The 144,179-nt window shown below is 38.2% G+C and overlaps 1 long non-coding RNA gene and 1 pseudogene across 1 annotated transcript; both read right to left on the bottom strand.

The window, feature by feature from the left end:
- Positions 1-67,012: 67,012 nt before the first annotated feature.
- LOC145059701 (R-linalool synthase QH1, chloroplastic-like) lies at positions 67,013-138,847 on the bottom strand (annotated as a pseudogene).
- Positions 97,129-102,149, bottom strand: LOC145058057 (uncharacterized). The gene is made up of 5 exons (XR_013686223.1): positions 101,653-102,149; positions 100,869-100,961; positions 100,297-100,373; positions 98,888-100,194; positions 97,129-98,753 (listed from the first exon to the last, which is right to left on the bottom strand). It is a non-coding gene; the product is annotated as an uncharacterized LOC145058057 (long non-coding RNA).
- Positions 138,848-144,179: the final 5,332 nt, after the last annotated feature.

Raw genomic sequence — 144,179 nt, 5'->3', positions numbered from 1 at the left:
AGATCTCACCTATTTGCTTATTGCTGCTGAATCAGAAATGATTTGGCGCAATAGAAAAGCAAAGTTGATTGGTGAATCTACCTTCGAGACCTCTATGGATATAGAAAATGGCAACGAAAGACATGCTATGATTGAAAAGATTGATCATAAGAGAAAGGCGATGTCTGAAGTAGTTCCATGTCCTGTTCCAAAAGAGTCGATTTGCTTTTATTGCCAAGAGAAGGGGCATTGGAGACGAAGCTGACCTATTTACCTAAGAGATCTAAGAGATGGGAGAGTCGAAACGTATGGCTCTAAGATAGGTAAAATCCATTAACTAACTCTTTTAAGCTTCTATTCTAGATTCTTAATACATAATGTGATAAGATTACAATTGATGTTTTGTAGGATCGAAGAAAAGAAAGGAAGCTTAAGGGAAGAAGTGAGCAGAATCTAACCGTGAACGAATGGATTTCGATCGCATTTCTCGAAGATTAGATTCTTGAGCTACTACTTAGAGTTAGAATTAGATTGCTAAGAAATATGTATTAGCATAAGTTTTTCAATGAGTTGCATTGTAAGGACAAATTTTTCTGCAATAAAATAAATTTTGATTTTAAATTTTATTTATTTATCCTTACAATGGCGTGTATGAAAAAATTGATGTTAAAATGTTTCTATTATTAGCAATAATGAATTTGGTTCTTATTATGTTATTTATGGAAAGTCGAGAATTTACCAAATAGGGAGAGTTTCTCATCGCCCAAGTTTCAATTGGACAGAAACTTGGAATTATGCATCTTCGTTGCACGATGAATGAGAAATTTCATATTTGGAAATTAGACAAATTCATTGACAAAGTGTCAAGTGAAGGACTTGGAGATCGAATACACAAAGTTGCATGTTGATCAAAGTCCACCATTAGAGTAACAAGATATTCATCATAATTTATTAAAGGTTTAGTAAATATGATTATGCTTATAAGATTAAGTGTAATTCTGAATTGATTGAAAATGTTTAAATCAATAGCATAACGAATAAGAAGAATCAAGTAGGCAGAAAGATAAAAGTTTCTCCATTCTAAGAAGAAGGGAGAGTACCTTTTATGCTTTATGATAGGTCTTGATGATTAAGAACCATATCTCAAATGATCCTCTAAGTATAATTGTATGTTTAAGAAGAGGAATCAGGAATTGAAGAAATGGTAAAATCAAGAAGTCAATCATACTTCGTTCCAAAACAAGTCTTAAAGTTAAGATTGTGACATTGAGTGAATAGTATTAAGAAGGTTTATAACATTCATCAATTGTGGAAAGTTTTGATGTCTTGGATAAGACAAAGACCAACTAAGACCAAAATTATGAAGTGTTTTGTTTTGATAAAAGCTACACTAACTCTTGAATATTTGTTTGTCAAGAAATGTTTTGACAAGAGAATCGTATATGTCAAGGAGTCAGTGGGAGTCTTTATAGTCTTGAAAAGTTTCAAGAACAAATCAAATAAACCTTATCGATCATCACTAGCACACGAGTTGCGGTTTACAACCTATCGTGTTGACAATAGTTTGATTCTGTGCTGTTCCAATTGAGTTAATTATGCATGTGAGTCCTATGAGTTCTCATTTTGAACGCATAAAAGGCAAAGCACCTTGATCAATGAAAGGTACATTGATAGGAAAAGGTGAGATGCTTAACTACTTGGAAGACGTGGTGGGTAGCTGTGCTACAATGAGGCAAGAAATCAAGATTAAGAAAGTTCGGTCCATATGAGTTTGAATTTGTCGTAAACCTTGGTTTTAACAAATTCACGTGGACAAGAACACATACACCATTTAAAATCTAAGTGTCATAAGATTTCCTCCTTCATGAAAATGATTGTGAGGAAATGCTTTCACTAAGAAAGATTTTAAGAAGATAGTGATTGTAAAATTGCATTCTCAAATTCAATTATGGTTACGGTATCCCTTTCCATAATTTGAATTGTGAGGTTTGGCAATTAGTCTTAAGTGTTTAGAAACACATATGAACTATCGAAGGCAAAGGTATATAAGTTCAAGAAGCCTTGATAAAAGATTATCAAAGCACTAAGTATTAGAAATATGGACTTAAGAAATTCAATAGGTATTGTTTTTCTGAAAGTTAAGATGTTTATGAATACATGTCAAAGCTAGTGGGAGCATGAGTGTTATGTTTTATAATAATCATCATGATAGTGGGAGCATAAATGTTATGATTGTATGATTATTAAGGAAAGTATTGCAAGTTGGCAATATTAATTATAGAAAACAAGAGTCATATTTTGCAAAGTTGTAAGAGTTGAAAGGTTGTTTTGCTATAACTAAGGGAGAGAATATTATGCTTCATTTCAAATCTAAAGGCTTAGGTTGTGGAATGTTAATAGATTTAGTCAAAGGTATATAGTGTGTTCTTAAAATTTTGATTATGATTACGGCATTCCTCTTCACAATTCGAATTTTGAGAACATAGCAAATAAAACATTATGCGTCGTGTCCCATACACTTCGGGTATAGGATCGATTGCAAATGTTTTAATGTTTGACCATTCTAAAATTTTCCAAATGTCTAGCGCATTTAGAGGGAAAAGGGACTAGAATTGGTTTTGACTAAAATAATTAAACAACTATCAAAGGACAATCCAAAGTTCGACAAGGATTGGTCGCTTGTGAGTAGTTGGAAGTATAGTATTGGAAGATATGGAAATGTTCTCATATTGGATGGACCATATCGACATCATTACGAATAGATAAGATTCTATTAAGAATGAGTTGTCATATGGAAAATATGGAAGCGTGTCCATATTGGGAATTGAATATTAAAAAATCTATGACTAGATTAGAAACTTTTATGCAAAAGGATGTTCAAAGGAATGTATTTTGAGAGAGAGACATCATATCTAAGGAATTGTCTTGTAACAATCTCCGATAGAGGAATTTGTAATATCATTGGCAATAGTCTTTGTGACTTTGGTGCAGTGACATTACGAAAGGTTCGTTGCGTAAAGTGTTAGAATCTAGCATATTCTATAAGTAGCAAGAATTTGATATTCTTACACTTATGAAAAAGTATTTGGAGTTGTAAAATGAGAATGATTGGAAATGTGTTCAATTTGTCTATTTCACAAAAGTAAGAACCATAGGTAAACATTGTGTACATGCTAGGTGCATGGGACAAGTGTAATAATTCAAGTAAGAAGTTGATTACCCGAAACGACAAATAATGAGTTATCAATATGGTGATAAATAAAAGGCATTTTATTTATACTCAAAGGTTTGAGGCCATATGGGATTAGTATTATTCTTGTGTTTCACATTTGCATGTTTTGACTTCCAGAATAATTGAGTTTATTAAGAATAGTCAAATTATTCGAACGGGCCACAGTCGTTCATATGTTGGAAGTAGGTATGAATAAAGACTGTCGTGAATTGGTGTGTGGATTGTCCAGAAGAGTATTAGACATAAGCAAATGTTTGTTGCAACGTTCATGAGTGCTTATGAATATGATTTGAGCATTGTATTAAACCCACGCTCACTTGGATCACTCCATGAATTGTATCACGAGTGATTGGTGAGACGATAACATCTTATATTCTTGAAACTGAGATGTGTGAGTTGTATCTTGCGAATCGGTTGCACATTGATACTATGTAAACGCATTAGTAACTTGGTGTTATAAAACATATTGTTGTGTGTGATTTGGTGAGTGAGTGCAAGCAAGCATTGTATCAAAGTTTATCTGTTCCTTTTATCCAAGGTAGGATAAAAGCGATATCTTTTGGGCCCCTCGATGGTTTAGTGATGACAAACATAAATGCTCGGCCGGGCTAGGGCTAATTTGATTTGTTCAACTAGCCAGTCGTCATAAATCGGAAATCGAGATATAGTATAAAGAGAATGATTTGAAATCATATCTCATATGATATCTAGAATGGACGAATATATGATCCCTTATCTAAGGACACGCGTATTTGATATGATCAGAGTTGACAGCGGCTTTGGAAAGCTACGATTGCAGATCGGGATCCGAAGTCATACGCAGAATAGTTGTTAGAATTATCTAAGTGGGAGACTGTTGGATTAGTGTCTAAGTCCATAACTATTTTGGTATGTACTTGACCCGATGGTGCATGGTCCTTTTGGGTTGCCTTCACCAAAGCAACTTGATTGGAGAAATAAATAAAGAGAGAGAGGTTATTATGATTTATTAATATGTTATAAGAATAATATATTAAAGGAGAAATCATATTTGTTTAATTAATATTGGTCAATAATTAATTAAGAATTAATTTTGTGATCAAGTGTAATTAATTAAACTAGAGGGGCTGAATTGTAATTATGTGATAGTTGCAAAATAGGGCAATGGTTATCCTTGTTAAAGGATGGACGAATTCAAGGATAAGGATATCCTTAAAATCGTCCAAGGTCCAAGAGATAGGGATTTTCTAAGGCTTATCTTATGGTTGCTTGATGGGCAAGTAACTAGATAAGGATAAGGACTAAAACCCTAATCTTTACACCTATATAAACCCCCTAAGGCTCATGAATTCGTCCAAGCCTTCCCAAGAAGTCCTAAGGACGAATTCCTACCTCTCTCCTCTCTCTTTATACCTTCTCCACTTGCTTATGGTGTTTGTAAGCCATTAGAGGAGTGACACTTGTGACTCTAAGCCTTCCAAAGTCAATTCAAGGAGGAATTGGGATTGTTATTGCTACATAACAATCAAGGTAACATTATAAACCTATTATCATGTTAATAGGATTATTTGAATGCTAGAATCAGGGTTTATAGTCTTGGATAACTTGCATGTACAATAGAGAAACCTAGATCCAAGCATTAGGGTTTGTATGAGCACATAGGATGTCTTATGACCAAAACCCATCAGGGCGAGACCCGTGAGTTTTAGCAGCGCAAGTGGGACCTGGTAGGGACCTTAGTGTCAAGTTAGGGGATCGGGGATCCCAGGTTTGTAGTGCCTGAATGGTAGAATAGATTTAACAGTATAGGTGGTCGAAGTTCTTCGGAAGTCGCTGGGAGCGACTAGTGGAGGTGTTGGGTCTAGCTACTGGTGGGAGCTGGTAATCCAGATATTGATAGGTTGATAGGGACCAAAGTGGTCTCAGTTCATCCGGAAGGCAGATGAGGAATGGCAGAAACTTTCCAGTCAGTAGTAGTGCGGGCAAGCGGTTTATGGTGGAATTCAGTTAGTGAGTCGAGGGGTGCTCGACACCAAGTTATGACAGAGAGGAGTGTCAGTGGTTACTGGCGGTGATGACCCGTAATGGATTTAGCAGGAATAATGGATTGGTGAAGATAGGATCTTCACAGTGACAGGGGAGATGGTTGGTTATGGAGCATCGCCTTGGGAAGGCAAGGGAATCGCGTGAGGAAAGAAGGGGTGAACCCCTATAGGTTCAATGCAGTACTCGGTGAGTACCAGAAGGATTGTCGGTGAGTAAGTTGTGTTTCCAGGTTGTTCCGGGTCAGGTTCGACCCGAGGTTTTTTATCCGCAAGGATTATGTTAGTCAGAATGACCATGTGGAAGACCAGCGAAGGTAGGTAGCTGGGGTTGGGATAATTGGTGGGATATGAAAGCAGATCGCAGGCGGTGAAAACTTCGAGGATGAAGTTTAGTTTTAGTGGGGGAGAGTTGTAACACCCAAAGTTTTGAAGGCCAAGAAAGGAAAGAAAACCCTAACTTTAAGGGGGACTCGGCGAGTCCAACCGGGATCCGGGTCGAGGAGTAAGTGACCGACTCGACGAGTCGGCCAAGGAGACTCGGCGAGTCAGGTCTGTTTGAGGAAAACCCTAAATTCGGGACTTGGGGCCTATTTAAGCGCCTCATTCTCTCCCCTAGGGTTCCTTTACAGCCCCTCTAACCCAGAACACCGAACCCTAGCCGCCATATCCGTTTTTGAGCTAATTATTGTCTTGAGGAGTGCATTTAAGCTTGGAGAAGGAAGAAGGATCTTGAAGGTGCAAGGAGAGGTCTAGAGATCTGAGGTTGGGAAGATATTTCTGAACATCTGAAGGTATTAAGTCCTTTCCCTTCCTTTAGATCTATTTTGGTTGTGAGTTTTGGGGCTTTTAGCCATGAGTAGTGATCCATTTGAGTTAGAAGCCGGATCTGGAGTTGCTACTTCAGATCTAAGTGTATTTTGGTCTTGGAAAGCATAAAGTTTCAGCCCTTGAGTTGATTATGGAGCCTCTTTGCCTTAAACCCTATTTTATGGTGTATTTTGCCTAGATCTTCTTCTCTACACGTAAAGTTTGCAACTTTATGTGAGGAATAGGCTTGGGAAGGGTAGATCTATAGTTTGGAGTCCATGCATGACTCAAAACTCCTCTGCATGTATGGAGATTTGAATGGACTCGGCAAGTCCTTTTGAGTGGACTCGGTGAGTAGCATGAAGATTTGGAGGAACTCAACGAGTGGGATGAACAGCTCGTCGAGTCAGATGAAGATGGGAAGGAACTCGGCGAGTTGGAAGAACAACTCGGCGAGTCTGTTGAAGGTTGTCTTGGACTCGGCGAGTCTGTTCTTGGACTCGGCGAGTCAGGTCGCGAAACCCCAAACCCTTCGAGTTTAGACTCGAATCAGTGAGTCGATTGGAGACTCGGTGAGTTGGATAGGTCAGGACTCAGAAATCGGTAGGCTCGGCGAGTCATGGACTGACTCGGCGAGTCGAGTCACAAAGAGAAGGACTATGAACATATGAACTCGGCGAGTCACTGGGGTGACTCTACGAGTAGGGTTGACCTGGAAGGTTGACTTTGACCAGAGTTGACTTGGTAGTCTTTCGGGGGTCAGTTAGACTTAGTGTTGCATTGATATTGGTAGCTCGGGGAGCGAGTAGAGCAGGAGTTCAGAGAGTTGCCGTGCAGCAGCTAGTGGGTTCATCAGCCAGTTCAACCGGTGCAGGTGAGTTTCCCTTTGTATGAATGGGTCTACGGCCACAATGCCGGCCCATGTAGTTATGAGTAGAAAACCCGGGGTTAGCCCTAGGCACTGTATGCTAGTGTGATATTCGGGACGAGGTCTAATGATAGAGGGCGGGTGCCCAAGGAATGGTTTATGTGATAGTTTATACTTGTTGTCTGTGTGATACTCGTATGTGTCTGGTAGGGAGGTGAGTGTGGGCGAGGTCCCGTATCTCACCAATAGCAGGGTGTGTATGGCGTTCCACATCTCAGTAGCAGCAGATCAGGGGTGAGGCCCAAGTTAGGGATGAAGTGAGGGTGGGCTGGGCCCGTACCTCACCACCAGTAGGAGTATGGATGGGGTTCCATTACTCATCAGTAGCAGGACAAGGGCGGGTCCCAAAGATAGGCGAGGCCTTAGGACAAGATCTGTTAGTGGGTGTTTAGCTTATGTGATGTGATGTGATATGTTTATGTGCTATTAAGTGTTAGTGGGCGAGGCCCTATGATAGGCGAGGCCTAAGTGAAACAGATCTGTAACCGAGCGGAGGTCGAAGCCAGGCGGGGCCTGGAGCGGTGGGGCCGTTGTAGCGGGCGAGGCCCAGGATAGTGGGTGTGGCCCAGTATGTGGAGTATGTGGCTATGCTTTGGTATGTGGTAGGGTGGGGAACTCACTAAGCTTCGTGCTTACGGTTTTCAGTTTTGGTTTCAGGTACTTCCGGTAGCGGAGGGAAGAGCTCGGGGTGATCGCATGGCACACACCATAGATTAGACAGCCTGGGAATGTTTACTCTGATAACAAACATGTATTTTGGAAACTAAAACTCTGTTTATGTTTGAAATGATGAATTTTCTTAAAGTAACGTTTTATTACAAGAAATTTTTAGTCTTGAATTTTGGGACGTTACATAATCGTTGTGATTACACTTTGCATTCGACGATTTCTTTCTCCGTAAATAATTATTTTTCTTCCATTTGGTGCCCTTATCAACACTAATTTACTATTACATGCAATCTTCACATGATATTTTGCGAGCCAATACATTACTAATACCACATCAAACCCTTCTACTCCAATCGGTAATAGGGTGGCCTCAAATTTTTCCACGTCTATTTCTACACAACAATCTCGGTAGCCCTGACGTATTGTAACATGTTCTCCAATTTCTACTTCTATTATATATATATATATATATATATATATATATATATATATATTGTTTAAGGGTACTAAGGGGTTATTAAATTTCTTTTGAAATTCATGAGATATAAATGAATAATCAGCACCTGAATCAAACAAGACACTTACAGTAAGGGATTTTACAAGTATTGTACTTGACACCATGTCATGTGCCTCCTTGGCCTTGTCGGCTGTCAACTGGAAAGTACGCGCCTTAACTTTTATTGGTTTAAACTTCTTGTTTTCCAGAGGGGCCCTCGTTTCGGTTTTCTTATTTGGACAATTTAGGCTAATATATCCTTTCTCGTGGCATGAAAAACACTCCACATCCTTTGTGTCTCTAACTTTGCACTCAAATGCTTTATGGTTCAAATCACCACATTTGAAACACGCACCACTACCTACACGACACTCTCCCCGATATGATTTTCCACACTTTTGACATTTTGGAGAATCCTTAAACTTTGAGTTTCCAGTTGAAAATCGAGCTTTCTTATTAGGAGTTACTTGCTCAATCTGGGGTCGTTTCTCACCTGCTTTTCGTTGCTCTCTTGCCTTTCTGTTAATCATATCTTCAATACTTTGAGCCGCTACAATTGCATCATCAAGAGTTTGCGCCTTCTTCACTTCGACCTCATAATTAGCGGGTAACCCTTTCACAAAGCGACCAATACGACCCCTCTCCGTTAGGAGTACATCACCCAAAAACAATAACATATCTGAAAACTCTTTCGAATACTCTTCTATAATTAACTCTCCTTTCTACAAATCGAAAAATGCATCCACAAATTTTTCAACATCACGAGGAGCACAATACTTTGTTTTGATACGTTTGACAAACTCATCCCAAATCATGTTTTCTTCTGCATCTACTCCTAATGTTTGGCATAGTTTTTCCTACCAAATAACGGCTTGACCCCTAAGCATTTGGGAAGCATAAATAAATTTTTGGTCATGAAGACAACCACTAGCTCTAAGAACTCGATTAGTTTCAGTGATCCATTTCATAGTTACCTTTGGATCATGACTTCCTTTGTACTCACTTGGTTTACATCCCATAAATGATTTAAAAGAACAACCTTTCTTCGTATTCTCTTGAAGATGAACAACATGAGAAGATTGTTGTGTTTGGGATATACTAATAGCATATTGTGCACCAACAACAGATGGTGCACCACTAATAGACGGTGCACCAGCAACCGATGGTGCAATTAATGAGATTTCTAGAGGTTGTTGGATAGGTGGTCCCAAACATGCATCAAGCACCTGGTTCATTTCTTGTCGATTCTCTTCCTTCATTTCTTCCAGAAGCCTTTTTATAGCTTCCATAGTGATCGACTGTGGTCTTTGATTTCCTCTAGTACTCCCTTCGCCTTAATGAGGCTGTGTTGGGGTGCTTCTAGTACGCACCATCTTCTGCAATGGGACTTGTTATTAAACTAATTTCATCGTATGTATTTGATAAATATTACTATTAGCATAAAACATATTATACAAAGCATTATAATAAACAGAGTACTATCTAATATTAACGACAATAATCCTACCACACTCTGGTTCTTTTCAATCCTCACATTTTAAGCCTATGTGTGGAAAACCCAAACCTAATTCGCTTAAAGTATAGCTCTAATACCAACTTGTAATACCCAAAACTTTTTACATATATTATTATGTTATTTTCTGGAAATTATTATAGTATTATATAACATCATTTAAAAACTAGAGTTTCCAAAAACCATATAACATTTTTCCCAGAAAATTAGCGGGTGTCAACCATATCAAAACCATAATTAAAGCAACAAGATTACTATGTGCAAAATCTATATCTAGTCCATACTCTTGCTGCCACTATCATCACTCATACTAAGGTTTTGTACCTGAACCTGGAACACATGGCACATAACAATCATCAGACAACATGTCTGGTGAGTTATAATTTAATACAATAATTAAATTACTATAAACCATAACGATTGAAATATAGTCTCATCAATAATGACGGTTATCCATATTATGGCCTCGACAATAATTTACGGCTATCCATATTATGGTCCCGTAAATAATTCACGGCTATCCATACTGGAGAACAAATCATCCAAATGGTCCCATCTTAGTCCATAAGGACCCTTGGGCAAGCTTGCAATATGTTTTATGTTTATCTTTTCTTGTGTTACTTAATATTTATGTAACAACACAATACAACTATATAATCAATTGAACAATACATTCTAAGTGCCAACAAATTTAATAAACACTTATTTCATTAAGCACAACATACTATCCATGTATTCCTACTTTACAAGGTTTTATAACTCACCTTAAAGAAAGCTAGTTTGATTAACTTTTTTTATCACGCTGTTGAGCAATCCTTTCCTTCAATCCTAATAAATTAATCCATTGCAATAATTCAACAACTTATAATGCTTGTGCATAAACGATTATGCTTCTAACTAGTACTTTAGAATTCCTCTAATTAAATCTTGATTATTCTTATGTATGTGTAACACCCCGTTTAATAAATAAATAAATAAATAGCAAAATTAATGAATGAATAGTAGCCCTAAAATCAATAATTATATAGCAAGGTGTTGGTCTCGATGAGTTAATTGTCATAACTGTAGAAGTTGGGGTTAAAAAGTGTAAGTTCTGGATTGGTTTTGTAAATATTTATGAAGTCATTGACTACTTGGATAATTATTGGGACTTAATTTGAAGAGATTTTAGAGGCTAAGGGGCTGAATGGTAACTATTCGACTATATATGAAAGGAATTATGGGAGTAGGGGTATGAAGGGTAAATTATGGGCTTTATTTGAATGGAATTAGGTTGGAGGGGCTGATGATGTAAACAAGGGAAAGTTGTTCATAACCGGGTATATAACCTTCACCATGTCACAAAACCTAACTCTAAGGAAAGGATGCAGCTGCCACCACCACTCTTATATCTCCCTACCGGTGCCGCCATCCATGTACCCCGTTTTTCCGATCAGCTAGCGGCCACCAAGTGAGCACCGAACTTCCACCATTCTTTTCCTTCTCCTTCTTCAGTCGCCACCGTTAACGCGTCAGTTCTGTCAGGGATGTATCCATTCGTGTTGCTGCCGCCGCTGCACCCCATCAGTTGAAGATGAAATCCGCCCCTGCCGCTGCTAATGCCGATCCTAGCACTGTTGTTGATGGCTGTTTCATCCAATGTCATCGCCGCCCACCACAGGTGGGTGTTAGGTTTGCTTTTCGAGCAAAGATGAGTGTGTATGTCTCTCATACTGTTGTGCATGTTGTGTGTAGTGTTTTGCCTGACCAAAGTTGACGGAAAAGCCACCACCACCACCGTGAGGTGGTGGCTGCCACTATGTACCATCGCCGACCACCAAAAGGGTGGATGTGTATGTGTTTATCTTAGTCTCTCTGTGTGTGTATTATTTGGAATTTATCATTGTAAAATTGTAATTAGTTTTGGAATAATTAACAAGAAAACTCATAACTATCACCGTGAAGTGGTGTTGTCGCCTCCTACCGCCACCAGCCGCCGCGTTGGGTGGCGGTGTGCTTTTGTTTGTGTTTAGACTGCTTTCTGGATGCTTAGACATAAATGGACTAGAACATAACCACCACCGTGGGGTGGGAGCCCGCCGCCGTGAGCCACCATTGACCACCACAACCCGAGGTGGTAGTGGGTGGTTTCCGACTTAGGAAAACCATAATTTACCTAATGAAACCCTAATTAATCTAGAGACTTAGCTTTTGGGCCTAGTTGGGTTGTGAATGGGTTGGAAACCCTAATTAGGGTTCAGAAAAACCTAATTTTGGATATATAGATTATGGATTGTCGGGACCCGTATCTTGGATGACCGGATTTGGGATTATGTATTCAGCCCGGCCACATTATATGATTAACCTAATAGATTGATGGACTTTATGGATTAAGTCCTTAATGGGTTAAGTAAGAAACACTTATCCCTAATCGTCATTTTATGTGAAAACCCTAATATTGCTTGGGCCTTAAGTCGGGCCTTTCTATTGGGTTTTGGCGATTGGGCTAATAATGGGCCATCCAAGAACAATCATATGGACTAAGAATATATGGTTGGGCTTTAGGTAAGGCCCATGTGAGGGTTTGGGCCTAATTTGGAAAATTGGGCCATAGGTGGGCCATAATTGGGCCTTAATGATTATAAGATATTGGTCCATTAGAATGCTAAATGTTTGGACTGGAATAAATAGTTGGGCCTTAGGGTAATACCATGTAAAAGTTTGGGCCCAATTTGGAAAATTGGGCCATATGTTGGGCTTTGATTCATACTTTGACTTTTGGGCCTTTGGATTGGGCCTTGAGTTGAATCAATCTAAGATGGGGGTAAAGTAGTCTTTTACCCCAAGCATGGACTTATGGATATGGGTTGGAACCCAATTATTAATTGGGTGGTATTTTGATGTTGATAGTTCGGGAATCTGTCATCCAGCAGCTAGAGTTTTATCTGCGGGACTTCAGTAGTGCGAGGTGATTTACCTTCCAGTAGAAGTGGGTCTAAGACACCAATGTCGGCCTAATAGTAGGTTATTATAGTTGAGATGATTGTCTTTGTGATAATTGTCTGGTATGCTACTATTTGTCATGCTTTGCGTGCTAGTATGTTATGTTATTATGTTTTAGTGGTAGGGGTTGAAATAGTCCCCAGTTACCGGTTGAAAGATACCGAAGGGGAGGCCAGCACCCATATATGGTAGGTCGTATATGGTTTATATGTATATGTTATGTTATTATTGTTGGAATAGTGTCTAAGGCTGCAACTATATTAGACAAGTATTTGATCCGGTTGTGCATGGTTCTTTTGGGTTGCCTTCACCATAGCAACTTGATAGGATGATTTATTAAGAGAGAGTAAATATTATTAATATATTATGAGAATAATATAATGAATAATATGTTTGTTATTTGATTAATATAAGTCATAGAATTAATTAGAATTAATTTGGTGACTTAAAGAGATTTATTAAATAAAGGGGTATAAACTATCAATTGTTTGATAGTTAAGCTTTAGACTGTAAATCCATTGGGATATGCTTTGGACGAGTTCTAAGAGATTTAGGATAGCTAAAATCGTCCATATGAGTTATCTAGGAATGGATTTGGATAGCCTTAAGAGAAGACTATCTTATAGGGACTTATCTGTAATCCTTAAGGAGTCTACAAGTATAAATAGACCCTACGGCTGATGGAATTCGACACTTGACCTAAAGTAAGGAACCTCTGGTCGAAATTCCTCCCCTCTCCTCTCTCCTAAATCATTCTTCTTGCTTTGGTGTTTGTAAGCCATTAGAGGAGTGATATTTGTGACTCTAGAAGCTCCAAGACCTCATGATCAACAAGGAACTCAAAGGTATGATTCTAGATCTGTTTCAATGTTGTTATTTAACCTAATTAGTAATTAGAAGTCTTGGATTCAAAGCATGTTTATTAGAAAGCCTAGATCCAAGCATTAGGGTTTTACATGCGCACATAGGAAAGTTCTTATGGCTAAAACCCATCAGTGGTATCAGAGCCTAGCTTGGTTTTCTTTAAATTGTTGCTTGATTAACTGAAACAAACCTGCAAAATTCGTTTAGGTTTCTGAGTCACTGACTCGGCGAGTTCCAAGGTGGACTCGGCGAGTAGGCCTGACTCGGCGAGTCCCCTTGTGCACTCGGCGAGTCCAGGCGTCAGGAATGGCCAGATTCGAGATTTCTTTGTAATTATCTTATCTAAAATTTCCATAAACTAAATAGATCAATGTTAATTCGTTTTTCTGATAAATATAACTGCAATCTTGATCTAATTAAAGATATTTATCATATAATAAAATATTTAATTTCCTTATATGATAATTAATTAATTATTTTGATTATTTTGGTAATTATCTTGAATAAAATCAAATATAGATAATTAGGATATTAATTGTTAATTGGAATTATTTGTTATTTGATCCTCCATGTTTTAAATGTTTAAAACTTGCCCTCAAGTTTTGAAATTTATGTTTGTGATTAAAAGTTTTAATTTAGACAACTTAAATTTCAAACCCTAGATTTTAAAAGTTTTTAAAATACAACCCTATACTAATATGATATTACTAGAATAATATATATATATATATATATATATATATATATATATATATATATATATATGTATGTATGTATAACTAAATGCTAGTCTTACCATTAGTAGGCCTCATTCACGAAGCCGATCTATAAGGTGGGTATAAGGTTGCGGCCTATAAAATGGCGCTTAATGGGTGTACACTCACACCCACCGCTTGCTTGATTGGTGGAGGGTCGTTAGCCTAACGGGTAGGATAGGGCAACCTCATCCTCTCATTAAAAGTATAATAAGAAATACAAAGTAACTACACATATTTTTAAAATTTCCCAATCCTAGTTACTTTAGGAAAAGTGAATTGATGCAATCCCATGAAATTACACTTTGCACCTTGCTAAGATGTTAGTGGAGCGTGTGTGGTTTACCGGCACACTAATTGGTTCTAAGCGAAGGTGGCAAAGGGTGATTCATTGTTTATCATAGCTCGATGGAGCGTGTGTGGTTTACCGGCACATCGAATAGGTGATCGTTACAATGAAGGCACCATGTGAATTTGCATGGTAATTCACACCCGCTTTGTGATCCTCGGCATCCCAGTCACAAACAAGAGGGGCATATCGAGATTTAAACATGCCATTAAATAGTTTCAATGAATCTCATCCGAACCTAGGAATTCTCAAAAACACTTAGGACTAATAGTTTAAGTTTTGTGATGGAGAATTAGTGAATCGTCATTCACTTACCTTCAATTTATTTGCATGTTAGATTACGGCATCCCTTTTCTAGTATGTAAATGTTATTGTTGGATCCTAGCCCTAATTTTCTTATTGGGTGATAATTAGGGATTCTTATTCTAATCTATCTTTGTCCTTTTTCTAATCGTAGATGTCGAACGCTAACAACGTTGCTGCTAGTTCTTTCACGTTGATGAGCCTCTGCCAAAAGGTCACCTTCGATGGAACGAACTTTAGCGAATGGATAAGATACATTCGCACCATTGCTTGCTATGAGGACAAGGAGTATGTCCTTGATGAGAAGCTCGAGAAAATCAACACTGAAATCGCTACTCCAGCCGAAATCACCGCCTTTGAAACTCATGAGCGAGATGCAACGAAGGTACATTGCATCATGATTGCTACCATGAACTCCGAATTCCAAAAGTCCTATGAGGACATGTACCCGTACGAGATGCACCAAGACTTATTGGAGAGGTACCACCAAAACGCGAGACAAGAGCGGTATGAGATTTTCACTAACATGATTTCCGCGAAGATGGGTCATGGAGAATCTCTTACCGTGCACTTGCAAAAGATGCAAAGGTATGTCGACCGCCTTCGCAAGTTAAATGTTGACTTCGGGGAAGACTTGGCGATCGACATGGTGCTTCACTCTTTGCCTCCGATGTACAGCCAGTTCAGAATGACCTACCACATGAACAAAGAGGAGGTCACCCTAAGCAAACTCCAAGGTCTCTTGAGAGTCGCTGAGAGCAACTTCAAGGACAAGTCTGTTGCACCTACTCCCAATCCGCCCGCTGCTCCTGTCTTGGCTATTGGACAAGGGAAGGGAAAGAAGAGGAAAGCTTCATCGAAGAACTATCGCAAGGTGAAAGCCCGAGATGGTGCCTCTTCTAGTGGGACCAAAGTTGATCCCGCTAAGCCCTGCTCTAACCCGAAAGAGGCAGAGTGCCACCACTGCCACAAGATAGGACATTGGAAGAGAAGCTGCCTGGATTACCTGCAAGCAATCAAAGAAGGAAAGATCAAGCCATCTTTCGCAGGTATATACACAATCAAATCTAACGATTCTAATCATGCTATTTCTTGGGTTCTTGATACCGGTTGTGGTTATCACATTTGTTCTAATGTGCAGGGACTAAGAAGAAGTAGGGATGTGGAGCAAGGAAGGATCAATCTAATCATGGGGAACAGAAGATCGTCGCCTATGACCAAGATTGGAGTGTATTCTTTAGTGCTTAGGAATAGTTTGGTTTTAGATTTGAACAATTGTTGCTATTCGCCAGAAATGGCTAGAAACATCATTTCATTTCATGGTTTATATAGACAAGGATTTAGATTTTCTTTTAATAATGAGAATGGTTCTATTTTGGCTTATCTAAATGGTGTCTTTTACTTTGAAGCTATACCATGTAATGGAATATATGAAACCGTTATGATTGTTGATAACTTAGGAAATGATGTTTTGAATATTGATTCTTCCACTAGTATGGATAAAGCATCCTTGTGGCATTGTCGTCTTGGACATGTCAACAAGAAACGCATAGCCCAACTCCAAAAGGATGGAGTGTTGGAGTCATTCGACCTTAGGGAAGATGACACATGCGAGTCTTGTTTGCTTGGAAAGATGACTAAGTCACCCTTCACGAGTACATGTGAAAGGGGCGAGGGTCTATTGGACCTAATACATACCGATGTACGTGGACCGTTTAGATCAACCACGAAGGATGGGAACCGCTTCTATGTGACTTTTACCGATGACTATAGTAGATATGGGTATATCTACCTAATCAAGAAAAAGTCAGACACCTTTGAAAAGCTCAAAGAGTTCAAGAATGAAGTGGAGAATCAATTGGGTAGGAAAATCAAGATGCTTCGATCCGATCGAGGAGGAGAATACCTAAGTCTTGAATTCCACGATTATCTCAAGGAGTGTGGAATAGTTTCACAATTGACGCCTCCTAGGACACCGCAGTTGAATGGTGTGGCAGAAAGGCGTAATCGAACCTTATTGGATATGGTTCGCTCTATGATGAGTCGTGCTTCGCTACCAATCTCTTTTTGGGGGTATGCCTTAGAGACTGCCGCCCATATCCTTAACCGAGTCCCTACTAAGAAGGTTGCCAAAACACCTCACGAGATGTGGACAGGGAAAGCTCCCTCGTTGGCACATATCAAGGTTTGGGGTTGCGAGGCTTTCGTAAGACGAGATACTCACGACAAGCTTGAACCTCGAAGTGAGCGATGTATTTTCATCGGCTACCCGCAGACATCCTTTGGATATCTCTTCTATAGACCGAAGGACAATGTTGTCTTCGTTGCGAGGAGAGGAGTTTTCCGAGAGCGAGAACTCATAAGCCAAGGAGACAGTGGGAGGAAAATCGAACTTGAAGAGATTCAAGAGTCGATGGATGAAGGAACCTCTACCGCTAGCATTCAACCCGAGGAGGAAATTCCGGTTGAACCGATTGACGAATCCTTACCTCTTAGACGTTCCGATAGAGTTAGAGTTCATCCCCAGTTTTATGGCTTTCATATTACTACCGAAGGGGACACGTATATTAGTGATGGTACACTAGTAAATCTTGATGAACCTAATAGCTATAAGGAAGCCATGGCAGGCCCGAAGTCTGTAAAGTGGAAAGAGGCAATGGATAGCGAGATCCAATCCATGTATGATAACCAAGTTTGGAATTTGGTTGATTACGTGCCCGGACGTAAGACCGTTGGGTGCAAATGCATCTTCAAGAAGAAGACCGACGTGGATGGGAACGTACACACATATAAAGCGCGATTGGTCGCGAAGGGCTTTACTCAAACTCCCGGAGTTGACTATGATGAGACCTTCTCACCAGTTGCAAAGATTAAATCTATTAGAGTAATGCTAGCAATTGCCGCATTTCATGATTATGAGATTTGGAAAATGGATGTCAAGACCGCTTTCCTTAACGGAAAGTTGGCTGAGGATGTTTACATGGCTCAGCCAGAGGGGTATGTGGATCCGAAGCATCCGGATAGAGTGTGTAAGCTTGAGAAGTCCATTTATGGACTTAAGCAAGCGTCTCGCAGATGGAATCTTTGCTTCGATGAGAAAGTCAAAGAGTTTGGATTTGTACGAAGCGAAGACGAATCTTGTGTATATGTCAAAGCCAGTGGGAGTATTGTAAGCTTCCTCGTTCTATATGTCGATGACATATTACTCATAGGAAACGACATCCCGACTCTGCAGGAGGTTAAGTCCTGGCTCGGGAAGTGCTTCGCTATGAAGGACCTCGGAGAGGCTTCTTACATTTTGGGAATAAGGATAGTAAGAGAAAGAAGTAAGAGACTAATTGGACTTAGTCAGAATACTTACTTAGAGAAGGTACTAAAACGTTTTAATATGGAAAACTCAAAGAAGGGAGAACTACCGATACAAAGTAATGCCAAATTGAGTAAGACTCAAAGTCCGAGTACCGAAGCTGAGATAGCAGAAATGAGCCGAGTACCATACGCTTCCGCAGTTGGCTCAATCATGTACGCTATGACTTGTACTCGCCCTGATGTAGCCTTCGCTTTGAGCATGGTTAGCAGATATCAAGGGAATCCTGGCAAAGCACATTGGATTGCGGTGAAAAACATCCTTAAGTACCTTCGGAGGACGAAGGAATGGTTCTTAGTCCTCGGAGGGAGTGATGACTTGAAGGTGCGAGGGTATAGTGACGCCAGCTTTCAGACCGACAGGGACAACTACCGTTCGCAGTCGGGCTGGGTCTTTACCCTAAACAGAGGAGCAGTGAAATGGAAGAGTTCCAAACAGGAAACCGTAGCTGATTCAACGTGCGAATCAGAATACATTGCAGCGAGCGAAGCGTCGAAGGAGGCAATATGGCTAAAGAACTTCATCGGTGATCTTGGAGTTGTACCTGCCATAAAGGAGCCAATGGAGATTTTCTGTGATAACGAAGGAGCGGTTGCCTTGACCAAGGAACCGAGGGATCATGGTAGATCAAGACATATCGACAGAAAGTATCACTTCATTAGACATCATGTAGAAGAAGGACAACTCGTAGTGAAGAGGATATCATCAGAAGATAACCCAGCAGATCCGCTTACGAAGGGACTGAGTAGGGTTAAGCACTTGCAGCATGCTAGGAGCATTGGGCTGAAGGATGATATTAGCATAGATCAGATAGTATTAGAAACGTGTAATAGATAAATGTTATTGACATTTGATGATTAAATAAAGGAGTTTTATTTATGAGTAATGTTACTATCTTATGTTAATCGTTTAGCTATTGTTTCACTTTGCATGTTTTGACTTCCAGAATAATTGAGTTTATTAGGAATAATCGAATTGTTCAAATGGTCCACAATCGTTCATATGTTGGGAGTAGATATGAATGAAGATTGTCATGAATTGATGTGTAGAATGTCTAAATGGTGTTAGACATAGAAAAAGATTGCTACAATGTTCATGAGTGCTTATGAACTAGTTTTGAGCATTGGAATAAACCCGCACTTGCTAGAATCACCTTATGGAATACGATATAAAAGGTGATCGCAAGATGATAATATCATATAGTCTTAAAACCTAGATATATGGTTTATTATTTGTTAATTGATTGTACATTGATAATACGAAAACGCATCAGTAACTTGGTGTTATAAAACGTATTGTTGTGTATAGTTAGTTAATGAATAAGTAAATGCATATAAGTCGAAGTTTATCTGTAACTTTTCTCTAAGAGGGTAAAAGTGATATCTCGGCCGCTCGATGATTTGATTTGACTTATGTGCCGGGCCCGGTCAGAACTGAATTGATGTGTTCGATTAAGTTCTATGTCAAATAAATCAGAGATCGAGAAACCTAAATGCTTGACTAACCATTCCATAGGATTGTCAGCATGATATCTAACAGAGGACTGTACGTTACCTTATCTAAAGGACAAGATTGATTAGATCAGAGTTGACAGCGTCTTTGAGAGCTACGATTGCAAACCGAATTGTACTTGTATAGTTACTAGACTTATCCAAGTGGGAGACTGTTGGAATAGTGTCTAAGGCTGCAACTATATTAGGCAAGTATTTGATCCGGTTGTGCATGGTCCTTTTGGGTTGCCTTCACCATAGCAACTTGATAGGATGATTTATTAAGAGAGAGTAAATATTATTAATATATTATGAGAATAATATAATGAATAATATGTTTGTTATTTGATTAATATAAGTCATAGAATTAATTAGAATTAATTTGGTGACTTAAAGAGATTAATTAAATAAAGGGGTATAAACTGTCAATTGTTTGATAGTTAAGCTTTAGACTGTAAATCCATTGGGATATGCTTTGGACGAGTTCTAAGAGATTTAGGATAGCTAAAATCGTCCATATGAGTTATCTAGGAATGGATTTGGATAGCCTTAAGAGAAGATTATCTGATAGGGACTTATCTGTAATCCTTAAGGAGTCTACAAGTATAAATAGACCCTATGGCTGATGGAATTCGACACTTGACCTAAAGTAAGGAACCTCTGGTCGAAATTCCTCCCCTCTCCTCTCTCCTAAATCATTCTTCTTGCTTTGGTGTTTGTAAGCCATTAGAGGAGTGATATTTGTGACTCTAGAAGCTCCAAGACCTCAAGATCAACAAGGAACTCAAAGGTATGATTCTAGATCTGTTTCAATGTTGTTATTTAACCTAATTAGTAATTAGAAGTCTTGGATTCAAAGCATGTTTATTAGAAAGCCTAGATCCAAGCATTAGGGTTTTGCATGCGCACATAGGAAACTTCTTATGGCTAAAACCCATCAATTATGTTGTAGTTGTAGGGGTGAAATAGGCCCCGATTACTGGTTGAAAGATACCAAAGGGGAGGCCAGCACCCAGATATGCTAGGCAGTTATCCGGTTGAAACAGACCGATGGGGAGGCCAACACCCAGATATGCTAGGCAGTTATCCAGTTGAAACAGACAGAAGGGGAGGCCAACACCCAAATATGCTAGGCAGTTATAAGGTTGAAATAGACCGAAGGGGACGCCAGCTCCTAGATATGCTAGGCAGTTATTCGGTTGAAAGAGACCGAAGGGGAGATTAACACCCAGATATGCTTAGCAGTGTATATATTGTATGGTATGTGGTATGATAGGGGAACTCACTAAGCTTCGTGCTTACGACTTACAATTTTGGTTTCAGGTACTTCGTTTTCAAAGGAAAGGAGTCGACATGATCACAGCGCATCACATTAAGTTTTCCGCACATGAGATCTTTGGGATTACACTCTGATATTGTTTTATGTTAACATGTTTTGATTATTGACACTTTGGTTTTGACATGGGATGTTATTATGGATGTTTCTATACTAATTGGTTTTATAATAACTTAATTAAAAATGAAATTTTTGGTCTTAAATTTTGGGATGTTACAAGTTGGTATCAGAGTCTTGGTTTGAGGGATTCAGACACACTCTCGGGTGTGTCTGGACTCAAATTGAGGACTTGGTATGATAATTTTCAAAAGAAAAATCATTTTATAAAAAGAAGTTTGAAAATAATTTGAAAAAAGAAAAGAACTTTGAAAAGAACAAGGTGTGTAATGCATGCAATCAACCGAGCTCAAGTAAATTTTCCCCAAGATACCCATACATGTTATGTTATGATATAACATGATTATGAGAGCTGCATGCTAGATTAGGGAAAAGGGTCTAGGAAGGATGCCTTATATGCCTATTATATGTGCTTGTAGAACTGCATGCTAGTATTGATCAGTCAGTGATAGGATGACATGTTTAGGTTATGCCTGATTGTATGAGCCTTTAAATTGCATGTACAGATTCCTGATTAGAGGATAGAATGGTTTGATTGGGGTATGATGGTTAGATTTTCCCTTGTCTAAATGTTGTTTGCTTTGTGCTTTGTGGGACTCTTAGTAATGTAAGTTAGCTACTAAGTGAATATGCTAAGTCACATGGGGCACAGGCCGAATAATCTCAGAGTGATGGACTTGACCCTATTGCGCATCTCTTTTCTGAGTCCAACCGTTCTAAGGATGGGCCTTTTACTCGAAAGATTATCTGATATCTATTGCATATGGCTATATTCATGAGGTAGCTAGTTGACATTATTGTGAATCTTTCAGCAGCTGAGGACTGGGTGGGTTCGGGAACCTAGGAAAGTCTAGGATATGTTTCAGTGGGTTAGTAGTGATGTTTAGTGAGACTTGGGTGCATCAGTTTAAGGAATTGACTTGGAGGATTCACGAGGATTGATGAGGAAAGTATGGATAGGTGTGAAAGGTAGTATAAGGCCCGTACTACTGAAAGCACAAGATCCATACTCGAATATGTGAGAGTCTTGGACAATCTGAGAAGCTTCGGGGAGGAGTTTTTGACCCGGTTTTAGGACAGAGGATGTTCCAACTATTGCAGCTCAACCATTGGCAAGTGCGCTAGTGAGCGTGAAAGGGTGTTAGACCCTGGAGGATATGACTTCTAAGTCCGAGGATATGAGATCGACTTGGAGCACTTTGAGAAAAGAGGGTCGTGCCAAGTGCATATAGTAGAGGGTCCCGGGGAGTGACCCAAGACTTCTGATTATCCGGTGAAAGGCCATCAGGGACGGAGTCATTGCAACACGTGCGAGAAAATACATAAGGGAGTTTGACATTCAAGGGTTTATGCTGCTACAAGTGTCGCGGGGTTGGTCATGTCAGCAGAAGGAGCCAATCCATGTAGTGTCAGACAGGAGAAGTGAGAACTCTAATAGACAATGTTGCGAGTATGTAACCTTGCCTTCTTTCAGTTTTATCTGCACATTGTTGTGGGAATTGTGATGTGGTTTTGGATACTGTAGCAGGATGAGTGATTATATCCCCGGTTTATTTCTTTGCTCCTGTTGGGTTAGATCATCAAATATCATCATATACTAATTGCATACCGTGAATTACTGGGTAGTTAGTAGAAGGTCGTTCCCCTTTTTGCTGGATCAGGGTGTTCAGTGTGCTCTCGGTTCGTAGTGGAGATTGTTTGGGGTACTATGTAGAAGGTCTGTGGTTAGTTTCATCAAGCTAGTCCACCTGTATCGATGGGATATAGTGGTTTTATAATATGTTCGGGGTTGGTCGACAATTGGCTATGGAAGAACTTTGGAGTTCAAGGCACTACCGTTGCTAGGATAGGACTGGTAGTATGAAGATAGTGGAGTCAGCTGTGAGTGTTAGATGCATGGGTATTGGGGCATTAGATGTTCAAGAGAACTGTATTTCCTCATGGGTTGTGTTCGGTAGAGTTCAGTGGTGCTGCAAGAGTGGAAGTGGGAATGAGGATTCGTCAGCCAGGAGGAAGATTAAGGTCTCCAGTTGTCAGCATGGGAGGTGGTTTGAGGTGTCAGACTGGACCAGATTTCAAGAGTACTCATCAAGATTTCAGAGGATAAGCAATCTCAGAGTTTAACCGGTGATTGATCACTAGCATTACTAAGCGCAGGTTATCATCAGTGGATTATTAGGAAGTAAGATGATTGGGAATCCTTTAATTCTCACGTGCCGGGAAGACTTTGTAGAATTTAAGTGGGGGACAATCGATCAGGTATCCAAGAGCATAAATAGGTATGAAACTAGGATGAGTTTCGCATCCCCGATAGGTGCGGTCGAGTGGCCGTCTAGGTTGAGGATTGGGGTGAGTTAGGAGTTCGGAATACATTCCAACATTTGGCTCACACTTTTCCTTGGCATCGGATAACAGGTTTCGGAAACCAAGTTAGAGCTCCAGTTATTACTCGAGTTCAGTTGAGTGTTAGGTCGAGCGCGTGTTCGACCCAATATGGAAAGTGTTATAAGACTGCGAGAGTAGTCGTAGCATTCAATAACGGTCAGGTAGTGTGGGAAGTGTTGTGAGTCTGCGGGTGTAGCCATAACATTCACAAGGTTGGCAGATAGTGCTAGAGTGTTGTAAGTATGCGGGTGTAGCCGTAGCATTCACGAGGTTGGCAGATGGTTTTAGAGTGTTGTAAGTCTGCAGGTGTAGCCGTAGCATTCACAAGGTTGGCAGATAATGCTAGAGTGTTGTAAGTATGCGGGTGTAGCCGTAGCATTCACAAGGTTGACAGATAGTGCTAGAGTGTTGTGAGATTGCGGGTGTAGTCGTAGCATTCACTATGTTAGTAGAGAGCATGAGTGTGTTGTTAGAACGCGGAAGGAGCAATAGTACCCACTAGTTCGGGTGCAGCCGTGAGGATATAGAAATCCATGGATTTGGTTACAGAGTTACCTAGATAGGTAGATCTGGTTGAGCCAGCGATACGACCGTAGGAACGCCACTACAGTTATGAGATCAAGGAAGAAATGGACTGCTTAAGGTCTTTTGTGATATAAGGCTACCATTGGTCATGTAGCAATCACTTTTAGCCTTGGATATGGTGACGTTAGGACTCGACGTATGAACCCACGCGGTTAGATCAGAAGGTCGTTAGAGCCACAGTAGCATGATAATTAGTGGTAACTATTGACAGAGAAGGATTTCGTTCTGAAGTCGTGTGAGGCAACTATGTGGGAGTCCTTTGCCTCCACAATTGAGCTGGAACCCGGTATTTCAGATGATTGACGAATGATTTGAGACCAGAAAGGTCTCGATAGATTTTGGAAAGAAGCCATGTAGCAGCATGCTGTTTTGGGCAGTATTAGTATTTGTGTTTTAGGTTGTAAGTACGGATGGAATAACCGATTTATTGGGAAGTGATAAGTCACTCACAGTGGGATTAAATAATCTCAGAGTAGTCGATTTGATCCTGTTGCGCAACTCTCGTCTGAGTCTAACCGTTGTAGGGAGGGATCTTCTACTCGAAGGATTATTTGAGCCTTCAGTCAAGAATAAGTTCTTTATTGATGACTATGGTCAGTGATTTTGTTTCTAATGGTAGCATCGAGATAATCAAGGTAGAAAGTGTGCATTTGGTCGATCACTCAAGGAAAATTTAGCTTGGTAAAGCTCAGCATGGGTGGTTTGTTAGGGAGTTGGACTATCTCAAGTCTGCAGATTTCAGGTTGAGCAAATGTGATTATTGCAAGGAATTCGTTCATCTTTAGATTTTAGGGCCTTGCAAAGGTTGGTCACTGTTACCCTGGGAGGGCTAGGGTGTGCCCAGGATTGTGGCCATGTTACTAGAGTAGTTTGGCGTGTAAGGAATGCTAAGGAAGGATTTCGAGGAAAAAATCTAATTTAAGTGGGGAGAGTTGTGACACCCCTTTTACTACATAAATAAATAAATAGACAAATTAATGAATGAATAGTATCCCTAAAATCAATAATTATATAGCAAGGTGTTGGTCTCAAGGAGTTAATTGTCACAAGTTTAGAAGTTGGGGCTTAAAAGTGTAAGTTCCGGATTGGTTTTGTAAATATTTATGAAGGCAGAGACTACTTGGTAAATTATTGGGACTTAATTTGAAGAGATTTTGGAGGCTAAGGGGCTGAATGGTAACTTTTGGACTATATTTGAAAGGAATTATGGGAGAAGGGGTATGAAGGGTAAATTATGGGCTTTATTTGAAAGGAATTAGGTTGGAGGGGTTGATAATGTAAATATGGGAAAGTTGTTCATAACCGGGTATATAACCTTCACCATGTCACAAACCCTAACCCTAAGTAAAGGATGCAGCCGCCACCACCACCCTTATGTCTCCCCACCGGCACCGACTTCCATTAACCCCGTTTTTCTAATCAACTAGCAGCCACTAAGTGAGCACCGAACTTCCACGGTTCTTCTCCTTCTCCTTCTTCATTCGCCACCGTGTTAGGCTCTCATCCACTACCCGCTACGTTGCCATCAGAGCGCCACTGTCCCACAGTTGCATGGTTGCCGATAGCCATTGTTTTTTCCACCGTCGCTTGCGACCTGCCAGTTGCCGCCATCGCCATCAAAGATGAAAAACACCGTTAAGGCGTCTTTTCTGTCGGGGATGTCATCGTCCGTGTTTCTATCGCCGCTGCTCCCCAATAGTTGGACACAAAATCCGCCCCTGCCGCCGCTAATGTCGATCCTAGCACTGCTGTTGCTGGCTGTTTCGTCCATTGCCGTCGCCGCCCACCACAGGTGGGTGTTAGGTTTGCTTTTCGAGCAAATATGAGTGTGTATGTCTGTACTATTGTTATGCATGTCGTGTGTGGTGTTTTTCCTGGCCGAAGTTCACAGAAAAGCCACCACCGCCATGTACCACCGCCGGCCACCACAAGGGTGGTTGTGTGCGTGTGTTTGTTATTTGGGATTTAACATTGTAAATTTGTAATCGATGTTGGAATAATTAAAAAGAAAACTCATAACCACCAGCGCGAAGTGGTGCCCGCCGCCACCAGCCGCCGCGTTCAGTGGCAGTGTGGTTGTTTTTGTGTTTAGACTGCTTTTGGGATGCTTGGACATAAATGGACAAGAGCCATAACCACCACTGTGAGCCGCCGTTGACCACCACTACCCGAGGTGGTAGTGGGTGGTGACCGACTTAGGAAAACCCTAATTGACCTAATGAAACCCTAATTGATCTAGAGACTAAGATTTTGAGCCTAATTGGGTTGTGAATGGGTTGGAAACCCAGATTAGGGTTTAGAAAACCCTAAACCCTAATTTTGGATATATGGATTATGGATTGTCGGACCCACATTTTGGATGACCGGATTTAGGATTATGTATTAAGCCCGACCACACTATGTGATTGACCTAATAGATTGATGGACTTAATGGATTAAGTCCTTAATGGGTTAACTAAGAAACACTTAACCCTAATCGTCATTTTATGTGAAAACCCTAATATTGCTTAGGCCTTAAGTTGGGTCTTTCTATTGGGTTTTGGTGATTGGGCTAATAATGGGCCATCCAAGAACAATCATATGGATTAACAATATATGGATGGGCTTTAGGGTAACGCCCATGTGAGTGTTTAGGCCTAATTTGGAAAATTGGGCCATAATTGGACCATAATTAGGCCTTTGTGATTATGAGATATTGGGCCATTAGAATGCTAAATGTTTGGACTGGAATAAATGGTTGGGCCTTAGGGTAAGACCATGTAAAGGTTTGGGCCCAATTTGGAAAATTGGGCCATATGTTGGGCTTTGATTCATAATTTGACTTTTGGGCCTTTAGATTGGGCCTTGAGTTGAATCAAGCTAAAATGGGGGTAAAGTAGTCTTTTACCCCAAGCAAGGACTTATGGATATGTGTTGGAACCCAATTATTAATTGGGTGTTATTTTGATGTAGACAGTTCGGGAATCTGTCATCCAGCAGCTAGAGTTTTGTCCGCGTGACTTCAGTAGTGCGAGGTGAGTTACTTTCCAATAGAAGTGGGTCTAAGGCACCAATGTTGGCTAGTAGATGATTATAGTTGAGATGATTTTCTTTGTGATAATTGTCTGGTATGCTACTATTTTTGATGCTTTACGTGGTAGTATGTTATGTTATTATGTGGTAGTGGTAGGGAGTGAAATAGTCCCCAGTTACCGGTTGAAAGATACCGAAGCGGAGGCCAGCACCCAGATATGCTAGGTAGTATATGCTTTGTATGTATATGTTATGTTATTAGGTGGTAGTGGTAGGGGTGAAATAGTCACCGGTTACCTATTGAAAATACCGAAGGGGAGGCCAACACCCAGATATGCTAGGCAGTTATCTGGTTGAAACAGACCGAAGGGGAGGCCAGCACCCAGATATGCTAGGCAGTTATCCGATTGAAACAGACCGAATGGGAGGCCAACACCCAGCTATGCTAGACAGTTATCCGGTTGAAAGAGACCAAAGGGAAGGCCAGCACCCAGATTGTAATGTCCCAAAATTCAAGACTAAAAATTTCTTTTAATAAAACATAACTTAAAGCAAAATCATCAATCCAAACATAATCAGAGTATTAATTTCCAAAGCACATGTTCGTTATCAGAGTAAAACATTCCCAGGTTGTCTAATCTATGGTGTGTGCCATGCGATCACCCCGAGCTCTTCCCTCCGCTACCGAAAGTACCTGAAACCAAAACTAAAAACTATAAGCATGAAGCTTAGTGAGTTCCCCAACTTACCACATACCATGTATAACCACATACTACACATACTGGGCCACGCCCGCTATTACAGGGCCTCACCCCTGCCTCGGGCCTCGCCCGCTACAATGGCCCCGCCGCTCCAGGCCTCACCTGGCTTCGAGCCCCGCTCGGATACAGATGTGTTTCACTTAGGCCTCGCCTGTCATTGGGCCTCTCCCGCCAACAAATGCTAACACATAAAAATATTGCAACAGATACACACTAACGTACACTACCGAATCCAGTTCTAAAGGCCTCGCCTATCTTGGGCCTCGCCCCATGTCCTACAACTGGTGAGTCATGGAATCCCGTCCACGCTCCTACTGGTAGTGAGATACGGGCCCAGCCGACACTCACTCTTTCCATAACTTGGGCCTCGCCCCTGTTATGCTGCTAATGAGATGTGGAACACCATCAACACTCTGCTATTGGTGAGGTGCGGGACCTCACCCACACTCACCTCCCTACCCGGCACATACATGTATCACACAGACAACAAATATAAACTATTATATAAACCACTCCTTGGGCACCAGCCCGCTATCATTAGACCTCGTCCTGAATATCATACTAGCATACTGTGCCTAGGCCTAACCCCCGGGTCTTCTACTCATAACTACATGGGCCAGGATTGTGGCCTTAGACCCATTCACACAAAAGGGTAGGGTTGTTCACTATTTGTATAAAACCGAATTGTCCAATTGTCCAATTTGGATTGGACTATCTGGTTCGGATATTCGGATTTTTGGATTGGTTTTCAACAAAACCGAATTATTATTTTTGATTTCGGATTGGTGTTGGTTTATAAAATAAGAACCGAATAGTCCAAAAAAACCGAATAAACATTTATTATTTATTTATTTATAACATATATATCTATAGTTATTTATTAATTTTGTAATTTATTTTTTGAAATAGGTTCAAAACGTTTCATCCGATAAAAAAACATTAATATGCATTTTCTCTCAAAAGTTTTCTATTTATAAAATATTTAACTATAATATATCTTCGTAGTAATTCTTTATAAATTTCAAATCACAAGTAAATAATTTGTTTTTGTTTCTTGTGTAAAGTTGATAATATTACAATTATTTGTTGTTTTAAAATGTTTCGGTTTTTGAAAACCGAATTATAAAAACCGATCCAACCGAATTGTAATTAGATTGGATCGGATCGGATTTGAATTTAGTTTGGACTATTCGGATCCATGTTTTGAAAACCGAAATCAATTTGGATTCACTTGATTGGATCGGATCAAACCGATCCATCCAAACGAACACCCCTACAAAAGGGAAACTCACATGCACTTGCTGAACTTGCTGATAGCCACTCTAGCTGCTGCCCAACAACTCTCTGAACTCCTGCTCCACTAGCTCCCCGAGCTACCAATATCAAAGCAACACTTAGTCTAACTGTCCCCCGAAAGTCGACTAAGTCAACTCTGGTCAATGTCAAAGTCCTGGTCAAAATCAACCTTCCAGGTCAACCCTACTCGCCGAGTCCGCCTACTGACTCGCAGAGTTCATTAGCTCAGAATCCTTTCATCCGCGACTCGACTCGCCGAGTCAGCCCTTGACTCGTCGAGTCTATCGATTTCCGAGTCCTGACCTGTCTAACTCACTGAGTCCCCACACAACGCACTGATCCGAGTCTTAACTCGAAAGGGTTTGGGGTATCGCGATTCGACTCGCCGAGTCCAAGAACAGACTCGCCGAGTCCAAGGCAATCTTCAACAGACTCGCCGAGTTGTTCTTCCAACTCGCCGAGTTCCTGCCCAACTTCATCCAACACGCCAAGTCGACCCATGTGACTCGCCGAGTCGCTCCAGTTCTTAATCCATACAGTGGCCTTTCGAGCCATGCAGGGGCTCCAAATCATAGATCCATACTTCCAAAGCTCAATCCTCACGTAAAGTTGCAAACTTTACGTATAACTAAAGAGATATAGGCTCAAAACACACTAGGGCTAGGTTTAAGGACAAAAGGGCTTCACCAACTAGTCATCTTCTGATGCTTTATGACATATTAGACCATCCCAACACTAGATATGAAGTGGTAACAACATATCTAAGCCCCCAAACTCGAATTAGGTCTCAAACAACCATAAAACCCCCAAATCTCATAACAAAAATAGATCTGGATGCAAAGGAGGGAAAATGGCAGCTTATTACCTCCAAGATGAACACAAACTGAAGTAGATCTCGGATCTACACCTCTCCTTTGAAGCAACTTTCTTGATCTTCAAGTTCCTTTCCAAAATTTCCTTCCTCCAAAGCTATTTCTCTCAAATGATGGAAGCTCACACGAAATCTAGGGTTTACAAGTTCTCTAGGATGATATGGAGGCTGAGGGAGGGACGTAACACCCTTTATATAGGATACAACTCCCAGAATTAGGGTTTTCCTCGTTCAGACCAGACTCGTCGAGTCCCCTTAGCCAACTTGCCGAGTCGGTCACTTACTCCTCGACCCGGATCCCGCTCGGACTCACCGAGTTCCTCCTTGGACTCCACGAGTCAGCCCTTTGACTTAGAGTTTCCTTTCCTTTCTTGATCTTCCTGATTTTGGGTGTTACAACTCTCCCCCACTTAAACTAAACTTCGTCCTCGAAGTTCGCTATGGCCAACCGCCTGCGATCTACTTCCAATACTCTACTAATTACTCCAACACCAGCTGCCTACCTTCGCTGGTCTTTCGTCCGGTCATTCCAACTAACATTAATCCTTGCGGATAATAATCTCGGATCAACCCTGACGCTAAACATTTTGGAAACACAACTTACTCAACCGACAATCCTTCTAGCACTCTCCGAGTACTACAACTGAACCTATAGGGGTTCACCCCCTCTTTCCTTGCGCGATTTCCACCCTTTCCAGGGCAACGTTCCATGACCAACTATTTCCTTTGTCACTATGAAGGTCCCATCCTTCACCAACTCCATCACCCCCGCTACTTCCAGTACGGGTCATTACCGCCAGTATCCACTGACACTCCTCTATGTCATAACTTGGTGCCGAGCACCCCTCGATCAACTAACTGAATTCCAACATAGACTGCTTACCAGCACTGCTACTGGCTAAAAATTTCCGCCATTCCTTATATGCCTTCCGAATGAACTGATACCACCCTGGTCTCCACCAGTCTATCAATATCTGGATTACCGGCTCCCACCGGTCGCTATCCCCAACACAACTCCCAGTCGCTCCCAGCGACTTTCAAAAAACTCCGACCACCTATAACTGCCCCATCTATTCTGCCATTCAGGCGCTACAATTTTGGGATCCTCGATCCCCTATCTCGACACTAAGGTCCCTACTAAGTCCCACATGTGCTGCTAAAACTCACGGGCCTCGCCCACGGGTCTCACCCGCCTCTATCCTTCTAGTCCCACTCGTCTAACCACTCTCGCTCGGGCCTCGCCCACGGGTCTCACCCAACCATACTACTGAGAAACCCTGCTCTCAGGTCTCACCTATACTACTACTCTCACACGGGCCTCGCCCACGGGTCTCACCCAACTACATCCTGGAGTGGCCTCTCCCAAGGTCTCACCTCTCTAGGGCTATACAGGCAAACTCCCTACTATTATCATTCACTACCCATTCCTGATCCTTATCTGATCACTAGGAGATAAGGGCCTCGCCCCAACTCCGCTAACGAAGCTACTATGGAATGCTACGGCTTACCCGTAGTCTTACAACACCTTCCATCTCTGACTGCTAGTGAATGCTACGGCTGCCCCGTAGTCTTACAACACCTTCCACCACTGGTCGTTGCTGGAGAAAGCTGTGGCTCCCCCGCCGCTCTACCATGCTCTACATGTTGCCTCCGCCACTGTCTACTAACACGAAAGCATCCCATGCTATCTGTCCCCATGATCTTCATTCCGACCTGCTCGAGTCATACAGGCGATCCTCCAACCTGAATTTCCAATCACGTACTAACCATCACCATTACACGCACTAAACGATGGGGAGTTTCTCAAACTCCCAACCCTGAACTCCTCAATCCATCAACTGCGGTACTACTTCTTTTCCTTCTCAGAGATTGCGCCTGGATCTGCTCGCTCTTACCCTTGTACACTCGGAGGATTCTCCCCCACTTTGATCCTGCTTACACCTCGCTGCTCAATGCTTGAAAAGAAATCCCAATCCTTGCTACCATTCCATAATCGATCCGCTGAGGAACCCCAAGCCTACCATAGCTTGGGATCTAACTAGTCCATTTCTAAAACTATACAGCTCCGAACTAGCGAGACATACCAAGTCCCTCCCAAGCATGTTACGATTACTGCATCCTAAGAGACCTTCACCGATAGGGCACATCCCTTAACTACCATTCAAATATCCAAGGTATGCAGATGGCATAAAACTCGATCACAAGCAAGACGCACAAAAATAAAATACTCATACCGATAATGATGCAGAACCATAACAATATAATCATGCACAAATAAAAGAACTGAAAACGGAAGTCGCATACCTGCAACATCCGGTGCTGCTCGTGCCTCCAAGGTAGTCATCTGAAAAGCCCTGCCTCCTACTGCAGGCGCCTTTGCACGGCCCTGACAACCGTCTGTGATCCTCAAGGTTGCAGGGGTAGGTGCCATCACCCACCGTGTCGGAAACAAACTGGGGCACTGGGCCTTCTTGTTGCCCCACTGATTGTAGTGAAAACATATCAAGTCTGATCCCTGCATGGTGGTAACAGAATAATCCCTGCTAAAATGACTAGTCCGCCCACACTTGAAGCAGCCAGATTCACCACCGCTACCACTCTTGTATGCGCCCCCGTACGCCCTGCCACACTTCCCACACCGGCTGCGGTCCTGATAATCCCTCGAAATCGAATCCGATCCCTTGGGCCTTTTGCGCGAACTTGTGGCTGCCTGAACCTCATCCGGCTTCCTCTTCCGGATCTGCTCCAAATCAATCTCTCTCTCCCTAGCTTGCGCTATCATATCCTCCAACGTTTTGCAGCTGGACCTGCTCACAAACTGCCTGATGTCATCCCTCAACATCTCATGGTATCGGGCCTTCTTCATCTCCTCATCCGCGACATACTGCGGTACAAGAAGAGCCCTCTCCCTGAACTTGGCGGTGATCTCCGCCACAGTCTTAGTGGTCTGCGTCAAATCCTGAAACTCCCGTGCCAACTTCTGCACCTCAATAATTGATGAAAAGTCCGCCCTGAACCTATCCGAGAAATCGCTCCATGTCATCGCGTCCAACGCGGCATCATCGCCCAAAGCATGACCGATATCCTCCCACCAATCCCTCGCTCTGTCCTTCAGAAGACAGGAGGCGAGTCTGACCATGTCCTCCTCAGGACACCGGCTCATACGGAATGCGTTGGCAACATCAGCCAACCATCTGCTGCTAGCGATGGGGTCCCTAGCCCCATGATAATCTAGTGCCCCGCAAGCCCTAAACTCTCGAAATGTCAAGGTACGCGCTCCCATCAAAGCCATCATCTCGGTATGGAAGGCTCCCAGCCTCTCATCCAAAATCTCCAATATACCCTCCTTGACCGTGCCAAAGATCATAGGAGTCTGATCTAGAATACTGCGCGTAACCTCCACTGATATCAACTCCCTCATTCGCTCCTCGAGCTGCTCGGCTCCTGAACCCGAGCCTGATCCCTCTCCAGCGCCTGATCCGCCTACTGGCCTCTCTCGCAACGTCACCATGCTGGAAATATACCACAACCACTATCAGAATACTTATAACTGCTGCGAGACCAAACACACGCACTACCAGGTTCCCGGTCTTGTCTCGGCCTTTCCCGAATCGAGTACGGATCCTCTTCTTTCAGTAGTACGGGCCCATACTACCTTCCACATCTATCGGTACTTCCCTCAAGAATTGCTTCGACTCCACCAGGTACCTTTTCCACTACTACTACTCCCAGCACTATCTCATCCTAGGCTTACCCTAGGGAACCCCCGACTTAACTCAAACCAGTCCTCAACTGCTGAATGCCTCCCTGTGATGCCAATTAGCCATCACCTGAATACCATCACATGTGACGAGGCTCAGATAATCCTTCGAGTAAAAGACTCATCCCTACAATGGTTGGACTCAGACAAGAGCTGCGCAATAGGGCCAAATCCAGTACTCTGAGATTATTCAACCTTGATCACATGTGACATGACGTATTCACCTAATGGCTAACTCCCATCACTTAGAATCCCACAATGCACAAAGCAAGCAACATTTAGACAAGGGAAAATCTAACCATAACATACTCAAGCAATCATATCCACATAGCAAGAATCTGCACTACCATGCAACACAAACTCATAAACTCAGGCATAACCTAAACAGGCTATCCTACTACTGTCTAATCAGCACTATCATGCAGCTCAAGGCACATATAACAGGCACGTAAGGTATCCTCCCTAGATCCTTAGTCCTAATCTAGCATGTTGTTTTACTAACTGATAATCATAACATAAACTTGTATGGGTATTTTGGGGTACTTACTTGAGCTCGGTTGATTTCATGCACCACACCCTTTTCTCCTTTCAAAATTCTTTTCTTTCTGAGTTCTTTTGCTTTTCTAAAACTGTTTTCTTTCTCAAACTCTTTTTACAAAACTGATTTTTCATTTCGAAAACTTCCATACCAATTCCTTAGTTTGAGTTCAGACACACCCGAGAGCACGTCCGAATCCCTCAAACCAAGGCTCTGATACCAACTTGTAACGTCCCAAAATTCAAGACTAAAAATTTCTTTTAATAAAACATTACTTAAAGCAAGATCATCAATCCAAACATAATCAGAGTATTAATTTCCAAAACACATGTTCGTTATCAGAGTAAAACATTCCCAGGTTGTCTAATCTATGGTGTGTACCATGCGATCACCCCGAGCTCTTCCCTCCGCTACCGGAAGTACCTGAAACCAAAACTAAAAACCGTAAGCACGAAGCTTAGTGAGTTCCCCAACCTACTACATACCATGCATAACCACATACTGCACATACTGGGCCACGCCCACTATTCTGGGCCTCGCGCCCTGCCTCGGGCCTTGCCCGCTACAACGGCCCCGCCGCTCCAGGCCTCGCCTGGCTTCGAGCCTCGCTCGGATACAGATCTATTTCACTTAGGCCTCGCCCGCCAACAAATACTAACACATAAACATATTGAAACAGATACACACTAACGTACACTACCGAATCCTGTTCTAAAGGCCTCGCCCATGTCCTGCAACTGGTGAGTCATGGAATCCCGTCCACACTCCTACTGGTAGTGAGATACGGGCCCAACCCACACTCACTCTTTCCCTAACTTGGGCCTCGCCCCTGTTCTACTGCTAATGAGATATGGAACACCATCCACACTTTGCTATTGGTGAGGTGCGGGACCTCGCCCACACTCACCTCCCTACCCGGCACATACATGTATCACACAGACAACAAGTATAAACTATTATATAAACCACTCCTTGGGCACCCGCCCGCTATCATTGGACCTCGTCCTGAATATCATACTAGCATACTGTGCCTAGGGCTAACCCCGGGGTCTTCTACTCATAACTACATGGGCCGACATTGTGGCCTTAGACCCATTCACACAAAAGGGAAACTCACATGCACTTGCTGAACTTGCTGATAGCCCCTCTAGCTGCTGCCCGACAACTCTCTGAACTCCTGCTCCACTAGCTCCCCGAGCTACCAATATCAAAGCAACACTTAGTCTAACTGTCCCCCGAAAGTCGACTAAGTCAACTCTGGTCAAGTCAAAGTCCTGGTTAAAATCAACCTTCCAGGTCAACCCTACTCGCCGAGTCCGCCTACTGACTCGCTGAGTTCATTAGCTCAGAATCCTTTCATCTGCGACTCAACTCGCCGAGTCAGCCCTTGACTCGCTGAGTCTACCAATTTCCGAGTCCTGACCTGTCTAACTCACTGAGTCTCCACACAATGCACTGATCCGAGTCTTAACTCAAAAGGGTTTGGGGTTTCGCGACTCGACTCGCTGAGTCCAAGAACAGACTCGCCGAGTCCAAGGCAATCTTCAACAGACTCACCGAGTTGTTCTTCCAACTCGCCGAGTCGCTCCAGTTCTTAATCCATACAGTGGCTTTTCGAGCCATGTAGGGGCTCCAAATCATAGATCCATACGTCCAAAGCTCAATCCTCACGTAAAGTTGCAAACTTTACGTATAACTAAAGAGATCTTGGCTCAAAACACACTAGGGCTAGGTTTAAGGACAAAAGGGCTTCACCAACTACTCATCTTCTGATGCTTTATGACATATTGGACCATCCCAACACTAGATCTGAAGTGGCAACAACATATCTAAGCCCCCAAACTCGAATTGGGTCTCAAACAACCATAAAACACCCCAAATCTCATAACAAAAATAGATCTAGATGCAAAGAAGGGAAAATGGCAGCTTATTACCTCCAAAATGAACACAAACTGAAGTAGATCTCGGATCTACACCTCTCCTTTGAAGCATCCTTCTTGATCTTCAAGTTCCTTTCCAAAATTTCCTTCCTCCAAAGCTATTTCTCTCAAATGATGGAAGCTCACACGAAATCTAGGGTTTACAGGTTCTCTAGGATGATATGAAGGCTGAGGGAGGGACATAACACCCTTTATATAGGATACAACTCCCAGAATTAGGGTTTTCCTCGTTCAGTCTAGACTCACCGAGTCCCCTTAGCCGACTCGCCGAGTCGGTCACTTACTCCTCGACCCGGATCCCGCTCGGACTCGCCGAGTTCCTCCTTGGACTCGACGAGTCGGCCCTTTGACTTAGAGTTTCCTTTCCTTGCTTGACCTTCCTGATTTTGGGTGTTACACAGATATGCTTAGCAATGTATATATATTATATAGTATGTGGTATGATGGGGGAACTCACTAAGGCCCTCTTTGTTTGCATCTTAATACAACTTAATAAGGGGTAGATCTGAATCTGTAAGATTCAGACCGTTTGTTTACCTCTTATTTTGTGGTCTTAATTTGAATTTTATCACTTACCGAATCAGACTTGGAAGCCCATCTAAAAAAAAAAGACGCCCTAACCCTTTCTCTGTTCGCTTGCTTCTCTCGCTTCCATCCTCTCGTTGATACTCTCGCCACCGAGGACCTTCCTCCCCTCGTCATTTGCTGCCGTCGCCACCCTCCTCAGCGTCATCTATTACCGTCACAACCCTCACCGTCGCCAAATCCAACAACATCGACATTAGGTTCGTTCATTTTTCTTTTCTTTTATCCTTTTTTCTCGTTTTTTTTTTCTGATGTTGCTTCAACTCACATTCTTCAAGTGTAGAAGATGCTCCATGTTGTCTCGTTTTTTTCTATTGTTCTTCAAAACCATACTTCTACAAATATAGAAGATGTTGTTTTTTTTGTGTGATATTTCTAATCGGAAAATTCTTCATTGATTTCTAAAATTATGTTGATTTCTGAAATATATGGGCTGATTTCTAGTTGATTTCTAAAATATGATGTGATGTTGTGATGATTTGTTGTTATGTGCTGAAATATGTTGCTGATTTCTAGTTCATTTGCTTAAATATGTTGTTGATTTCTAGTTCATTTGCTAAAATATGTTGTTGATTTTTAATGATTTGTGTTGTTTATGTGATGATTTGTGTTGTTATGTGCTAATTTGTGTTGTTTATGTGCTGATTTTTGCTGTGATGTGCTAATTTTTGATGTTATGTGCTGATTTCTGTTGATTATGTGTTGATTTGTGTTGTTATATGTTGATTTGTTATTGAAATTATACTAGACATGTCAAAAAAGAAGCCTATGATTAGTTGGAAGGTAGAAGCTATTGAAAGAACTTTCCTAGAAGCATGTTTGCATGAAATTGCGGTTAATGGTCGGGAAGGGGGTAGCTTGAAAGCCTATCTTGGAGGATTGTAGCTGAAAAATTAGCAAAAGAACATAATCTTATTGTGGACCAAAAGCAAACGAAGAATCACTACGATTACTTAAAGTCAAAGTTTTCAGTTTTGTTGAAATTAAAAAAATATGTATGTTTGATTTGGATTTGTGTTTAATTTTGATTTATGTTTAATTTGGATTCTATATGGTTTTTATATATTTATTATTATTATTATTCAAAAAGTTTATTCATTTATTTTATAAATAAAAACATTGAATTCAACAAAAAGATAATATATAAAGGTAAAATGGTCATTTTTATCATTCGGATATGTAATTTAGAGGACCCAACCAAATAGTTTTTAAAAATTCAGATCTTAACTATTCTGACCCTCTTTGAAACTCAGACCTCTTAATTTTTCAAATCTTAAGAATTCAGATCTTGCGAAACAACCCCTAAGCTTCGTGCTTACGGTTTACAGTTTTGGTTTCAGGTACTTCGTTTTCAAAGGAAATGAGCCGACATGATTGCAGCGCATCATGTTTTCCACACATAAGATCTTTGAGATTACACTTTGATATTGTTTTATGTTAACATGTTTTGATTATTGACACTTTGGTTTTGACATAGGATGTTATTATGAATGTTTCTATACTAATTGGTTTTATAATAACTTAATTAAAAAATAAAATTTTTGGTTTTAAATTTTAGAATGTTACAGTATGTCAAATATAATATTGACTTTTATTAATCAAAAATCTTGATAAATTCCAAAATAATATGTCAGCAACCTATTTCCGAACTTTCAATATTCACGTTTGATGAAAACAATCAAACCCTCCAATTTATATTAAACATGTTTATTTAAACTTAGACATGTTTAATAATTTAATCGATGAATACGCAAATGTATATTTATTTATATATTTTTTTAATAGACAGTTGGTTATAAGATTCTAAGCTTCTTATGAAACTCAAATATCCATTAAATAATATTAAATAAAAAGACGTTTAAATACCTTTAGTTCAAGTAGAAAACAATAAATCTTGATTGTATTCCTCTTTTCAATTTGAAGTAGGAGATGGAGTGTTAACTATGCTCTCCTATTTAGGGGCGCAAACGAGCTGAACCGATCCCGAGCCTGGTCAGGCTCGGCTCGGGCTCGTTTAAGTTATATAAGACTCGAGCTCGAGCTCGGCTCGATTCGAGCTTCTTTGTACTGAGTTCGGCTCGAGCTCGTAAAGAATTATACAAGCTCGGTTCGGCCTCGGGCTCGAATCATTTTTTATTTGACGTGTCTAAATAAGCTTAAGCTCGGCTCGAGCTCGTTAAGAAGCTCGTTTACTAAATCCCTAAATCCATAATTCCCCTAATATGTTTTTATTTTAATATATATAAATAATATTAAATTATATTATATAAAGGTTCGTTTAGGCTCGCGAGCCTAATCAAGCTTAATGACATAGGCTTGAGCTCGAGCTCGTTTAATAAACAAGCTTAATATTAAGCTCGAGCTCGGCTCAGGCTCGTTTAAAATCGATTTCGAGTCGAGTTTTTAACGATCCGATCTCGAATTGCTCGCGAGTAGCTTGGCTCGTTTGCACCCCTACTCCTATCTGTCTCTCTCTATTTCTTTGTTACTATAAATAAATTAAAAAAAAAAAAAAAAAAAAAAAAAAAAAAAAAAAAAAAAAAAAAACAAACGAAATTGACGAGCTAGAACAAAAAAAAAAGTTATCGGCTGCACATGGATATGTGGCAGTTTCACTAGACACGTAACTTCCTAATTTACCAACACGTGGGACAGTTTCACCAGACACGTAACTTCCTAATTTACCAACACGGGGACGTATCAAATAAGAGTTTATGACGTTACACATTCACAAGTTATTTGATCCATATTTACAAGTTTTATCCTTCACCTCCTATGCTATTGACATAACATATCCTCCACATTATATTAGTGGTCCCTTGTTTCTTCTCAAATAAACACATCATAACCTTAAGTTTAAAATTTCTCCATAGATTCATTGTACCAATTCGGATTTCGATTATTTTATATTAAGTCAACTACTTTCATATAATATGAGTTCCCTACTGAAGTATTCTACATTTTTAGTTATGATGCAATATACACCTATATGCATACCGTGTTATCAAAAATGTTACTATAATATCACTTATCGAGTTTACATATATTTAGACAAAATACATCTTATAACACATAATTTGATTTATTTATTTATTTATTATTTTACGGTCATTACAGTGCACCTCCTCATATTTTATGATTTTGATTTCTGAGATTCTCTGATATGAAAATTTTTGAAAACATTTTGTAATAAATAATGGCGTTTGGATGCTTGAAAAAGTTAAAATTTTTATGAATTTTATGGATGTAACAAGTTGGTATCAGAGCCTTGGTTTGAGTGAATCGGAGGAACACTCGTGTGAATCCAGTGTCAAACTAAGGAAAATATTTTCAAAATGATATTCAATGGTTTTCAAAATAGTAAAGGAGGATGCAGAGCGTACGATCAGCCGGAGCCAGTAAGTAGACCCCAAAATACCATACGGTTATTTGATATTGTGATATGTTAGAACAACATGTTAGTGATATGTTAGGGATCTTTTGGGATTGCTTGATACACTTGCCTGATTATATGATGTCTAATAGCCTAGGGTTTTATTATATGAAATTGACATCATTACTGTAGTTGCTTGGTGTATGCATCATAGTTGTACATAATTAAGACCTTATAGCCTGAGAATGTTCAGTTTGGCCTTATTTAATGTTCTTGTATGATGAAGGGCTTAGGGTAGGATCAGATATTCGAATGTCTATAGGGTCCAGCGTTATGTATGGCTAGTATACACGAGTGTTGCAGGGTTGGTAGAAGTTTCATGGATGAGTAGTGCGGGGTTAGTCGGCCAGTTGTGAGACGTTTAGCCTTCCTCTATGAGTGAGTATTGAGCGCTCACCTATGCTTATGTACACTGTTAGGGTGTTCTGATGATCCTTGAGATAAATATAGGTAGGTGTGGAAGGTAGTATGAGTCCGCATTACTGAAAGCATAGGACCCATACGCGTAGCAAGGAACTCATAACCCCTAGGGTTTAGTTGGGAGTTGGTTCCCCGTTATTATATGGAGTATCTGATATCTTTCTGGTGTATTTTCAGAATAGTGACTACGGTGCGATTTGAGATCGGATCCAGATCAGGATCAGGAGTTGGTAGTCAGGGCAGGCCATCAGCAGTGACAGGGACCACTGGTCATATGAGACCGGAGGAGTTCAGTGCTAGGATTTGGGAGATCCTGCATGATGAGGTTGCTGAACTATTCCGAGAACAGTTGTCAGCGATGTTTGGGTCTATCAAGAGCTCCATGGTCGAGTACTTCGATGAGTGCTATGCAACCATAGCTGAGACGGTTGTCGTTGCAACCTACACAGCCATAGCACCTGCAGGTAAAGGGACAGGTCAGGCTTTTCAATACCGAGACTTCAATAACACGAAGCCTCCAAACTTTTGATGGGATTCAGGACCCGAAAATAGCCATGAGGTGGCTATCTGACGTTGAGGGATGCTTTTTCACATGCTCGTGTCCTACTGACCAGAAGGTTAGGTGTGCTCTAGACCTGTTGAGGTCCGGAGTGAAGGACTGGTGGAGATGGATAACGGGGTCGTATTCTGATGAGCAGAGAGCTAAAATTACTTAGGATCAGTTTAGGGAGATGTTCCGCACTCGATACATTCCGTGGGTTGAGCGAGAGCGGCAGAGGCATGCCCCGACGCAGTCGCAGCCGGTGTCGAAGCGGTCCGACACCGCTGATTCCAGGTCTGGAGGTCAACGCGGTCGCACTTGTGGGAAGTGCAGGAAGGCTCATTTTGGGGTTTTTCGATCTGGTAGCGGGTGCCACAAATGTGGCGAGGAGGGGCATTATGCGAGGGACTGTCGTCAGTCCGTCCCAGTTCCGAGTATGAGGATATGTTACCATTGTGATCAGGTTGGCCACGTAAAGGCCAATTGTTCGTTGCTCGCCGCCAAGCCAGCGCATGCTCCCGCTCCAGCTACACTAAGGATCACTGACGGGAGCTAGGGTAGAGAAGAGCCCCCGAGGGCTCGGGGACGTGTGTTCCAACTCACAGCTAAGGAGGCCAGGACAACACTAGATGTGGTGTCCGGTATGTTCCTATCCTTTATCTTATTGATTATGTTTATTTTATGCTCATATATGTTGTACCTATGTTAGGTACGTTCTTAGTGAACTCATCGCCTGCTCTCGTATAGTTTGACTCACGGTTGAGTTGGTAATTTGTCTCTCGATCGTTTAGTAGGGAGTTCGGTTTGCCTTTAGGAGAGCTAGAGTGTTCGTTGCGAGTCTCCCTCGCCAACGAGCATGGGATTTCTACGTCTTTAGTCTATCGCGGTTGCAAACTAGAGATCTTCGGGGTTTCCTTTCGGATTGACTTGATTCCGATTCCCATGTGGGAAGTTTGTGTGATAGTGGGTATGGACTGGCGGATTAGCTTCGATGCCATGATCGACTGCGAGGGTCTGCGTTTGGTAGTTAGAACCCCAAGTGGGGGAGAGCTAGTTATCTATGGTGAGAGCACCAGGTTGGGTTCAAGGTTTTGCTCAGCCGCCAAGGCACGACAGTACATTCAGCACGGGTGTGCGGGTTATTTGGCGTATGTGGTGGATACTTGGGTTGTAGATCAAGTCTCGGTTTTAGAGGTTCCAGTCGTCAGGGAGTTCGCTGATGTGTTTTCGGAGGAGTTACCCGGAGTGCTTCGGGAGAGGCAGCTCGAGTTCAGGATCGACCTTGTACCATGTGCGGCCCTATCGCCAAGGCGCCGTACCGATTGGCACCGCCTGAGATGCATGAGCTGTCGTCTCAACTATAGAATCTGCTATGCTTCGCGGCAGCTGAAGCCGAATGAGACGAGATATCCCACACACGATATGGAGTTGGGATGGTGGTATTTGCTCTCAAGATGTGGAGACATTATCTCTACGGGGTCCGTTGTACCATATACACGGACCACAAGAGTTTGATACATATTATGGATTAACTGAACCTGAACATGAGGTAGCGTAGGTGGCTGGACATAGTCAAGGATTATGACTGCGAAATCCTTTACCATCCGGGTAAAGCGAATGTTGTGGCGGACGCCCTAAGCCGCAAGTCGGCTGGATCTTCTATTCCAACGACATGTATGAGGATATCAGTGGATTCTCCACTTGTGAGCTTGATCAGGGAAACCCAGGCTGAGGGTGTACAACAGGAGAACTGGATGCTGGAGAGGATTAGGGCGAGAACACCAGATTCGTGAAGGATAGTCGGGGATTGTTGACATGTTGTGGTTGGGTATGGGTTCTGATGTCTGGTGGGGTTAGATATATTGTACTAGAGGAGGCTCATAAGTCTCGCTTCTTTATTCACCCTAGGGCCACCAAGGTGTACCGAGATCTGAGACTGAGTTACTGGTGACCGTGTATGAAGAGGGAGATCGCCTGGTACGTCGAGAGGTGCTTGACCTGCAGGATGGTCAAGGCCAAGCATCAGAGACCACATGGAAAGCTGCAGCCTCTAGAGGTCCCCATGTGGAAATGGGAACAAGTCACGATAGACTTCATCAACAAATTGTCGAGAACGGAAAAGGGCTTCGACGCTATTTGGTTCATCGTGGATCGATTGACCAAGATTGCCCATTTTCTACCCATTCAGGAGAGCTCATCGCCCGAGAAGCTGGCAGATGTGTATATTCACGAGATCGTTGCTCGTCATGGGGTTCCGATCTCAATCGTTTCAGACCGTGATGTTCGGTTCACCTCCCATTTATGGCAGAAGTTCCACGAGGAACTGGGCACACGGCTTCATTTCAGTACAACTTATCACCTGTAGATAGACGACCAGAGTGAGCGGACCATACAGACCCTCAAGGATATGTTGTGGGCTTGCGTTATTGACTTTGGTGGGAGTTGGGACTCCTACCTACCTCTTGCATAGTTCTCCTACAACAACGACTTCCATTCCATCATTGGTACTCCACCTTTTGAGTTGTTGTATCGATGAAGATGTCGTACCCCAGTCTATTTGGGTGAGGTTGGTCACAAGATGATGGTTCGGACCGAGGTGGTTTTGCAGACCACCGAGATGATTCAGCAGATCAGGCAGCGGTTGCAAACTACTTAGAGTCGGAAGAAGAGTAACACCGACTAGCGCCAATTTGAATTGGAGTTTCAGGTGGGTGACATGGTACTACTAAAGGTCTTAACCTGTAAGGGTGTGATTCGCTTCATGAAGAGGGGGAAGTTGGGTCCCTGATATATTGGACCCTTTCGGATTATTTCCAGGGTTGGCAAGGTGGCGTATAGACTGGATCTTCCGGAGGAGCTTAGCTAGATTCACAACACTTTTCACATTTCGCAATTGCGAAAGTGCGTATCGGATGAGGATGCAGCGGTGTCATTGGATGATATTCAGGTCGATGAGCGCCTGAATTATGTGGAGAGGTCAATGGTCGTTCTGCAGAACAAGGTGAAGCTTCTAGCGTAACAAGGAGGTACCTTTGGTAAAGGTACAATGGATACAATGGGAGCATCATAGGGGATCCGTGTGACAACCTGATATTTTCAAACCTATGTAACATTCAAAAAGTCAAATATAATGAACTATTTAGAATCAAAGAAATCAGCGACAAAAATGAAGTGTTCTAAAATCTAAATTGGGATGCATAAAGTGTTAGATGTTGTGCCAAGGTTTCCAAAAATATAAAGAACACTCAAATCTGAGTTATAACGATGAAGTTATGACCAATCGAAAATCCACGACACACCTAGTAAAACACTAATAAGCGTAAAAAGTGAAACTTCAATAAAATACTTTTTAGCCCTAGACACCTAAACGAAAGTCGTAGATTACGTTAAACCGTGAACGTGCATAAAAAGAACGCCCAAATCTGACTTCGTATGAAGAACTTACGATTTTTCTAAGTTTCGGAACAGCAGTAGACAGCTAAAAACTCGGAATAAAGATCGAGCGATTTTTAGCCGACGTAACCTAAACGAGAGTTGAAGGTCTCTACAATAGTAGTACAATGGTAAAAAGACAGACGGAAACGGACACCAGATAAAGAAGTTGTGGATTTTTAACGCAATTATCCTGTCCCGACCTATTTAAAATAAAATATTAAAAATTAAAGTCAAAATTAGCTGACGAAGTCTAAATGAAAGTTGTAGAGTATTTTCTCGCCTACGCGTGGATATAAAGAACATCAAAAACAGAGCTCATATGCGAAAGTTACGCATTTTTGAAGTTTTTGGCATGCATTTCAAAGCTTATCCGAAGGAGTACACCCAGCGTACGCGATGCACAGACTCGGACTGGCCACGTCGCCCCTACACCCTCTACAACAGTCCCATCCGAAGACCAGAGACCGGAGACGTCATTACTGACATACGCCCCGCGTACGAGGGTACGCCCAGCGTACTTCGGGGGGGGGGGGGGGAATACAAGTGTAATAGGAGAAAAACTTATCGTTTTATACATATTCAAATACACCACCTACATTTTATAAATGTTAAACAACTTCGATATCAACGTATAAACTATATACAAAGTTAGTATTACATCGAGTTTTTATCACCAAATGGTACACACTTTCGGAAAAACTATAATGGGTATAGTTTACAAGTTAGTCATTACATCTTTACGTAAATAATGTGAAAATGAAATACTTTCACCTACATGAAATTTAGACTCTTCTTTCATAAATCTATTAATACTAAGTGTTGTGAGACATTCAACTTCAACGTACTCTCAAGTACGCATTTCAAGCCCTGTATTATAAACCATAATCTTTTGGAGGGAGAGCGTGATACTTGTGTATAGATCTATACGGGACTAACAATCCCGCACCTAAACTGTTAGCAACAGTTAGACCGGCAGGTCTGGGGTGACAAACGTCATAACACTACAACGCCTAAAGAACGTTGTTACAAGCAGTCTGGGTCAATAGCATGGTTATAAAACTCACACGAAAGTATTAAATAAGATTGATTTATGAGACTTTTGAATGCATTCAGTAAATACATTATTTTGAGTATAAATTCACTTTCATCATTTGAGCACGCAAGATACTATTGCACTCCAGCCTTTGGAACTTTTTCAAACTATGGAAAGAAAATATTGGATTTTCAGGAAAAAACGTTCATTTATTTTTACTAAAAGTCATACAAATTCAGTACAAAAACACTTATGAACTCACAAACTTAATTGTTGACACTTTTTCAAAACTACTTGTATTTCTCAAGGAATCAGTAATACATGTAACCATCAGCTTTTGGGAAAGAACGCTAAGGCGTCTATTATCAAAACATTTTAAATCATCATATTGTAATATTCTTTTGAAACATGTATTACATGCAACAATGTAAGTTTTTGTTATATATATGATAGTTGTGTTTACTTTCTTTACAATATTCAACTGTTATGATACTACGTGAAGTCACCCACCCCCGAATGTTTCCGCCATTCTGGTTTGGGGGTGTGACAATCCGAGTGGACTTGGGAGCTGGATGCTGAGATGCATGAGCATTATCTAGAGTTGTTCACCACAACAGACTTCGAGGACGAATTCTAGTTCAAGTGGGGGAGAATTATAAGATCTCGACTCCCAGGTATGAATTTTAAGAATTTTTGTACATCACATATGACCTACTCGACGAGTTGGAGGCCCCAACTCATCGTGTAGAAACTAATAAGGTCTTGTGGATTATGGAACCTACTTGACGAGTTGGAGGATACCAACTCGACGAATTGAGGTTGTGCATTAAAACCCTAATTTTTAGGGTTTGCACCCTATTTAAAAAACCTTAAGTCCCCTCACCAACCTCCCTCACCACCTTATTGTCCAGAGAGAAACCCTAGCCGTGCTTTATTACATTATTGAGTGTGTGTGTGTGTGAGCTTTGGAGAGTAAATCTTGTGTTCTTTTGGAGAAAACTAGAAGCTTGAAAAGGTTGGATTGCGTAGAAGACCTTAGATCCGGGAGCTTCACTGTTTTTGCAACCATTTAGAGGTAAAAAGTCGCCATCACGATCAATCCTTTTATAGATCTCTCCATTAGAGATTTTATGGTAATTTCTAGATTATTCTTGAGTCATTCTTGGTTTTGAGCATGCTTTGAAGCTAGGACTTTAGATCTGAGCATCTTAGGGCCTCTTTGGACTTAAAGTTGCCAACTTTATTAAGTATTGGCCCTCCTTCATACTCTAAAACCCATAATAAGCTTCATATGAGTGATTGAATCCGTTTGATGCCTTACATGCATGTAAAGTTAGCAACTTTATGTGGTATCTCAGTCCTAAAGGGCTAGATCTGTAGTTTGGGGCCTTGGATTCGACTGGAAAGGGTTGAATACATTAAGATAGGAAAACTCGATGAGTTTCTTATCCAACTCAATGAGTTAGATAGGGTTTCCCGCTTTCTAGATACTGAGTGAACTTGGCGAGTTGATAAGATGACTCGATGAGTTGGTTGAGTTTTCCTCGGTTTTCTGGACACTGAAGAATTCGACGAGTTGCTCTGGCAACTTGATGAGTCAGTAGATGCCGTCGATGAGTTTGGTTAACATGGACTGTTGACCTTGACTGTTGACATTGACTTTGACCATGGTTGACCAAGTTTGATTTCTAAGGGTATTTCGGTAATTAAGGATTTTAATGGAATTAGTTATATGGTGGTTACGGGCAGTTGAGTTCGTAGTTGTGAGTTGGGATTTGATTGGTTCAGCACTACTTGTGAGTTGATTTCTCTCACTATACTTAGGGGTCGAAGGCACCTAGACCGACCCATTGGATTGATATCCTGATAGTTGTTGATATAGTGAGTTTGAGTTAGATATGCATGCTGGTTTTATATGCTAGTCTAATAGATCTGCAGGACTACCTTTGATATTGTCTGATTATTTGTAAGTGTATTTAGCTGTTACATGTGGGCATGTTGTATGGGTAGGGTTGAGATTGTACTGCTCTGTGCGGTAACCAACAAACTCTGGAGTATGCCAGATATGAGTTAAGGGCCAGGGAGAGCATTCAAGACTCATTTTGAGGACTCCTAAGCATTTCAGATGCAAGCTGAGGGCCAAGGGAGCATGCTAGACTCGCACTGAGGGCTGATCATTTATATCCCAATCTTAGGACTAAAATGGAAAGCCAATCATAAGTTGTGGGCTCGAGAGCAAGCGAGACTTATTTTGTGGGCTCGGGAGCAAGCCAAATGTGAGTTGTGGGCCTGTAAGGCAAGCCAGACTCATATTGTGGGCTAGGGGTTAATCCAGCATGTGAGGATGTGGACCCATTACATGCTATTATTATGTTCGATATTTGTTATGTATCGGTATTTTGGAGGAACTCACTAAGCTTCGGGCTTACAGTTTTGGATTTTGTTTCAGGTACTTCGCATGATCGCGAGAAGGTGAAGGCTTGATCGTGCACCTCCTTACATTTTATGATTTTGATTTCTGGGATTCTCTGATATGAAACAAATTTGAAAACACTTTGTAATAAATAATTGTTTTTGGATGCTTGAAAATTTTTAAATTTTTATGAATTTTATAGATGCTACAAACGAGATCATAATGAAGAAACTCACATGTTGCACTACGAGTGGAAATTTTTCTTCGTAGTGAACCCTAACCATTCTATTAAGCATATAAGCCACGGATCGAACCAATGACCAATATACCTTTTCAAACATCACCTTAACCCATAAAATTGCCCCTATCAAGAAAACCACCTTCCAACGCGTAGCATCCACCATTGGAACAATGTAGGTAGCCGTGACAATCATGTCGTGTTCGGGTTGACGGGACGCGGGTTGACGAGTCAAAATACAACAACCCAAACACGACCCATTTAATTATGTTGGTCATGGGTTGGCAGATTTAGAATATCAACCTGGACATGACCTGTTAACCCATTTATTTATATGGGTTCGTGAGTTGTGATACATATTTCGGATTCGTGGGTCAGATTCAGGTTCAGATAACGTGTTTTCCCCAAAAACAAAACTGTTACTTTTTTATGTTTTATCTATAAATGAAAATGAATATTGCGTAATTCTAGGATTTAATATATATATATATATATATATATATATATGTGTGTGTGTGTGTGTGTGTGTATCTTATACTATATTATAAAACATATTAGTAATATCTTAAATTTTAAGAGGTCTAAGATACAAAGCTTTTGGTACAAATTCATTTATACATAAATAAATCATTAATACTTGCCAAAAGTTTGAAAACTTGAATTAAGAAAGGTTATTAAGAAATTTAATTTAGAGCAAAATAATGATTTTAAAATATTAAATTCATGGCCAAGGAGGGCTCACAACGTCCAATGTGTTGTGTGTTGACTGTTTGACTTGGATTTCCCACGACATGACCATGGAGGGCCCACGACGTGGCGTTAACTTTGACTTGGTTGAATGTTGAGTTTTGTTTACCGTTGACCATTAAATTTTGACATGGGTTGACTTTTGGTAAAATTGCTTGTTTTACAAGGTATACTAAGGGTTTACATTGTATGGTTTATTAGGAGTTGTGTAGCACCCACTTCTCGTCTATGTGAGCTGATAGCTGTGGATTTCATTGTTGAGCTGAGTTTTTCACTATGCATTGTCCTGAAGTATATGTCCTTGTGTGTAAGATGTTATAATGTAATGTTCTGTTAGGCTGGTAGATCTTGTACGATTACTTGTGTTTGCTTGTTATTGTTTTGTGCCTAGTATGGTTGGGTTGAGGCCGTACTACTTTGTTTTGTAAGCCAACAAGCCCGCGAGCAATCTAGTCTTAAGTTGAGGGTCGGGAGGGGAAATCCAGTCTTATACTACGGGCTCGGGAGCAATCCAGTCTTAGGCTATGGGCCGAGGGGGCAATCAAGTCTTAAGATGTGGGTTTAGGTAATCCAATATTCATGTTGTGGGCCCGGAGGCAATCCAGTCTTTGTGCGGGAGGCCTAGGAGCAATCTAGTCTTCGTGTTATGGGCCTGGGGGTAATCTAATCTTCATGTTGTGGGCCTGGGGGCAATTTAGTCTTTGTGGTTGTGGGCCCGGTGTGCATGCATTGCATATGTTTTGTTGTGTGGGGTATTTCGGGGAACTCACTAAGCTTTGTGCTTACGGTTTATGTTTAAAATGTTTTCAAATACTTTTGGTTTTCAAAGGAAGGGCCCGACTTGATCGCACTGCATCCCCTTGAAGATTTATTCCGCAGTGAATATTTACTTTGATGTTTTGAGAATACTTTCACTCTTATTGTCTTTTTGATCAAATGAATGAATGATTTTGAAATTATTTAAATGAAATTTTAACTCAGTATTTTTGGGACGTTACACATCATCATCGTCGTCATTGTCGATTTAAACGCTTAAAGAGGGCATACTTCCTCTTCCCAACTATCTATCAACTCTCCTTTCTCCACTTCCACCATGCTTTTACCTGCAACTCATAGCTTAGGAAGAGAATTTTGGTTTTTGCATTAATCTCGGTCCTTGCTGGTCTTTATATCAATCTTGGTTCATTGTTAGAGTCAACTAGATCAAAAAATAGGCATGTCTAAAGCTAATTCTTCCCTCCGCTGGTAAACCAAATATCCCATATATTCACCACTACAAAATGCCACCTCATCCGCCGCCTCTCTCAAGTTCTCTCAAAATTGAAGAATAAACTGAGATTCAAGCCCTGATATATCAAGTAGGGATCGAGAACTGAGTGATTGCTCAAGCCCTGATCTACAACTACGAACATATTAACCAGTGAGGTAATAAATCCTTCCTTTTTTCCACCTCAGAGTCATGTGATTGTTCATAGTCCTTTTGGTGTTACTACAACTCCTCTACATAGTTTGGATGAATTCAAAAATCAAAAGTTCATTGTCATAAAAGGTGATTTATAAAGGTTGTAGATGATACTTTAATACTTTCAGAAAGATTGATGGTGTTCACAAGATCCTCTATCCTTTACCCATTTAATGAATCGTCGTGGATGGCTCTATTTGAAGATAAAAAAAATGCAAAGATTTTGGTTTATTTTCCCTAGTGTTCTGTCAAGGAAAACTCCTTCATCCTAATTGATTGGTACCCTCTTCCAAAAACTCATTTATATACAAATGGTTGAAAGTGTCTCTTTGATATGTCTGATCATTCACCATCTGCTCAATTGCTATTATGGTGTTGCTACTAGTATTGGTTTCCTCATCTATCATTTAGATACCCATGCTTTGTTTTGAATCTCACACAAATATTCTCAAAGTTCTAATTACCTTGCCATAATCCATTGCCTTTATAATGGATCTTCTATATTTTGGTTCTAGTGATGTGAAGGATAAAATACACTCCATGAATGGTGCGCTCAAGGATAAAATACATTGTATTATTGTTTCGTTTTCTTATTATACTTGTAAGTTCTTATTTTACTTTTGTTCTTTAGGTTATATTGTCAGCTTCTTACTGGTTTGAATTTCAATAAAATTTTGATATGGACAACAAACAGATAGATTTAAATTTAGGTAGGGAAAAAAATAAAAAGAAAAACGATAAAAATCCTCCCCACTCCAGAAAATCGTCAAAACTAAATGTGGATGATGAAGATGATTTAGATTGAAGATGAAAGCCAAACCATTAAGTATTAAATTAAAAAAGAATAAACAAAAGACATAAATCATATATTAATAAAAAAAGTTTACCAAAATAATTGAAAATAATCAAACATGTAACATCCCGGGCTTTCAGGTATTTTCAAATTCTTCCTTTGGTATTTAAATAGGTCATTTTGGGTCTTTGGAGTGTAAAGATGTAGCCTTAAAAAGCCCTAGTGGCAAAATGGTGATTTTTGGAAGCACGGCTAGTATGCTGGGCGTACTAATGTCTGGTTGAAACCGTAATTTTTAGGGCTTAAAGAGTATTTAAGCACCCTTATGGATCATTTTGCTTCACACTTTCAACCTCCAAGTGCTTGAGCCGTTTTTATCAAACCCTAACCCCATAAGTGAGTATTTTGAGCATAAAGTGTGTTATTTGTGTGCTTGAAGGAGAAGGAAGTGCACCATGGAGTCAAGGAAAGAAAGCAAGCTTGTAGATCTTGGATCATCATCTCATTTGGAAGCTCCATAAGGTATAAAGTTACTACCTTTATGTTTTGTTTTCTTAGATCTCATCACGGTAGCTTTATGATGTTCTTTGGTCCCTAAAAGTCCTATATTTGTGCATATTCGATTTTGGACGTTTTGAGCTGTCTTTCTAGGCCTTAGGAAGGGTCCTTAGTCATATAAATGAGGTCCCAATGGCCAGAAGTGTTTCACGCATTTGGAAAAAGGGTCTTAATGGGTTAAGGCCTTGTATTAAGAACGTATAGACGTGTAAAGTCATAAAGTTGGAGACTTTATGTAACAACCCAAAATTCAAGACCAAAATTTCTTTTAATAAAACATTACTTGAAGCAAAATCATCAATCCAAAACATAAACAGAGTATTAATTTCCAAAACACATGTTCGTTATCAGAGTAAAACATTCCCAGGTTGTCTAATCAATGGTGTGTGCCATGCGATCACCCTGAGCTCTTCCCTCCGCGACCGGAAGTACCTGAAACCAAAACTGAAAACCGTAAGCACGAAGCTTAGTGAGTTCCCCACCCTACCACATACCATGCATAACCACATACTGCATATACTGGGCCACGCCCGCTATCCTGGGCCTCGCCCCCTGCCTCGGGCCTCGCCCGCTACAACGGCCCCGCCGCTCCAGGCCCCGCCTGGCTTCGAGCCCCGCTCGGATACAGATCTGTTTCACTTAGGCCTCGCCTGTCATAAGGCCTCGCCTGCTAACATATAATACCACATAAACATACCGCAACACATAAGCTAACATATACTATGGATCTTGTCCTAAGGCATCGCCTATCCTGGGCATCGCCCTTGTCCTGTTACTGATGAGTCATGGAACCCCGTCCATACTCCTACTGATAGTGAGGTATGGGCACAGCCCACCCTCACTCCTTCACTAACTTGGGCCTCGCCCCTGTTCTGCTACTAACGAGATGTGGAACACCATCCACACTCTGCTATTGGTGAGATACGGGACCTCGCCCACACTCACCTCCCTACCAGGCACATACATGTATCACATAGACAACAAGTATAAACTATCATATAAACAAATCCTTGGGCACCCGCCCGCTATTAATGGACCTCGTCCTGAATATCATACTAGCATACTGTGCCTAGGGCTAACCCCCGGGCCTTCTACTCATAACTACATGGACCGACATTGTGGCCTTAGACCCATTCGCATAAAGGGAAACTCACCTGCTCTTGCTGAACTTGCTGATAACCCCTCTAGCTGCTGCCCAACAACTCTCTGAACTCCTGCTCCACTAGCTCTCCGAGCTACCAATATCAATGCAACATTTAGTCTAATTGACCCCCGAAAGTCAATCCAGTCAACGCTGGTCAAAGTCAAAGTCCTGGTTAAGGTCATCCTCCCATGTCAACTCTACTCGCTGAGTCAACCTACTGACTCGCCGAGTTCATATGGTCAAAATCCTTCCATTCGCGACTCGACTCGCCGAGTCAGTCCATGACTCGCCGAGTCTACCGATTTCCGAGTCCTGACCTTTCCAACTCACTGAGTCTCCACTCGACTCACTGATTCGAGTCTCAACTCGAAGGGTTTGGGGTTTCGCGTCCTGACTCGCCGAGTCCAAGGCAATCTTCATCCTACTCGAGGCGTTGTTCATCCCACTCGTTAAGTTGCTCCTAATCTTCATGCTACTCGCCGAGTCCACTCAAAGGACTCGCCGAGTCCATTCAGATCTTCATACATGAAGAGGACTTTTGAGTCATGCATGGACTCCAAACTGTAGATCTGCCCTTCCCAAGCCTATTCCTCACGTAAAGTTGCAAACTTTACGTGTAGAGAAGGAGATCTAGGCTAAATACACCATAAACTAGGGTTTAAGGCAAGGAGGCTCCATAATCAGCTCAAGGGCAGTCACTTTATGCTTCACAAGGCCAAAATGTGCTTAGATCCGAAGTAGCAACTTCAGATCTGGCTTCCAACTCAAATGGATAACTAATCATGGCTAAAAAGCCCCAAAACTCCCAACTAGAATAGATCTACATGAAGGAAACGACTTAGTACCTTCAATAACTCAGAAAGGTTCCACAAACTCCAGATCTAAGGCCAATCCTTGAAGCTTCAATGATTCCCTCTTTCTTCTTCCTTCAAATTACCCAAAAATGGCTTGGAAGCTTGAATGAGCAACAATGGGGCTTAGGGTTCGGTGTTCTGGGTGAAAGAGGTAGTAAAGGAACCCTAGGGGAGAGAATGAGATGTTTAAATAGACTCCAAGTCCCGGATTTAGGGTTTTCCTCGTTCAGACCAGACTCGCCGAGTCTCCTTGGCCGACTCGCCGAGTCGGTCACTTACTCCTTGACCCGGATCCTGCTCGGACTCGCCGAGTTCCTCCTTGAACTCATCGAGTCATCCCTTAAACTTAGGGTTTTCTTTCCTTTCTTGGACTTCCTGACTTTGGGTGTTACAACTCTCCCCCACTTAAACTAAACTTCGTCCTTGAAGTTTGCTATGGCCCACCGCCTGCGATCTGCCTCCAATACCCTACTAATTATTCCAACACCGGCTGCCTACCTTCGCTGGTCTTCCGCCCGGTCAGTCAGACTAACATCAATCCTTGCAGATAATAATCTCAGGTCAACCCTGACCCTGAACATTTTGGAAACACAACTTACTCAACCGACAATCCTTATGGTACTCTCCAAGTACTGCACTGACCCCATAGGGGTCCACCCCTTCTTTCCTTGTGCGATTTCCTTGCCTTCCCAAGGCAATGCTCCATAACCAACTATTTCCTCTGCCTCTGTGAAGATCCTATCTTCACCAAATCCGTCACTCCCGCTACCTCTAGTACGGGTCATTATTGCTAGTATTTATTGGGCATTTCTTTCTACCATAATTTGGTGTCGAGCACCCCACGATCAACTAACTGAATTCCACCATACACTGTATGCCCGAACTGCTACTGACTGCAATTTCTGCTATTCCTAATCTTCCTTCCGGATGACTGAGACCACCATGGTCCCTACCGTCTTACTGATATCTAGATGACCGGCTCCCCCCGGTCGCTAGTCCCAACACAACTCCTAGTCGCTCCCAACGACTTTCGAAGAAGCTTCGACCACCTATAACTGCTCAATCTATTCTGCCATTCAGGCACTACAATCCTGGGATCCTCGATCCCCTATCCAGACACTAAGATCCCTACCAGGTCCCACCTGTGCTGCTAAAACTCACGGGCCTCACCCACGGGTCTCACCCGCCTTTATCCTTCTACTCCCACTTGTCTAACCACTCCCGCTTTAGCCTCGCCCATGGGTCTCACCCAACCATACTACTGAGCAACCCTGCTCTCAGGTCTCACCTATACTGCTACTCTCATACGGGCCTCGTCCTTGGGTCTCACCCAACTATATCCTGGAGCGGCCTATCCCAAGGTCTCACCTCTCTAGGGCTATACGGGCAAATCCTACCATTCTCATCCACTACCCATTCCTGATCCATATCTGACCACTAGGAGATAAGGGCCTCGCCGCAACTCCGCCAGTGAAGCTACTATGGAATGTTACGGCTTACCCGCAATCTTACATCACCTTCCATCACTGACTGCTAGTGAATGCTACGACTTCCCCATAGTCTTACAACACTTTCCACCACTGACTGCTAGTGAATGCTACGGCTGCCCCGTAGTCTTACAACACTCTCCACCACTGACTGCTAATGAATGCTACGGCTGCCCCGTAGTCTTACAACACTTCCCACCACTGACTGCTAATACGAAAACACCCCATGCTATCAGTTCTCAAGATCCTCCTTCTGACTCGCTTGAGTCCTACAGGCGATCCCCCAACCTGAATTCCCAACCACATACTTGATGGGTTTTGAGCATTCTAACACTTCCTAAGTGTACATGCAACCCTAATAAACCTTGGATCTATGTTTGTCTAAGATACATGCAAATAATTATTTTTCCAAGGCTTATATCCTAACTAGCATGGCATGGGGAACTTGAATCAAATAAAGCTAGTAGAAACACTTACCTTGTAGTTGTAGTTGATTCCTTGAAGTTTTAGAGCCTAGCACCAATAATGTGGATGCCTCAAATGAAAGTCACAAATCACCACAAACTTGGAACTTTGAGAGAATAGTCACACTTCTCTTAAAATCGGCCCTCACCTCAACATGTGTCAACTAGCATGATTTCAAGAGCCAAAGCCTCCTTTATATAGTGTGGTGGATTAGGGTTACATCCATGTAAACCCTAATACCCATGTCTCTTCATTTCCATGAGATCCATGGGTTAAAGCTCCATGGAGTATCCATGGACTTCTCCATCCAAGCCTAGCCCATTCCAAATAAGCATAAGCCCACACTATATAAATATAGAAGCCCATATTGAATTAGTAAAATCTTTGATCACTAAATTAATTCTAGATTAATTATAGATCACTACTAATTAAATAATATGATCTTATATTAATATATTAGAACTTATAATATATTAATAAATCATAACTTGTACTATTCTCAAATATTATCCATAAATTGTTCAGGTGAAGTGCAACCCAAATGGACCATGCCGGGTCGGGTCAAGTACATACCAAATATAGTTATGGACTTAGACACTATATCCAACAATACTAACCATCACCAATACACGCACTGGCTGAGGGGGAGTTTCTCAAACACCTAACCCTGAACTCCTCAATCCATCAAACGTTGTACCACTTCTTTTCCTTCTCGGAGGTTGCACACTCATTCTAGATCTGCGTGCTCTTACCTTTGCACGCTCTGAGGATTCTCCCCCACTTCGATCCTGCTTAACCCTTGCTGCTCAATGCTCGAAAAGAAATCTCAATCCTTGCTACCATTCCATAATCAACCTGCTGAGGAACCCAAAGCTTACCATAGCTAGGGATCTAACCAGTCCATTTCTACAACTATACGGCTCCAAACTAGCGAGACATACCAAGTCCTTCCCACGCATGCTACAGTTACTACATCCTAAGCAACCTCCCTCAACAGGGCACATCCCCTAACTACCACTCAAATATCCAAGGTATGCAGATGGCATATAACTCGATCACAAAAAAGCCGCACAAAATAAAATACTCATACCGATAATGATGCAGAACCAAAACAATATAATCATGCACAAATAAAAGAACTGAAAATGGAAGTCACATACCTGCAACGTCCGGTGCTGCTCGCGTCTCCAGGGTATTCATCTGAAAATCCCTGCCTCCTACCGCAGGCGCCTCCACACGGCCCTGACGGCCGTCTATGATCCTCAAAGTTACAGGGGCAGGTGTTATCACCCATCCTGCTGAAAACAAACCGGGGCACTGTGCCTTCTTGTGGCCCCGTTGATTGTAGTGAAAACATATCAAGTCTGATCCCTGTGTGGTGGTAACAGTACAATCCCTGCAAAAATGACCAGTCCGCCCACACTTGAAGCAGCCAGACTCACTACCGCTACCACTCTTGTACGCGCCCCCGTGCACCCTACCACACTTCCCACACCGGCTACGGTCCTGATAATCCCTCGATCTCGAATCCGATCCCTTGGGCCTTTTGCCCGAGCCTGAGGCTACCTGAACCTCATCCGACTTCCTCATCCAAATCTTCTCCAAGTCAATCTCCCTCTCTCTAGCCCGAGAGATCATATCTTCCAGCGTCTTACAGCCGGACCTACTCACGAACTCCCTAATGTCAGCCCTCAACATCTCGTGGTATTGGGCCTTCTTCATCTCCTCATCCACGACATCCTGCGGTACAAGAAGAGCCCTCTCCCTGAACTTGGCAGTGATCTCTGCCACAGTCTCGGTGGTCTGCATCAAATCCTGAAACTCCCGTGCCAACTGCTGCACCTCAATAATTGGAGAAAACTCCGCCCTGAACTTGGCTGAAAAATCATCCCATGTCATCGCGTCCAACGCGACATCATCACCCAAAGCATGACCAATCTTCCCACCAATCCCTCGCTCTGTCCTTCAGAAGATAGGAAGCGAGTCTGACCTTGTCCCCCTCGGGACACTGACTCGTACGAAATGTGTTGGCAACATCAGCCAACCATCTGCTGCTAGCGATGGGGTCCCTAGCCCCATGGTAATATGGTGCCCTGCAAGCCCTGAACTCTCGAAATGTCAAAGTACATGCTCCCATCAATGCCATCATCTCGGTACGGAAGGCTCCCAGCCTCTCATCCAAGATCTCCAGTATACCCTCCTTGACCGTGCCAAAGATCATAGGAGTCTGGTCTAGTATGCTACGCGTAACCTCAGCCGATATCAACTCCCTCATTTGCTCCTCGAGCTGCTCGGCTCTTGAACCCGAGCCTGATCCCTCTCTGGCTCCTGATCCGCCCACTGGTCTCTCTCACAACGTCACCATGCTGAAACATATAACACAACCACTATCAGAATACTCATCACTGCTGCGAGACCAAACACACGCACTACCAGGTTCCCGGTCTTGTCTCATCCTTTCCCGAATCGAGTACGAATCCTCTGCTTTTAGTAGTACGGGCCCATACTACCTTCCACATCTATCCGTACTTTCCTCAAGAACTGCTTTGACTCTACCAGGTCCCATTTCCACTACTACTGCTCCCAGCACTACCTCATCCTAGGCTTGCCCTAGGGAAACCTATGACTCAAACCAAACCAATCCTCAGCTGCTGAAGGACTCCTTGTGATGCCAATTAGCCATTACCTGGATACCATCACATGTGACGAGGCTCAGATAATCCTTCGAGTAAAAGACTCGTCCCTACAACGGTTGGACTCAGACAAGAGCTGCGCAATAGGGCCAAATCCAGCACTCTGAGATTATTCAACCCTGATCACATGTGACGTGACGTATCCACCTAATGGCTAACTCCCATCACTCGGAATCACACATTGCACAAAGCAAGCAGCCTTCAGACAAGGGAAAAAAATCTAACCATAACATACTCAAGCAATCATAATATCATACCAAGAATCTGCACTAGCATGCAACACAAACTCATAAACTAAGGCATAACCTAAACAGGCTATCCTACTACCGTCCAATCAGCACTATCATGCAGCTCAAAGCACATATAACAGGCACATAAGGCATCCTCCCTACATCCTTAGTCCTAATCTAGCATGCTGTTCTATTAACTGATAATCATAACATATACTTGTATGGGTATTTTGGGGTACTTACTTGAGCTCGGCTGATTGCATGCACCACACCCTTTTCTCTTATCAAAATTCTTTTCTTTCTGCATTCCTTTTGCTTTTCTAAAACTGTTTTCTTTATCAAAAATCTAGTTTTACAAAACTGTCTTTTCATTTTTGAAAACTTTTTACCCGACCCCTTAGTTTGATTTCAGGCACACCCGAGAGTATTCCCGAATCCCTCAAACGAATGCTCTGATACCAATTTGTAACGACCCAAAATTCAAGACCAAAATTTCTTTTAATAAAACATTACTTGAAGCAAAATCATCAATCCAAAACATAAACAAAGTATTAATTTCCAAAACACATGTTCATTATCAGAGTAAGACATTCCCAGGTTGTCTAATCAATGGTGTGTGCCATGCGATCACCCCGAGCTCTTCCCTCTGCTACCGGAAGTACCTGAAACCAAAACTGAAAACCGTAAGCACGAAGCTTAGTGAGTTCCCCACCCTACCACATACCATGCATAACCACATACTGCATATACTGGGCCACGCCCGTTATCCTGGGCCTCGCCCCTGCCTCGGGCCTCGCCTGCTACAACGGCCCCGCCGCTCCAGGCCCCGCCTGGCTTCTAGCCCCGCTCGGATACAGATCTATTTCACTTAGGCCTCGCCTATCACAGGGCCTCGCCTGCTAACAAATAATACCACATAAACATACCGCAACACATAAGCTAACATATACTATGGATCTTGTTCTAAGGCATCGCCTATCCTGGGCCTCGCCCTTGTCCTGCTATTGATGAGTCATGGAACCCCGTCCATACTCCTGCTGATAGTGAGGTATGGGCCCAGCCCACCTTCACTCCTTCCCTAACTTGGGCCTCGCCCCTGTTCTGCTACTAACGAGATGTGGAACACCATCCACACTCTGCTATTGGTGAGATACGGGACCTCGCCCATGTGACATCCCGAAAATCTCGGCCAAAAAAGACCGATTTTCATTTATGCTTTTAAATATTTTCAGAGTAAATCCTTTTGATTTGAAAGAGTTGCGGAATTTGTTCCCAAAAACAAAACATGATAAAACATTGTTTACCGAAGCATTTCATAAAGAAATGTATTTTCATTATAATCAAAACTCGGGGTGTCATGTTCCGATACAGACCAATAAGCATAAACGAATACATTACAAGTCATGTAACAAATATAAACATATGCAGACTTGTAAACAAAACAACTTGATGGTTCATCCATCTCATGCCCTTCCACCACTACCTGTAATACAATTTAAAACTGAGTGGGTCAGGCTTGGGAGCCTGGTGAGCATATAGGGTTTTCAACCCACAATAAATATCATATTTAATTTTCACCAACCAACAATAACCCAATTATCCATTCCCGTTATTCTCACTTTAATGTCCCTAAAACAACTAACATAAGGGACCTAGTCTAAGAATATTTCATCGGGGCGACAACACATGCTTCGGGGGTACCTCAGCAATATAAGTCAAATAAGGCAACCATGAGGGGGATGGAGTACAGCGAATGAACACCCAAGTTCATTAACACCTACAGGTGGCGAACCTGCTAATGTTTCCACAAGACTATCTAGAAAAGTATGTGGTCGTCATCTAAACTCCGCTAGATGACTAAATCAAACAACAACGAGGCCTCTCATCTGTTTATTACACACCAACTATCTACCCATGTTCTACCCAACATATTAGTAGATAAAAATATACATTTGTATACATAGTTTAAAAACCTGTATAGCATGCTTTAATCAACACATATATCACATAACAGATGAGGCACACACACACATAACACATATCTCATAGAGAAATGATCAGATTTATAAGATAGAAGAGGGTGAATACACATTCACACATAACACAACCAAATATATACACATAGCACGTATTTCATATAAAATACTTCGTATTATTGTATTAGAAGAAAATAACTACACACTCACCTAATCAGAAGATGATCCGACAGCACTACAGCTTATAGAAGTAGTATTCCTCAGCAGATCTGGAAGATCTCCTCGAAAATCGAACTTCTCGCGGGCAGAGCTTCGACTCGGGAACCGCACTTCTCGGGATCTTCGGGATCTTGGGACTTGCCTCGGGGCTAGAGTATGATACCGGGACTTCGGGATAGCTTCGTGGGTTTTTGCGTAGAGCTTCGACACGAAAATGAGAGGGAATTGGCAAAAGAACCCGGAACCCTCGCATCCTATTTATAGGAGGCTGGAAGCCTCAATTACGCGGGGCGTACAGCAGTACGCAGCGCGTACTGCTTCAAGTTCGTAAGCGCATGCGTCATCCGAAGCCACTTGCTGCGATGTCGACACCCTCGGAGTACGCGGCGCGTACCTCGGATCAGATCAATGACTCGTTTCGGATAATGCTTCCGAATTTTGATTTAAATATAAATACAAAATGATTAATAAACTTCGGAAATTCATAACTTCTTCATACGAACTCCGTTTTCGACGTTCTTTATATCCACGGAAAGGTGAGACCACGCTCTACAACTTTCGTTTAGACTCCGTCGGCTAATTTTGACTTTATTTTTATTAATTATTTTTAATAGGCCGGGACAGAAACTTTCGTTATAAATTCATAACTTCTTCGTTTGACGTCCGTTCTCGCCTAACTTTTTATCGTTTCGATACCAACAATGAGATCTTCGATTCTCATTTAGATTGCTTCGGCTAACAACCGCTCGATCTCAAATCGAGTAAAACAGGCTGTATACTGCTAAGCCGGAACTTCGATAAATCATAACTTCCTCATACAAAGTCAGATTTGGGCGTTCTATATATATTCGGAAACCTCGTTTCAATTACTACAACATTAACCAAATATATTAAGTTTATTTTACACTTAAATTTTGACGCTTGTTTTTTTATTCTTAATTAATCAAACCACATAATTAAGCAATTAAGCACAAAACACATAATACTCAAATAATAAAATCTCATTATTTCAAAACGGGTTACAAAGGTTAACCTAGACTATTACATTGCTAAAAGTGGCAAGCCCGGAAACACAGGCGTTACAGCCCACACTCACCTCCCTACCAGGCACATACATGTATCACACAGACAACAAGTATAAACTATCATACAAACAAATCCTTGGGCACCCGCCCGCTATTAATGGACCTCGTCCTGAATATCATACTAGCATACTGTGCCTAGGGCTAACCCCCGGGCCTTCTACTCATAACTACATGGGCTGGCATTGTGTCCTTAGACCCATTCACACAAAGGGAAACTCACCTGCTCTTGCTGATAACCCCTCTAGCTGCTACCCGGCAACTCTCTGAACTCCTGCTCCACTAGCTCTCCGAGCTACCAATATCAATGCAACACTTAGTCTAATTGACCCCCGAAAGTCAATCCAGTCAACACTGGTCAAAGTCAAAGTCCTGGTCAAGGTCAACCTCCCAGGTCAACTCTACTCGCCGAGTCAACCTACTGACTCGCCGAGTTCATATGCTCAGAATCCTTCCATTTGCGACTCGACTCGCCGAGTCAGTCCATGACTCGCCGAGTCTACCGATTTCCGAGTCCTGACCTTTCCAACTCACCGAGTCTCCACTCGACTCACTGATTCGAGTCTCAACTCGAAAGGTTTGGGGTTTCACGTCCTGACTCGCCGAGTCCAAGGCAATCTTCATCCTACTCGACGCGTTGTTCATCCCACTCGTCGAGTTGCTCCTAATCTCCATGCTACTCGCCGAGTCCACTTAAAGGACTCGTCGAGTCCATTCAGATCTTCATACATGCAGAGGACTTTTGAGTCATGCATGGACTCCAAACTGTAGATCTGCCCTTGCCAAGCCTATTCCTCACGTAAAGTTGCAAACTTTACGTGTAGAGAAGGAGATCTAGGCTAAATACACCATAAACTAGGGTTTAAGGCAAGGAGGCTCCATAATCAGCTCAAGGGCAGTCACTTTATGCTTCATAAGGCCAAAATGTGCTTAGATCCGAAGTAGCAACTTCAGATCTGGCTTCCAACTCAAATGGATAACTAATCATGGCTAAAAAGCCCCAAAACTCCCAACTAGAATAGATCTACATGAAGGAAACGACTTAGTACCTTCAATAACTCAGAAAGGTTCCACAAACTCCAGATCTAAGGCCAATCCTTGAAGCTTCAATGATTCCCCTCTTTCTTCTTCCTTCAAATTACCCAAAAATGGCTTAGAAGCTTGAATGAGAAACAATGGGGATTAGGGTTCGGTGTTCTGGTTGAAAGAGGTAGTAAAGGAACCCTAGGGGAGAGAATGAGACGTTTAAATAGGCTCCAAGTCCCAGATTTAGGGTTTTCCTCGTTCAGACCAGACTCGCCGAGTCTCCTTGGCCAACTCGCCGAGTCGGTCACTTACTCCTTGACCCGGATCCCGCTCGCACTTGCCGAGTTCCTCCTTAGACTTGTTGAGTCGTCCCTTAAACTTAGGGGTTTCTTTCCTTTCTTGGCCTTCCTAACTTTGGGTGTTACACTTTATGACTGGAGGGTGCATTTGGACCATGTATCTCTAATATGGGCTTAAGTGTTTAAGTCATTAAGCACTTAATGGACTTTTGGATCTACGAGGGTACACCCCGCGTAGGGAGGAGACAAGGAGTACACCCCGTGTACTTGGTCAACAACCCCGATGGGGGTCAATGCGAAGTTCGCGTACGCCCTACATACCGCCGATGTATGCCCAGCGTACGTCATGTGTGGGCTTTTGAGTTTGGGCTTTGAGTTTTGGGCCGCCTTTTGGGCTTGTATGGCTTGGTCCCTCATTGGACTTTGTGAGTATGAGTGTTTTGGGCCAGTTAAAGGGTTGTACCTATGGATAAGGCCCAATAAGGGGTTGTGCCCAATTTGGAAAATTAGGCCAATTATGGGTCTTGAAGTAATTTGGGCCTTTGAATCAAAATTGGACATTAGGCGTTCGCCCAAATGGGGAAAGGGTAAAATGGAAATTTACCCTAAGCATGAATACTTAGTCAAGATTGGTAATCCAATTGTTAATTGGATGTTTATTTTTTTGTGACAGTTTGGGATTCTTCGTGAGCCAGCAGCCGGAGATTTTTAGTGTGGTTCGACATTGTGAGGTGAGTTTTCCTCACTGTACTTTCGGGTCGAAGGCACCAAAGCCGACCCTTTGGTTTGATAACCTGATATTGTTGATATGTCGAGTATCTAATTGATATGCATGTTAGTCTTGATATGCTAGTCTGGTACGTTTGTAGGGCTACTTGTGATACTGATTATTTATCTGAGTATGTTATTATCTGTTATATGTCGACGTATTTTGTGGGTTGGGTTGAGGCTGTATTGCTCCGTGTTGTAGCCAAAAAACCCTATAACATACTAGATATGAGCTGAGGGTCGGGGAGGGTATGCTAGACTCATACTGTGGGCACATGAGCATTCCAGATGCGAGCTGAGGGCCGGGAAGGTCATGCCAAACTCGTACTAAGGGCTTAGTTGTATTCAGTCTGAGGACTGATCAGGCAGGGGAGCAAGCCAGACATAAGTTGTGGGCCCATGGGGCAAGCCAGACTTATGTTGTGGGCTCAAGGGTAATCCAGTCTGTTAGTTGTAAACCCATTACATGTTGTCATTACACTTGTGCTATTTGTTATGTATTGGTATTTTGGGAGAACTCACTAAGCTTTGCGCTAACAGTTTTGGATCATGTTTCAGGTACTTCAGAGGATCGCAGGAAGGCGAAGGCGTGATCATGTACCTCCATAAGTTTTTATTTCATGATTTTGGGATTTCTCTGATGTGAACTTATTTTGAAAACAATTTGTAAACGATGATGGTTTTGAGTATATTTTAAAATTTTAAAATTTTTGAGAATTTTATGAATGTTACAAAACAAAATCAAAATAAGATACATTTGTAGTATTGGTCTTTGTAGTACTTTTTATATTTTAAATTTGGTCCAAAGGAATGACCTGTCATTTCCGAAAAACTAACAACTTAAAAGTTAATTTTAACGACAAAGGGACCATCCTTGTTGGATTTGAAAACATTTCTAACCACCAATCTTACCCTAATAAAACATATCTTTAAGTTGCTATTTTTTGTAAACCACACGTACCATTTTTGAAATTTTATCTAACTAAAAAAACCCCACCCCATTTTTATCAACTGATCACCCGAAAACCACATAAGAAATCGAACCCTAGCAGACTCCTTGTTTGATTTGTGGTTCGATTTCTGAAAATTAATCTGCACTCTAAAGTTGTACATGATCGATTTCTCACAGGATCGCGCCACCATGACGACCGCCACCGACACCATGTTGACTACCATAACAACACACCATAACCAATTTCAAAATTTTAGAAGCGTATTTGGATGATTGAGCTCAGATTACTTCATCTTCATGGTAGATTGATTGACTGACTGTTATTGATGTCTCCAGGTAAACATTCTTCAAGTATGGAACAAAATTCATCTACTTTATCTCTTAAGTTATCAATTGTTTGTGGTTGTTATAGTTTGTTTGACTTGATTTATACCAAATTAGGTTTTTTGTTATTCAGTAGTTGTTTAACGTTGATAAAGTTCATAATTTGGAAGTTCAGTTTTGCTTTTTTCCGAGATTTAATTATTCAAATGCGAATATGAATCAAATGTAAAGCTTAGCATGTGATGGTTAAGGAAGTTTGATGTTTTAAATTTGTAGGCTGAGGACGAAATTGGGATAAACGCAATAAAGTATGCCATGAGAGCTCTTAGAAAACGTCATCTTGAGGAGGGAGCTTATCCCCTGCTTTTACACAACTATCTCAAAACCTGTTGCTTCTTAGGTTCCCTTTACCTTTACTCCAAAATCCAAATATAAGCATACACTAAAATCCAAATATAAGAATACATTGTAGCTTTATTTTGTTTTTCTAAGGGGGTGTTTGGCTTAGCTTTTTAGAAACCAAAAGTCCTTTTAGGAAAAGATAGAAAGCAAAAGATGTTTGGCAAATGCATTTTAAAAGTTACTTTTGGATTTAGATACAAGTAAAAATGAACTTTTTGGAAAAGTCAGAAAAACCTGACTTTTTGTGACTTTTTCAAAAAGGACTTTTGCCCCCTGAAAAGCTAAGTCAAACACCCCCTAATTGAATAAAACCTGTATTACCATACTTACATATATTTACCTATAACTAAAAGCAATATGTGGTGAATAAAGTAGAATGTTATATTTGGTAGCATTTGATTGAGTGGTTTTATGTATTTATTATTATAGGTGGTTGCAGCAACAAAGAATGTTGAGATAGGTAATAAGGAACTAACTCAAGCCATACAAAGGAGCAACAAGAGTAACAACACTAGCAAAACTTTTCTCTTACTTTTCATTGTTGTTTTTACTTTTACTATTCTTCTAATATTTTTTTTTCTTGACATATATAATTAACTAATACTTTTACTATTCTTTTCCTTTTATTTGCAATTTTAATAGCGAAAAATGTAAACTGACCCCATCGTAGATAGTTTTATGTTTGATGTCACAAAAAATACGAACTTACTTTTATAGATATGTTATTTATTTACTTAATCAATATCTTGGGCCTTAAAATTCATTACCATAGTGGATGCCTCGTATCACAAATTCAAACAAAATAACACATGCGCAATGTTTAATTGAGAAGCAAATACAAGAAACATCATCTCCAAACAATCACTGGACTTTGATTCATAAAGGTTTTTTATTTTTATTTTTTATAGCAAGAAAAGAATATAAAGCTTACATAGAAGTCAACTTCAAGTAGCATCAACGTTAACATGTTAAGATATCATAATTTCGATGTCCTTCATAGATCTTATAGCAACATATAACGTGGGATTATTTGGCATTTTAAATAAAAACACACATTCAAAATTACCATTGTTGTCATTCAATTGGATTGAACAACAATGATAATACATGAGATTTAATCACATCCGGACAACCATGCCCGTCTCCCTTAGCATACATAAATAGTGCCATCCTATCCAGGTTTGTTGCATAGTCTATGAACTCCCGTACAAATTTAGATTTAGCAGCTGCTCGTTCTTTGTTAAGTTTCTTCCATGTCTCGTTGATTAGATTTTTTATATACCTTCTAGCTTCCTCTTCTGTTGCACCACTCTCCTGCATGTAAAACTGAATTGCTTTTGGAGTATCTCCTCTTGCCATTTCATCCTTAAAAGAAGAAGAGAATGTTTAACTTGTTTATATGCTATATCATTGAAAACACTTCCAAATATAACGTACATGTGGAAAAGGAAATAGTTAAAATACGAATAATGCTAGAGCATACCGAGGATGTTCCTAAGTCATCAGCAAGTCGGAAGATTATTGATGAGTAGCGTGATGGAATAATTCAGAAATAGATTTATTTGTTTTTATGTCATGTTTTTATTGTGTGTTGAATAATTCAAGCCATGTTGGCTATTGAAGTCCGGTTCTTAAAGCAGTAGGGGTAGTTGTAGAAAATTTAGCATTTTTTCTGTTTAAATAGGTGGATAGTATGAACGTTGATTGTATCCTTTTTTCCACTTTCAATTCAGTGAATAAAAAGGCTTCCAGCTTTGAAGCATTGTGTTGTGTTTTTTTCCTTCTTTGCCCCTGTTACTGTTCTATTGTTAATCACAGATTGCAGGCTTGTAAAAAGCCAACAATTGGTATCAGAGCACACCTGGTACATGCTCAAGTATCAACCTAGAGAAGAAGAGATGGCAGGCAGTGGCAGCAATGGGAATGGTAACAAAGACGGGCAAATCACCCTGCACTACCCGATGTTAACAAGAAGCAATTACAGTGCATGGGCAATCAAGATGAGGGTCTTTATGTTGGCCTAGGGTGTTTGGGATGCAGTAGAACCCAGAACTGCTAACACCCTTGTTGAAGCAAAGGACAATATGGCTTTGGCTGCCATTTATAAGGGGATACCTGAGGATTTGCTAATGACATTGGCGGAGAAGAAGACTGCTAAAGAAGCCTGGGAAGCCTTAAAAGTCATGTTTGTAGGGGCAGATAGAGTGAAGGTTGCAAGGATCCAAACACTCAAAGCTGAACTTGAAGCCATGAGTATGAAGGAAACGGAGAGTGTTGATGATTTCACCGGAAAAGTCATCAACAAAGTCAGCACATTACGAACCTTGGGAGACAAGGTAGAAGAATCTCAAGTTGTGAAGAAACTATTGAGGGCAGTTTCGTCCAAATTTCTTCAGATTGCCTCGACACTCGAGCAATTTGGAGACTTGGAATCGATGTCCATTGAAGAAGTGATCAGGAGACTTAAGGCGTATGAAGAATGGATGAAGAGCTCATGCGAAAGTGATGAACGGAAACTCTTGTTGACTCACAAGGAGTGGTCCGATAGAAACAAAAAGAAATCAGAAGGTGACTCAAAACAAAGAGCAAGTCGAGGTGGTTTTAGTGGTTCTCGTGGCAGTCGTGGTAGAGGAAGAGGAAGAAACGGAGGAGGCTGTGGTGGTCGCGGTGGCAGAAGCGGAACACATCACCAAAAAGAGAACAATTCTGGTGCATCGAGTAGTCAAGACAAGAGTAACATTCAGTGCTATAATTGCCAAGAGCATGGGCATTATGCATCTGAATGTAAGAATCCTCGAAAGGAACGAAGCCACGAGAGTAATCTGGTCCATGAGCATCATGAAGATGAACCTGCCCTACTGTTGGCAACACACGAAGATGAAAACTTTGTCTTCTTGAACGAAGAAAATCTCAGCCCACAATTGAGAACCCATGGAAATCCAAAGAAGTTATCCAGCACATGGTACCTGGACACAGGTGCCAGTAATCACATGACGAGAGACAAGACTAAACTTAGAAGCTTGAATGAATCGATTCATGGTTTTGTAAAGTTCGGGAATGAATCGAAAGTGAGGATTGAAGGAAAGGGGTCTATAGTTTTTAAATGCAAGAATGGTGGGCATCGAAAATTGAATGATGTATACTACATACCTGACTTATGTAGTAACATCATCAGTTTGGGTCAATTAGCAGAGGGAGGAGATGAAATCAAGATCAAAGACCCATTCTTGTGGGTACATTACTCAACTGGCAAACTACTCATGAAGGTTAGAAGATCAATGAATAGACTCTACAAGATTGAATTAGAAGAAGATGTTGCAGTATGCTATGCCGGAGAAATAGAAGACTCAACGTGGTTGTGGCACAAACGCTTGGGGCACATAAATTTCAATTCACTAAAACAAATGGTTGATAAGAACATGATCGAAGGAATGCCACAGATATCAACTCCCACACAACTCTGTGAAGGTTGCTTAGTGGGAAAACAAACAAGGGAACCATTTCCAAATCAGACGAGTTTCAAGGCAAAGAAAAAACTTGAATTAATCCATGGTGATTTATGATGGGTTTTGGTCATAAGACATCCTATATGCTCATACAAACCCTAATGCTTGGATGTAGGTTTCTCTATTGTACATGCTTTGAATCCAAGACTATAAACCCTAATTCTAGCATATGGAAATCAATATTAACATATAAATGGGTTTAAGAACATACCTTGATTGTTATATAGCAATAACAATCCTAATCCTCCTTGAATTGACTTTGGAAGGCTTAGAGTCACAAGTGTCACTCCTCTAATGGCTTACAAACACCATAAGCAAGTGGAGAAGGTATAAAGAGAGAGGAGAGAGGTAGGAATTCGTCCTTAGGACTTCTTGGGAAGGGTTAGACGAATTCATGAGCCTTAGGAGTCTTTATATAGGGTTGGGATTAGGGTTTCAGTCCTTATCCTTATCTAGTTACTTGCCCACCAAGTAACCATAAGATAAGTCTTAGAAAACCCCTATCTCATGGACCTCGGACGATTTTAAGGATATCCTTATCCTTGAATTCGTCCATCCTTTAACAAGGATAACCATTTCCCTATTTTGCAACTATCACATAATTACAATTCAGCCCCTCTAGTTTAATTAATTACACTTGATCACAAAATTAATTCTTAATTAATTATTGACCAATATTAATTAAACAAATATGATTTCTTCTTCAATATATTATTCTTATAACATATTAATAAATCATAATAACCTCTCTCTCTATTTATTTCTCCAATCAAGTTGCTTTGGTGAAGGCAACCCAAAAGGACCATGCACCATCGGGTCAAGTACATACAAAAATAGTTATGGACTTAGACACTAATCCAACAGTCTCCCACTTGGATAAGTCTAACAACTATTTTGCGTATGACTTCGGATCCCGATCTGCAATCGTAGCTTTCCAAAGCCGCTGTCAACTCTGATCATATCAAATACGTGTGTCCTTAGATAAGGGATCATATTTTCCTCCATTCTAGATATCATATGAGATATGATTTCAAATCATTCTCTTTGTACTATATCTAGATTTCCGATTTATGACGACTGACTAATTGAACAAATCAAATTAGCCCTAGCCTGGCCGAGCATTTACGTTTGTCATCACTAAACCATCGAGGGGCCCAAAAGATATCTCTTTTATCCTACCTTGGATAAAAGGAATGGATAAACTTTGATACAATGCTTGCTTGCACTCACTAACCAAATCACACACAACAATATGTTTTATAACACCAAGTTACTAGTGCGTTTACATATTATCAATGTGCAACCGATTCGCAAGATACAACTCACACATCTCGGTTTCAAGAATATAAGATGTTATCGTCTCACCAATCACTCGTGATACAATTCATGGAGTGATCCAAGTGAGCGTGGGTTTGATCCAATGCTCAAATTCATATTCATAAGCACTCATGAACGTTGCAGCAAACATTTGCTTATGTCTAATGCTCTTTAGACAATCCACACACCAATTCACGACAGTCTTTATTCAAATCTACTTCCAACATATGAAAGACTGTGGCCCGTTCGAATAATTCAATTATTCTTAATAAACTCAATTATTCTGGAAGTCAAAACATGCAAAGGTGAAACACAAGAATAATACTAATCCCATATGACCTCAAACCTTTGAGTATAAATAAAACACCTTTTATTTATCACCATATCGATTACTCATTATTTGTCGTTTCGGTTAATCAACTTCTTACTTGAATCACAACACTTGTCCTATGCTCCTAGCATGCACAAATGTTTACTCATGGTTCTTACTTTGTGAAATAGATCACATTGAACACATTTCCAATCATTCTCATTTCACAACTCCAAATCCTTTTTCCATAAGTGAAAGAATATCAAATTCTTGCTACTTATAAAATATGCTAGATTCTAACGTTCTATGCAACTTATCCTTCCGTAATGTCACTGCACCAAAGTCACAAAGACTATTGCCAATGATATTACAAAGTCTTCTGTCGGAGATTGTTGCAAGAGAATTCCTTAGATATGATGTTTCTCACTCAAAGTACATTCCTTCGAACATCCTTTTGCATAAAGGTTTCTAATCTAGTCATAGATTTTTCAATATTCAATTCCCAATATGGACACGCTCCATATTTTCCATATGACAAATCATTCTTAATAGAATCTTATCTATTCGTAATGATGTCGATATGGTCCATCCAATATGGAAACATTTCCATATTTTCCAATACTATACTTCCAACTACTTACAAGCGACCAATCCTCGTCAAACTTTGGATTGTCCTTTGATAGTTGTTTAATCATTTTAGTCAAAACCGATTCTAGTCCTTTTTCCCTCTAAATGCGCTAGACATTTGGAAATTTTAGAATGGTCAAGGATTTGCAATCGATCCTATACCCGAAGCGTATGGGACACAATGCATAATGTTTTATTTGCTATGTTCTTAAAATTCGAATTGTGAAGAGGAATGCCGTAATCATAATCGAAATTTCAAGAACACACTATGTACCTATGACTAAATTTATTAACATTTATCAACCTAAGCCTTTAGATTTGAAATGAAGCATAATATTCTCTCCCTTAATTATAGAAAAACAACTTTATAACCCTTACTACTTTGCAAGGTATAACTCTTGTTTTCTATAATTAATATTGCCAACTTTGCAATACGTGCCTTAATAATCATACAATCATAACATTTATGCTCCCACTATCATGATGATTATTATAAAACATAACACTTATGCTCCCACTAGCTTCGACATGTATTCATAAACATCTTAACTTCCAGAAAGACAATACCTATTAAATTTCTTAAGTCCATGTTTCTAATACTTAGTGCTTTGATAATCTTTTATCAAGGCTTCTTGAACTTATACACCTTTGCCTTAGATAGTTCATATATGTGTCTAAACACTTAATACTAATTTCCAAACCTCACAATTCAAATTATGGAAAGGGATATTGTAACCATAATTGAATTCGAGAATGCAATTTTACAATCACTATCTTCTTAAAATCTTTCTTAGTGAAAGCATTTCCTCACAATCATTTTCATGAAGGAGGAAATCTTATGACACTTAGATTTTAAACAGTGTATGTGTTCTTATCCATGTGAATTTGTTGAAACCAAAGTTTACAACAAATTCAAACTCATATGGACCGAACTTTCTTAGTCTTGATTTCTTACCTTATGGTAGCACAGCTGCCCACCATGTCTTCCAAGTAGTTAAGCAGCTCACTCTTTCCTATCAATGTACCTTTCATCGATTAAGGTGCTTTGCCATTTATGCGTTCAAAATGAGAACTCATAGAACTCACATGCATAATTAACTCAATTGAAATAGCACAGAAACAAAATAATGTCAACACGATAGGTTGTAAACCTCAACTCGTGTGCTAGCGATGATTGATAATGTTTATTTGATTTGTTCTTGAAACCTTTCAAGACCATTAAGACTCCCACTGACTCCTTGACATATAAGATTCTTTTGTCAATAACCATTTCTTGACAAACAAATATTCAAGAGTTAGTGTAGCTTTTATCAAAACACTTCATAAATTGGTCCAAGTTGGTCTTTGTCTTATTTAAGACATCACAAGTTTCCACATTTTATGAATGTTATAAACCTTTAATACTTTTCACTCATTGCCACAATCGTAACTTTAAGACTTGTTATTGGAACGAAGTATGATAGACTTCTTGATTTAACCATTTCTTCAATTCTTGATTCCTCTTCTCAAACATACAATTGTACTAAGACTTACTTAGAGGATCAATTAAGATATGGTTTTTAATCATTAAGACCTATCATAAAGCATAAAAGGTACTCTCCCTTCTTCTAAGAATGGAGAAACTTTTATCTTTCTGCCTACTTGATTCTTCTTATTCGTTCTGCTATTGATTTAAACATTTTCAATCAATTCATAATTACACTTAATCTTATAAGCATAATCATATTTACTAAACCTTTAGTAAATCATGACGAATGTCTTTGTTACTCTTATGGTGGACTTGATCAACACGCAACTTTGTGTATTCGATCTCCAAGTCCTTCACTTGACACTTTGTCAATGAATTAGTCTAATTTCCAAATATGAAATTTCTCATTCATCGTGCAACCAAGATGCATGATTCCAAGTTTCTGTCCAATTGAAACTTGGGCGATGAGAAACTCTCCCTATTTGGTAAACTCTCGACTTTCCATAAATAACATAATAAGAACCAAATTCATTATTGCTAATAATAGAAACATTTTAACATCAATTTTTCATACACGCCATTGTAAGGATAAATAAATAAAATTTAAAATCAAAATTTATTTTATTGCGGAAAAATTTGTCCTTACAATGCAACTCATTGAAAAACTTATGCTAATACATCTTTCTTAGCAATCTAATTCTAACTCTAAGTAGTAGCTCAAGAATCTAATCTTCGAGAAATGCGATCGAAATCCATTCCTTCACGGTTAGATTCTGCTCACTTCTTCCCTTAAGCTTCCTTTCTTTTCTTCGATCCTACAAAACATCAAGTGTAATCTTATCACATTATGTATTAAGAATCTAGAATAGAAGCTTAAAAGAGTTAGTTAATGGATTTTACCTATCTTAGAGCCATACGTTTCGACTCTCCCATCTCTTAGATCTCTTAGGTAAATAGGGCAGCTTCGTCTCCAATGCCCCTTCTCTTGGCAATAAAAGCAAATCGACTATTTTGTAACAAGACATGGAACTACTTCAGACATCGCTTTTCTCTTATGATCAATCTTTTCAATCATAGCATGTCTTTTGTTGCCATTGTCTATATCCATAGAGGTCTCGAAGGCAGATTCACCAATCAACTTTGCTTTTCTATTGCGCCAAATCATTGCTGATTCAACAACAATAAGCATATAGGTGAGATCTATAAGGGTCACGTCGTAGTTCATCATATAGTACTCTCTTACGAACTCACTATATGAGTTGGGAAGTGACAGAAGAACCCAATCAACAGCCATTTCCTCACAGACAATGGATCCCAACATTCTTAACCTATCAATGTGTGACTTCATCCCTAGGACGTGTGCACACACGGACTTTCCTTCTTTATGTTTACTTGCCAAAAGGGCTTGAGTGAGCTTGAACTTTTCAAGCCTTCGAACTTGTGGGTTAGGGAGAATAATAGGAGGAGGAGGAGGAAGTGAAACATGATTTCTTGTTCCTCGATCGAATCGTGGAATATCATCTTCATGTGGAATGCTTGTTCCACGGGATTTGGGAAGACCATAGTTGTCGAACTTTGACATCTACAAAACGGGAGAAAACGAATTCAAGTTAGTTGATAGATTGAGTCCTTAGTAAATCACCCAAATGAAATACTAAGGCTAGGACCCAACACAATATTCTACAACTCGGGAGAGGGATGTCGTAACCCTAATTGCAAAACATTTGAAGGTAAGTGAATGACGATTCACTAATTTCCACCACGAAAAACGAAAAAGAAATTTAAGTTTTAAATCTATGAAAACTCCTAGATCCTTTGAGATTCATTGAACTTTCAATGGCATATTTAAATCTCGATATGCCCCTCTCGTTTGTGACTGGGATGCCGAGGATCACAAAGCGGGTGTGAATAACCATGCAAACTTACATGGTGCCCTCACATGTTACAGTCACCTATTCGATGTGCCGGTAAACCACACACGCTCCACCGAACTATGACAAACATTGAGTCACCCTTTGCTACCTTTTCTTAGAACCAATTAGTGTGCCGGTAAACCACACACGCTCCACTAACGTTTTCGCAAGGGCACAAAGTGTAATTTCATGGAATTGCATCAATTCACTTTTGCCTAAGTAACTAAGATTGGGAATTTTATAAAAACATTTAGTTAATTTTATACTTTATTATACTTATAATGGAAGGTTTCGTCCTATCCTACCCGTTCGGCTAACGACCCTCCACTAGTCAAGAGTGCGGTGGGTAAGAGTGGATACCCATTCAATCGCCATTTTATACGCAATATCCTTAAACACCCCTTATAGACTAGCTTCGTGAATGAGGCCTACTAACGAAAAGACTGACTTTTACTCATACATATATATAATGTTAGACTTTTAATGTTATATATAGTATAGGGTGTATTTTATACTTTCAAAATACTAGGTGGTCTAATTTAACAATTATACTTTTAATTCAATTAAATTGTAAACCTAAACTTTTATGGATTTATTAAACTTCTTTTAATTATACACCTTAGTTAATTAACAAAACCATAAGGGTGTGATTTGAACTTTTTCAAAACTATACTAGAGTTTTAGAATTTAACATACCTAATTAAACTTTTAATCGACTTTTAAATTCCAAAACTTGAGGGCAAGTTTTGAAACCTTTTTTCAAAACATTAGGGTTTCAACTATTTAAATTTCAAAACAACAAAACTTTTGGGTTCAAATTTAAACTATAAAACCTACAAGGGAAAATATGAAACTTTTCATAACAACAAGGATCAAATAACAAATAATTTAAATTTAATCACATAATTATCCATATTTGATTTATCTAATGATTTCTTGCAAAATAATTTACCAATTTAATCAAAATAATTAATCAATTATCACATAAGGAAACAATTATCTTATTAATTGATAAATATCTTCAATTAGATCAAAATTATAGTCAAATATATCATATAATCGGATTAATATTGATCTAACATGATAAGGTAACTATCCATAAGCAAAAACAGCAAGAAATCCCGAAGTACCCTCCATCTGACGAGTTGACTCGGCGAGTCAGGCTTGGACTCGGCGAGTCTGCATGGACTCAGCGAGTTCAGCCATGGACTCGGCGAGTCCAGCCTCCAGAAACCCAAAAAAAACAAATTTTCCAGTTATACAATGCATCAACACAATTGAAACCAAGCTAGGCTCTGATACCACTGATGAGTTTTGGTCATAAGACATCATATATGCTCATACAAACCCTAATGCTTGGATGTAGGTTTCTCTATTGTACATGCTTTGAATCCAAGACTATAAACCCTAATTCTAGCATATGGAAATCAATATTAACATATAAATGGGTTTAAGAACATACCTTGATTGTTATATAGCAATAACAATCCTAATCCTCCTTGAATTGACTTTGGAAGGCTTAGAGTCACAAGTGTCACTCCTCTAATGGCTTACAAACACCATAAGCAAGTGGAGAAGGTATAAAGAGAGAGGAGAGAGGTAGGAATTCGTCCTTAGGACTTCTTGGGAAGGGTTAGACGAATTCATGAGCCTTAGGAGTCTTTATATAGGGTTGGGATTAGGGTTTCAGTCCTTATCCTTATCTAGTTACTTGCCCACCAAGTAACCATAAGATAAGTCTTAGAAAACCCCTATCTCATGGACCTCGGACGATTTTAAGGATATCCTTATCCTTGAATTCGTCCATCCTTTAACAAGGATAACCATTTCCCTATTTTGCAACTATCACATAATTACAATTCAGCCCCTCTAGTTTAATTAATTACACTTGATCACAAAATTAATTCTTAATTAATTATTGACCAATATTAATTAAACAAATATGATTTCTTCTTTAATATATTATTCTTATAACATATTAATAAATCATAATAACCTCTCTCTCTATTTATTTCTCCAATCAAGTTGCTTTGGTGAAGGCAACCCAAAAGGACCATGCACCATCGGGTCAAGTACATACCAAAATAGTTATGGACTTAGACACTAATCCAACAGTCTCCCACTTGGATAAGTCTAACAACTATTCTGCGTATGACTTCGGATCCCGATCTGCAATCGTAGCTTTCCAAAGCCGCTGTCAACTCTGATCATATCAAATACGTGTGTCCTTAGATAAGGGATCATATTTTCCTCCATTCTAGATATCATATGAGATATGATTTCAAATCATTCTCTTTGTATTATATCTCGATTTCCGATTTATGACGACTGACTAATTGAACAAATCAAATTAGCCCTAGCCCGGCCGAGCATTTACGTTTGTCATCACTAAACCATCGAGGGGCCCAAAAGATATCGCTTTTATCCTACCTTGGATAAAAGGAACGGATAAACTTTGATACAATGCTTGCTTGCACTCACTAACCAAATCACACACAATAATATGTTTTATAACACCAAGTTACTAGTGCGTTTACATATTATCAATGTGCAACCGATTCGCAAGATACAACTCACACATCTCGGTTTCAAGAATATAAGATGTTATCGTCTCACCAATCACTCGTGATACAATTCATGGAGTGATCCAAGTGAGCGTGGGTTTGATCCAATGCTCAAATTCATATTCATAAGCACTCATGAACGTTGCAGCAAACATTTGCTTATGTCTAATGCTCTTTAGACAATCCACACACCAATTCACGACAGTCTTTATTCAAATCTACTTCCAACATATGAAAGACTGTGGCCCGTTCGAATAATTCGATTATTCTTAATAAACTCAATTATTCTGGAAGTCAAAACATGCAAAGGTGAAACAAAAGAATAATACTAATCCCATATGACCTCAAACCTTTGAGTATAAATAAAACACCTTTTATTTATCACCATATCGATTACTCATTATTTGTCGTTTCGGTTAATCAACTTCTTACTTGAATCACAACAATTTTCCCATGCTCCTAGCATGCACACAATGTTTACTCATGGTTCTTACTTTGTGAAATAGATCACATTGAACACATTTCATATCATTCTCATTTCACAACTCCAAATCCTTTTTCCATAAGTGAAAGAATATCAAATTCTTGCTACTTATAGAATATGCTAGATTCTAACGTTCTATGCAAATTATCCTTTCGTAATGTCACTGCACCAAAGTCACAAAGACTATTGCCAATGATATTACAAAGTCTTTTATCGGAGATTGTTGCAAGACAATTCCTTAGATATGATGTTTCTCACTCAAAGTACATTCCTTCGAACATCCTTTTGCATAAAGGTTTCTAATCTAGTCATAGATTTTTCAATATTCAATTCCCAATATGGACACGCTCCATATTTTCCATATGACAAATCATTCTTAATAGAATCTTATCTATTCGTAATGATGTCGATATGGTCCATCCAATATGGAAACATTTCCATATATTCCAATACTATACTTCCAACTACTCACAAGCGACCAATCCTCGTCAAACTTTGGATTGTCCTTTGATAGTTGTTTAATCATTTTAGTCAAAACCGATTCTAGTCCTTTTTCCCTCTAAATGCGCTAGACATTTGGAAATTTTAGAATGGTCAAGCATTTGCAATCGATCCTATACCCGAAGCGTATGGGACACAATGCATAATGTTTTATTTGCTATGTTCTCAAAATTCGAATTGTGAAGAGGAATGCCGTAATCATAATCGAAATTTCAAGAACACACTATGTACCTATGACTAAATTTATTAACATTTCTCAACCTAAGCCTTTAGATTTGAAATGAAGCATAATATTCTCTCCGTTAATTATAGAAAAACAACTTTATAACCCTTACTACTTTGCAAGGTATAACTCTTGTTTTCTATAATTAATATTGCCAACTTTGCAATACGTGCCTTAATAATCATACAATCATAACATTTATGCTCCCACTATCATGATGATTATTATAAAACATAACACTTATGCTCCCACTAGCTTCGACATGTATTCATAAACATCTTAACTTCCAGAAAGACAATACCTATTAAATTTCTTAAGTCCATGTTTCTAATACTTAGTGCTTTGATAATCTTTTATCAAGGCTTCTTGAACTTATACACATTTGCCTTAGATAGTTCATATGTATGTCTAAACACTTAAGACTAATTGCCAAACCTCACAATTCAAATTATGGAAAGGGATACCGTAACCATAATTGAATTCGAGAATGCAATTTTACAATCACTATCTTCTTAAAATCTTTCTTAGTGAAAGCATTTCCTCACAATCATTTTCATGAAGGAGGAAATCTTATGACACTTAGATTTTAAACAGTGTATGTGTTCTTATCCATGTGAATTTGTTGAAACCAAAGTTTACAACAAATTCAAACTCATATGGACCGAACTTTCTTAGTCTTGATTTCTTACCTTATGGTAGCACAGCTGCCCACCATGTCTTCCAAGTAGTTAAGCAGCTCACCCTTTCCTATCAATGTACCTTTCATCGATTAAGGTGCTTTGCCATTTATGCGTTCAAAATGAGAACTCATAGAACTCACATGCATAATTAACTCAATTGAAATAGCACAAAAACAAAATAATGTCAACACGATAGGTTGTAAACCTCAACTCGTGTGCCAACGATGATTGATAAGGTTTATTTGATTTGTTCTTGAAACCTTTCAAGACCATTAAGACTCCCACTGACTCCTTGACATATAAGATTCTTTTGTCAATAACCATTTCTTGACAAACAAATATTCAAGAGTTAGTGTAGCTTTTATCAAAACACTTCATAAATTGGTCCAAGTTGGTCTTTGTCTTATTTAAGACATCACAAGTTTCCACATTTTATGAATGTTATAAACCTTTAATACTTTTCACTCATTGCCACAATCGTAACTTTAAGACTTGTTATTGGAACGAAGTATGATAGACTTCTTGATTTAACCATTTCTTCAATTCTTAATTCCTCTTCTCAAACATACAATTGTACTAAGACTTACTTAGAGGATCAATTGAGATATGGTTCTTAATCATTAAGACCTATCATAAAGCATAAAAGGTACTCTCCCTTCTTCTTAGAATGAAGAAACTTTTATCTTTCTGCCTACTTGATTCTTCTTATTCGTTCTGCTATTGATTTAAACATTTTCAATCAATTCATAATTACACTTAATCTTATAAGCATAATCATATTTACTAAACCTTTAGTAAATCATGACGAATGTCTTTGGTACTCTTATGGTGGACTTGATCAACACGCAACTTTGTGTATTCGATCTCCAAGTCCTTCACTTGACACTTTGTCAATGAATTAGTCTAATTTCCAAATATGAAATTTCTCATTCATCGTGCAACCAAGATGCATGATTCCAAGTTTCTGTCCAATTGAAACTTGGGCGATGAGAAACTCTCCCTATTTGGTAAATTCTCGACTTTCCATAAATAACATAATAAGAACCAAATTCATTATTGCTAATAATAGAAACATTTTAACATCAATTTTTCATACACGCCATTGTAAGGATAAATAAATAAAATTTAAAATCAAAATTTATTTTATTGCGGAAAAATTTGTCCTTACAATGCAACTCATTGAAAAACTTATGCTAATACATCTTTCCTAGCAATCTAATTCTAACTCTAAGTAGTAGCTCAAGAATCTAATCTTCGAGAAATGCGATCGAAATCCATTCCTTCACGGTTAGATTCTGCTCACTTCTTCCCTTAAGCTTCCTTTCTTTTCTTCGATCCTACAAACATCAATTGTAATCTTATCACATTATGTATTAAGAATCTAGAATAGAAGCTTAAAAGAGTTAGTTAATGGATTTTACCTATCTTAGAGCCATACGTTTCGACTCTCCCATCTCTTAGATCTCTTAGGTAAATAGGGCAGCTTCGTCTCCAATGCCCCTTCTCTTGGCAATAAAAGCAAATCGACTCTTTTGTAACAAGACATGGAACTACTTCAGACATCGCTTTTCTCTTATGATCAATCTTTTCAATCATAGCATGTCTTTTGTTGCCATTGTCTATATCCATAGAGGTCTCGAAGGCAGATTCACCAATCAACTTTGCTTTTCTATTGCGCCAAATCATTGCTGATTCAACAGCAATAAGCATATAGGTGAGATCTATAAGGGTCACGTCGTAGTTCATCATATAGTACTCTCTTATGAACTCACTATATGAGTTGGGAAGTGACTGAAGAACCCAATCAACAGCCATTTCCTCACAGATAATGGATCCCAACATTCTTAACCTATCAATGTGTGACTTCATCCCTAGGACGTGTGCACACACGGACTTTCCTTCTTTATGTTTACTTGCCAAAAGGGCTTGAGTGAGCTTGAACTTTTCAAGCCTTCGAACTTGTGGGTTAGGGAGAATAATAGGAGGAGGAGGAGGAAGTGAAGCATGATTTCTTGTTCCTCGATCGAATCGTGGAATATCATCTTCATGTGGAATGCTTGTTCCACGGGATTTGGGAAGACCATAGTTGTCAAACTTTGACATCTACAAAACGGGAGAAAACGAATTCAAGTTAGTTGATAGATTGAGTCCTTAGTAAATCACCCAAATGAAATACTAAGGCTAGGACCCAACACAATATTCTACAACTCGGGAGAGGGATGCCGTAACCCTAATTGCAAAACATTTGAAGGTAAGTGAATGACGATTCACTAATTTCCACCACGAAAAACGAAAAAGAAATTTAAGTTTTAAATCTATGAAAACTCCTAGATCCTTTGAGATTCATTGAACTTTCAATGGCATATTTAAATCTCGATATGCCCCTCTCGTTTGTGACTGGGATGCCGAGGATCACAAAGCGGGTGTGAATAACCATGCAAACTTACATGGTGCCCTCACATGTTACAGTCACCTATTCGATGTGCCGGTAAACCACACACGCTCCACCGAACTATGACAAACATTGAGTCACCCTTTGCTACCTTTTCTTAGAACCAATTAGTGTGCCGGTAAACCACACACGCTCCACTAACGTTTTCGCAAGGGCACAAAGTGTAATTTCATGGAATTGCATCAATTCACTTTTGCCTAAGTAACTAAGATTGGGAATTTTATGAAAACATTTAGTTAATTTTATACTTTATTATACTTATAATGGAAGGTTTCGTCCTATCCTACCCGTTCGGCTAACGACCCTCCACTAGTCAAGAGTGCGGTGGGTAAGAGTGGATACCCATTCAATAGCCATTTTATACGCAATTTCCTTAAACACCCCTTATAGACTAGCTTCGTGAATGAGGCCTACTAACGAAAAGACTGACTTTTACTCATACATATATATAATGTTAGACTTTTAATGTTATATATAGTATAGGGTGTATTTTATACTTTCAAAATACGAGGTGGTCTAATTTAACAATTATACTTTTAATTCAATTAAATTGTAAACCTAAACTTTTATGGATTTATTAAACTTCTTTTAATTATACACCTTAGTTAATTAACAAAACCATAAGGGTGTGATTTGAACTTTTTCAAAACTATACTAGAGTTTTAGAATTTAACATACCTAATTAAACTTTTAATCGACTTTTAAATTCCAAAACTTGAGGGCAAGTTTTGAAACCTTTTTTCAAAACATTAGGGTTTCAACTATTTAAATTTCAAAACAACAAAACTTTTGGGTTCAAATTTAAACTATAAAACCTACAAGGGAAAATATGAAACTTTTCATAACAACAAGGATCAAATAACAAATAATTTAAATTTAATCACATAATTATCCATATTTGATTTATCTAATGATTTCTTGCAAAATAATTTACCAATTTAATCAAAATAATTAATCAATTATCACATAAGGAAACAATTATCTTATTAATTGATAAATATCTTCAATTAGATCAAAATTATAGTCAAATATATCATATAATCGGATTAATATTGATCTAACATGATAAGGTAACTATCCATAAGCAAAAACAGCAAGAAATCCCGAAGTACCCTCCATCTGACGAGTTGACTCGGCGAGTCAGGCTTGGACTCGGCGAGTCTGCATGGACTCAGCGAGTTCAGCCATGGACTCGGCGAGTCCAGCCTCCAGAAACCCAAAAAAAACGAATTTTCCAGTTATACAATGCATCAACACAATTGAAACCAAGCTAGGCTCTGATACCACTGATGAGTTTTGGTCATAAGACATCATATATGCTCATACAAACCCTAATGCTTGGATGTAGGTTTCTCTATTGTACATGCTTTGAATCCAAGACTATAAACCCTAATTCTAGCATATGGAAATCAATATTAACATATAAATGGGTTTAAGAACATACCTTGATTGTTATATAGCAATAACAATCCTAATCCTCCTTGAATTGACTTTGGAAGGCTTAGAGTCACAAGTGTCACTCCTCTAATGGCTTACAAACACCATAAGCAAGTGGAGAAGGTATAAAGAGAGAGGAGAGAGGTAGGAATTCGTCCTTAGGACTTCTTGGGAAGGGTTAGACGAATTCATGAGCCTTAGGAGTCTTTATATAGGGTTGGGATTAGGGTTTCAGTCCTTATCCTTATCTAGTTACTTGCCCACCAAGTAACCATAAGATAAGTCTTAGAAAACCCCTATCTCATGGACCTCGGACGATTTTAAGGATATCCTTATCCTTGAATTCGTCCATCCTTTAACAAGGATAACCATTTCCCTATTTTGCAACTATCACATAATTACAATTCAGCCCCTCTAGTTTAATTAATTACACTTGATCACAAAATTAATTCTTAATTAATTATTGACCAATATTAATTAAACAAATATGATTTCTTCTTTAATATATTATTCTTATAACATATTAATAAATCATAATAACCTCTCTCTCTATTTATTTCTCCAATCAAGTTGCTTTGGTGAAGGCAACCCAAAAGGACCATGCACCATCGGGTCAAGTACATACCAAAATAGTTATGGACTTAGACACTAATCCAACAATTTATGTGGTCCTGTTACTCCTCCAACACCCTCTGGGAACAAATACTTCATGTTGATGGTTGATGATTTCAATAGAGTGATGTGGGCATATCTATGGAAATCAAAGGATGAAGCCTTACAAGTGTTCAAGACTTTTAGAAGCAAAGTAGAGACTGAAACAGGGGAGAAGATTAAATTATTTAGAACCGACCGAGGAGGAGAATCTCTCTCAAACAAGTTCACTCAGTACTGTGAAGAAACCGGATTAGAAAGGCATTACACGTCTCCCTACTCTCCACAGCAAAATGGAGTAGTAGAGAGACGTAATCGAACTATATTGGAGATGGTGAGATGAAATTTGAAGACGATGTCCATGCCTGATGTATTGTGGGGAGAAGCTATTTCGCACTCTGTGTATGTTCTAAACAGAGCTCAAACTAAAGCCTTGAAAGAAGTAACTCCGTATGAAAAGTGGACTGGAAGAAAGCAATATATAGCACATCTCAAGGTATTTGGTTGCGTAGCCCATATGAAAGTCGTTAAAGGGCATTTGAGGAAACTTGAAGATAGGAGCATGCCCCTGGTTCATCTCGGTGTAGAAAAAGGGAAGAAAGCTTATAGGCTCCTAGACCCAGACACTAGGAAGTTGTATGTAAGTCGTGATGTCGTATTCGAAGAAAATCGAATTTGGAAATGGGAAGAGAGTGTCAAGATCAGGGCGACTCCAGGAGTAACCTTTACCGTCGACGGATTTGATCTCGATGGGATTACTGATGATGGAAAATGGAGACCGGACGCTCAAAATCAAGAAACTGGATCGGATCAAGTAAGTGGGTCTTTTTCTAATTGGCCCAATAGTGAGCAGTCACATATGACGGGTCACGCACACTCAAGCCCACTGGATAGTCCGATATCGTCAAATACCCCATATACTCCAGTCACACATGGTGACCACATTACGATCGAATCATCATATCAGGAAACGAATCCGAGCACCGCTTCTAGCTCTACGGGTGGTGGAGCTCCCAAAAGGTTCAGGCTTCTTACCGATTTGTACGATAGCACTCATGAAATTCATATACCCCCTAAAGAATTGATGCTGATTCGAAACAGTGAAGAACCCACATCATACCTTGATGCTAGTAAGAAGAAGGAGTGGCGAGAGGCGATGGATGCTGAGTTAGCATCAATCGAAAAAAATAACACCTGGAAGTTGGTTGATCTCCCAAAAAATCGCAAGGCCATCGGATTGAAGTGGGTTTATAAACTGAAGAAGGATCCAAGTGGGAAGATCGTCAAGCATAAAGCCAGAATTGTAGCGAAGGGGTATGTCCAAAGGCATGGAATCGACTATGATGAGGTATTTGCCCCCGTGACCAGAATTGACACAATTCGCCTAATCTTAGCCCTAGCAGGTTCAAATGGTTGGAAGGTTCACCATCTGGATGTCAAATCGGCATTCCTGAATGGAAACCTAGAAGAGGAAGTTTACGTGAGTCAACCGGATGGCTATCAGAAAAGAGGCCAAGCTCACAAGGTGTACAAACTTTCCAAAGCCCTTAACGGGCTCAAACAAGCTCCCAGGGCTTGGAATGCTTGCTTGGATCGACATCTAAAGAACATTGGATTTACAAGGTGTGCCCATGAATACTCTGTCTACATCAAAAGGTATGATAATCATGTCCTGATCATAGGAGTGTATGTAGATGACTTAATTGTCACAGGAAGCTGCCCCAAAAGGCTCAAACAAGCTCCCAGGGCTTGGAATGCTTGCTTGGATCGACATTTGAAGAACATTGGATTTACAAGGTGTGCCCATGAATACTCTGTCTACATCAAAAGGTATGATAATCATGTCCTGATCATAGGAGTGTATGTAGATGACTTAATTGTCACAGGGAGCTGCCCCAAAAAGTGTTCAGTTGTTTAAGAAGGAGATGAACACAAAGTTTGAAATGAGTGATTTGGGATTCCTAACTCATTATTTGGGAATTGAAGTAAGCCAAAATGACGAGGGAATTTCACTAAAACAGGAGTCCTATGCCAAGAATCTGCTTGCCAAGACAGGTATGCAGGATTGTAATCCCACAAAAACCCCCATGGAACACAAGCTTAGGCTCAGGAAAGAAGACAAATCTGAATTGGTGAATCCCACAGAGTATCGAAGCATAGTGGGTGGACTGAGATATCTGACCCATACAAGGCCAGACATATCTTTTGTTGTGGGAATCGTGAGTCGATTCATGGAAAAGCCAACTGTGAATCACTTACAAGCAGTGAAGGGTATTTTGAGGTACATAAAGGGCACTCTGAATTTTGGTTTAAAGTACACAAAAGGGAAGGAGAATGTCACACTAAAAGGGTACACAGATAGTGATTTGGCAAATGACCTCAATGATCGTAGAAGCACAGGAGGCATGGTATTCTACATGAATGAGAACTTGATCACATGGGCTTCACAAAAGTAGAGGTGTGTGGCACTCTCCACATGTGAAGCAGAATTTATGGCTGCCACCATGGCAGCCTGTCAAGGAATTTGGCTCAGGAGATTGCTCAGTGAGATAACCGGACAGAAGTTGCCACCTATTGAACTGAAAGTTGACAACAAATCCTCACTAGATCTAATGAAGAACCCTGTCTTCCATGGTAGAAGCAAGCACATAGACATCCGGTTCCACTTCATCCGAGAATGTGTTGAGAATGAGGACATTATGGTCTCTCATATCTGCAGCAAGGAGCAGAAAGCAGATGTCCTGACCAAGTCATTAGGAAGATTGAAGTTTGAGGAGATGCGAAGTCTCCTTGGAGTGGTGAAGGTATGATTTATGAATTAAGGAGGAGAATGATGGAATAATTCAGAAATAGATTTATTTGTTTTTATGTCATGTTTTTATTGTGTGTTGAATAATCCAAGCCATGTTGACTATTGAAGTCCGGTTCTTAAGGTAGTAGGGGTAGTTGCATAAATTTTAGCATTTTTTCTGTTTAAATAGGTGGATAGTATGAACGTTGATTGTATCCTCTTTTCCACTTTCAATTTAGTGAATAAAAAGGCTTCCAGCTTTGAAGCATTGTTTTGTGTTTCTTTTCCTTCTTTGCCCCTGTTACTGTTCTATTGTTAATCACAGATTGCAGGCTTGTAAAAAGCCAACATAGCAAACTATATTATCAGATATATCTATGCATTGTAGGATTTTTGTGGTTAAAGTAATTGATGTTGAAAAGGTAACATGCATGAGTACTAAAGGACCCGATATCGATACACAAGCATTTTCCAAGTACTCTTTGAGTGTGGGTGTATATCCATTTTGGTACCACTGTGCTTCTACTAGGTATGACGACTTGCATAAATCTCCCCACTGCAATGTTGGCATTCAAAACATAAAAGATCTAGATCTGATTCAAATCACAGTATTAATAGTCACAATGGAAATAGAATAGAGTTCGTCACAAAAATCACCAAAAAGGGCAAGAGTGTAATACCAAATCACAACATTTTCAGCATTAATCATATTTCTTTAAAACAAGAGGAGGATTAGCGAAACTGTTGCCAAAGGTTATTGACATCAAATTTCAAAAATAATTCTGACAAAATGTGATTTTTTTTCTAAATTAATGAATACTCGAAATTAACCTATAAAAAGAGTGAGGTATGCGGGAATAGGAAAGAAGAGAACGATGAGAGTGGGTGATGGAGGGCAGTGTCCTCTTCCCTGGATCCCTTCCCAAGCAAGAAACTTTAATTCTTTGGATCATTAGTCGATTAAAACTAAACAAAAGGAAGTGTCCTCTTTTCTTTTCCAGAAGACAAACCCATTTAGATCATGTTTTATTAGAAAAAATATAACACACTTGATTCCCAACTACATAAACAAACTTCATGCGTGTCATATTTCTTTTCCTAAAGAGTCTATTTTTAATATCTTACAATGAAATTTTCGAGATATGATATCATATCCGGGAAAAAAAATAAAATTATGAAATATGATATTAGCGATCGATGATAAAAATATAATTTTGTAAATTTACAAATCATTTACACATAATCGGTGATCAATATCCTAATATATTTTACAAAGCTAATAATGCATGGTCATGTATGGATCCTTAGACCATCTTCAATGCATTGAACTCATATGAGTTCAATAGATTGACACATATACATTCCACTCACTATACAACTTTAACCATTAAAATCTACACTCCATTAAACTCTATACAATTTAATGGATTGTCACATCATTTATCATTTTCTTTTTATTTATTATTATTTTTTAAAAAATTAATTAGCATGAAATTAAAAACTACAATTAAAATTAACATTAATTTTAAATTTAAAATAAAAAATAATATATATATATATATATATATATATATGTGTGTGTGTGTTGTGTGTGTGTGTGTTTGTTTGTGTGTGTGTGAGAGGAAAGAGAATATAGAGTTCAATGTGGATTGAACTCCCCATTCCATTGAATCCTAATCACTTTTCCACAATGGAAATTTTGAGTTTAATGAGATTAAACTCCCCATTAAACTCTCCATTGAATTCCCATTGGAGATGATATTATCTCTATGGGGTAATGATTTAAAAGGTTAATATATTTTTTGATTTGTACACGTTTAGTCACTATGTTTTTTTTACTTCACATTTATCCCTTCAACTTGTTTAATTATACACATTTAGTCCTTAATTATGACTGACTTTTCAGGTCAGTCGGAATAAATGACTTAAAAAGGTAATATATTTCTTATTTTGTACACATTTAGTACTTAATATTTTTTTTGCACATTTAATCCTTAGTATTTTTTGTTGCAAAATAAGTCTGTATTGTTTCTGTACACATTCAGTACTTATGACCTTTTTTTAGATTTTTCCTCACAACATTCTACACGGGACAATCATTAATAACGTGTTCGGGGATGTTCATGCTTTTGGCCACCACTACTTCGGCTGCGTGGTTGCTTAGTTATTGTAGTTTAAATTAGATCTTGTGTTCTGAATGACAAAACATCTTCAAATGATCATAGATTTTAACGATCCTTATATCCACGCGTTCGTATTTGAATCTACTACAACTTTCATTTACATTTCTTCCATTAAAAATTAATACGTTTTTACTTACGATCTTTATATACATGCGTTCTTTATGAATGTATGTATGAACATTATTTTTTAAATCGTAATTAAAAATATAGTGTTTTTAAATGGAATAGTCTAAACAAAAATTGTAGCCGACTCAAATATGAACGTGTAGATATAAAGATCGTTAAAATTTGTGGTTGTATGAATAAGTTACAACGTTCAAAAGAGAATAGCTAAGCCAAACCACAAAAACTAAGCAACCAAACAGTCGATGTCACAATGGCCATAAGCATGAACAAACCCAAACACCTTATTAATGATTGTCATGCATAATATGTCATGAAAAAAACCTAAAAAAGATGGTCATAAGTATTTAATGTGTAAAAAAACAACAAAGACTTATTTTGCAACAAAAAATATTAATGACTAAATGTGAAAAAAATATTAAAACTAAATGTGTACAAAATCATAAATATATTACATTTTAAGTCATTTTTTCCGGCCTACCTGAACTAACCAAGTATAAGGACTAAATGTGTACAGTTAAACAAGTTAAAAGGGTAAATGTGAACGAAAAAAATAAAAACTCATTGACCAAATATATACAAATCATAAAATATATTACCCTTTTAAGTCTTTATCTCTCTCTATTGGAATTTAGTGTATTTTAAAAAGCTAATGTATTTTACACATAATCGTTGATCAATTTCCAAATATAGAGTGCTACTATTAATATCTTATTTTTTAACCATATCCTCGATGATTTTCTTTTAGGTAGATATAATAAAAGCTAACGTTGATTTCCACAAAATTTTCTCTCTCTCTCTCTCTCTCTCTCTTTCTATATATATATATATATATATATATATATATATATATATATATAGAGAGAGAGAGAGAGAGAGAGAGAGAGAGAGAGAGTTATTTTATTTACATTATTTGACCTAATGTTATTTGCGTTGGTGTTTATGAATTTTGTTTTTGACTTTTTAATGTTGGTTTTGACATGGAAAAATGACATATATGCCCTATTAAGTTTTTAGGGTTTGCTCATTCAGTCCCTAAAATGTTTTTCGTGCTTTATTAGGGAACAAATTTGTTTTTGTCGAGTCCATTAGGTCCTTTTCGAAGAAATCAAGTGATCATCCGCTTATTTTGATGATGTGGCCTTTGACCTTCAAGATTCTACTTTTCCTTTTCACTTTGTGTTAATCTACATGTACCAATCTATATGCCAAAAAGAAATTATAAAATGACAAAACTACCTAAAGACCATCTTTTATTTATTACACTCTCTCTTTCTCTTCGATCGTCTTCTACACCTAAATCAATTAAAAATAAAGAAAACCATCTTTTATCTGCTTAGAGAAACTGATAACCACAAAATGTAAAGCTTCATTTACCCAAAATTATCCCTCTCCCAATTACCATCACTACAACCATTACCATCTTCAACCACCAATAGTGTCACCTCCTGCACCACCATGAAAAAAAAACCCAAAAGAGCCCTACAATCATCACCATATCCACACCAAGGTCCCACGACCTCCATATACATGATTCAAGTCCTAGAGAAGGGGGATGGTTTGCGATTGATTCAGAATAGAAAAAAATGGGTTGTGATTGATTCAGAATAGAAAAAGGGGTATACCTACGATTAAAACGTTTCAAAGGGAGGAGTTATGATTTTTAGTAAAATCTCAACAAGAAATTGTATGCGGTGGTGCTCTTGTATGTGTTTGTTGGTCCCAATTTGTTATGTGTTTGTCGATGGTATAGTCGGAAGTTGGGTCGTTGTAGAAGGTCTTTCATGGCGCATACTAGCCAATAAGTCGTTCAGTTCGTCTTCTCTGATACCCCCCTTCGTCAAAATCATGATCCCCTTTCCATGGTTTACGAATAGACCTCGTGTAAGTATCATACAAACAATCTCCCTATTTCTTCTCTTTGACTTGCACAATTTGATTTCCCTGGTTGTTTTTCGCTTTCTCTGTTGCTGTTGATTTTAGGTAATCTTTGAAGAAGAAGAATATGTCGGTATTGTAGATCATGCCCAAATCTTGTTGTACTTTGATCTGAATGACTGGGTTCTGAATAAATGTCACAAAATAGTTGGATTAAAGGTGTGGAGACTATCTGATTTCAAATGTTTAGAGTCAATCAAAGCCCACAACGACGCCATTAACGCTCTTACCACCAACAAAGAAATAGTTTTCTCCGCTTCTGCAGATGGGAAGATCAAGGCCTGAGGGAGACCTGAACTAGAAGGTGCATATTTGTTCATAATGAGGTCGATTGATGGAGCATCATTCTTAAGGATGAAGGTTGATTAGGAAGGGTTGATTAACAAGTGTGTGTGTGTGTGTGTGAGAGAGAGAGAGAGAGAAGGGATGGAGACTTGGACAAACGGTGAACAACGTGGATTTAACCTTTTTAATTAATTTAAAGCCACTTATACATAAAACGGGTAATAGTAGGTTAGAAGGACCAAATAAACACATCAGTAACAATATTTGATGCTTTATTATCAGTAACAATATTTGATGCTTAATAAAGCATGAAAATAACTTAAGGGACTAAAATAAGAAACCCTAGAATGTACATTTTTGTCATTTTCCCTTTTGACATTTTATTTATCTTTATCATTTTAAAATTTTAATTTTATTTTATTTTGACGTTTTGTTCGAATAAGTATTTTAATGATCTTTTTTTTTCTGACATTTCGTTCATTTCGAATGATACATGTCTACAAAAAAAATCAAAATATCTAAATATATATCTGATTAAAAAGTGAACAAAAAAACATAATATTAAAAATTATTAACTAAAATATATTAGGACAAGTAAAAAAATATATTAGGACAAGTATAAAATATTAAAAATTTGTTGAAAACAAACAAAACATAAAAAAAAGAAATTAATGATTTTCAAAATTTAATCAGTATTAAAATTTTAATTTCTAATAATCTGATGTTCCTTAAAAAATATTTTCAGAATTATATAAACAAAAAGAAAAAAAATAGTTTAAAAAATTAATTATAAAAAACAATAATAATTTCAAAATTACAGAAAGAAAAAATAACCTAATATATATTAAAATAAAAAAATGAAATGATTAGAATGAATTAGTATATATATATATATATATATATATATATATATATATATATATATATATATATATATATATATATAAAATAATTATATAATTGATATGGTTATTTAAGGAATAAATGAGATGTAATGATCATAGGGTATTGTTAACTTATAAAGGAACATGGATTGTGTAACCTTTTTAATAATCAACTCAATAGAATATTGTTATGAAAAAGGATTACTTACTGCTTTCTTTCCTTAGGTGTGAAAGGATGAGAAATCCTGTGTTTATCAAGGTGTTATATAAAATCTCATTTAATGAGTTGTAGAGCCTAAGGAAACATATCTTCATATAATCTGGAAGTTCTGCTATAACATGGATGTCCCATCTATGAAAAATAATTCTTTAATTCTCAGTAAATTTGTGCAAATAACAGTTAATAAACAATTAAACATATACTTCTAATTATCGTGCGCGTGTGTGTATATATATATATATATATATATATATATATATATATATATATATATATATATATAGAGAGAGAGAGAGAGAGAGAGAGAGAGAGCTAGGTTTAAATGTTTTTAACAACTATTGTGTGCCTAAATGCACCAATGAGAATTCAAGAAATAATAAATAATTAAATAAATCATTAAAGGGTATTTTGGACCTTTTGTACTTTTATTTAAGGAATTTATTTAATTGAAATCATTCAATTAAGGAAATAAACTAATCATTCAATTAAGGAATTAAACTAAATATATTTGACCTAGATATGTTTGCGGCCGAACACTTCATCATCGACATCAACACCATCACCATCACCGATTCTACTTCTTCTACAATCGACGGATCCAAAGGGGAGCACATACTCTCGTCTCGCAATCGATGATGGATTCTGGGGTCGATGAGGCTGAAGAAGGGGATGCGGAGGAGCAGTGGCGCTGTTGTGGGGTCTATGAACACGAATGAGAAGCGAGGAGCAAACGGTGAGGAAATCCCGACGATTGCAGGTACTTGGATGGAGGTATCCTCCGGTAGCCTCCTGTTCTTCTTTCTTTGGTCCGGTAATCCAACAACTAGGGAATATAACTGGAAATTATTTACCTCAATCGAGATTGATTTTATCTCGATTTTTTTTCAAGATCGAGATTGTGTTCATCATCTTATTAAATTCGATTTCTTCAATGGTTTATTTATGTTCAATTGAAGAAATATTCTGATACAACTTGCACTTCACAGTCATAAGTTGGATTTTGTTTCGAAAAAGTCAAAATTGGTGTTCATATTTCTAAATCGATAATGTAAATGTGTGTTTGTTTCTTGAATTCATGACTGGGAATGAATGCATGTGTGTTGATGATTCAATCACAGCTATTGAATTCTGTATACAATCACAGCTTTTTAATTATGTAATGTATTCTATTAAAATTTATTTTATATAAATGTATTCTGTTAGAATGTTTGAGAATAATTGTCAACAACAAGTACATTCTGTCAGAATTTATAGTTTTTATTCTCTTAGAATGCATTGAATTTTTTAATTTTTGAATCTTGATTATGTTTTCTTTGTGGATTTAGGTTTTGAAGAGACTAACATTGATGTGGAGAAGGAAGAAAACATAGAGAATGAGAGTGTATTATACCAGAATGTATTATGTTACAATGTATAAAATGTTGCTAAAAAATAATATTCTATCATAATAGATTAGTGTTTTGTAAGATTGTGATGTTTTTTTTTTCTTTTTTCTTTCAGAATGTTGTTATTATTCAATAAATCACAATCATACAATGTAATTATTCAGTATATTGTTAGTTGAAGAATTGATTTTGTGTATTCTTTTTAGAATGTATTTATTAGTTTATGGTTGGCATTTTGTCATTCTGACAGAATAAAATCGAAAAATATATTTACTAGTTTATGGTTAACATTCTAACATTCTGACAGAATAAAATTGAATTTTTAATTTTGAATTAATTTAAAATATTCAGATTTTTAAAAATAAAGGAATTAATTATCCCTAAAAATCCGAAAATTTCCTTTTTTAATATAGGTTAATTGACTAAAATACCCTTATGCTGAAATTTGTGTGATTATATGGTATATGTTATCCTATTCTACTATCATAGACCCTCAGATCATGACCTTTGATTATATTTCATCCGATGGTCCAGATCTGTGCATTCTGGCACACAATAGTTATTAAAAACAAAATAACCTAACCCTATATATATATATATATATATATATATATATATATATATATATATATATATAGAGAGAGAGAGAGAGAGAGAGAGAGAAAAAGAGAGAGAGAGAGAGATTGAGAGTCAAAAGTTCAAGAAAAATGATCATAACAAAAAAAAAAAATAGATGCACGTTAAGAGGTTAAATGCACATGCAATAAATCATAACAAAAAGTTCACTACTTTTTTCGTTTATTTTTTTATTTTTATGGCTATTTTTTTATTGACAAAGTATATATATATATATATATATATATATATATATATATATATATATATATATATATATATATATATATATATATATATATATATATATATATATATATATATATATATATATATCGAAATTTATAATTTTTTTTTTATCTTTTTTTAATAGGCATCCATATTGATAAAAAAATGATTTTTTTATTAAAAAAAAACCTTCTTCGTTTTGTAGTTTTTTTAATATTTAATACATATATCAAATTTTATAACTTTTATACTCTTAAAATAGACATTTATATGGATATAAAAAAAACAAAATTTTAACTATGACTCACGTTATGAATGCTGAAAACTACCAAAAGACTACTAGTCCAACGGTATCTTGTGTTTCATTTCCTCATTGAGGTTGAGGGTTCAAGTCTCGTTAGAGATATAGATGAATTTAGAAGTGTAGTAGATTTTCTGTAAATAAATAAATAAATAAATAAAAATAAATAAATGTTGAAAACTGTATTATATATATAGTTTTGATTCACATTGTGAATAATAGTAAGTAAGATTCACATTGTGAATCTTTGAAAATTGAATTATACACCGTTTAGATTCACATTGTGAATAAATTCAATTGTGAATTTTACATGTAACTTTTACTAAATTAATTTATGAATGATTAAAAGTATTGAAATAATAAGTCTTATTGTGAATGTCAAAGACAAAATTATATTGAAAACATGAACACATCACTTCCACAATAACTTTCACAATACATTACTTATGAAGAAAGAAATGGACACGTGTCATTTGATTATTGGTTCTGGTAGATGTGACCCTAGTTATTTGTTTTCCATAGAACTCATTCCTATATATATATATATATATATATATATATATATATATATATATATATATATATATATATATATATATATATATATATATATAATTTACAAGAAAACTGTATCCCATTTTAATCGGTTTTCATGTATTAAGTGTACCATAATAACTTCTTCATAAACAACAATCAATAACTTTTGAACATCTTTATGATCTCAATAAATAAGTGAATCAATTTCTAATCAATATCTTTTCCTAATATAATACATTTAAATACCAATGATATACATTTCAATTAAAACAACTCATTAGCTATTGAATAAGTCATTTCCATTCAAATATAATGAAAAACGGCATCAACGCCAACATACAAAATCTTTAACAATGGTAGTTGATGTAATGGTAGTTGATGTTGATATTTGGAGATAAATTATGATTAATTAGATGCCATAAAGTAGCTTCAAGTCTACAAAAAAAATGTATGTTTTCTTGGTTATTCATCGAATTATAAACATTAACATTTAGTGAAAATGACTGGTAAGGGTGACGAAGTATTAGATTTGTATAAAAAAATACCATTAAACTTTTTTTTGTACACATATTACCAATCAACTATAGCTTTTGTACACATATAACCATTAAACTTCACATTTGTTCAAAAAATATCATTATGTTACCGGTAATAGTAGGTCACCAGCCACGTAACATGCCACGTGGCATGCCATGTGGCTGCTGACATGGATTTTATTGTATATTATGTACACATTAAACCATTAAACTATTTTTTGTATACATTATACCATTAAACATTTTTTTGTGTATATTTTACTATTAAACTTTTTGTACACATTTTACCATTAATCTTATATAATTTATTCAAAAAATATCATTTCAAAAAATACATATTTTTACATAAAATGGGTTTTCCATCACCTATTGTGACTCCCTGATTTTGTAAGGTTTAGGGGAAACGGTTTGTTTTTTACAATGATACTAAAGACTTTCTTTTACAACTACATTGTGAATTTATGTTGGTCATACATCAATTGAAACCCACAAGGTTTGAACTTGAGACTTTTATCTGGAACGGCGAAGAAATACTCAATTGTTCATTATTTTAGCTAATGTCTAGTAAACATATTCTTATAAGTCATTTTCTTAGGAAACTACGTTTGAGGCACACTTATAAACTCATGAAACATTTTGTACATGTTATCTTATTATAATCTCCCCTCTTCTTGATTATAATTGATGATTTAAAAAGTGAATTGAAATTATGTCGTTGTTTACCGATAGGAAAATGACTTATAATGATAAGTTTACAAAATTTTAGAAAATCAGTAAAATCCACATCAGGTGATGGGAAACCTACTTTTATGTAATGATATGTATTTTTTGAAATGATATTTTTTCAATAAATTATATAACATTAATGGTAAAATGTGTACAAAAGAAATTTAATAGTAAAATGTGTATAAAAAAAAGTTTAATGGTATAATTTGTACAAAAAATAGTTTAATGGTATAATGTGTACATAATAAACAGTAAAATCCACGTCAGCAGCCACATTGCATGCCACGTGGCATGCTACGTGGCTAATGACCTATTATTATCGGTAGTATAATGGTATTTTTGAACAAATGTGAAGTTTAATGGTCATATGTGTACAAAAACTATATTTGATTGGTGATATGTGTACAAAAAAAAATTCAATGATATTTTTTATACAAGTCTAATACTTTGTTAACATTTATCTTGAATCGTTGATACGCTGTTCTACAAGTCATTTTCCCTAACATTTATCATGAAACATTGATACAATGTTCTTAAGGTCAAATCGCTAAAACAGTATTTTACACTGTGTTTACTGCTCAAACATGTTCTTGCGTGCTCAAGACAAAGATTGCATCTCCATTTTTCACCCAAAAGGAGTGTAACTTAATTTCCACTCTTTCTCAAACCCATCACAATTTGTTTTGTCTCTCGGACTCCACCGCTCCAACATCGCACCAGAACACCAGCCCTAGCCAGTAGCCACCACCACACTGCCTTCGCAATAGCCCAGAACCACCACTACACCACCACACGTCTTTCAACAAACCCTAAAAAGTCGCAAGCCATTGTCGCTTTACAGATTTAAGAGTTTTGGTTGCGGTGGATGTCGATGTTTCCTCTTCTACTATCAACTCTCTCATCCCCGACCAACCTCAACCTAAACGTGCCTCTCACCTCCGATCAGGTTTAATTTCCTCATTTTACTGTTTCCATAAGAGCATTCTTCATCTGTCTTAAGTTTTTTTTATTTTATTTTTTTTTTATTTTATTTTTTTTTATTAACACAAAGTATGTTAATTGGTGTCTGGGTTTTGACTACTTTTAGATTTTAGATTTTTTTTTTTTTTTGGAGGAACATTTACTGTGTTTTTATTGCGTTATAAGCTTTTTTTAATTAAATTTATCCTATTTCACTGGATTTCATGAGCTTTCATACGAGTAGATGTGTGTGCATTTATCTATTTAACTGTGTGTGTATCTATGTGTATTTGATTTTGTTAATAATGGTTATAAGAAGATGTTTATGAACAAACAGGTAGCACATTTTGTAAGTATTCAATCACACACCCATTTAGTTTATTAAATAAAGATTTTTTATAGGGTTCCTTTGTTTCTGCAGTAAACGATATAAGTATTCAACCATAACGAGAACCATCTCACACTCTTCCAACAACTGCTCATAAGAAATTGTTTCCCAGATGTATAAATATAAAGCTTTTTCACAATTTTAATTCAAATTTGATAGAAAAAAAAATGGTTCCAATATTGGTCTATTTGTTGATCAGTTGGCAAAAACATTTACGTACGATATTTTTGGTCGAAATCGACTAATTTTGGTAAGTTATGTGTGGTATTTATAGGTTCAAGCACCGATATCAATATTTGTCTCACTGTACTTAAATCCTTGTAATACCAGAATCCCATGTGTTGTTCTGGTGAAAACAACTGTGTCAATGACTTTCAAGAAGGGAATTCTTCGTTCCATTCTATGGTAATTGATGTGTGGTATTTACGGGTTCAAGCACCAATTTTCCAGAATTTTTTCACCCCCGTTGTTCTTATACAATAGTTATGAGATAATCCAAGAACAATATTAATGTATTTTCTAGTGTCAAGCACATGCTTTGCTGATGATGCTCTTGGAGCCGATGCCACTGTAAGTAGTATGCTATAATTCCTTAAAAAAAGATGTATTTAGCTATTTATTCATTTGTCCCTAAAAAGAATGTAATGCATCATTTTAATAATAATTTTTCTGGTAATTTATAAACTGTTGGCAAATAAAAAAAAAATGCAATGTACCTTTCAATTGGGTGAACCTACAACAACCATTGGAAGGATGTGTGGGATCCTCTTTGTGGTTCTTCGGGCTGTTAGGTATACACTATATTGCATTTTTTTTGAGGGATTGGTGTTAGCTTACATAATGAACTTATAACATATATAGATAATAGTTATAACATATATAGATAATTGCTTTATGATTAGTTTTAATGATTTATGGTTTTTTATGTATGTATGTATGGAACCTTACGTTACATTCATTGAATTTTAATAGGATTTTGTAGTGGTTTTATTGTTTGCTCTTCTTCGGGACCTTGGTGGAACTTCAAGTGTTTTCCATGGAATAACATACATGACTAAATCATAAGTTCACAATAGTTAGCTTATTTTTTATTTAATATTAGACAATTGCGAGAAAAACACACTCTACTATTTTTTTGATGAAGAGCTAAAGGGCTCATGTTTTACATGTTATGAGCAGGAAAGGACAAATGAGGTTAGTAAAGCACCTAAGGTACGAAGGTTGTTTACTACACTGACATTGCAATGAACACACAAGAATTATAGATAAAAAGAAGAAAATTGCTAAAGCTTGCTTCAGGTTTTGAGAGAGAGAGCGAGAGAGATGAAGAGGGAGAGAGAGTGTTATGAAACAATTTGGATTAAAAAGTTTGTATATAACATTTATCAAATGTTTTTTTTACATTGCTTTTGTTTTGGGATGTCCAAAAGTCAATTTTTTGCATTTGATTCGGGATTAAGTGACACATCAGCCATTCTTACATATGTTACTTTTTTTTTAGAATTCTAGATCGTATTTCTTGGAGAACAACTGTGTCATGTAATACCAGAATCCCATGACACAGTTGTTTTCAGAATCTCAGTTGTTTTCATTTGGGTTTTCAAAATACAATTCCAAATGAAAACAACTGTGTCATGTAATACTAGAATCCCATTATTTCAAAATACAATTCCAAATGAAACAGCATTTTGTAAAAAGAAAAGTGACGATATGATTAAGTATCATGATGATCCATATAGTCTCCATTTATGTTATCAAATCTCGATCCATAATTTCAACAAGTATGTTATTTGTTTATGATATATTTATGATCCACTTGTTTTACAAAAGTTTTGTTTTGAAGATCATTTTCTTGTTTACTTCCAAAACACATGTAATCATTTTTAGCAGAAGGATCATAACTATAATTTCAAAAAGGATTAGCATGGATTCTTGACTCTTATAATTTCCGGTTTTTTAATTTTTATGGACCGACCGTCATAGTAATTCCAGTCCAACTCCAGTCCGGTTCTAAAGCTCATCCCTATGCACAAACATGATGACAAATCAAGGTAAAATACAATTAAACATGCAGAATAATAAAAATAAAATAAAATAAAATAACTAGACAATATATGATCATTACCTTTTGTATATGTTAAAAGAGGGCGTAAATCTGAGTTTTTCCAACCACAACTGCCACTCCTCCTAACAAGTCAATCCCTACATGATAAATTACCATTTTAGCCCCCTTTTTAATCAACTCAAATATTTAATCATGTCACAACACACGCCATAACATATTACACAAAATGCAACTTATGATTAGCATTAGTTAAGCATAATATGAGTTGGGTTGATCTCAAAATTAAATATATTGAAATAGGTTGATCATAAGTAAGTTCCTCAATGGAAGAAAATGGAGTCATTGTTTGCAATTTGCATAATACATTTCAATTCAGTCAACATAAGAAGCTCCATTTTTTAATGGGTTTTTTCTTCAAATACAAATCTGGATTCACACACCTATAAATTCATTCAAATACTCAACATTAAAATCCATTTTAAAATGACACCACAAAAAAAAGTCAACATCTTTATCATGAAAACAAGTTGGACCTGCAAATCTGCAATTGCATCATCCAAGCTTTGTCTTTTTGTTCATTAAATAACTTAGTATTGAGCTATAAACCATGATAAAATAAATAGTAAGCTTACAGGGAATTCATAGATAACAAGAAATATATCCAAGTAGTTGATTTATAGATATGCATACAAGGGTCCAAAGTTGAAATGAGCTTGATCCTGCTCCTAGTCAAAAGCAACAACAAAAACTGTTAGCACCATAAAGATAGTAAAATTTGATAAATTATTAATGATTTTTTTTGTAAATTTCTTTGGAATATTATAAACATAGGGGTTACAATTGTTGTCCAAGTATGCCAAAAAAAAGTTTAGTAAATTTTAAAACTTATCAAATTTTCATATTTCATTTTAATATGAATTATAACATATTAAGACACCTTTGAACTAAAATTTTAGAGTTCAATAAATTGATTCTAACATATTTCAGGAAGTTGACAGCTGGTATTTTCAATTTTGTAAATAAACTCAACTATTCATGCTACTGGTACTTTAAATCACATCCACTTTCTCCAAAAACTCATAGAAATTTCACTATTGGAAACAAATTAATAATATTAGAATTAAAATTGCATTTTTTTCCAAATTCTGCCGTAAACACATTTGTCACCAATGGAAACAAACTAATATATTCTACTTGGCATTTTATCGAACACAAGGTGTGCAGGGAGGAAAAAATTCAAATTCGACGGTATCAAATAAACTTTAACTTCACCACGATTAGAACTTCCAATAATGATTATTTCGGATTAAAACTGTGATAACCTTGATCAATATAGTCAAGAAGGGAGAAGTTTTTATATGGAAGTAATTCTTTTAATCAGTAATCGAGAGAATATCTGGAAGGAATGAATAAAACCTGTAGAGAGAACCTGTGGAGGCATGCACGGCGGTGGCTTGGACAATGGTGGCAATCAATGATGGTGTCGAGAACAGAGAGAGAAAAAGACACAAAATGATCATTGATGAGGGTTTTAGACAGAGAAACTAGATCGGGGATAGCGGATGATCGGCGTTACTAATGTTGTTCTTTGATGGTCGTGAGGTCTAGTTGCAGTTGTAATGAGTTTGTGGTTGTCCGGTTCTTAATGGTGGCGACATTAGTGTACATGGATAGGGGTGCCAACAGTGCAGAGAGGAGAAAATGATCATCGGAGGCGGTGATGGAAACGCTGGTGGTAACGTTGTGGCGGCTCGAGTGTTAATGGTTGCGATGTTAGCGAAGGATCTGGTGCCAGCAGTAGCTTATTCTCCCGTTTTAAAAAAAAAATCCATTTGATAGATTAGGGTTGCTTGAGAGCGGGGAGAGGGTTTCCACGAAGAGAGATAGAGTGCGTGAAAAAAAAAACAGTTTGATCGAATCAAGGTTGGAAAACTAAAATCACTGAAAATCCCTTAACTGTTTGATTACATTGCAAAATAATAGTATTAATTAAAAAAAATTAAGTAATATTAATTAAAAAAAAATTAAGTAATATTAAATGGCACAGTCCTATAGGTTCTTTTCGGTTTCCCATGATCATTTATATTTTCACATGAAATTATTTTATATATTATTACTATCTTATAAAAGAAATCTAACTATTTCTAAAAATATATTGATTATAATAATAATATTTTTTTAAGACGTCCAAATGATAAAGCTGATAGTACAAGTAACCATTAATAAAATAATATTAAATTTTAACCACGTTTTGAATTCAAATATTTATCATCAAACACTACAAGAAAAAGACCATTTTACGACGCGCAAACCACGACACGCAATGATTTATGTTACGCAAATAAGAGTGACCTTAAAAGAGTGTCATCTCTTCAAAAATTTTAAGGATTTAAGTCACGCACTATTGCGTGCCCTTAAATTAGTGTCCCAAGAAAAAATTAAAAAAACACGGAGGGCGCTTTATTTTAATCGCGCGTCCTCTGTGACTGTCGCTTTATAATTTTAATGAAACGCGCTTCTCCTATCAACGGGGGGAAATGAAATCTCCAAAATTTTGAAGACCCGCCTTCTTCTTTTCTACCTTCTTTCTATCTTTCATCTTCCCAATGATCGTGAGCATTCCATTCTTGATTTCCCTAACTCTTTCTCATTTTTTGATTGAAACTTGAAAGAATCGACAGAAATCTAAGCTTCCCATCAGAATCACACTAATTTTCTTACTCTTAGAGAACCGGTGATTTAGGGCATTACTACATGAGTTCTCTCTACAAAGTCTGAGGAGTTCGGATTCAACCCACCTCGTACGGATTAAGGTATGTTTTCTTTCTTCTCTCATCCCAATATTTTATAATCTTCTATCAATCTTGATTTTACTTATACAACAGAAACAAGAAGAAGAACGATACGGTGCCTTTTTCTCGTCTTTTCCCTTCTATGGGTTCTCCTTGTTGGCAGTGTCGTTTCTCCCGATGTTGCCATCCTGCTTACTTCTGCACGCCTCCATCATGTAGTATGATAGTTTCCTGGTTGCTTCAGGTCATCTTGACCTCATGTCGATTCTGGAGACTTCAAAATTAAAGGAGTGTATTTCATTTGCGTAGTAGGCATATTATGAAGGTAATTCTTCTTTTTTCAACCACAGTTACCTATTTCATGTACAACTGGTCCTTCTTTTTGGACGATTTTTGTGCCCTTCTACCCTTTCTCAAATCTTTTCATGGAATTATTGATATGTTATGATATAAGTACCTGATTTTTTTTATGCACACCAGGTGTTTGACTAAATGTTTGAACCAAAATATATATTATTATAATCAGTAAGTTAGTTAAATCTTGGAATCCATTGCACACCCAATCTTTCTTTACATGTATCTAGTAAAGTAGAGAGTAAACTAAAGCTAGGGTTCTTTTGTTGATATCAAATGATCACTTCTTGAATTTCCCCAAAATTTGTTGTTTTAAACTCGTGATTCAGCTAGAGACAGAGAGTTATGGAAGTGGAACAATCAAATCATTCATTGACCTTCCACGAGCCTTCCATGGAACAGAGCATTAGCTTCATTACAGAACTTCAGGTTTTAATTTTCAATTCAGTTAAAATTTCCTTTTTTTTTTAACTTCACATCAGATCTGAGTTTTTGGTATATAGTTATATATGTCAATGATGAAAATATGTGCGATATGTTTGAATTTTGCTGTGATACTTTCACTATTTGATCTCTCTTTTTTGTAATAGTATTTTTGTCTTATTTTTGCAGGGATTCTCTATTATGCCTCTCCATATCCACAAATGTTGCAACCAGCATATCCTCAAAGGCCACTTGGAGCAGTGGGAGTCATTCCATCATTAGCACGCCCACCAATGATGGCTATGCGGGGTCCAGTGGTCCCTACAATCATTAGGCGACCCATCAATACAATAACTCCAGCTGAAAAGCCAATAACCACAGTTTATGTTGGCAAGATAGCATCATCAGTGGACAATGAGTTCATGCTATCCCTTTTTGTAGGTAAGTTCCTCTTTTTCTCACATCTTTACTGGAAATAGATCTTATTGCCCAATGTTCATGGACTTATTACACATTTATGTCTTCTGAAGCTCTATGGGCCTGTTAAAAGTTGGAAACATGTACCAGATCCCACTACTGGGGCTTTGAAGGGCTTTGGTTTTTGTGAATTTAGGAATGTTGAAGGAGTTCTGCGTGCTTTAAGGCTTCTGAGTAAATTAAGTATTGGTGGTCAGGAGCTCATGGTATGGTTTCCGCATTCTCTATCTTTCTTTTTCGTGTATATTCATGTAAATCATGCTCTATCTGATTTGAACATTTTTTTTAATTTTGAGTTTACAGTTGAATTTTGATAATGTAGATAATAGTAGCACTATTCTTTTATGAATGCCCGTTTCTTTTTGACTTGAATACATTTAGCATCATGTAGCTAATAGTAGCACTATTGTTTTCTTTATCAATGTCGTAATGGGTGTCACTCACTCTATGAATTAAGATGTTGCATTTTCCTGTTCTACCCATGTTTCTATTAGATTTAGTAGTTTTGCAAATACAAGGGTAAAATGGTCATTCACTTTCTTAAGTATGACAGCATACAGATTAAGTGTTCTCTGGAATGGATAAATAATAATAGCATTTAAAAAAAAACTTATCCTGTTTCTTTTCTTTTCCTAAATAATAACGATTCTTAACAATTCTCAACACTAAACTTTTATAAATGTGTACAAATTTACTACTAAACTATTATTTATGCTTCTTTATAGGTGCAAGGTGGGACAATGAAGGATAGAATTAACTGTATCAGGGGTATGAATCAACCTAGCATCCCATCCCACATTTCATGTATTTTTCCCTGTGAAATAGAACTGTTAGCAATTCCTTGGTTATGGCTGCCATTCTGGAAGTTGGAGAGAACATGGAACACAATCATACTTTGATTTCTTTTCGAAAAACACCGATGAAAAACTTATGGTAAGTTCTAAAATTACAATATTTTGTTTTAGAAAATAAAAAAAAATAATAATAAGAGGTATTGATTGATGTGTGGCAGGAAATTGAAGAGGCTGATTGAATTGGATCTAATACAGAAAGAGCAGTTTGTTGAGGAGTCATCTAATGATGTCACAGATTGGAGAAAGCTTCCTTTTCTAGCCAGTAACATTCTTTTTTTGAATTTATCCGTTGTGAAGGTTAATTCTTCACCTATTCCTTCGTATAGCTACTACAGGACGTCTCTCTCAAGGTCATTGGTCCAGCTTAGGGAATCGGTAGTGTACCTATTCCTCTTGCAAATCTCCTTGGAATGTACCAAATTAAGGTAGATTTTAGATTATATAAAAGAGTTCCTTTTTTTTATTGGTATCACTTCTTTGTGAACATAATTTTCTTTGCAGTCTGAGCTTGAGAATTTTGCCCTTGATTCTAATTGGTTTTAAGCTCCTTCTCTAATTCATTTACACGTTTTTTCATAGATGAAAGACTATATTGTTTTTCGTTTACACCTTGTAGATCAGTTATTCATTCAGGTACCACATCATTTTGTATGTTTTTTAGTTAGAAAATTACATATTATTTGTGTTTAGATTGTATTTTCTCTTTAGGAATAATACAGAAAAAAACACTTGTACTTTCAACATTTTATTGATTTAACACTTCACTCTGTTTAGTACTGATTAAACCATTATACTTTTTGACCACATAAAAAAACACCATTTTCCTGTTACATGGTTTTCATATAACCAAGTGATCAAGGATCAGGACCGGGTAAGTACCTCTATATATGCTGGAATCAAAATAAAACTTTTTGTTTTGTCTAGTTCTACTTTGTTTTTTTTTCTTCCAATAATGGGGTACTTTGGTCTTTTAATAATTAAGAAGGGAATTGTTGAGTAGCTTTCAAGAATATGAAGGGAATTGTGTTCATTTTCAACCAAGCATGAAACTGAATAGAATCTCACATGAATTTGTGGTGTTTTTATAGCATAATATATTGGGCATGGAAGGTCGAAAAGGAGACGGAGAGAAACCAAGTAATGTTTTGGTAATATGAAAGGTGGATAAATCATAGCTACCTGTTTGATTCTTTTTTTGCTTTAAGATTCTACAACTTCTTGAGAGAACAAAACTAGTGTTTTTCAGCATCTAATCAAGGCTATCCCCCATTATTTATCTTTATATAATAAGAATATTTATTTATGTTGTTCAAGGTCCTTGATTCCAGGTTTCAATCTAGCAAATAGTAGGATATGCTATAATTATAAGAAACAACATTTTGTAGTTTATATAGGGTTAACTCTAAAAAATAGCAACACCCGTATTTATTTGTTTGTTATAGTTTCTTACCTCTTTCTCCCTATTATAGCTTTGTGCTTTTACTTTTCTGCTGTTTTTTTATTTTTTTTCACTTGCATAATTTGAAATTGGGGTGTAAACTCAAACAGTTAAACTTTATCTATGGATATGACAATGCAGTTATCTGAAGGGAGAGTGGAAATAAAGGAAACACAAGGCATCTGATGACATATGCCAAGATTTGATAATTTGAGATTTATTTCACTAGAGGTAAGATGTGAATTTAGCCCTTTTTGTAATTCATTTAGGTTTATCATATATTTTTAATGTTAAATTCGGATTTTGATTATTATGTTTTATGCAGGTTGTCATTCGGTTATCTAGTTCTTTCCTTTAACTCATCTTCACAAAATCAAGAACATGCAACAGATTCAGGTAATATATTGCTTTTTCTTCCATAGTATCCTTAAAATTTAAGATGTCTCTAGTTACATTCAGTTTGATTTAACTGTTGGTTAACTTTATTAACTCTGGGCTGCTTGTTGAATATTCAACTATCTTGCAGGAATCCGAGACAGCAACACTTGTATTGATAGTATGTGCTTTATGCTTTGTGGTAAGTATCTCTCTTTACTTTGATATGAATAATTATTAATACACCATTGTGGACAAAAAAAGTTCCTGACTAATCTGGGACAATAGGTATAGTTTTTTGGAGTTTTTCCGACTTTACCCCTATTATAAATTCAATGGCATGTTGATTATTTTGTATCGTAGATAGATAAAATCTGATGAATACTAGGATATTTGTGTCTAGGATTGAACTGCACATGCACTCTTCTGGTAGAATTTACTAGAATTATATGTACAATATATAACAGTCTCCCATTTGGTAATGAATTGTTGCTTCCAAAACAAAAAAAACTATCATAACATGTCAAAATCAATTGCTAAAGCAACCATGTGTAAGTTTTACTTGCAAACACAATTTATTAGACCACAAGAGTAAGCTTCAAATTGATCATAAAGTTGAGTAATATATAGTAGTCTCCCATTTGACTTTTCTTAGATTCTTTATGATTTGTATTTACTTTAATTTTCTATCCAAACCAAATTATTCTTGAAAGGAGTTATTAATGATCATCATTTTTGGCGCATCTTATGAAATTGTTCATAACTGGGCTGTTAATGTTCTTGTTTGTTTTCATTTATGCAGGTAACAATCTTGTTGAAAGGACTTATGAATCAGATGTTAATGGTAACAAGTTTAACACTCGAGTCCATACGATTAAATGTTAATGGTAACAAGTTTAACACATGTGTCTTTGTTATACATACATATTAAATGCAATGGATTATATTTTTTGTATATGGTATTTTATTTTATATTATGTAATGGATTGTATTTTTTGTATATGGTATTTTATTTCTATTATGAGAGATTAAATGCAAATTTAATTTATAAATTAATAAATATATAAATATATATATTTTTTAAAAAAAAATTAAAATTACGATACGCAAAAATGTGTGTCGTCTTCATTTATGACATGACCTTTCTTGACTGGGGCTTCCTTGATACGCATTGCGTGTCATAAACACGCACGTCGTAAGGTTACGACACGCAAATGCGTGTCGTCTTCCTTTATGACAGGGCCTTCCTTGATACGCATTGCGTGTCATAACCGCGCGTCGTAAATGCGCGTCATAAATGCGCGTCGTAAATGCGCGTCGTAAATGCGCGTCGTCTCTCTTTATGACAGGGCCTTCCTTGACGCGCATTTGCGCGTCGTCTGAGCGTTTTACGACGTGCAATGAGCGTCGTAAAAGGCCTTTTTTCTAGTAGTGAAATCTCCTTATATTTCTCAGCAATTTGATATGGCTCCCTCAAATCCCAGATTCATTCAAATTTTGAACCCTTTTAGATATCCTTAAATTTAGCATGTTGATTCAAATCTCCCTCCAATCACATATACCTCTTTGTTCCCTCCTCTGCTATAAAGCCCATCGTCCATGAACAAAAAATGACTTCATTTCCCATCTTCCACTATGACACTGCTTTCTGACGTCTTTCCTTCCAAAAACGACTTCACCACGGGAACCCTAAATTACTTTTGGAAGCTCACCCTCTTCTCATTCTCTATCTTTTTTCTCTCAACTGGCATTTAGAGTTTTGATTTTTCATATGTGACGCCGTCCACCGCGGCCATGACATTTTTTGATCGTTTTTACACCGTCGCTTCCAGTCAAACCCAACCATTCCCAAATGTCGGCCTGATCGATACACACTTTTGTCGTTTTCATGGTTATGCCTTCAACCACCCAGCACCATGGTTTCCAACATATTCAGGTATATTTCTAGACTATACATTTATGTACAATATTTATTGCAATTTTGAAATATTTTAAATAGATACTTAGTTTTTGACCAACTTCGATTTTCTAAACATCGAGGTTCAATTTTGTTGAAAGATCTATGTTTGATCTTTTTCATTTTCATGTTTATTGTATCATTTTCCGAATTGAGGATGTTATTAAGAAGCTCAAAATCTAGAAGAAAAAATGAGCAATGGGTGACTGGTGAGAGTACAATCCTTCATTTTACCCTAATTACCTGTCTATATTTTTCTTTTTAATCTAGATGACTCTAGGTGGAGTCCATGCTTTTCACGAATAATTACATTTTGGAACTACCTTTTAGTTTAGTTGTTTTTGGTTCATAAGTCTTCAACCATTTTCGAATATGTTGTTGTTTTTATTTTATTTTTAGCTCTAATTTGTTTCTTTTAGTGTGATCCAGGTTCAATTTCTTTTGCAACATGTATTGGCTAGAGAGAAGCAAACACTAGAGTGTCCAATACATTAAAGAGACAAGCAAACGCCCATTTTTCTATTGTTTTCTTTGCTTAATCTAAAGCTCTTTCCAACATCTTTAATTTTCACATTTTATGATTATATATATGTTTGAGATTTTACTTTTGATTGAATTGATCAGTGTGAAGACTAACAGTTATAAAAAAAATAGATGTAAACTTAATGAAGAAGATCGATGTTTTGAGGGGTTCATTTTTTTCTTACTGTGTTAATTTTGGAGGTTTCTTTTTAGGTCCAAAAATCTGGAACGTAACATCCCATGGATGATGAACGAAACACGATTTTAACCCGTAAGTTTATTCCTATCGGTTTATTTCTGATTTGTCATATACTTTTTCTCTGATATTCCATGTTTAGATTTCCATTTTTTTCTATCATTTTTGTTTTTTGATTCTTGAAGTGAAAAAGAACAATCAAGATCTATAAATATGTTGTTTGATTTTCCAACTTTTGAATCTTCATCATGTTTGTAGATGCTTTGGATTTTGGGTTCTGGTTCATTTTGAAATGAAGACCAAGCATTGAACTTGTAAGCATGTTCTTTTCAATTCAATTTATGATTATAATCACTTTTACCCTTTAGTATCTCAGCTTTTAATTCCTTTTTTTGCCTTACCATCAATTTTTATTTTTTAAATTTCGATTTGAAGAAGAAAAATCTGATTTGTAATGTTTTGTTTGATTTCCCAGGTTAGAAATCTGCAAATATTCATTGAAGAATTCTGAGATGAAAAATTCTAGGAAGCAATAAGGGTTACTTGAACTCGAATGTTATCTCTCATTTTTTGTGCATGTTGGACAATCGAATAAAGTTGCATAGTCATGTAACTTTATAAGTGGACATTTGGCATCGTTACCCTTCTGTAAGTTTGCATAGTCATTTTTCATGCATCTTACACATTTTTCAATATTTTAAACGCCATTAACTAATGTAGTGCTCTTTGACTTGCATTTAGCATATGTATCAACTATTTCACTAGCTTTTTAGATAAATCTCGCTGCTAATTGGGGAATTGTGCAGGAAGTTTGTTGTATTTGCCACTTGTATTTCTATCAACTGCTTTTGTTTTTTTATGCCACTAACAAGTCTTTGATGATCTTTGGTTTTTGGGGTTATGAAGTTTGATGTGTGTGTGTGTGTGGTGTCTGTATTAAGTATACAAGTGTGGTTGTGTCTCTTGTGTGTGTATTTGTCGATGTACATATGTGTGTGTGTTTAAAGATAAGATGGGTGAAATGCAGGAAGGACGAAGTCGAAAGAATGTATAAGCCAAGAAGAAAGTGGGAAACTCGCACCTATATTGTTGAATGGAGCATGGACGGACCCAAGATTTCGTAGTAGGTGATACCAGTTGCACATTTTTCCTTTTACGTAGTGGCACAAATGTAGAAAAAACGAAAAATTCGAAATTTTTTACACTGTATCCGGAAAAATAAGGGGTTGTCGGTGCCACTATGGGAACCATAGTGGAACCATCCCTAGAAGGGAGTTAGCGCTCTCTGCAGATCATGATTTAATTTGTAGGATATTCAACTATTTTCATCATAATACTGGTACAGTTAGCAATATATGATGTTAAACTGTTAGTGTTGTGAGATCAAGACTAGAGTGTAGATTGAAAAAATTAAATTGTGAATTCTTAATAATAGGATCAAGATTGTCTAATTGAGGTTTTTAAATATGAATTTTGTATCAAAAGCATCCGGTCATTATGAGTTGAAGTTGCAAACTACGGACCAAAAATAATTTCATATTATTAATTGTAAAAATATGGTTTGTAAATATATAGTTATTACATAAATATAAGACATTTGATAAGTCTATAACTTAAAGGTTGTCAAAATATATTAAAAGTGGTACTTTCCACATCATGAATATTAACATGCTGGTATGTAAAGAATAATATATGAATTAATTTTTTTGTTGTATAATTGCATCTCTAATCCACTTTAATTATGTCAAATATGGTGTAATTAATTTCTACACATTGTGATTATAGTACTATGTATGAGATTAGGTACAAAAAAATAAATATTATAATTGTTTCAAAGTCAAAGGATGCAATCTTCACAATGTTTTCTTTGTCAAATAACTGTATACTTTTAAATTATAATATATAGTCCAATTGTATTTATTTCCATTAGTTTACTATTTGTTAAAGTAATATCAAGTTTATATTATTATTATTATTATTATTATTATTATTATTATTACACTTCTTTTCTCCACCTAATAAAATTAACACTAACACGTAACTAATAAATATTAACCTTAATTATAAATAATATTTAACTATTTATTGTATATTCATTGGAGATATGATATTTTTAAGAATAGCCAAATAATTCACAAAAATAAATGAATCCTCGAAAGAAAATTATTCACCGTCCGCAAAGGAAATTATAACTAACTAATATTTTTTTGAAATAAAACAGACAATTTAGTTGCCGAAATGAAACTGAGAATGTATATATATATATATATATATATATATATATATATATATATATATATATATATATATATATATATATATATATAACATTTAACATTGATATTATGATGTTAAACTAATGAAAAGACTAAGCTAAATATATAAGAGTTTAAGACTTTCATTTGATTTGATGACATTCATATTAAAAATAAAGGAGATAATCATTGCCAAAAGGAAAGTGTTCACTAAAATAAATATATTTGACGTCTGCGGAAAGAAAGCTAATCATCTATTGAAACTAATCGATGATAGTGAAAAAAACTAGCCGTCATATCCAAATTTATAGCATAAAAGTCCAAAGTTAGTAATAAAATCATAAAAAAGACAAACTTTAAGTTTTTTTTTTTTTACATAATATTGTTTCTGCTAGGACCACAAAAACATTAGTGAAGCCTAACGAAAATTTAAAAGGTGATGAAGTTTATACATCAAATGTGGTGTATAAAGAAATGTTGCACGATTAATAATATATAATTAGTCATGTGTTATTACAAATTTTCATATTTTGTGTATTCTTATAATTCTTTATTTTTGTTTGAATGGCTTAAACATTTCATATTTTATGTCGTCTTGACCAGTTTCTTTTTATCGGTTATTTGATGTATCATGTAACAAATAACACCATAGTTTGATTATTTTGTCTTCGAGATGTACTTTCTTTTGTAACATAACATTTTTGTAGAGGAAACATATCACCGAAAAAATTTACATGCCCCGCCGCTTTGCGCGGGTACACTGCTAGTATATATATATATATATATATATATATATATATATATATATATATATATATATATATATATAGGAGTAGGATCAAATGAGAACACCTAAAATGTTGAGAATGCGAGAACAAATCTGGACCATTTAAATACATAGATCTAAGGTTATTATTAAAGGGACGATTTATGAAAAAATTTAAAACTAATGGTATTAAAGTGTAAGTTTTAAATGATCAGAAGGGCATAATAGGAATTACAAGTGTACATATTTCCTATAATTTCTCTCCCTTTCACCCCTTTCCTTTAATCTTTCTCGTATCTATATTCCCCCTTTCTTTTCTCTCTCTCTAGGGTTTCAAAATAAAGCCGACTCCATCTTTCTCGTATCATCACCTCACGCTGCAGCCACCGTTTTCGTCCATCACCGGTGTCACCAGAAGAGGCGCCGTTAAGTCCAGATGAGGAGCTTGCCTTTCTCTCGATTCTTGGGCTAATCTCTCCATCTTCAACACAACACACAAACACACACAGACACTGACTGTTTGTAGAGATGTCCGGTCGCCATGAAAAGGGCGTCAATGTTCAGGTCCTTCTTTGATGCAGGTACTGTGAATCTAATCCTCTATTTTCACTTTTGTTTGTTCCTGATTTCGATTACGGTTTCGAGATTCCCTTTTTGATAATCTAATTCGTGTGTGGATCTATAATTGTTTGTTAGGCCTTTTAGTGATGACGAGTTAAGGAACAACGCGCCTCAGGTGATAACGTGTAATGAGTATCAAAGAAAAGTTGCGGTTTCATAGAGTGTTGCTGGGATGCAAATCGATAGGGTTTTCACGTTTGACAAGGTACATGATTTACTAGAACACTTAAACTGATTCTTATTCTTTTCTTTTGATTTGAGGAATTTACAAATTGCATTGCATTGTAAGTTTATTTGAGGATGTTTACAAATTACAGACATGGTTCTGCGTTTTTATTCATTGTTTTGATGATGCATTAATCTTAACCCTGAAAGCAGTTTGATTATAAATCCACTAGCCAGTGAGTCATGTCATGTTAAACTAATTATCAATTATAGAATTTTAAAATTTAAACAAAGCAGTTGCTTTTTGAAGTACAATAACACGTCTTTGCAATTTGATTGTTCAATTCGTGTATGTTGCTTCCTTGCTCCACTATCTAAGTGTGATTAGTTTATAAATTGATCATGATTTTTAAGTGTTAATCATTTATGATTTTCAGCTCTATTCAATTTATTCATCAGTGTTAATACATGATTATAGTTATCATCATACATGATTTTAGTTATCATCATACATGAATAAATCTTTATTCATTACAAGGTTTATGGTAAAAACTACAAAAGTTTTTTTTCCTTTTCTCTGCTATCAAAAGGCAAACATACATTCATTTGTGAATCAGTAAATATATATACACAACGTTATTATCTGATTTTTTTTAATTATCCTTGAACTTGATTTTTACAGGTGTGAACCCAAGAATAACAATGATCACATGTGCCCTTCTTTGTTTTTTTTTTGTATGTGATGATAGCAACAAGAAGAATCACAACAAACTAGATTTTTTATCTTCTTGAGTCATTTGTTATTACAACTAAAGTAGATTTTTTTATCTTTACATTTTCCTTTATTCATTAATGATTCCAGATGTATTGGTTTTCTATATTTGTAAATGTACTTTTATACCTTTATGATTACGACCGAATTGAGTCTTTATTTTTAGTTATTTTTTTGGATGGTGTTTTACTCATTCCATCTTTTATTGTTATATATAATCCTTCACAATTAACATAATCAAACCAAATAAAACCGTTGAAAAAAAATTAATTTAATGTATGTTTTCTTTCATTTATGAATACAAAAGAAAAAATGTTTTTTAAATCTTTATACACATAATATCTGATGAATGATAATTTAAAAAATTTGACTTTTTTAACAAAAAGTTAATAAAAATTATTTTCGTTATATATTAACAAAAAATAAAATAAAAATCCGTTAATCTATTATTTTAAGTAACTGTAATTAATATTGCTAAAATTTAGGAGATTAAGATTTGTTATCATTTAAATGAAATATGCAATTACTAATATACCTTTGTAAAATGATTGGTCCAGAAGTGTTCTCGCGTTCTCAACCTTTTTGGTGTTCTCATTTGATCATTTCCCTATATATATATATATATATATATATATATATATATATATATATATATATATATATATATATATATATGTAAAAGCATCCATTTACTTGTTGATAACATCGGTAAATTGTTCAAGTTCATCGATATATATATATATATATATATATATATATATATATATATATATATATATATATATATATATATATATAATAGCATCCATTTACCTGTTGATAACATCGGTAAATTGTTCAAGTTCATCCAAAGTACCAAATACATCATAGACATCATCAATTGTGTTTATCATGACAATAACCTTTGCTAACGTTCTCCTTCCAAGACTAAAGTGAGGTAAGTAACTAACACCAAGGGGCTGTTTGACAGCATCTGAATTATTAAGAGCTGAATTTTTTAGAGGTCTGAATTTCTAAGAGGGTCTTAATTTTTAAGATCTGAATTTTTAACATGCTGTTTGGTTGAAACATCTGAATTTTTGTGTTGAATGATAAAATGACAATTTTATCCTTCTAACTAACTTTTACATTGTTTCCTACATTCAAACGCAATAGTTTTTCTACAAAAGATAACAACATCAAGACATTTTGCAATCAAATTTTGGTAAAAGAAGAGAATAAAGACAACTTGCTAGTTATTATACTATTAAAATTACATACAACAAGTTCTTAAATTACTCATGCCATGCCACGGTTCTATTAATAAAGTTTCCTGCATCTTCTTCTTTTGAAGTTTCCTGTAAGTAGTTGGATCCAACAAGCTTTTTGTCTTGCAGTTGGTCTAACAAATTTACAATATCTACACAGCTCTGGTGTACTCGCAACATTACCTTATATACGTAGATTCAACATCTATAATACAAGATGACCAATAATAAAACCTATACACAATGATCATTATGTGCATTAAACAACAAAGAAGAAAAAACGCAGAGGTTAAGCCATTACCACTTAAAAAGCGCAGAGGTCAAAAAATTGCAGAAATCATTGAACTAAAAAAATCTGAAATTGCTAAACAAAGTCGTTGTTGTGAATCGTTGCTGTTGTTGATTAGATGAACAATTCACATTGGTAATCGAGTTCTAGGGCAAGGCAAAAAATAAGAAAAACTCGATAATGATGGTCAATGCTGACCCAGTAATTAGGAAAATAAAAGGGCACGTGGTCACCTGCCCAGTAAAAGATTCGTTCCTTTATTTTCTGTTTTTAGTTATAGTTTAGCCTATTTAAAGTTACTTTGTTTTAGCTGCGTTGAGTGTGTAACAGATCATTTTTCAATCATTCAATAAAGAAATCATTCAACTATCTTGTTCCCAGTATACCCCTGTTAATTTGCTGTTAGCCTTGCCCACCAACAAGTGGTATCAGAGCCTTCAAGGTTCTGATTAAAGTGTATGCCAAAGTATATCAGATACCCTACCATGACAGGATCATCATCATCCAATCCACCCAAAGACAATCCGTTCCCCTTACAATGCCCAATGCTAACCTCGCAGAATTATAATACCTGGTCAATTAAGATGGAAGCCATCATGGATGCCCATGGATTGTGGGATGCCATTGAGCCACCAACCAGAGTGGAGGTGGATGAGAAAAGGAGCAAGCAGACTCGAGCCTTCATCTTCCAATCAATTCTAGAAGAGATGCTTGCACAGGCTGCCAAGAAAAAGACAGCTAGAGAAGTGTGGGACTCTCTAAAGTCACGGTATGTGGGTGCAGAAAGAGTCCAGAAAGCAAGGCTAAGGGTATTGAAAAACGAGTTTGAAGGTCTCCAAATGAAGGATACGGAAACCATTGATGATTATGCAGGAAGAATATCAGCCATGATCTCAAAATACAGCAGTGCAGGAGCAACATTAGATGATGAAGAATTAGTGAGAAAACTGTTTGATACGGTCCCTGAAAGGTTCATAAACCTGGTGGCATCGATTGAACAAAGCTCAGACATGGAATCCATGCCATTTGAAGAGGCGATTGGGCATCTAAAGGCATATGAAGATCGACTTCGACTCCGGAAGACAAGTTCACAAGCAGATAATGCCTTGTTACTTGCCAAAACGGAAGGCTCTACTACTCATCGGAGTCCAAGCAAGTCAAACACGACAGGTGGTCGTGGAAGAGGAAGAAATAGTGACAGGGGAGGAAAAGGCAATTCACGTGGAAGGGGTTCGACGCGTGGCAGAGGTGGACGCTGGGGTGGTAGTTCATGACAAGAAGCTGGGAATTTCAACCGGAAGCCTCGGGACAAAAGTCATATACAATGCTTTGAGTGCCAAGAATTTGGCCATTTTGCTTCTGAGTGCAAAGCAAAGAAGCAACAGGAACAAGAGGCGAATCTAGTTGCAGATGAAGATGGACCTGCCCTGCTGCTAACTATACATGGAGAAGAAGAAACAAGTATGGTTCTTCTGAATGAGGAGAAGGTGTATCCGAACTAGTTAAAGGAAAGAGAAGATAACAACATGTGGTACCTAGACAATGGGGATAGCAACTACATGACTGGTTTTAAAGAGTTATTTGCAGAACTAGATGAAAAGGTGACTGGGCAGGTGCGATTTGGAGACGGCTCTAAGGTTCCTATCAAAGGGAAAGGCACTCTATTGTTTGATTGCAAGAATGGTGATCAATTCATCATTCCTGATGTGTATTATATCCCGGCCTTACACAGCAACATAATTAGTTTGGGTCAAATGACAGAGGAGGGATATGATATAGGAATGAAGAGGGAATTCCTGAGGATGTATGATGAAGCTGGGTGTTTGATCATGAAGGTACAGAGGTCAAGAAATAGATTATATAAGATAAAACTCACACCTGGGAAGCCTACGTGCTTGGCTGTGAGTATGGTTGATGACTCATGGCTATGGCATGCACGTATGGGCCACACGAATTTCAGAATGCTGGAAGAGATGACACGAAAGCAGATGGTGACAGGAATGCCTCTAGTAACTCATCCAGCACAGGTGTGTGAGGGATGTATGATAGCTAAGCAATCTAGACAAAGCTTTCCAAAGTCGACCCAATGGAGAGCTAAGGAACCGCTCCAATTGTTACACGCGGACCTCTGTGGACCCATCACACCTGCAACAAAGGGTGGCAATCAGTATTTTTTACTAATTGTCAATGACTATTCCCGATACATGTGGGTGTACCTGATCAAATCCAAAGACGAAGCTTTTAGCATGTTCAAGAAATTCAAGTTACAGGTGGAAAAAGAAAGCGATTGTAAGATCAAGATGCTGAGAACCGACCGGGGGGGGGGGGTGAGTTCAACTCCACTCAATTTTTGAATTTTTGTGAAGAAGCTGGCATACGACGTCAATTGACGACTCCACACACGCCCCAGCAAAATGGCGTTGTGGAACGACCCAATCGAACGATCTTGGAGATGACAAGGTCCTTGCTCAAAGCCATGGAGGTACCAGATCAATTTTGGGGAGAAGCTATGAGTCACTCGGTGTACTTGCTGAATCGAACTGGAACAAAAGCCCTCAAGGATGTGACTCCTTACGAGGCTTGGAAGGGTTCAAAGCCTTCGGTTGCACACCTTAAAGTTTTTGGGTGTGTGGGGTTTGTCAAGAAATTACGGGGCTTATCCAAGCTAAGTGATCGTAGTGAGGCTATGGTTTACTTGGGAGTGGAAGAAGGAACAAAGGGATATCGGCTTTACAATCCCAGAAGTCGGCGAATTGTAATAGCGAGGGACGTTGTCTTTGATGAATCAAAATCATGGGCCTGGAATTAAGAAATAATTGGAGAGCCACTTACCACACCTTATTGGACTAATGTTTTAGTCCAAGATACAACCCAACTACAGCCGGCCCAAGAACAACAACCTCTAGACGATGTGATCGTAACCCCTTCGACAACGACTAACAATTACTCGCATGCCTCTGATTTTGGAACGAATAGCTCACCTGTTGGAGAATCGCCTTTGTCATTCTCACTTGGAGATGGGTCGCGACAAACACCCTCAAGTCAATTTTCAAGGAATCTTGAAGATGGTGGGTCGGCAGCTTCGTTCGATAATACCCCAACAAAAGGGTTTCGCTTAATCAACGAGATTTACCAGAATACAGAGAGGATGGAGGAAGACGAGGTGCAAAGGCTGTATGAGAGAAATCAAGAACTGCTGTTGATCGATGATGAACCCACAACATTTGAAGAAGCATCAGTTGAAAGAAATTGGAAGCTAGCTATGGAGGCAAAACTGAAATCGATCGAGAAAAACAATACCTGGGTTTTGACCAAATTACCACCAAACCGAAAGGCAATTGGGTTAAAATGGGTATTTAAGTTGAAAAGAGATGCAGCAGGAAATGTGATCAAGCACAAGGCCCGATTAGTCGCAAAGGGGTATGTTCAAGAAAGGGGCGTCGATTTTGAGGATGCGTTTGCACCGGTGGCTCATTTGGAAACTATAAGGTTAATTTTGGCGCTAGCAACAAGAGAAAAATGGCTGGTGCATCACTTAGATGTCAAGTCTGCGTTTTTACACGGTGACCTTAAGGAGGAGGTGTACGTCTCTCAACCAACTGGGTTCTCGGTCAAAGGAAAGGAGAATCTGGTCTATCTACTCAGAAAGGCTCTGTACGGGCTAAGACAGTCTCCAAGAGCCTGGAACACGAAGCTAAACCAGTCACTCAAGCAACTAGGATTCACCAGATGTGCTCAAGAACAAGCAATCTATAAGGTACATAAATCCAACTTAATCCTCATTGTAGGGGTGTATGTGGATGACCTTATAGTTACCGGCTCAAGTGAAGAGGGAATCCTGGAATTCAAGAAAAGAATGAAGCAGGTGTTTGATATGAGTGACTTGGGACTTCTATCCTATTACCTGGGAATAGAAGTACATCAAGGGAAGAATGGCATTATGATTTCACAACAGGGGTATGCAAGGAAGATTTTAAAACTAGCAGGAATGGAAGAGTGCAACAGCTCACAATATCCAATGGAAGCCAAGTTGAAGCTGACCAAGGATGAACAGGGGGAACCTGTAAATGCAACAAACTACAGGAAGTTGGTTGGCAGCCTAAGATATCTAGTACATACAAGACCTGATCTGAATTTCAGCATTGGTGTTGTGAGCAGGTATATGCAGAACCCAAAGCAAAGCCATTATGCATCCATAAAGCACATCCTAAGATATGTGAAAGGAACAATAAAGTATGGTCTAATGTATTGCAGAGGAGGTGATGGTATGCTAGTAGGGTACAGTGACAGCAGTTACAGTGATGATTGGGAGGATGGAAGAGGAACCACAGGTGTGGCATATTACTTCTCAGGAAATTTAATAACATGGGCTTTACAAATGCAACAAACTGTTGCTCTAAGCTCGTGTGAGGCAGAATACATGGCTGCAACTGCAACTGCTTTTCAAGGACTATGGTTGAGAAATTTGCTAAGTGACCTTGTTGGAAGAAAATCTCAAAGGGTGAAGTTACTTGTGGATAATAAATCTGCCATTGCTCTTATAAAGAATCCGGTTCATCATGGGAGGAGTAAACACATAGATACAAAGTATCATTTCATCCGTATGTGTGTGGAAAGAGAGCAAATTCAGGTGGAGCATGTGAGTGGAGAACAACAAAAGGCAGATGTGTTGACAAAAGCAATGCCAAGAATCAAATTTGTTGAAATGAGGGCACTCATAGGTGTGGAATGTCTGAAGAGGAAGGTCAACATTGAGGGGGAGAAATGATGGTCAATGCTGACCCAGTAATTAGGAGAATAAAAGGCCACGTGGTCACCTGCCCAGTAAAAGATCCGTTCCTTTATTTTCTGTTTTTAGTTATAGTTTAGCCTATTTAAAGTTACTTTGTTTTAGCTGCGTTGAGTGTGCAACAGATCGGTTTTCAATCATTCAGCTATCTTGTTCCCATTATACCCCTGTCAATTTGCTGTTAGCCTTGCCCACCAACACCTGCAACCAGAAAAGAGAGTAGATTGAGGTCGATGTCGATGTCGCTGCATCTGGTGGCGAAGTTGGGGCGGCGAATCCGGCGGCGGTGACGTTTTAGATCGGAGGAGGCAGGCGATTTATTAATGACCGGAGAGGGAGAAAGGATGAGGAGAAGGGGTTGTGTCGATGAGTAGAAAAAAGAAAACCCCTCACGTACGTGTTTGGGCAAACGGTGGCCTGCGAAGGCGGTGGTACATGTGTAGGAGTTAGTGCGTGCGGCGACAACGATGGTCGTCTGTGACGTCCGATGGGATGCAGGGATAGGAGAGATGGAGGTGGGTGTTGCTGCAAAGGGAAGACGATGATGGTGAGGGTAGGGATTGGAAAAAAAAGTAACGAGTGATTTTTTTTTGTTTTCAGATGTGGGCTTCCATCTGATTCGGTCAAATATTTTTTTACAATTAAGAGGCAAAATTAAGTGTTAACCAAACGGTCTGAATCTTAAAGATTCAGATGTATCTCTTTTTAAAAGGCATTAAGAGCCAAACAAACAGGGCCCAAGTGCCCATAGAAAACTCTCCACTATCCAGTTTCGAGCAAAGGTTAACTTCTTATCCAAACTTTTATTTCACCACCACCTATTCATGTTGTAGACTGTCTATATATCATGATACTTTATTTTTGATGTATATTATATAACATGTCCAAATAAAATAATTTATACCCATATGATAATATACCTTAAGGAGTGTTTTAGATCCTCGATGTGGATAGCCTGGATCATGTTAAAATCCAGTTTTGCAAGCTCTATCAATGTGGGATTTATGTCACTTCTTTTCTCATATACGGCCATAAACCACTTCGCCTCTACCCTTGGTAATCTCCAATGCAATGGAAGCTCTAATGCATGTGTTACTAATGATGATATATATCCACCAAGTTTCTCTAGATTTTCTTGGAGATATTTGGTTGTAAAGTCTCTAATATCGTCCAATATGCTTTCATCATCGAATGAATGGTATGAAGCCCTGTGCAAGTTCAACATTCTCACCATATCCTCGAGTAATTGTGGGTTTAGATTTTGTGTCTTATCCTTAAAGTTTAGAAATATCTCTAAATATAAAGAATAATAAAAAAAGTGTATATTTTAATATAAACTAGACCTCATGCATTGGGAACAAATGAAAATGTAGGTGATGAAAATTCCTTTTTTTTTTTTTTCTTCAGGAGACTAACCTTATGCAATCTTAAAATTCTTAATGAATATGAATCCTTTATTAGATTTACATTGAGGAACGTGATGAGCATGTTGTCTTAGTAGTCGAAAGCCAAGGGCTTTAGTGTTCAAATCCAAGTTATAAAATTAATTAAATTTTTATATTAAAAAATCAAAATTATTAATCAATTATTTTAAATAAATTATTACTTAAGAAATATTTTTTAGTTATATATAAAATTATATTCGTTAATTTAAATAAATACATAAATTTATATCATATTATAATCTGTATTAATTATATTTTATTTTTTAATCCAATGTTATTAATTTAATATAATTAAAGTGAAAAAATTTGAAATTTAAAATTTAATGTAATTAAGGTGGGAAATTTATATTTTGAAATTTGAAATGGATAATTAATATGTTAACAAGTGACATGATAAGGGATTAAGGGACATATAATTTTAATGAAAAGTTCTAATATAATGTCACTTGTTAATAGGAAATTAAACTTATTCATTTACTAGGTGTGAGACCCATGTATTACATGAGTTTAATTAACAAAAATAAATATGAAATTTTAACAATTTGAAAAGTTTGAATTTATAATAAGAAAAATGAGAAAAATTTTGAATTATTAAAATTAATGAGACTTTAATATATTGAATACATTGGATATATAAACCCTTTCTAATAAATACTTTACATATATAATACATTACATATTAAATGTGGAATTTTAATTTAATAAAATGAAAAATACAATAAAATGACAAGTGGAAAATAAAAAATTTGAAAATTATAGAAAATGCCATGTATCCAAATGAAAGAGAATAGAACATTTGACAAAAAAAAACCTTCATTTATTATAGTAGATTAGAACAAAAAGATATATATATATATATATATATATATATATATATATATATATATATATATATATTTATTTATATATATAAGAATAAATATGAAATACATATATTGTGTGAATGCATGATCACTTATTGTCTATTAAATTTAAAACAATGAATTGTTGTGATACGAAAGTTTATGTTATTAACATAAGATTACATTTATTATATAATTACATTTAATTAATTATAAGTGTATTCTAATCTATTAACATATAGTTAAAAAAAATGAAGATTCCTTATTTACGTCCTAATTTGATGAAATTTTATTAAATAATTATTTATCTTATTTTATAAGTTACATGAATAATTACATCATTTTTCTAAAACCTAAGTTCCTCTCATTTTACGGTGAAAACATATTTCTTTTTTCATGCTTATGGAAGTGTTTTTTTTTAAGAATTAACACTCTTAAAAGAATACACCTACATATCTCAAGAATTAACAATTTGCATCAAAATAATAATAGTTTTTATTGCAATTTCATACACATTTTTTTAATAAAAAAATCATGTAAATAACACAAATAAGAATTTTACAACGCATGTGTTTTCTTTGAGAATATAACTATTCTCACGAATATTTATTAATATTTCAATGATTCGTCAGAACTATAACACCAAGCAAATTCTTAGAGAATATGAACTATTAATTTTATACATAATTAGATGCTACATAGTATACATGCAGTAAATAATATAATTTTCATATGACTTCTCAAAGAATGAGCATTCTAAAAAATATGAAGAGAATGTCATTCCAAAAAGGCACAGTCTTTATATTTTAGTGAACGTCAAAACTCTTTGAACGATCTTTAAGTCCCTTTGGTGATGTTATGACATAGTTATACCGTGTAATGATACTTGGAATTTCCAAATTAAAAAAAAATACTTACAATTTAAAATTTAAAATAAAAATTGAAAAATCATATGGATGTAGTTATATGTACCCTATTTACATATATCGTCAGGGGAGGGGAGGACGGTATATAGACACTATTACACTCACATACAAAGATATACAAAACAATTGGAGGAAGAGAAAAAAAGAGGTACATATATACTTTCTCATATCATATATCACTTTAGTTTTCTAGTCCACGAAAATCCAAATAATAAAGTTGATAAGCAATAAAGCACCCATCAATGAATTTTACGAAGTTGATGTGCAATAAAACACTCATCAATCAAATTTGTTGTCGATTAAAACTCAACAATCCATTATTCATGTGAAAATAATTGACTATATGATGACAAAAACGAAAAAAAAAGAACCCAAATTGCATTACAAAAAATAGATTCAAAATTGGATCACAGATTTTACATATAATGACTAAAAAAAATCCCAAACTGCATACATTTAAATCAAATTGATTGGGGGGGGGGGGGGGGTGGGGGGTGGGGTGGGGGATACAGACAAAATTACACTCACACACCAAGGTACACAAAATAATTTGAAGGAGAGAAAGAGAGGTACATATATAATTTCTCATATCATATATCACTTTACTTTTATAGTCTACAAAAATCCAAATAATAAAGTTGATAAGAAATAATGCACCCATACAAAGTTGATATGCAATAAATCACCGGGAAAATGACTCTTGAGGGTAATTAACTTTTGCGTTTGTATTCATTTGGTCTTTTTTTTGTATTCAATATACCATCGAACTTGTTGTTTGTGTTTACCATAACCCTTTTGACTGACTTTTGACCTGTGATAGCCGGTCAAAGGGTTATGGTGAACACAAACAACAAGTTCAATGATATATTGAGTACAAAAAAAAAGGAAAGGGACCAAATGAGAACAAATGCAACAGTTGGTTACCCTCCTGATTCATTTTCCCTTTACTCATTTACAGCAAATCCCACGTCATCTCCTACTGATATTAATGACTTTATGAGATTCATTCTTGCTTCTCTTCAAAACATAACCCATGAAAGAACATTATTCATACATGTACAACTTTGTAATGTAATCAACTATTTATTAGGAAAATCTTGACTAAGCAGTCGCATTTCATGACTACATTTACATTTCAAATCAAATGATTTATTGTATCATGGATTCTAGACAAGTCTACAAACGAGTGGAATCACAAGTGCTATGATTTTTGAGTTTACTTAGCTTTAATATCAAATTCATGGGATAAGATACAACATCAATATGTACAATATCATGCTGCTTTTGTAGACACATCACCATAATATACCTTGAGGTAAACGTTTATGCTGATAAATATACCTCTCATACACAGTCATATCCTTTTGCAGAGAGGTGTTGACAGCTAACCACAGTAAGCATAACATAGACCATGTTTTAACAAGGTTATCCCTTTGAAACGCTCTTCATATACGTTATAGCCAAAGAATGTTGCAGTCTTTGATAATTTTGCAATTTTAATTTCATTTAACTTTTCGGGGAAAATAACTCAGGAGGGTAACCAACTGTTGAGTTTGTTCTCATTTGGTCCCTTTCCTTTTTTTGTACTCAATATACCATCAAACTTGTTGTTTGTGTTCACCATAACCCTTTGACCGGCTATCACATGTCAAAAGCCGGTCAAAAGGGTTATGGTGAACACAAACAACAAGTTCGATGGTATATTGAATACAAAAAAAGGGACCAAATGAGTACAAACGCAAAAGTTAATTACCCTCAAGAGTCATTTTCCCTAAATCACCCATCAATCAAATTTGTCATCCGGTAAAACTCAACAATCCACTATTCATGTGAAAACCATATGATAACAAAAAGAAAAAAAAACCAAAGTACATCAAAAAAATAAATTCAAAATTGCATCACAGATTTTTGCATGTAATGACTAAAAAATCCCAAATTGCATACATTTAAATCAAATTCAATAGAGGATATGTTTGAACACAATAATCAAAATACCCAAGGATGTGGGTAAATTAAAGTAAAAAATAATGAAATATAATTACTAATACCCCCATTCTTACTTAATACATGATCCTTAGCCTTAACATTGAGATTGAAGTATGCAAATTAATGAATAGGCTTCTTCAACTTCAAAATAAACAACTAACTAGAACATTAAAATTGAAAGAAAAATAGTAAATAGCACAAAAAATACTAAGTGCACATCAGAATTTTAATTTGAAATTGTGTTTTTAATTTTTTTTTATAATTCTGACCACTTGACCGGTCAAGCTGGTTACATGCTGACATGGCATGATGATGTGTCAATTTTGATGACGTGGCATGCTGACGTGTAAAAATTGAATTTTTTTCCACAAAAAACACTAAGTTTTCACTTTTTTTTTTTTCGATTTTGACAATAAGTTTAATTTTTTTTTTCAATTTTAGCACTATGTTTTTTTGTTTCAAATCGAACATAATTTTTTCTAATTTTGTTCAATGTTGACAATTTCACATTCAAACCCTAATTTTATGTATAAACAGTGTTCTAAAAGGCGCACCATGGCGGGCGCCAAGGCGTGCGCCAAGGCGTGCCATGGCGTGAGGCGCGATGTCGCCATTACGAAAAGCTTCATAACGTTGCTGTTAGGCGTGGCGCATGGTAAGGCGTGATATGGCGTGCCATGGCGCGTTATGGCGTGTTATGGCGCGTGTTTTTTCGTTTGAGACATGTTTTTTTTGCTCTTTTTATACCTTTTCTAATCTGACATACAAGTATTGTGTTTTTTTATTAACTTTCTGTTATTAGTTGTTGATATAACACTTCTAAAACTAGGTATATTTGATATAAATTTATATTTATGCGGTAATATAATTATAAATTAATACAAAATCGCCGCCTTACATCACACATTGAAAAACGCCATGGCTCGCCATAACTCGTTAAGCTTGAGGCTTGACCTTGCCGCCACGCCACGCCTCACGCCTTTTAGAACCTTGTGTATAAATATGTATTAGTTTTATAAAAACTGTATTTTATATTTAATATGCAACTTTAAAATAATTTTGGAGGTTTGTAGGCGTATAGTCGATCAAGACCCGGATGTCAAGTTTGCAACTCGTGAAACTATTACATCTTATTCGAAACTTATGATTATTTTGGTTCTCATGATATAGACAATATTACACTCACACACGAAGATACACAAAGCAATTTGAAGGAGAAAAAGAAAGGTATGTATATAATTTCTCATATCATATATCACTTTATTTTTCTAGTCTACGAAAACCCAAAAAATAAAGTTGATAAGAAATAAAGCACCCATCAATCAAATTTACGAAGTTGAGAAGCAATAAATCACCCATCAATCAGATTTGTTATCCAGTAAAACTCAATAATCCACTATTCATGTGAAAATAATTGACATGTGATGAAAAAAAGGAAATAAAAAAAACCAGATTACACCACAAAAAATAAATTCAAAATTGCATCACAGATTTTACATACAGTGACTACAAAAAAAATTCCCAAATTACATACATTTAAATCAAATTCATTAGAGGATATGTTTGAAGTTTGAACGCAATAATCAAAATACTCCATATAGGATGTGGGTAAATAGAAGTAAAAAATAATGAAATATACTTACTAATACCCCTATTCTTAGTTAATACATGATCCTTGCCCTCAACATTGAGATTGAAGTGCGCAGATTAATGAATAGCTTCTTCAACTTCAAAATAAACAACTAACTAGTACATTAAAATTGAAAGAAAAAGGGTGAATATCACAAAAAATACTAAGTGTACATCAAAATTCTAATTTGATATTGTGTTTTTTATTTGTTTCAAATTTGACACAGTGTTTTTTAATATTTTTTACAATTCTGACCACTTGACCGGTCAACCCGGTTACATGATGACATGACATAATGATGTGTTAGTTTTGATGACGTGCATTGCTGACGTGTAAAAATTGAATTTTTTTTCCACAAAAAACACTAAGTTTTCACTTTTTTTCGATTTTGACACTAAGTTTAATTTTTTCTTTCAATTTTGACACTATGTTTTTTGTTCTAAATCAAACATAATTTTTTCCAATTTTGTACAATGTTGACAATTTTCCATTTGAAACTGTATAAATATTTTTTAAAACATTTTTAAATTGTATAAATATATTTTTCCCATTTAAAAACCATATTTTTGTATAAATACAAGAGTTTTTATTTTTTATTATTATTATTTTTTTTTACATTCAAACCCTAATTTTATGTATAAATATGTATTAGTTATTTAAAAACCGTATTTTATATTAAATATGCAACCTTAAAATGAGTTTGGAGGTTTGTAGGCGTGTAGTCGATCAAGACCTAGATGTCAAGTTTGCAACCCGTGAAATTATTACATCTTATTTGCAGCTTATGGTTAGTTTGGTTTTCATGATATAACTAATGCATATTTATAGATTACGCTTTGAATGTAAACACACACACATGTTAGTATAAGGATTTCGTTTCCCTCTTGAAAGTTTCTTGTAAAGAAAAGATTAGTAGCAAAACGTGGTGGCTGAGGCTCGAGTTGGACTCGATTCCCTTAAAGAGATTCGCCGTCTGTTCCCATGGTACAACAACCTTAACAGTGGTGTACTGCCGCATATCTCACTTGCCTGAAAGAGTCGCTGGAAGCAGGAGTACAGAGAAGGAGGAGAAAGAAGAGTATTTTCATTTGTATGTTGAATGAGACAATAAAGGTCTCTTTTTATAGTTGAATCGTGTAATGGAAACAAATCAATAATTGATTGAGCGTTTAATTCCAGTAAATGTCATTAATTACGTAACTAATGCATCCGTTACAGAATTCAAAAATAGGGACCAAAACTGTCAAGTTTAGCAAAAACGAGGGTAGCCCGAGCTTTTGAAGCTGCATTCGTGTCCGCAGGTCGCGCCCATACACAAGTTTGGTGTTTTTGGTCTACAAAATCCAAGATTTGCACCCTCCCTGTGCGCGGGTAGGAATTGTAGTAAAACGATAGACACAAGCTTGTAAGCATTTCATGCATTCAAGCTTATAAACCTTGTTGAGTTTAGTCTTTCTACCAATGTGGGACTCATTCCCACATTCATCATTTTTTGCTAAATTTATTCTCAAATACACTTCTTTGAGTATCGATATCTCATTCACATATATTGGACATATAATATATCGTTTCGAAGACCTCATGGAGGAGAACACAAACCCACTTAGAGTTAGTTATATATACAACATATGTATATATTTATATACGTCCAAAGTTAGTAAAAATATAAATATTTATACTAAATTTTCCAACAATCCCCCACATGAATGGAGATCGATCTCTGCACATCCAATTTCCAAACGAAATTTTCAACAGTTGAATCATGCATAGGATAGGTAGGTATTACCCTTTGAACCCTCCCTTAAGATGTTACACTTAATCTCCTAGCAGTTAGTAGATCTCGATGTCTTTGAACTAAGCAACCATTTATGTAGACGACTATGTAAATCTCACAGGACTCTCCCAGACAAGGTCACGTCCTCTTAGACGTGTTCGTTTTGGTCATGAAGACTAACCTGGTTCTGCAAGAGCTTTAGGAATTGTGCCCCTATAATTCCCTTTGAAATGACCCCACTTTTCTCTCAAATAGGTGATTCCAAGAATCATTAAAAACCATATGTTTAGACTAATTTTGTCACTACGTATACGAATGGACTAGGAAGTAGCGTTGACTCCCCCCCACAGTGACCTGACTCACTCATACAATTAGGTTATCCTTTTGAACCCAGATCTTGGGATCTCCAGTCTTTTGGGTAAAGTTTCCTTTGTATGAATTTATTCATTCATGGGCTTTAGTCCCATTCCTCTTGACGACTTATAAACTACATCTCTACTTAAGCCTTTTGTAAGTGGACCCACAATGTTATTCTTTGACTTTACCCAGTCAACCGTTACCCCCGTAGAGATTAGTTGTCATATTGTTTTATGTCTACATCTAATGTGCCTTGATTTCCCATTATTGTAACAACGCAAATTTTCAAACAAATTTTTCATTTTAAAAATATATTTATTTCCATTCATAACAAGGCATAAATAGTTTAAGTATTCTGTCAAATACAAATAATCAAAATCCCAAGATCATAAAAGCATTCTTCAGTGTGTATCGATCACGCCGGCGCCTTCCCACGGTCCTCGCTAGTACCTGAAATACATGCACAACAACTGTAAGCATAAATGCTTAGTGAGTTCCCCAATATACAACTTACGCACATACGCCTTTCCAGGCCCCGACCTTCCGGTCCATGTGTCTCAGGGGACTTCCGTCCCTGCTGGGTAAACCTTCCGGTCCTACCCACGCCGACCTTCCGGTCCATCACACAACATATCGCCTTCCGGCCCATAACATATTGCCTTCCGGCCCATAATATAATCGCCTTCCGGCCCATGACATACATAACACATATAACAAATAACTTACCACATATAGCATACATATCACATATCATATCTGACCTTCCGGTCACACAGTCAAACCCTTCCGGGTACAGTATAGTGAGAAGACTCACCTCGTAAAAGCTGAAAGCTAGCAAATCCCGAAATGACTCGTGCACAATCCGACGAGCTACAACCTCCCTATAACATCACATATCTCATTAACACTTATATCTTCTAAGTGTGACTATCCCTAAGAAGTCAGACTTAGGTCAACTCTGGTCAACGGTCAACGGTCAACTCTACCGGACTCGGCGAGTGCCATGGCGACTCGGCGAGTCTAGACGTCCTCCAACTCTCTGAGATTCCCTATCTACTCGTCGAGTATCCTCCTCGACCCGACGAGTTACTCCTGGAAGAATCGCGGGGCCACCCCGACTCCACTCGCCGAGTCTGAAGAACAACTCGGCGAGTCCCAGTAAATCTTCAAGCTACTCGCCGAGTCTGAAGAACAACTCGGCGAGTCCATGCCATGCAGACGAGCAACCGCTTCCTAAATTACGTATGGTCCCGAGATATACAATCATGGGACTTTCTGGACTTCTAAACATCTTATTACTGGGGTATAAACGTCTGGGTAATAACATAATAACCCATCTAATCACTAAGTGGGTTTCATAAACCCTAGATTCGTATACACATCAAAATAACAGAAATGGTCCGAGTATTACCTGAAAACGCACTCTTTGTGTCCCCCAAACCTCAGGACTCGATCCTCCTTGATATTCCTTTGGCCAAATTCTTCTTCTTCTTGCCTAACAAGTTCCTCCAAGTTCCAATAGCTTTCTCTCCTGCTCTAGACGTCCACAACGATTAGGGTTCTTCTCAATCGACCAAAAGACGGACAATGACGGCCTAAGAGGCGTTATATACGATCCAAAACCGAACGGTTAGGGTTTTTGCTGAACAACGTCGACTCGCCGAGTCCATATCTGGACTCGTCGAGTCCAGTCGCGAACCCACGACCAAGTCTGCGATCCTACTCGGCGAGTCTAGGCTCCAACTCGCCGAGTCTCCTCTTAAATCACCCCCAAAAACATAATTTAATAATACCTGAGATTCCGGGCTGTTACAACTCTCCCCCGCTAGGATTAGACTTCGCCCTCGAAGTCTCATTCTGAAAATAGTTCCGGATGCTGCTCCCGCATCTCACGTTCCGGCTCCCAAGTCATTTCCGATCCCTTACGGTGTTGCCATTGAACCAACACCAGAGGTACCTCCTTGTTCCTCAGAACCTTGATCTTCCGATCCCTGATAGCCACTGGTCTCTCCGCATAATTCAGGCTCGCATCCACCTGAATATCCTCTAATGGAACCACCGCCGACTCATCGGCTATGCACTTCCTCAATTGCGACACATGAAAGGTGTCGTGGATCTGTCCCAACTCCGCTGGCAACTCCAACCGATAGGCTACCCGGCCTATCCTTGCACTCACACGAAATGGCCCAATATACCGGGGACCCAACTTGCCCCTCTTCCTGAATCGAATCACTCCTTTCCAAGGAGAGACCTTCAGGAGAACGAAGTCGCCGACCTGAAATTCAAGCTCGGATCGGCGCCTGTCTGCATAACTCTTCTGCCGGCTCTGGGCGGTCAATAACCTTTGTCTCACTTGCTGAATCTGCTCTGTCGTCTGGAGCACGATCTCCGTGCTGCCCATCACTCTCTGTCCCACCTCTCCCCAGCAAATGGGGGTCCGACACCTCCTACCATACAACAGCTCAAAAGGTGGCATACCAATGCTCGAATGATGGGTGTTGTTGTAGGAAAACTCTGCTAAGGGTAAATATGCATCCCAGCTACCCCCGAAGTCTAACACACACGCTCGAAGCATGTCCTCCAGTGTTTGAATCGTCCGCTCGCTCTGACCGTCTGTCTGGGGATGGTATGCGGTACTAAAATGCAATTTGGTACCCAGCTCCTCATGAAATTTCTTCCAGAACCTGGAAGTGAAACGCACATCACGGTCTGAAACAATCGAGATCGGCACCCCATGTCGAGATACCACCTCTCTCACATATATCTCCGCCAACTTCTCCGCTGAAGAACTCTCACTGATGGCAAGGAAGTGTGCACTCTTCGTCAACCTATCCACAATCACCCAAATTGCATCAACTCCCCTAGCAGTCCTCGGCAATTTGGTGATAAAATCCATAGCGATTTGTTCCCACTTCCACTCGGGGATCTCCAATGGCTGTAACTTGCCATGCGGTCTCTGGTGCTCGGCCTTAACCCTACGACAGGTCAAGCACCTCTCAACGAACCATGCGACGTCCCTCTTCATACAGGGCCACCAATACTCTTTCCTCAAGTCCAAATACATCTTCGTAGCACCGGGATGGATCGAGAATTTCGATCTATGAGCCTCTTCCATCAAAGTAATACGTGTACCACCCACGAACGGTACCCAAATCCGGCCCTGAAATGTCATAAGCCCTCGACCATCCTGAACGAACTCTGAAATTAGCCCCACAACCCGCTCTTTCTTCCGCATTTCTGGTCGCACCGCTTCGGCCTGTGCCCCACGAATAGCATCCAATACAGGAGTCATCACAGTCAGTCTCAAGCATACATCTCGCAATGGAGTGCTCTCCGCCTTGCGGCTCAACGCGTCGGCCACCACATTAGCCTTACCTGGGTGGTACAGGATCTCACAATCATAATCCTTGACCACATCCAGCCACCTCCTCTGACGCATATTTAGATTGGGCTGATCCATCAAATACTTCAAGCTCTTATGGTCCGTATATATCGTACATCGAACCCCATACAGGTAGTGACGCCAAATCTTGAGAGCGAACACTACTGTTCCCAACTCTAAATCATGCGTAGGGTATCTCGCCTCATGAGGCTTTAGCTGCCTCGACGCATAAGCTATCACATGACTCCTCTGCATCAACACTGCACCCAGTCCCGAAATCGATGCGTCACAATATACCACAAAATCTTCCATCCCTTCTGGGAGAGCTAATACCGGGGCTTCGCACAACCTCTGGCGAAGTGTCTCAAAGGAGGTCTGCTGCTCGGGCCCCCATGAGAATGCAACACCCTTCCGGGTCAATCTGGTGAGTGGCACTGCGATCTTGGAGAAATCCTTGATGAATCTCCGATAATACCCTGCCAACCCAAGGAAGGTCCTGATCTCAGAAGGTGACTTCGGCACCTCCCAACTCATCACCGCCTCAACCTTGGCCGGATCGACCAATATCCCTTTCTGATTGACAACATGTCCTAGAAATTGGACCTCTCGCAGCCAGAAGTCACATTTGGAGAACTTTGCATAAAGCTTCTCCGACCTCAATACCTCGAGGACCTCCCTCAAATGCTCCTCATGCTGCTCTCTAGATCTAGAATACACCAGAATGTCGTCGATAAATACAATCACTGACCGATCCAACATCTGTCTGCATACTCTATTCATGAGATCCATGAACACAACCGGGGCATTGGTGAGCCCGAAAGGCATCACCACAAACTCATAATGCCCATATCGCGTCCTAAACGCTGTCTTCTGGACATCCCCCTCTCGTACTCTCACCTGATGGTACCCTGACCTCAGATCGATCTTGGAAAACCAAGACGCTCCCTGCAACTGATCGAATAAATCATCGATCCTCGGTAACGGGTAACGGTTCTTGACCGTTAACTTGTTCAACTCCCGGTAATCAATACACATCCGGTGTGAACCATCCTTCTTCTTGACGAACAGAATAGGTGCTCCCCACGGCGAGCTGCTCGGCCGAATGAATCCCTTCCCCAGCAACTCCTGGAGCTGCGAGGACAACTCTTGCATCTCTGGAGGTGCAAGACGATAAGGCACCTTAGCAATAGGCGCGGCCCCCGGAACCAGATTGATACCAAACTCTACTTGACTCACAGGAGGTACTCCCGGCAGCTCCTCGGGGAAAACATCTGGGAACTCACGCACCACAGGGACCTCCTCAACTGATTTCGGTCTCTCAGAAACCTCCCGCGTATCCATCACATACGCCACAAAACCCTTACAGCCCTGCTGTAGACACTGCCTCGCCCTAGCGGCCGAACAAAAAGCTGATCCCGAACGGGTACCCTCGCCGTACACCGAAAGAACTCCCCCACTATGGTCTCATATAGTCACCAACTGACGCTCACAGTCGATGACAGCGCCGAATCGGCTCAACCAGTCCATGCCCACGATGACACAGACATCACCCATCGCAATAGGAATCAGGTCAATCGGGAATTCAACCCCGAAAATCTCTAGTACACATCCCCGAAGAACCTCCGTGGCACAAATCACTTTCTCGTCAGCTATAGAAACTCTCAAAGGTCGACTCAACGACTCACGACTAACGCTGATATGCTGACTAAAGGCTAAGGACACAAAGGACCTACTCGCACCCGAGTCAAATAACACTAAGGCAGGCACAGAGTTCACAAGGAAAGTACCTACGCATATAATAACATAAGCATAACATCTCGACATTTAAAATAAATACATGAATTACAACATACCTGCCACGACATCGGGCGCAGCGCGGACCTCTTCCGCAGTCAGCTGAAAGGCTCTTCCCCGAGCCCTCGGGGCCTCGGCCTTCACCGGTCGAGTCGCAGTAGCTCCGGCAGCAGGTGCAGATCCCTGAAGAAGCTGAGGGCACTCGGCCTTCCTATGGCCTGTCTGGTTGCAATGAAAGCAAACCGTAAATCCCTTGGGACACTCCCTAGCAATGTGCCCCTCCTTGCCACACTTGTAGCAAGCACCAGATCGACACGCCCCCTCATGACCCTTGCCGCACTTTCCGCAAGTGCGGCCCTTCGAACCTCCTTTGCTCGCATCGGCGGACTTTACCCGCTTGGCTGCCGGCTGGAACTGAGCCGGTCGCCGGTCCACCCGCTGAGACTCGGCCTCCTCCCTGGCCTGGGTCTCCAACTCGATCTCGCGCTTCCTGGCATTCGCTTGAAGCTCAGCAAAAGTATGGTAAGTGGAGTTTGACACAAACTCCCGGATATCCCTCCTCAACACTCCCAAGTACCGGCTCATCCGAGCCTGATCAGTGGACACCAGCTCGGGGCAGAACATCGCCCTCTCATGAAACTTCCGCGTGATCACCGCGACAGAATCAGTACCCTGCTTGAGGGTTAAGAACTCCTGAACCAATCGTTCCCTCTCCACCGGGGGAACGTACTCATCTCTGAACATGGCAGTAAACCCCTCCCATGTTACTGTTGTAGTCTCTGCCAAAGTGAAGTTCGCCGTCATGAACTTCCACCAGTCCTTCGCTCCCAGACGGAGCTGGTTCAATGCGAACCGTACCCTCAGGTGCTCCGGGCATGAACAAGTGTAGAAGCACCCCTCTATATCCGCGATCCACCTCATCGCAGCAATCGGATCCTGCGTCCCATCGAACTCTGGTGGCTTTGTGTTGCTGAACTCTCGGAACAACAACGAATCACCCCCCTGTGGCCTAGCAGCGGCCACAGTTGCGGTAGCTACAGCGGTTGCAGCCTCAGTCAATGCGGCGTACCGCTCATCGAACGTCTCCATCAGTGTGGTCTTAATAGACCCAAACATCTCCGGGATCTCAGCCCGGATCGCCGCCGCTACCTCCTCGTGAATCATCTGACGAATCTCCTCGTCACTCACACCGCTCGAACTCGCTCCGTGGCGCGGTCTAACCATGATGTCTCTGAAATACAACATAAAACTATCAGAGACTCCACCGAGTATAATCGTACTCGATACGCAACCCTACTCAGTCCCCGATATCCAGGGATTCTTACTTGGGTCTCCCACTGACCCGGTGTCCTCGGTAGTACGGGCCCAATACTACCGACCACACCGCATCAGCGTTCATCCCAAGTCCTCCTCCCCAAACTCCGGATAGTGAGTACTCTACTTCTGATATGCACTATCTACCCGCATACTAGCAACGCATCTCATATAGGCAAATTTCCCTAGACTAAGGCATCACAAATCAGGCCACTCTAGTCCTATCATGAATACCTAGTCTTCTAGCATGCATAACAATTCATATCATATAATATTGTAAGGTATTTTGGGGATCTTTACCGTTCGGGCGCTGACTGATCGTACACACTGCTTCTTTCTTGCTTACCACGAAACCATTTACAAAAGTTTATGCCTTTATTTAAAAAGTTTTCCTCAAATCCTCGGTTTGAGTTCAGCTACTCCCGAAGGTGCACCCGAATCCCTCAAACCAAGGCTCTGATACCAATTGTAACAACGCAAATTTTCAAACAAATTTTTCATTTTAAAAATATATTTATTTCCATTCATAACAAGGCATAAATAGTTTAAGTATTCTGTCAAATACAAATAATCAAAATCCCAAGATCATAAAAGCATTCTTCAGTGTGTATCGATCACGCCGGCGCCTTCCCACGGTCCTCGCTAGTACCTGAAATACATGCACAACAACTGTAAGCATAAATGCTTAGTGAGTTCCCCAATATACAACTTACGCACATACGCCTTTCCAGGCCCCGACCTTCCGGTCCATGTGTCTCAGGGGACTTCCGTCCCTGCTGGGTAAACCTTCCGGTCCTACCCACGCCGACCTTCCGGTCCATCACACAACATATCGCCTTCCGGCCCATAACATATTGCCTTCCGGCCCATAATATAATCGCCTTCCGGCCCATGACATACATAACACATATAACAAATAACTTACCACATATAGCATACATATCACATATCATATCTGACCTTCCGGTCACACAGTCAAACCCTTCCGGGTACAGTATAGTGAGAAGACTCACCTCGTAAAAGCTGAAAGCTAGCAAATCCCGAAATGACTCGTGCACAATCCGACGAGCTACAACCTCCCTATAACATCACATATCTCATTAACACTTATATCTTCTAAGTGTGACTATCCCTAAGAAGTCAGACTTAGGTCAACTCTGGTCAACGGTCAACGGTCAACTCTACCGGACTCGGCGAGTGCCATGGCGACTCGGCGAGTCTAGACGTCCTCCAACTCTCTGAGATTCCCTATCTACTCGTCGAGTATCCTCCTCGACCCGACGAGTTACTCCTGGAAGAATCGCGGGGCCACCCCGACTCCACTCGCCGAGTCTGAAGAACAACTCGGCGAGTCCCAGTAAATCTTCAAGCTACTCGCCGAGTCTGAAGAACAACTCGGCGAGTCCATGCCATGCAGACGAGCAACCGCTTCCTAAATTACGTATGGTCCCGAGATATACAATCATGGGACTTTCTGGACTTCTAAACATCTTATTACTGGGGTATAAACGTCTGGGTAATAACATAATAACCCATCTAATCACTAAGTGGGTTTCATAAACCCTAGATTCGTATACACATCAAAATAACAGAAATGGTCCGAGTATTACCTGAAAACGCACTCTCTGTGTCCCCCAAACCTCAGGACTCGATCCTCCTTGATATTCCTTTGGCCAAATTCTTCTTCTTCTTGCCTAACAAGTTCCTCCAAGTTCCAATAGCTTTCTCTCCTGCTCTAGACGTCCACAACGATTAGGGTTCTTCTCAATCGACCAAAAGACGGACAATGACGGCCTAAGAGGCGTTATATACGATCCAAAACCGAACGGTTAGGGTTTCTGCTGAACAGCGTTGACTCGCCGAGTCCATATCTGGACTCGTTGAGTCCAGTCGCGAACCCGCGACCAAGTCTGCGATCCTACTCGGCGAGTCTAGGATCCAACTCGCCGAGTCCCCTCTTAAATCACCCCCAAAAAACATAATTTAATAATACCTGAGATTCCGGGCTGTTACAATTATACATTGTACTTTGAGCTCTACCAATTGCCGATTGATTATCACAATGTATACATATGGCCCTTACCAGCTTAGGCCATTTAGGAATGTCCTCTATAAATTGACGTAGCCACTCCGCCTCTTCAGCACAAATATCTAAGGCGATAAATTCGGATTCCATCGTGGATCTAGATATAACTGTTTGCTTGGAAGATTTCCATGTTATAGCAGCACCTCCAAGTGTAAACACATACCCACTTGTAGATCTGGAATCTTTTATGTCAGATATCCAATTTGCATCTGTGTATCCTTAGATAACTGTTGGATGTCTGCCATAATGCAGTCCATATTCTCGTGCGTATCTCACATACCTTAGTAACCTAGTAATACTCTTCCAGTGTTCAGAATTGGGTTTACTAGTGTATCTACTTAGTCTGCTCACAGCATATGCTAAGTCAGGTCTGGTACAACTCATTAGATACATCAGACTACCAATAATTCTTGAATATTCCACTTGATTAACACTATCACCTCCATTTTTACGTAGATGTTGACTAGTGTCAATTGGAGTTCTAGCTATATTAGTATCTCCCTTAGCAAAATTTTCAAGAATTGTATCCACATAGTGTGTTTGACTTAAAATCAAACCACTTTGGGTTCTTGTGATCTTGACTCCAAGAATCACATCCGCTAAACCCATATCTTTCATGTCGAACCTGGAATTCAACATATCCTTCGTGGATCTTATTATCTTGTCTTCACTACTAATGATAAGCATATCATCAACATATAAACACAAGATGACATAACCATGAGTGGTGTTTTTCACATAGATAACCTTATCACACTCATTGATTCTAAAGCCCCTTTCCATCATGACTTGATCAAACTTTTGATGCCATTATTTTGGAGCTTGTTTTAATCCATATAGAGACTTGACAAGTTTACAAACCTTGTTCTCCTGTCCCGAGGCAATGAAGCCCTCAGGTTGCTCCATATAAATTTCTTCTTCCAAATCTCCATTTAGGAGAGCAGTTTTCACATCCATTTGATGTTTGCAGGTTTCTAATAGCTACAATGGCAAGAACTAATCTAATGGATGTTATCCGCGTTACCGGCGAATACGTATCTAAGTAATCTAGACCTTCCTTTTTTTTCTATAACCTTTGATTACTAGTCTTCCCTTGTATTTATCAATATTGCCATCAGGTTTCATCTTTCTCTTAAAAATCCAACGGTAACCCAATGTCTTGCTACCTAGAGGTAGATCCACTAGTTCCCATGTATGATTTTGTAAGATAGATTCTACCTCATTTTTGATGGCTTCTTTCCATTGAGGTCCCTCAGAAGAAGTAACCGCCTATTGGTAGGTTTTAGGTTCACTTTCCACCACATAAGTGTAAAAGTCATCACAAAATGATTTTTCATCTTTAGCCCTCTTACTTCTTTTGAGTTCTATCTCTTCTTCCTTGGATTGAGCTTGTTCTTCCTCTCGAACAACTTCGTTGTTTGGTGAAGATGGGATTTTAAGCACCTTGTTCAAACAAGGAAATACATCTTCAAAGAATGAAGCATTCCTTGATTCCATTATGGTATTCTTGTGTATTTTAGGATTCTTAGAATCATGCACAAGGAAACAAGAAGCACTACTACTTTGTGCATACCCAATGAATACACAATCCACTGTTTTATGGACCTAACTTTTGTACCTTAGGCGGTGGTACAACAAATTTAGCTAGGCACCCCCACACTCGTAAATAATTGTATGATGGCTTTCTTCCCATCCAAAGTTCATACGGTGTTTCATTCTTTTCTTTGTGAGGTATCTTATTTAGAAGATAGTTAGCAGACAAAATAGCTTCCCCCCACATTGACTGGTTTACACCTGAACTAATTATCATGGCGTTAACCATTTCTTTCAAGGTACGGTTCTTTCTTTCAGCAATTCCATTGGATTGAGGTGAATAGGGTCATGTGAATTCATGACGAATTACATTTTTCGCACAAAATTCAGCATAGGGAGAAACATATTCTCCACCTCTATCACTTCTAACCACTTTAAGTAAATATATGTAACAATATTTCGTGCTATCATCGGTGAATGTAAAGAAGTATTTGTTCCCACCTTGAGTAGTAATTGACTTTAAATCACACACATCAATATGAATTAAATCAAGAGGTTTAGTGTTTCTTTTGATTGTTTGGAAAGATAATCTAGTTTGTTTGGCTTCGATACATGTGGGGCATTTGTGATTTGAGTCAATATTAAGTTTTGGTGTGTAGTCTAGTTTAATTAATTGCTTAATAGAATTGTAATTTACATGTCCTAAGCGACCATGAAACATTTGAACACTCAAGAAAATAAGCAGAACTAGAACTTTCATTATTCATTTTGTTTGTCACCATTACATTCAATTTGAACATGCCATTCAAGTCATATCCTTTTCCCACAAAAATACCATTTTTGGACAAAACAAACTTATCCAACTCAAACACTAGCTTAAAACCAAATTGGTTTAACAAACCACCCGACACTAGATTCTTATGAACTTCAAGAACATACAAAACATCCCTAAGCTTCACTTCTTTCCCCGAAGTCATTTTTAGAACAACATCGCCAACACCTTTGATATCCGCCGTAGCTGCATTTCCCATGTAGAGCTTTTCACCATCTTCAACTTCCTTGTAAGTGTTGGAAACACACTTATCGTGACACACATGACGAGTAGAACCCATGTCAATCCACCACTCCTTTGAATTTGTATTCATGAGATTCACTTCAGAAACCATAGTCATGAGATCAGTTATCATGGCCACCAACTCCATGTTATCATTCACCATGTTTGCTTGACAGTTTTCCTGCTTAGGTTGCGAGCACTTCGATGCCTTGTGATCCGGTTGGCCATAGTTGTAGCACTTGAACTTCTTCTTGAAAGTTCCTGCCATGGGGACTAGGTTTTTGACCTTTGCTTTCCCTTTTTGAGGTCCCTTGCTTTTTCTCTTGGAAGTTTGACCAGCTTCTACCATATGAACCTTAGAAGATTCAACTTCACTGCTTTTCTTCAAGGCCATTCGATTGTCTTCTTCAATGCGAAGACGCACCACTAATTCCTCCACAAACATCTCCTTTTGCTTATGCTTAAGGTAGTTTTTAAAGTCTATCCAACCGGGAGGAAGCTTTTCAACCATTGATGCAACTTGGAATGACTCATTAAGATCCATCCCTTCTGCATTGTTATCATGTATGATGACCTAAAGATCTTGGACTTGACTCATAACAGATTTTGAGTCAACCATTTTGTATTCCAAGAACTTAGCAACAACATGCTTCTTGGTTCCATCATCTTCTGTCTTATACTTCCTTTCCAAAGACTCCCATAGTTCCTTAGCAGTTACAACTTTACAATAGACATTGTAAAGTGCATTAGTTAGGCCATTCAACACATAGTTGTGACATAGAAATTCTAAATGCTTCCCTACATCCGTTGCATTCACAGTGAGCATCATCCTGCCCCTCAACAACTACAGGAGCAGTTTATGTTAGGAACCGAGCCAAGTTCAAAGTGGTCAAGTAGAATAGCATCTTCTACTGCCACCTCTTGAAGTTCAGACCAGAAAATTTTTCAGGTCTCTCAGCATGACTAGCCATGATGTTTGGAACTGGTGCATTTGAGTTCACAGCAGGGGTAGCACCAGCAGCAGGAGTTCCAGTCATTCTGAAAAAGTCGTAACTATAGTTAAATAGATTACAGAAAAAACTGATAAAATATCGATTTAGAATAAAAGAACAAAAAAACGAAAGGTTTAGAACAAAGAATAACTCTTTTTAAGACTGTTAGCATAAGGATTTTGTTTTCCTATTGAAAGTTTCCTATAAAGAAAATATTAGTAGCAAAAACGTGGTGGTTGAGGCTCGAGTTGGACTCGATTACCTTAACAGATTCGCCGTCTGTTCCCAGGGTACAACAAACTTAACAGTGGTGTACTGCCGGATAATCACTTGTAACGACCCAAATTTCACGTCCAAAAATTTTGTTTTTAAATCAATACTTTAGAAAACATTTGTAAATAAAACATTGTCTGATCAAACCATTTCATAACATACATCGTGTCTGAAAACCGAAATATTAAAACAATCACATATCAAAGTACAAAATCCCAGAATGACTCATGGTGCGGAAAACATTGTGCGTGTATGATGTGCCACTACCGCGCCAGCTCCTTCCCCTTCGCTGAAGAGGTACCTGAAAACAAAACTATAAACCGTAAGAACGAAGCTTAGTGAGTTCCCCCACCTTACCACATACCAAATAATCACATAACATACATATATTGTCAGGCATATCTGGGTGCCCGACCTACCCCTTCGGTCCTCTCGACCGGATACTGACTAGCATATCTGGGTGTTGGTCTCCCCTTCAGTCCATCTCAGGGTCTCCAACACCTCTCGAAGATGCCCCTCGTGCTCCTCTTGCGTCTTGGAATAAACCAAGATGTCATCAATGAAAACTATCACAGACCGATCCAGCATCGGTTAGCACACACGGTTCGTGAGGTCCATGAATGCGGCAGGAGCATTGGTGAGCCCAAACGGCATCATCATGAACTCATAATTGTTGGATAAGGTGTCTAAGTCCATAACTTATTTGGTATATACTTAACCCGACCCGGCATGGTCCATTTGGGTTGCACTTCACCCGAACTATTTATGGATAATTTTATGAGAGTTATACACATATGTTTATTAATATATTGTAAGTTATAATATATTAATATGAAGTTATTTAATTAGTCTTAGTCTTAAATTAATTATGAATTAATTTAGAGATTAAAAGGAAGACTAATTAAATTGTGGGCTATTGTTTTATATGGTGTGGGCTAACACTCATTTGTTAATGGGCTAGGCTTATATGGAAGTCCATGGATGATCCATGGAGCTTTTAACCCATGGATCCTTGGAAAAGGAAAGGTCATGGGTTATTAGGGTTTCACCCTAACCATGCACACTATATAAGCATGCTTATGTTGCATGAAATAGCCACTAGGTGTGTGTTTGTGTGTGGGCCGAATTTCTATGTGTGTATACACTCTCTCAAAGTTTTCCAAGTGTTTGTGGTGATTTGTGATTTCCATTTGAGGCATTCACACTATTGGTGCTTGGCTCTCAAACTCTAAGGAATCAATCTCATCAAAAGGTATGTAATCTTATCTAACTCTTTTATGTTTAAAAGTACCCCATGCCATGTTAGATAGGTTATGAACCTTGGAAAATTATTATTTTGCATGTATTTAGACAAACATAGATCCAAGGTTGATTAGGGTTGCATGCACACTTAGGAAGTGTTAGATTGCTCAAAACCCAACAGTGGTATCAGAGCCTAGGCTTGCTTGTTTGATACTTGATGCAAAATAGTGAAAAAAAGTTGAAATTGTTGCTGTCTGGCTGATGGACTCGCCGAGTCCATAGGGGGACTCGCCGAGTTCAAGGCAAAATTCATCCTATTCGCCGAGTAGGTTCGTGCACTCGGTGAGTAGAATGATCAGAATGCAGAATTTCGACTTTTGCTGCTGGAAATGGAGTAGAAACATTACCCTAAAGTGTTTTGGTGTTTTAAAACTTGTTTTAGTTGGTGTAATGGTTGTTCTAATCCATTTACAATGGCATATATCAAAATTTCATGCTTTGTATGTGTTCATATAATTCTTGAAACTTTGATAATCATGTTCATGTTCTTATGAATTTAGAAGATGATAGGAATTATTTGCTGAATTGTTTAGAATTAATTCTTGACCATTTATGTGTTTTAATGGAGTCCATAATTTGTCCTCAACTTATGGATATCCAAAGGTCACTTTTCTTTAACACACATTTAAAACACATAAGTTACATGAAAATGAAGAGTCTTCATTTTATGAACCTTTAATTCATAAGTTATGAAATGAAAAGTTTTGGATAGTTACAAAACTTGCCCTCAAGTTTTGGAATTTGTAAAGTTTCACACACTTTAATAAAGTTTAATTCCAACCCTTAGAGTTTTAATAGCTAAAATTCAACCCTTATACTATTTATAACATTAATGGTTAATTATTATATATATGTATAAGAATAAGTCGTTCTACCATTAGTAGGCCTCATTCACGAAGCCGGTCTATAAGGGGGGGTATAAGGTTGTTGCCTATAAAATGGCAGCTTAATGGGTGTCCAC

This window comes from Lactuca serriola, chromosome 6 (genome assembly GCF_051521515.1).
Source record: "Lactuca serriola cultivar US96UC23 chromosome 6, Lser_US96UC23_V15, whole genome shotgun sequence".
NCBI lineage: Eukaryota > Viridiplantae > Streptophyta > Magnoliopsida > Asterales > Asteraceae > Lactuca > Lactuca serriola.
Note: the sequence above shows the minus strand (reverse complement) of the source record. Positions and strands in the feature narration are given on the sequence as shown.